General features: G+C 47.1%; 3 protein-coding genes across 8 annotated transcripts; 1 reads left to right on the top strand and 2 right to left on the bottom strand.

Annotated features, from left to right (window-relative positions):
• Positions 1-3,051: 3,051 nt before the first annotated feature.
• Positions 3,052-16,308, bottom strand: gnptg (N-acetylglucosamine-1-phosphate transferase subunit gamma). The gene is made up of 11 exons (XM_078240362.1): positions 16,217-16,308; positions 15,799-15,853; positions 13,939-14,006; positions 13,392-13,446; positions 11,120-11,203; positions 8,822-8,915; positions 8,265-8,379; positions 7,830-7,912; positions 7,551-7,679; positions 6,598-6,679; positions 3,052-5,883 (listed from the first exon to the last, which is right to left on the bottom strand). Exons 1-11 carry the CDS (start codon positions 16,251-16,253, stop codon positions 5,801-5,803), a joined length of 885 nt encoding a protein of 294 aa, XP_078096488.1. The 5' UTR covers positions 16,254-16,308; the 3' UTR covers positions 3,052-5,800.
• Positions 16,306-31,139, top strand: tsr3 (TSR3 ribosome maturation factor). Of its 6 annotated transcripts, none has more exons than XM_078240359.1 (8): positions 16,306-16,368; positions 16,847-17,030; positions 17,443-17,656; positions 18,073-18,266; positions 19,785-19,955; positions 20,247-20,307; positions 28,472-28,677; positions 30,021-31,139. In XM_078240359.1, exons 2-7 carry the CDS (start codon positions 16,907-16,909, stop codon positions 28,644-28,646), a joined length of 939 nt encoding a protein of 312 aa, XP_078096485.1. In that variant the 5' UTR covers positions 16,306-16,368; positions 16,847-16,906; the 3' UTR covers positions 28,647-28,677; positions 30,021-31,139. The 6 variants fall into 6 exon arrangements, with proteins under 6 accessions (XP_078096485.1, XP_078096484.1, XP_078096483.1 ...); XM_078240357.1 differs by having other exon boundaries at positions 16,317-16,562; XM_078240361.1 differs by having other exon boundaries at positions 16,322-16,638.
• Positions 29,416-109,796, bottom strand: baiap3 (BAI1 associated protein 3). The gene is made up of 33 exons (XM_078240355.1): positions 109,707-109,796; positions 99,280-99,355; positions 98,236-98,313; positions 89,461-89,568; positions 86,583-86,642; positions 85,050-85,116; positions 78,716-78,929; positions 77,958-78,002; positions 74,699-74,776; positions 73,652-73,751; positions 66,090-66,197; positions 64,702-64,794; positions 64,048-64,151; positions 56,714-56,831; positions 54,800-54,924; positions 53,128-53,218; positions 51,663-51,719; positions 50,629-50,726; positions 48,908-48,959; positions 46,630-46,781; positions 45,322-45,445; positions 44,903-45,046; positions 43,997-44,074; positions 42,599-42,814; positions 42,048-42,116; positions 41,492-41,571; positions 38,756-38,864; positions 38,335-38,406; positions 37,384-37,467; positions 35,601-35,721; positions 32,521-32,644; positions 31,295-31,500; positions 29,416-30,133 (listed from the first exon to the last, which is right to left on the bottom strand). The coding sequence occupies exons 1-33, from the start codon at positions 109,763-109,765 to the stop codon at positions 30,033-30,035; spliced, it is 3,411 nt and encodes a 1,136-aa protein (XP_078096481.1). The 5' UTR covers positions 109,766-109,796; the 3' UTR covers positions 29,416-30,032.
• Between the last annotated feature and the right edge of the window lie 12,100 nt (positions 109,797-121,896).

Raw genomic sequence — 121,896 nt, 5'->3', positions numbered from 1 at the left:
TCCTTCAAGTAATTATCCAATCCCCCTCTGAAAGTCACTGTTGAATTAGTTTGCACCACCCTTTCAGACTGCGCATTCCACATCTTGACTCCCTCTGTAAAAGAAAAATGTTTAATCTTGACTCTGGTTGTTTCGCCAATCACCTTTAATCTGTGTTCTTTGGTTACCAACCTTTCTCTCACTGGAAACATTATAAGTTTGATGGAGGGTTGGCAGTTTGGAGGTAAGGAGCTACACCTCCCAGCTACAATCATCTGTCCTCCAGAATAAGCACTTTAACAAAAGGTTCTATTATCTTGAAGTTCTTTGTCATGTTGGAGGTAACTATCCTGTAAACACTACAGTGCCTTCAGTGTCACAGTCACAAATGCTGCAGAATTAGTATTGGGAGAATTCTGCTTCTGGTAGTGAAGTGCTGGCAACAGTGTAATGACCATTTTATTTCTGGCAGAATGGAGGTTGTCCTTTCACCCCAGGCCCATAAGTCAGAAATGCAGTTTAGTATTTCAGATGTAGTTAATCTGGTATTACCAAAACTACAATACAAAGTAAACAGCGCATTTAATACTGACACATCTAACAGAGCTAGGTCAAGAACATGATGGTGCGGGACAGAGGTGGAGAAATCAGATGAAAGCTTGGATTGGGTTCTTCTCTAGATTTGCGAACAATCCTATTACACAATAAAAGTGTGGCTGAAACATTAAACTCTGTGCCTTTCCCACTGGTTCAGTTATATTCCCTGTCACACCTAAAGTTTATTTATTAGTGTCACAAGTAGGCTTACATTAACACTGCAATCCCCTAGTAGCCACACTCCGGCACCTTTTCGGGTACACTGAAGGAAAATCTAGCATAGCCAATGCATCTAACCAGCAAGTCTTTCAGGCTGGGAGGAAACCAGAGCACCCAGAGGAAACCCATGCAGACACCGGGAGAACATGCAGACTCCGCAAGGACAGTGACCAAGCCAGGAATTAAACTCAGGTCCCTGGCACTGTGATGAGGCAGCAGTGCCTGCCATTGTGCTGCCCTCTGAGGTTGGGCTGGGAGGAAGCAACTAGTCTTTTATAACCACTGATTTGTGTGGCGATGTTGCACCTCCCCACCCAAAAGAGCAGAGGGTGACGGCAACAGAGGGCAGAGTATCATTTGAAACCGGGGGCAAATCTCAAGTGCTTGGAGAGAACCCAAACCTGCAGACTGTCCATTTCCTTTTGGAACGTTCCAGAGGCTGTTCTGCAATGCTAATTGGTTAGTGTTGCTATCAATCATACTGCAGTAATTTGCTCTCCACTTCCAGTTCTTTAACCTGGATCAGTACATGACTGGAGCCAGCAGAGACTAACATGGGGCCTAATCGGGTGCAGTGGGTGGCAGCTAAATTCATGAGCCCCATAACAGAGGGGGCCAGATGGGACGACCAGGCAAACAACAAGTGGAGGAAGTGGGTTTGAGGTTCGGGTTTAACTGTATTAATGGTCAGGGAAAGGACTCACGGGATCTTTATTCACATCTTTCCCCCCCCCATCCTTCCCCTCAATCATGCATGCTTTTTTCCCCCTTTCAAGATTCACCAATCACACGTCCTAGTAAAATGGCCATTGTGGCATCTAGTTACAAATATTCAATATCTATGCAGCATAGTTCATTAATATTACGAGGAGCAAAATGTACTGCTGTGTTAGTTTGTGTGTGCCCTCTTGTTGCCAACAACGTTGTTGTGGGTCTGGCGTTGCATGTAGGCCAGACCAGATAAGAGTGCAGGTTTTCTCCCCTAAACAACATTAGTGAACCAGGTGGGTTTGGGTTTTTAACAACAACCGACAATGGTTTCGTGGTCATCATTAGACTTCTAATTCTAGATGTGTTAGCATTTAAATTCTACCATCTACCACAGTGGAATTTGAACCTGGGTCCCCAAAGCATTACTCTGGTCTCTGGATTATAGTCTAGTGACAATGCTACTGCACCACTACTTCCCTGTAAGCATTTGACCTGAGTGGCTCCAAGGAGTCTTGGCAAAAGTGGAGTAAATGGGAATTGGGGAAATCTCTCTGCTGGTTGGAGTCATACCTAGCACAAAGGAAGATGGTTGGAAGTCAACTATCTCGGTTCCAGAACATCACTGCAGGTGTTCCTCAGGGTATGTCCTAGACCCAACCATCCTTCAGCTGCTTCTTCAATGGTCTTCCTTTCCTCTTCAGGTCAGAAGTGAGGATATTTGCTGATGACTGCACAAAGTTTAGCACCATTTGCAACTCCTCAGATACTGAAGCAGTCCATGTCCAAATGCAACAGGACCAGTGCAAGATCCAGGTTTGGGGTGGCAAGTAATGTTCATGCCACATTATGGCATAATGTGTACCAGGCGATGACCTTCAACAAGAGAGAATGTAACTATCACCCCCTGACATTCAATGGCATTACCATTGCTGAATTTCCCACTGTCAACATCCTGGAGGTTATTGACCAGAAACTGATCAGGGTTGGCCATATGAATACTGTTGGCTACAAGAGCGGGTCAAAGGTTAGCAATACTGTAGCAAGTAACTCACCACCTGACTCCCCAAAACCTGTCCACCATCTACAAGGCACAAGTCAGGAGTATCAGGAACACTCCACGTGCCTGGATGAACTCAGCTCCAACACTGAAGAAGCTCAACACCATCCATGACAAACAGCCCGCTTGATTGGTACTCCTTTCACAATATTCAATCCCTCCACCACTAGCTCACAGTGGCAACTGTGTGTACCATTTACAAGATGCACTGCAGGAACTCTCCAAGGTTCCTTGGGTAACACCTTCCAAACCCATGACCAGTACCATCTAGAATGACAAGGGCAGCCGATACCTGGGAACACCACCACCATCTGGAGGGTCCCCTCCTAGTCACACACTATCGTCTTGGAAATATATCGTTATTCCTTCACTGTCGCTGAGTCAAAATCCTGGAATCTCTTCCACCCCCCCTCCTCAAGGGCAACTAAGGATTGCCTAGCCAGCAATGTCCATATCCTGTAAATTATATTTTTTTAAAAACTATGAAACCAGAGAACATCAATTTTATTTTAATAGCATTATACAATACTGTTAATTTGACACGGAAATATCCAACTATTCATGAAAATGCAGTGGTAACATTTGATTTTGGTGATTACCTCAATATTAACATGTTCTGCATGTTGCACCATATGTAAGTGGTGAAAATTTATATTTGGGGAAAGATTTAACACTTGCAACCCAGACTGCAAGAAAACCTTTCAGATTTTGTTTTATACATAGACTTTTTCTATACAAGTAGTCAATCTCTGCACTAGAGCTCAAATTGTTTCATTGTTGGAAAATTGTAGAATAGAAAGGGAGAAGAGGGGACAGCCTCATTTATTTGCTGCTGCTTAAATTCCCTCCTTCCATCCCGGACACACCGAGCCAGCACTTATTCGCACAGTTCAAGATAACTCAGTATCACTGGAAGCAAAGTTCCAGTTCCCTGGTGTGGCTCATGCTGCAGCCAATTGTCTGGTTTGGCTTGGTGCAAGGTAAGGCTGAGTGACAGCTCAACCAGTCCTGCTTTGGCCTTATTACCAGCAGTGATTTCCCCTCTTTTCATTTTCTGTTCCTTCTCCTGTAAAATATCAAGTTGTCCAGTGCAGCTGGAAGATTCCTACCTAGTGGCTATTCGGAACGTAAGCCTACTTGTAACACTAATAAATAAACTCTAACAAACAGCACCACAGCGACACCAGAAAACCAGCATGGGGGATATAGAATCTATGATCGGGGGAGCAGCTTTGTCTTTCCTGTACCTGCTTCTCCAATCGCTGCTCTGTTGTCAGCTCCAGCTCTCAGCAACTTGCAGTTTAACAATTATCAGGTTTTAAAAATTAACTGAGAACAGGAAAGACCTTCAGGCAGCTTCATGATTGACCGACTTAAAAAAAAATCAGAAGTAAGAGTTTCATTTCATTTTAATTTATGCTCATCATTGCTTTGGCAGATTTGAGTTCACTCCCAAGATCCCAGTCAATGAGTCTTCATGCAGGTAAGATCAGCACATCGCAGTCACTACAATTTGGCTGTTCATTTGCTGCTGGAGAAAAGTACCTTAAACATTTGTGGAGCGTGCGGTAGTTAGCAAAACCTTCAATTTCATGATCTAACTCTTGATTCTGTTTCAATAAACAAAATCCACCATGCCTACCACTCAATTGATCTTTGCAGACTCTTGGGGCACTTCATGGTTTTTCTGGCAAGCTTAAAAAAATTGGAACCATGAAGCAGACAAAGTCAGTAGCAGCAGTTTCTTTCTGGTCTGATTAACACATCCCACAGGAATTTATCTCAAACGTTTGTTTGGGAATGTATTTAATGTTGCTCCCAATGCAGGATGCATGATCTGGAATGTCAGGTGTCAGCCATCTTACTGCCTATCAAGTGCCTACATACTAAGCTTTCTCTACACCCTAGCTATGACAACACTATATTCTGCATCCTCTCTTTTCCTTATCCCCTATGTACTCTATGAACAGTATGTTTTGTCTGCACAGCACACAAGAAACAATACTTTTCACTATCTTAATACACGTGACAAGAAACAATCAGTTTTTAATGTGGTTAGGATTGAAGTCCTCTTGCAGGAAGTGGCTACTGAAGGCTGACAAATGGATAAAGGAAGATGGTCCCAGTACAAGGAACATTCTTAATTTAAATTTCAGTTTATCTTTTCTTACAAACTGTGTGAATATTCTGAAGGTGTACTAGTTTTCGCTAGCTGCAGTTCTGATTTTTTAAAAACTGCTGCCCAAAGGTCAAGTGGTAAGCACAAAGAGTGGATTTTTAAAAATTTATATTTTAATGAAGGTATTGCTAGCTGGACCCCAAGCTCTGCAAAGTTTCAATGAAGTACTTTTCCCCAGCAGGAAACGAATAGCCCAATTATAGTGAATGTTCCAATGTTGTCATAATGGAAACACATTGACTATGATCTTGTAGTGAACACTCAAGAAACCTGCCAAAGAAATGGTGAATGTAAAATAGAATCAAATTAAATTACTACTTGCAGCAGCTGTCAGTAACTGACAGTTCTGATTTATTTTTAAAGCCAGTCTTTCAGGTCTTACGTTCTGGCTGCTGAGTCTGGACAATGATGAGAATTCCATTTACAACAAGTTCAGGCACCCTAGCGTCAGCATTTTGCACTCCCCCCCCCCCCCCCCCGAACAATTAAAGTAACTTTTAATCGTTGGTTGTTTCTGTAACTTTAAGATGTCATCAACGTGTCGCCAAGTGCAAGGTCAAAGCACAATCAAGGTTGCATGTTGTTTAACTCTGAAGACTGAGCATCTCCTTACTTCACCTCTAACCAGCATTTGCGTGGTGTCCGGCTGGAGCTGGCATACCGCTCCCACCCCCGCACTGGTTGTCATTCCACTCCAAGAACTCTTTCCACTTCTGAATGATTTGCAGCATCACTTGGGTTCATTCAATATTTGTCCCCTCTACATTTCTCATTGCTGGTCAAATCCAGGAATAACATTTTACATTTGGAAATTTAGAAACAAACTCGACATTTATTCAACTTTTAAATTGGAGAAGTTCCAGGATTAAAACACAATTCCTATTCTGACTGTGGAGAATGAAGTCAGACTTTTACAGAGCGAATCCCACATTCAAAATAAACAAGCTTTGTACAAGCAGTAGCTGTGTGAGGAATGTCTCAGCTTTCCTCTTAATTGGAAAAAGGTATGGCGGAGAGCGAACAATCCTGAGCTCCAGACTCTGTCCATTAGGTACTGGTCACCGTGCATCATCCCGGGGCCCCAGGTCTCCTCGCAATTGTTGGTTCCTTGGAGTTTGGTGTCCCGTTAATTTGGGGATTTCTTCACTCGGAGAACAAGAAATATTATTTTAACAATGACATTTGTAGAGGAAGCAAAACCTTTCATCCTTCTGAAACCCCTTGCTTTCTGACCCCCAATCTACTTCAAAGTTCCTTGCCCTAGTGCAGTCAGAAAAGGTGACTGAAGAAACAGGAAGTGGCAGTGTAGGTTTTACAAATAATGGGGAGAATTGGCAAAGCCAGGACTGGATGTGGAGCTTGGGCCAAGACAAGATTTCCAGAAACTGGCTTGAATGTAGCTCGATTACCAGTCCCATGAGGGACAGAGCAACAGAAGGAGAGGGGCTGTCGGAGGTTGATAAGATCAGTGTAATCAGACTATGGAGAGAATCTAAATGGTGGGTAGAGACTGTGTCCCCTGATTTCAGACTCACCACTCAGGAGAAACATCCTATCTACATCTACCCTTTTGCACCCTGTAAGAACTTTTCAAGTTTCAATGAGATCAGCTTCTCATTCTTTGAAACGCTATGTTCACAAACCTCAGCAAACAGTAACAGCACTGCCTAGCATCCAGACTCCAATAAGGGCACTGGCCAAGGAGCCTAGCCTGACTCCTGGCAGGCAGCTTGATCATCAGCCTAATTACAAATATTTGGGTTACTCAGCTATTGTGGAACTGAACCTAGCTAGAAGACCACACTTTTGGGAGAGGAGGGGAAGACTTTGCAAAGAGCTAAGAGAAAATACTGACCGGTCGGTATTGTGAAGGAGATGTTGTGGCTGGTCAATAAATCCTTTAGCCTCTGGACTTCTGCAGAGAGTTTATTTCGCTCCTGAATTGAAATAAGACACAAACAATGAACAGAATAAGTTAGGTTAAACTGAACAATAGATTCTTGATTGACTAGCCTTGAAACTCCACTATTTTCTCCTTTATATCTTGCATTGAATGGATCCCTGGAATGAAGAGTTTGTCGTATGAGGAACGGTTGAGGACTCTGGATCTGTACTCGTTGGAGTTTAGGAGGAGGAGGGGGGGATCTTATTGAAACTTACAGGATACTGCGAAGCCTGGATAGAGTGGACATGAAGAAGATGTTCTCACTAGTAGGAAAAACTAGAACCAGAGGGCACAACCTCAGGCTAAAGGGACGAACCTTTAAAACAGAGATGAGGAATTTCTTCAGCCAGAGTGGTGAATCTGTGGAACTCTTTGCTGCAGAAGGCTGTGGAGGCCAGGTCATTGAGTGTCTTGAAGACAGAGATAAATAGGTTCTTGATTGATAAGGGGATCAGGGGTTATGGGGAAAAGGCAGGAGAATGGGGATGAGAAAAATATCAGCCATGATTGAATGGCGGAGCAGACTCAATGGGCCGAGTGGCCTAATTCTGCTCCTACATCTTATGGTCTTATGATACAAGAGAGATGGATGTGAGACTTGGGCTGAGTATAGGCTGCTCAGCTTATCCCTCACTATATCCAGGCTGCAAGGTCCTAGACATCCCAAGAGGAGTTGGTGAAAGGCGTGAGATAAAGTTTGAAATAAATTCTCAATCCCCAAAGGGAATCAACCAAACAACTGCCTCCATCTAATACAATAAATCTATCACACCCCTCACTGAACATTGCCCCATCTTGCACCCCCAATTACCCCTCCCTCATCGAGCATCTTCCCATCACACCCCATGCTGAGTTTCTTTTACCTCATTGCACCTGCCCACAGTCTGCTGTGAGTGGTTCTGTTCCTCCGGCTCCTGTTCAGCCGGTTTTTCTCCAATGGTTTTTAGGTAACCTGCATCTTCAAATATTGCTCGCAGCAACTTCCTATAACCCTGAAATACAAAGGACATTAGTCACTGCCAGCAGTGTCCCCAAGTTAGTGTCCTGTGTCATGTCCCCTCAATTGGGCAGTGATCAGCAGGTCTATGAAAGACTATTTAGCTTCTCAAATTGGCACAGACTTTATCAAACACAGAACTTACTTGCTGAGTAATTAGTCCATCGTAGAGTGATTGTTCCACCTGGTCCCATCGATTCTGCAGCTCTTTCTTCAGATTTGGGTAAACTGTAGAAGTAAATAAATCTGAGCAGAAGCAGTATAACCCCTTTCCCCACACTACACACTCGTATCCCCTCCCAGTCAAACATTACCGCCCCCGCCCGCCATGAAAACCCAAACCCTCTCCTGCCCCAAAACATCTTCCAACAATAAAATCTCAAAGCTTCACTTCCCCGCAAATTATCTGTTTCCAGCCCTGCAAACCGCCAATGAGTTAAGCCACCTCCCAGGCTTTCAGTCTGTGACTCAGCAGCAGTCATTTAGCTCCACAGGAGCTGCTATTGTGGGAGGGCAAAACTCCTTCACCTGACACACAGCCTTGTTCTATGTACAAACGACTGCAATTTTCCTTACTCACCAAGTAAGGAGTGGGAGTGGCAAACCAGCGGTGTCTCGAATCTCAGAGAGTAAATGCAAGTGTTGGGTTCGGAAACTTGAACCAGTTTGTGGCTGGGTCCACATTTTAGAAGGACCTGTGAGAAAGAGAGCTGAGTTTCACATGGGTTTTAGACAGTTCACGTGCCAGAGTGATCCAGTATCTGATCAGTGAGATTATGTAACATAGACTGGAATCGTCTTTTGAGCAGCTTTGGGAAAAAAAAATGCTTGCTCTTCAAATGTCTCTGTTCATAAACGCATCGCCACACAGCCCTGATCCAATTGTTGCTGTGTATTGTTAACGGATCTGAGCCAGAGAGGTGGAGTTGTAATTTGCTTGGAGTTTGGGGGTGGAAATCAGTTGGGTTCCAGTTTCTGATTGTTCCCCAGTGATCTATGCAGGTGACTGGGTCCTGCTCTGATGCCCCTTGCAGAGGAATAACCTGGTAAAACATTGTCTAGGTTTACACAGGAAGAATGGCAAAGATACTGCCAATATGTTAACACTTCAGGCACAGGAAAACAAGGAACAGATACCTTGGTCTGTCTGTTTCTGGTGCCACAGGAATCTCCTTCCTTCATCCACATTCCCACAAACGTGTTGTTCTCAATCTCCCATTCCTGCCATATTCTGCAGAACAAAATCTTGTCAGATTCGATTCTAATCCATCCTCCCTTAATCCTAATTCACGCCAGTATTATTCCTCAATTTAGGTCTAAAAGTAATCTGCACCATAAAGATTTATCCGATTTCCATCCTTATCCCTATCTCTATCAACACTCAATCAGTCTATAGAAGAGGACAAACCAATCCAATGGATGGTTAGTGGAATTTAAAAACTATTCCAAATGGTATCCTTATATTTCCCCCAGTTTATCAAGCCTCCAGTCATAGAGTCAGAGGTTTACAGCATGGAAACAGGCCCTTTGGCTCAACTTGTCCATGCCACCCAGTTTTTACCACTAAGCTAGTCCCAAATGCTAGCTTTTGGCCCATATCCGTCTATACCCATCTTATCCATGTAACTGTCTAAATGCCTTTTAAAAGACAAAATTGTACCCACCTCTACTACTGCCGTTGGCAGCTTGTTCCAGACACCACCCTCAGTGAAAGAAATTGCCCCTCTGGACTCTTTGTATCTCTTATCTTAAATCTATGCCCTCTTGTTTTAGACCCCCCTACCTTTGGGAAAAGATGTTGACTATCTACCTTATCTATGCCCGTCATTATTTTATAAACCTTTATAAGATCACCCCTAAGCCTCCTACACTCCAGGGAAAAAAGTCCCAGTCTATCCAGCCTCTCCTTATAACTCAAACCATCAAGCATTTTAGTAAATCTTTTCTGCACTCTTTCTAGTTTAATAATATCCTTTCTATAATAGGGTGACCAGAACTGTATGCAGTATTCCAAGTGTGGCCGTACCAATGTCTTGTGGCTTTTGCTACCAAATAAACCTATTGGACTTTAACCTGGTGTTGTTAAACTTTTTACTGTGTTGTACAACTTCAACAGACGTCCCAACTCCTGTAGTCAATGTTCTGCCCAATGAAACCAAGCATGCCGAATGCCTTCTTCACCACCCTGTCCACCTGTGACTCCACTTTCAAGGAGCTAAGAACCTGTACCCCTAGATCTCTTTGTTCTATAACTCTCCCCAATGCCCTACCATTAACTGAGTAGGTCCTGCCCCAATTCAATCTACCAAAATGCATCTCCTCATTTATCTAAATTAAACTCCATCTGCTATTCATCGGCCCACTGGCCCAATTGATTAAGATCCCATTGCAATCCGAGATAACCTTTTTCACTCCACTATGCCACCAATCTTGGTGTCATCTGCAAACTTACTAACCATGCCTCCTAAATTCTCATCCAAATCATTAATAGAAATAACAATAGACCCTACACCGATCCCTGAAGTACACTGCTGGTCACAGGCCTGTAGTTTGAAAAACAACTCTCTGTCTTTTGTCGTCAAGCCAATTTTGTATCCAATTGGCTACCTCACCCTGAATCCTGAGAGATTTAACCTTATACAACAACCTACCATGCGATACCTTTTCAAAGGCCTTGCTAAAGTCCATGTGGACAACGTCGACTGCACTGCCCTCATCTACCTTCTTGGTTACCCTTTCAAAAAAAACTCCATCAAATTTGAGAGACATGATTTTCCACTCACAAAGCCATGCTGACTGTCCCTAATCAGTCCTCAGCCCTTCATGTATTTCTAATAATTTTGAATCGATTTGCTGATAAGAAACTTGTGTTTTTTTCTTGAAGTCCATTAAAATTTCTTGTTACACTCTCCCCATCCCACACAATCGGCCAGTAATCTATCCCACACAGACCCACTGTCCTTTCAGTAAAAAAAGCTCCCTGAAATTTGAAAGCTGTAAATGAGACCCCTTCTGGATGCACAAGGTAAAAAAGTTTCTTGGGATCCAGTGAGTTCAAAACCTTTCACAATTTTCATATTCTCTTGCTCCTGTCTCAAAAAAACTGGGGTTATCTGTCTCCCCAATCTCCGAGTAGCACAGGGAGAGTCACACAGGGTGACCATAGCACCAAAAGAGTTGTGGATAGCCACCAAGCAAAGCTGCTTTTCTTTTGAACAAACACAAACTGCAATAAAGCTCAATTTCCATCAACTGATAGACAAACGAGAGAGAAGCATTTAAAAATATCCAACCTGTGAATCGGGTCCTCACCCCAGAACTAAACAACTCCCTGCACTATCTCCCTGCAGGCCACCCTCACTTTCCCTCTCCATGCCTCTTTTCACAGCCCTCTCTTTCTGAAACTCTTCCCCAGACTCCCAATGATACACATACCCCAGAATCCCACTGTATGCATTCCAGCGGAATGTCTGCTCATGTTGCGTGATATTGTGGAATGGACAGAACTCATACTTGTACCTGTGAAAAAAAGAGCATACAAAAATAATAGGATTAGACATTGCCCATTGTGCTTATATCAGCTCTTTTAAAGAGCCATCCAATTAGTTCATAAGATCATAAGAAATAGGAGTCGACCATGTGACCCAATGAGCCAGCTCCACCATTTGATCATGACCGATCAATTCTGGCCTTAACTCCACTTTCCATTTCTGACCCCTATAACCTTCTTGTTGATCAAAACCCTGACTCAACCTTGAATATGTTCACTGACCCAGCCTCCATTGCTCTCAATGGAAGAGAATTCCAGATCCTCATCTCTGTCTTAAATGTTGAACTTCCTATTTTTAAATGATGCCTTCTATATCTCCCCCAAGAGGAAATATTCTCTCCGCATTTATCCTGTCAAGCCCCTCAGGATATTTTATTTTTCTTTATTTTTCAAACAGATCTCCTCTCATTCTTCTAAACTGAGTATAGGCCCAACCTGCTCAATAAGGCAACCTCCGTATACTAGGAATTAGCCCAATAAACCTTCTCTAAACTGCTTCCAATGCAAGTATAGCCTTCAAAACGGTAATCAGTACTTCAGGTGTGGTCTCACCAATGTCCTGTCCAGCTGTAGCAAACTTCCCCACTTTTATATTCCATCTCCTTACAACAAAAGCCATCATTCCATTTGCCTTCCAAATAACATGCTGACTTATTGTACAAGGATACCCAGATCCCTCTGTAATTACGGCAGTATTCTTTGGTTTCTCTCCATTGAAATAATATTCTGCTTTTCTATTCTTCCTGCCAAAGTGGACAACCTCACATTTTCCCCACATCATACTCCATCTGCCAAATGTTTACCCACTCGCCTAACCTATCTATATCCCTTTGTAGACTTTTGTACCCATCTCACAGTTTGCTTTCCTACCTATTTTTGTATCATCAGTAAATTTGACTACAATAGAGTTGGCCGCTTCAACCAAGTCATTAACGTGGATTATAAATTTCTGAGGCCCCAGCACTGATCCCTGCAGCACTCCCATTACTCACATGACCCATAAATGACCCATTTCTCCTGACTCTTTTTCCTGTGAGTTAGCCTGTCCTCTGTCCATGCTAATATATCATCCCAACATCATGAGTTCTTTTTTTTTTTAATGTGGCATCTTATTGAATGCCTTTGGCAAATCAAAATGCACTATATCAACCGGATTTTCTTTATTCAACCTATTTGTTACATTCTCAAAGAATTCTAATAATTTTGTTTAACACAATTTCCTTTTCATAAAACCACGTTGACTACCTATTATGATTTTCTAAACATCCTGCTACTACCCCCTTAATGGATTCTAATATGTTTCCAATGATGTATGTTAGACTAACTGGCCTATAGTTTCCTGGTTTCCGTCTTCCTACTTTTTTGAACAGTGGTGTTACATTTGTGGTTTTCCAATCCATTTGGTCAGTCAGGATATCGCAGGGAACCTGCAATTCAGGAGTCTCCCACAGGCCACTGCTTGGTTTCCAGCTGAAAGCCCTCCTCTGCTCTTTCCCTACAGTCCTATAATATTTTCTTCTTCAAGAGCAAAGAGAGTAGAAAACAGTGACGTAGTAGATGTAATAAATCCAGATTTCAAAATAGCCTTTGACAAGGTACCACATGATAGACTAACAAATAAAGTCAAAGCATGCAGAGTTACCAAGTGGCAAAATGGATAGCAACTGCCTTAAACTCAGAAAACTGAAGGGATCTGTTTTCATTGCCTTTTCAGGCAACACATTCCAGATTATAAAAACTAACTGCATAAAAATATTTATTCTCATTTGTCTTTGGTTCTTTTGCCTTAAATCTGTGGTCTCTGGTTAACGACGCTCCTGCCATCAGAAACAATTATCCCTTATTTACTCCATTCAAATCCTTCACAATTTCAGACACTTACAAATATCCTCTTAACCTCCTAAGAAATAACCTCCAGTTTAAAAAGGTTTCTTTATTGAAAAGTGGTCAAGGAAATGGGTGACAGCTTAAAAATCTTGCCTTGTAGCACTGACAATTGTCTAAAGCCATCCCTCAACTACAGTGTCACACCAACTGTTTACATACACAATTAGAGAGTCCCTAATCATCAAAAATCTTTTACACAAAATGCCAATAAAATGGACCAGATCCCTGCCACAGTTTTTCTTTTCTGCAATCAGTGGAATTGATACTTACGCAGACTCAGTCATACTGAAGCACTTCCCAGAAAGTCTGTGCAGCTGAGCAGGGCCTAGAATAAAAAGATACAGCAAATCTCTGACTTTGTGTACCAGAAACCACAACAGTCAGGTTCTCACCAACCCCTCCCCTTGGCAAAGTCACTCTCAGCCTTTCCCCTGGGTACAGTCAGCCATCAGCTCCAACCTCAGTGTCAGTCGCTCTCATGGAAGAAGTCATAACCCATGGAGTCTGAAACTCAGCACGTCCCTTCTCCCCTTCAATGGCGAAGTCAAACATAGTGCCGTGCCTCACCGGGCAGAAATAGAAACCCAGCCTTTCCCCTGGATGGGATCATATATTTACCAGATACTCTTCAGGGCGGGCACTGCCATCCCAGACAGAATTATGTACCCACCAGCCACCTCTCCAGGTGGAGTCACATCCACTAGCCCTTCCCCGTGGGCAGAGTTGCACTTATCCGTTTCTGGGCAAGATGAGGATCAATCACACACCCAAGTGTCCCCAGACAGGTTTGGGAGGAGAGGCTCCCATCAGTATTTACCTGAAATTGCAGCGGGTTTGATTTTTGGTTGAAGTCTGTTTACTTGGGAGAGGAAAGGATTATTTAGCCTGGAAAAGAAATAGTTGAGATTTAATTAATTTATTTGGAAGGACATGGAGGTCAGATATTTATATTTTCCCTCTGAACATTTCTCAAGTATATTCTGGCAGGGAAGGGCCCTTGTCCTAGACTTCTGCCAACACTAGCCTTCAAGATACCTGGGGCTTGAGGTCAATATTCCCTCTAATTAGGTTTTGGACTGTATGGGTGTTTTATTCAAGTGCGTGACCCTTTTTTTTTGCACAGCAGACATTCATGGTAAATTAAAGGGTTTAACTTGTGTGTGACCTGAGCAGGGTTTTGTCAGATTGCTGCGCAATTTACAGGAAACATTGATGGGTGATGACGCAAGGTGAAGCTTATTTCCTACTTGCTATGTGCCCTGGGATCATAAATCACAACAGCCTCATACTCCTCATGGATCAAAAGTATTTTCCATCCCTTGGCTTCATCCTGGGTCTATGCATAATTAGCCAATCAAACACAGAACAATAACTTGCCCCCCGTGCTTCAGTACTCACTCACACTGGGATCATTACGGGAAATATTGTGTGGCGATTAGAGCACCAAGCCGCCAGCTCAGTGACACAGGAACAGGAGTAGGCCATTCAACCCCTCAAGCCTATCCACTACTTCAGTCCTCAAAAAAAATCAGGTATATCCTACCTTTAACAAATCAGTGTTGGTTTTCTTGATCACCTGAAAATTTTCAAGCTGTTCCGTTATTCTCTCCTTAATTATAAACTCCAGTAATTTCCACACAATAGATGTTACACTAACTGGTCTATAATTTCCTGTTTTCCTTTTTTAAATAGCAGAGTGACATGCACAACTTTCCAATTTAAAGGAATGGGATCTGAATCAAGAGAACTTTGGAAGATCATTTATTTTTTATTCTATTCATGGGATGTGGGCATCATTGTCAAGGCCAGCCTTTGTTGCCCATCCCTAATTGACCTCAAGAAGGTGGTGGTGAGCTACAGTCCATGGGGTGTAGGTACACCTAAAGTGCTGTTAAGAAGCGAGCCCAAAGAATTTGACCTAGTAACAAGTGAAGAAACAGTGATAAAGTTTCAAGTCAGGACGATATGTGACTTGGAGGGGAACTTGCAGGTAGTGGTGGTGTTCCAAAGCATCTGCTGCCCTTGTCTTTCAATGTGATAAAGAGTTTGTGAGTTTGGAAGATGCTATCAAAGGAGCTTTGGCTAGTTGCTGAAGTGCATCTTGTATATGTCATAAACACTGCTGTCACTGCATCAGTGGTGAAGGAAGTTGTTTATTGTGAGGCTAACCAAGCAGGCTGCTTTGTTCTGGATGGTGTCGAGCTTCTACGGCACTGTTGGCGATGTACTCATCCAGGCAAATGGAGAGTATTCACACTCCTGACTTGTGTCTTGTAGATGGCGAACAGGCTTTGGGGAGTCAGAAGGTGAGTTCTTCTCAGAATACCCAATCTCTGACCTGCTTTAGTATTTATATCGTTGGTCCAGTTCAGTCAATGGTAACTCCCCAGGATGTTGATAGTGGAGGATTCAGCAATAGTAATGCAACTGGATGTCGTGGGAAGATGGCAATAGCGTGGCAAGAATGACACTAGTTGGGCTATATGCAATGTTCTCAATTACTGCCTTTAAAACCCTAGGATGGAAACCACTTGGTCTTGGGGATTTGTCACTCTCTAATACTATTAGAAAAGAGGATATCAGGGCATTAAGTCAGGGAGGAAAATTAGAGACAAAGATTCCCTGCCCTCTTCGCCGCCCTGAACCTCTGAATTGGGCTATGCTTGTATTTATTTACCCGTAGGTGTTTGGCTCCTCCACAATTTTCATTTTACCAGCGGAGACGATGAGAACTGTAAAAGAAGCAAATATGAAAGCTGTTACTTTCTGAAAGGTTGGGGTTGCGACATTCAGCAAAAGAACTCAAAGCAGCCGTGCCCCAGTGTGGGCCTAAAGCAGGCGGAGCAGGAAAATGCCAGGGTCAGTTCTCAGTTAGTTAATCTTTGGCGGGGGGCGGGAGATCAGGGGCCGAAGTTGATCCGGGTGGGGGGTGACCCCGCTCCGGCCACTGTCCATCTGGTCAGTTTGGGGGACCAGGATCAGCTGTGAAGCCTCCCCAATGGCCAACCAGGCGGCTGACTGTCCCGGGATTGGGGGAGAGTGGCCTCCGCACCGCAAATCATTCCCCACCCCCCCGGGGGGCCACAGAGACTCACCCGGCAGCAACAAGAGCCCAGGGCTGCCCATCGCCATGGCGACCACCGAGACCCCGCTTCCGGGTGACCCGGAACCAGAATCTGCCCCAGCACAAGGGGTGACCCGGAACCGGAATCCACTGAATAACCCTGATGCACTTTGCAGCTTTCTGGTAAAAATTAAGTCAAACTTCGGTTTCCACAAAGCGGAGCCTGAGGCGGCAGCGCGGGGACGGTCCCTGTCGGTGGGTCAATCTGGGGCCTCAGGCGGCTCAATCCGGTCCCTGTCAGGGGGTTGGCATGGTGAGGTGGGATTGGTTTGGAATTGCCCTCACCAGGTCCTGGCACAGACATGCTGAACTGAATGGTCAGTTGTGGAAATGTTGATGGTTTTTATCCAGGTTCAGTAAGAAGTTCCACAACACCAGGTTGAAATCCAACAGGTGAGTCACCTGACGAAGGAGCAGCACGCTCCGAAAGCTCATGATACCAAATAAACCTGTTGGACCCTAACCTGGTGTGTGTGTGACTTCTTACTGCGCCCACCCCAGTCCAACACCGCATCTCCGCATCATTTATCCAGGTTGTTTGCATGTGAGATAAATTGAATAATGTTGGTCGTGTTTAGTTGACTATAGATATTCTTGTCAGGTGCCATGGGCTGCTGAGCTGTTAGCAGCTTCAAATCCCACACAGCAATTCTTGTTTGAAATGGGGCGGAAGAAACAGGCACAGAAAGGGGTGCGAGCCCCTCTGAAATGGAAAGATGCTCGGCGTCAGCAGAAGGGACGCTGCTTGGAGTCGTTCACCGAGGATGTTCACGAGGCTCTGCAAGGTGACTGTTACTCTCTCTCATCCTAAGTCGCCCCAAGTCTTAAAGCTGTTTCTGTATCTAGGAGACTATTTTTCCTCTCACTTTGAGACAGGATATGGGGGAAATATCATCTGTTGGGATCCTCTCTCCCCTTTAACCCTGACTCTGAGAGTGTATTTGTGTTCTTGCCATGATCAGTGCTTCTGTTTGCGTTGCACCCTCAGTGGACCCTTCCTGATCAATCACTCTCACTAAAATAGTGGAACACAACCAGTACATTAACCACACCAAATGTGCAAAACCCTGTCAATCTACTGCTAATATTTACTTGGTGTTTGCCGTTTCCCAGTAAGCATCCTTTGCTCTGATGAGCTATTTTACATGAGTGTATGTGTTGTGTGTGTTCTGAAACGTGGGTATGGTTGATTTGCAGCTGTTGACGATGGCGTCTCTGACGATGGGACGTGCCCCACATTCCAGTTCCCATGTCCGTTGGCCATGTGGGAACTAGGACACTGCGACACAAAACGGTGTACAGGCAGGAAGCTCGCTCGCAAAGGGTTCGTCCGCAACTTACGTATCAATGAGAGATTCAATGGACTAGTTCTGACGCCCAAGGGAACCAAATATGTCTCCCCTTCTGACAGGTAAGCAAAATGTTGACTAAAATAGAACTAATTACAAATAAGAGTAATTTGGATGGAGAAACGAGTAGAGGGAGTGTTAAGTACAAAGCTTTACTATAGTTCATGTTAAATTAAGACAGAAATTTCCTCTCCTCTAAATAAACTCTCATTACTTTTCTCTTTAAGGGTACCAAACAGGGCAGGCACAGAAATAAAATAATTTGAATAAAACTCCCTCTTCACCATTCCTTCAAACACTCCTGGGATAGGTACAGCATGGGTTGAGTATAAAGTAAAATCTTGCCCACATTGAAAGCCATTTCTATTTTACTCCCTCCACTTGAGATTGTTCCTGGTAACAGGAAGCTGAATAGTAAGGCATGCATGTAATGTTGTTTTGATGTTTTTGAATGGACAAGTAATTTCTCTTCCTGCAGCGAGATCGTGGCGCAGGGAGGTGTGGCTGTCATCGACTGCTCCTGGGCTAAACTAGAGGACACTCCCTTCACAAAAATGAGAGGCAGATGCCCCAGGCTGTTACCCTACCTCGTTGCTGCTAACCCAGTGAATTATGGACGGCCCTGCAAGCTGTCCTGTGTTGAGGCATTTGCTGCCACTTTCTGTATTGTGGGTAAGTTGGGTGACAGAGTTCAGGATGTGTCAGGAGCTCATTAGTTTTTTTTATTTCTAATGTACTCTCCACTGAATCACACTGGCTTCAGGCTTCATAGAATCCAGCCTTCTCTATACTCCCCCAAACAATAGTGGCGATTCTCCCAAAAGTGCTGAATTGGTGGGAAAACTGTTCTAGATCACAACTGTTTTCTCAGTTCAACTTCACACTCGAATCTCCCCACTCTGTGCACTGCAGAGGTCCCAATCGTGCATCTCATTAAAACCCCGGGGGTGGGGGGAGGTGCTATTCGCGCCAGAGTCTGACAGTTCTGGGACTCTGTGCATGTGCGGTCCCCACAACAATTCCCGGGCCAGCCCTGATGCCCCCCCCCCCCGCCGGGGCACCCCGATGTCCAGCCCAGCAGTGGCGATTTTCCTCCCCCACCCCCCATGCTGACCTCCTCCAGGGTCAGCCCCCCCCCCCAACCCCAATTGCTGCCCTCCCTCCATCCCAGACCAATCGCCATGCAGAGTGGCAGCGGGACCCCCCCCCCACCCCATCGATTGCCCGAAGGCCTCATCCACAATAGGCCCCGTCCCCTTGGCACTACCCATTGCCTGATGGACAGTGCCAAGGTGCCTCCTGGACATGGGCACTTTGCCCCTTGGACAGTGCCAGAGAGCACAAGCTGGCACTGCCAGGGTGTCCATGCCCAGGGGGCACCACCTCCCCGCCGCCTGACCCCCTGGGGAGCCCCGATTGCCCCCCCCTTTCACTCCAGCAGGGTTCTCCCGCCAGTTCCCCGAACATGGGGAGCTACTCTAAACCCTGCCGGAATGAAGTACTCCTGGCAGGGTGGGAGATTCAATCGGGACCGGCAAGTTCCCAATAATGAACTATAGAACATATTTAAAATACATTAACAAAAGATTCAAATGACTTACCTCTCTTTTCGCCGGTTTCCAGCACAGTCTGGTCTCCGACTGTTCTCCGCCTCTGGGAGATGCGCATGCGTTCCCGGCGCATGCACAAATCCCAGTTCAAGGCCGACGACGCGCATATCCCAGCCCGACCCGCCAGAAAAGTTGCGGGTCGCGATGGGAGGATCACCCCCGATGTTTCTATTTCACCAGTGACTCAGACAGGCAGGGTAAGATTGTGGATAGAATAGCAGCCAAAACTGATGCCCCATCCCTGCCCTCACTTACTGCCATTTTTGAGTGTGGATGTGGAGGGGTGGGTGGGGTGGGACAGAGCGGCAACCCTGACTGGGGCAGAATGGTATACCGTGGGGTGGGTTGCAGAAAGGTGGATAGGTATGGATTGGAGGGTGGAAGTGGGATGAAATGGGGGCTGCATGGTGGAGAGGGCTGGGGTGGGGCATGATTTGATTTGATTTATTAGTGTCATATGTATTAGTATACAGTGAAAAGTATTGTTTCTTGCGTGCTATACAGTTTGGGAGTTGTGAGTTTGGGAGATAGAAATCTGGAGGGAGCAAGGTCATGCTTGTCACACTGTCTGCTTTTATAGGATTTCCGGAGCTGGCTGAGGTTCTACTAAAGAAATTCAAATGGGGACATGCATTTCTAGAACTGAACCAAGCATTGCTGGAGAAGTACAGTGCGTGCCGGAGTGAGGCGGAAGTACTACAGGTCGAGCAGGATTGGCTGGCTGCAAAGACAGAGCCAGAGGATCAGGAGGGTAAAATCTCATTTTGTTCGTGACCTTTTCTGATGGCATTTGCTCCTTGTCAGTTACTCTCACTCAAGTGGCCCTTCCTTTTATGAACTTAAACTGAGTACTGACAAGGTATTCAAGCTTGGTTCTGTTCCAGCAGATGTTGCTGACTGATGACCAGGAGCAGGAAGTCTGTGTGTAACCTGGAACCCGATGAGAGTCGGCACTTTCAGGAGAGTGGGGTGTGTGTGTCAAGTGAGCAAAGGGTTGAAGATCAGTATGGCCATTTTATTTAATGCAGCTTTTAATTTGCAGATCCATTTGATGTTGATTCGGGAAAAGAATTCTGCAATCTTAATAGACCAAACCTTGGAAGGTAAAATTTAAGTGTTTGTACTTAATTTATTTTAAATCATTGAATTTTCACCAACTGAATATTGAGAAACACCAAAACCAACACTCAACCCCCCCCCACCGCCAATTCCACTAACATTCTTGGCAGCTTCCCTGAGTCCACGATGTCTAGAGCAACCTTAATGTCTTGAATCTGGAACATTTTCCTAGAACCGTAGAAAAATAAAATACTGCAGATGCTATAAATCAGAAATAAAAATGGAAAATGCTGGAAATATTCAGAAATTCAGGCAGCATCTGTGGTGAGAAAGAGAGTTACCAATACAGCTCGTTCTGTTCTGATGCAGGGGGCATCGACTTGAAATGTCAACTCTGTTTCTCCCTACAAATGCTGCCTGAATATTTAAAGCATGTTCTGTTTTTATATCATGGGGTGATTACAGTAGAGCTGGAGGCCATTCAGCCCATTTTGCTGGCTGTCTGCAAGACCAACTGCGCTAGTCCCACTTCCCCATCCTTTCCCTGCAACCTTGCACTTTCTTTCTTTTCAATTGCTTATCCAATTTCCTTTTGAAAACCAAGATTGAACCTTCTACCACAATACTCTGTGTATTCTAGATCCTATCCACTCACTGCATAAAAAAGTGTCTTCCCTGTTTCTTTTGCATTCGCCCTCAATCAGTGTCCTCCAGCTCTCGATCCTTCGCTGGACAGGACTGCTCCGAGTGCTGTCCTACGAGTTCGCGTCATAAACCAGCTGGTCGCCTCCATGCTGTGGTACCGGCTGGTCCCTTTGACCCCTCCCCCTGGCTTTGTCGCTGATATCCAGAGAACCCTCCTGCGGTTCTTCTGGGACAATCGACTGTACTGGGTCCCTGCTGCGGTTCTGCATCTCCCGCTTGAGGAGGGTGGACAAGGTCTGGTGTGCCTTCGCACTCAGATAGCGACCTTCCGCCTCCAGGCCCTGCAGAGGTACCTTTACGTTGAGCCCCCTCCACGATGGTGTGCCATGGCGACGTATTTCTTCCGCCAGTGGCACGGCCTCAATTATGACGTGCAGCTCCTGCATATCGAACTGGGGCGTGCTTCGACCGCCCTGCAGCAGTTGCCCGTCTTTTACCAGGACCTCCTCACTGTCTGGAACACGGTCACCTCGTGACGCAGCTCCCCCCCGTCAGGAGTAGCGGCTCTCGTGCGAGAGCCGCTGCTCAGGAATCGGCTCCTCCAGCCGTATGACTTCAGGTGGCTGGCGGAGAGGAGGGCTGTGGACACCGGGGTGACCAGAATCGGGGACGTGCTCGATGGCGGAGGGACGGGCTGGATGAGTCCCCACGTGCTGGCTGAGCGCGCGGGGACGACAGTCCGGCACACGGCCAAAGTCATCCTAGACTTTAGGACCGTCGTGCTCGGCCCCGAAACTGCACGCAAACTCGAGGCGGCGCAGGCGTGCAGTGAGATCCCGCCTGAGCGTTCCCCTGTTCGGACAGAATTCCACATTGGCCCAAAACTCAACCCCCCCCCCTCCTCGGGTGAGGTGCCCCACAGCCTGAGCCGCCTCGCGGAAATGCCCTCCGTGCCTTTTTCTACCGCGCGGAGGTGTTTCCTGTGTGGGCTGCTGCTGCACACCTTCCACTACCGCCTCCTCGCCTGTCGCCCGGATACACCTTGGCGGGCCTTGTTGCCGCCGGGCGGCGGAGGTCCCCGCTGGAGGTCCCTCTACGGAGGGATCTCCCCCAATTACGTCGGGGACCTGGGGTGGAGGGTGATGCATGCAGCAGTGCCGCACAACCGTAGGATTCACTGGTTCACGGGCTCCGAAGACTGCCCTTTCTGTGGCCTTGTGGAGTCCGTGGACCATGTCTATGTTGTGTGTCTTAGGCTGCACTCCCTTTATGTTTTCCTAAAGAACCTTTTATTGATGTTTTGTTTGCACTTCAGTCCCACGCTCCTGATCTACGGACACCCGGTGCGGAGAGGGGAGGGTCGGGATGGCGACCTCCTCGTGAACCTGCTCCTGGGCCTGGCGAAACGCGCCATTTACCGGTCCAGGCAGCGGGCGATCGGGGGGGCCGTCCATCCTGACTGTCTTCCCCTCTACCGCGGCTACGTTCGCGGCCGGGTGTCCCTGGAGAGGGAGCATGCGGTGTCCACAGGCGCGGTTGACGCCTTCCGCGCCCGTTGGGCACCGCAGGGGTTGGGGTGCATTATTGACCCTGACAATCACATTTTAATTTGATGTTTTAAGTTTCCTTTGTACTTTGATTTCTGTGCGGGTTGTTCCCCCTCCTTTTGGGGAGCTGCCCCTTTTACTTTGTCCCGACTTAATCTGAGTTTGTTTATTTGGTTTGACCTAAAAAGAGGCCAACAATCAGGACAATTTCTCTCCATTTACTTTGTCGAGATCCATCATGATTTTGAAAATCTCCACCAAATCTCCTCTCCGGTTTCTCCTCTTCTTGAATGAGAATAATCCCAGTTTTGCCAGCATATCCAATTAACTGAAGTCCAATATAGAATCCTACAGTGTAGCAGGAGGCCATTCGGCCCATTGAGTCTGTACCAACCACAATCCCACCCAGGCCCTATCCCCATAAACCCATGTATTTACTCTAGCTAATCCCCCTGACACTAAGGGGCAATTTAGCACGGCCAATCCACCTAACCCGCACATCTTTGGACTGTGGGAGGAAACCGGAGCACCCGGAGGAAGCCCACGCAGACACGAGGAGGATGTGCAAAACTCCACACAGACAGTGACCCAAACCGGGAATTGAACCCGGGTCCCTGGCGCTGTGAGGCAGCAGTGCTAACCACTGTGCCACGCATATCAAGAACCATTCTCATAAACCCTTCACGTTCTTCCTTATAGGAGAATTGTACACAATACTCCAGTTGAGGCTGAACCAATGTTTTATAAACATCCATTTGAACTTTGTTGCTTTTGTGCTCGATCCCTCTGTTTATAAAGCCTAGGATGCTGTGTGCCTGATTCATTGCTTTCTCAACCTGCGCTGCCACCTTCAATGACTTGTGCACATATACCCCTCCGTCACCACCCACATACAGCAGGTTTCATGTTACCAGCTGCTTCAGCATCCCGACAGGAAAGCAACAATCTGAGGTGGTCAAGGTGGTGGAGTTTGAAGGTGTAGATGGGGTTAGGCAGGGAATTCAGAGTGTGGGGCTCAGAAGGCTGAATGTTGTGGTGAGGGTGTGGAGATGGTGCCTCCAGACTTCTCAGAATGTCAGTTGGACGAAATTTATGGTTCACTCAAGACTTGATATTGGACAAGCAATCTGACAAGATGGAGGTGATGGAGGAGTCGAGAGAGATGGTGAAGAAGTAGCACCAGGTGTTGAGTTTACATGTGGATTCTAAATGTGAGAAGGGAAATCATTGGTGGAGATGCTTTGGCAGCAATCAGATCAGGGAAAGACATGAGGGGAGTTCTCCTGAGATAAACAATGGAGTGTGGTCAAATATATCAAAAATTGCAGAGAGGTCACAGTTATGGAGAATGTTATTTGTCAGTTTGATTATGGCTGTTTCTGCGTTGTGTGGGAGGCTTACCTGATTGAAGAAATTCAGATGTAGGTGTAGATTTGACAGCCTATCTAATTCAACATCCTTTGCCACAGTTAACAATCCTCATGACCTTAGCCTACCTACAACCCACATGTTTCAACTGCAAGCTGCTGTACTTCTTCCCCACACAGGCTCCACACTCACCTACAGCTTTCTTTCCGTGGGTTTGGCCCTTCCCTCTTCTCCTGTGACTTCTGCCCTCCACAAAACTGACTACTTTGATCCTGCATTTGGTCAACTCTACGAAATCTTCCACTACTGCTTGGGCTGTACTCTCCAGTGGAATGTTTCATACTAGAATATGTATAGAAACACAAGCCTTTCACATCCTTGGCAAAATCGATAAATGAGACCAGTCGTGGAGCTGCAGTGTCGCTAACCTCCTGCTAGTGGCGCTGTGACAGCACTGTCAATAGCTCAGCAGCACCTCCAGCAGGTTTCTGGTGGCACTGCAGCTCTTCACAAAATGAAAGTTCCAAATTAGGGGCAGGAGTTTGTGCCTAGAAAAGCAGCATCAAATCAAATAGCGCAAACGATCACTGATTTTTGGGAGAGGTGAGTTTACAATGCCCATTCCTTGTAGTGAGGGTGGGGGTTCATCACATTGTGATCACAATCTCTTGTGTAAGGATGGCTGTGCGTACAAGAATATAGTGTTAATTGAAGCAATGTGCAACCAGGGGCTGCTGTTACCCTTGTAGGAATCATCAATGGTACAGTTTTTAGTTGCCCCTATTTAAGTCGTTCCACTTTAACGTTAGCCAGATACTAAGGCCCGTATTCGCGTTTAATGAGGTGAATTTTGTTTTCAAAATGGTTTCACACCGGTCTGACATAAAACATAATTGGCACCATTGTGGAATGACCTCAACCGCTCTCTGACCCTCCCTCTCTTCACCGACCCTCTGGCCCATGGCCCTTTCTGGTCCCCGACCCTCCAGCATGGGACTTATCTCCTGTTCCTGCCTCTAGCTGTTCATCTCACTTTTGAGTAAGGGCGCGGGAGAGGGAAATGAAAAGCTGGAGGGGTAGGGGGTGGGAGAAAGGGTCCGCAGCGAGGAGAAGGGCCAGAGAGCAGCAGAGGCCACGAGCAGGACGTTTGGTGAAATGCAGGCTCTGCAGTGACCAGGAGGGTCAGGGAGTGGAAGGTTCGGTGAGTTGAATTAGTACCAACTAGAGAGAAATAGGAAGTTAGCATATTACACAGGTGGCACAGTGGTTAGGACTGCTGCCTCAGCACTAGGGAGCTGTGTTCAATTCCAGCCTTGTGTGACTGTGTGGAATTAGCACGTTCTCTCCGTGTCTGCGTGGGTTTCCTCGCACTGTCTGAAGGTGTGCAAGTTAGGTGGATTGAGCATGCTAAATTGTCCCTTAGTGTCCAAAGATGTCTAATCATAGAATCATAGAAACCCTACAGTGCAGAAGGAGGCCATTCGGCCCATCGAGTCTGCACCGACCACAATCCCACCCAGGCCCTACCCCCACATATTTTACCCACTAATCTCTCTAACCTACGCATTTTAGGATTCTAAGGGGCATTTCTTTTTTTTAACCTGGCCAATCAACCTAACCTACACATCTTTGGACTGTGGGAGGAAACCGGAGCACCCGGAGGAAACCCACGCAGACACGAGGAGAATGTGCAAACTCCACACAGACAGTGACCCGAGCCGGGAATCGAACCCGGGACCTTGGAGCTGTGAAGCAGCAGTGCTAACCACTGCGCTACCGTGCCGCCCACAAGTTAGATGGATTGGCCATGGTAAATGTGTGGGGTAGCAGGAAGAGGGCCTGGGTAAGGTACTCTGTCAGAGAGTCGGTGCAGACTCGATGGGCTGAATGGCTGCCTCCTGCACTGTAGGGATTCTATAATTTTTGTATATTTTAAAATTTATTTCAAAAATTATTTCATTTATCAATGTAGGAATTTAGCATTGTTTCAACTTGCTAATGTTTTCAGCTTTTACATTGGTTTTAATGGGAAAATCGAAGTTTCTCTTTTCAGAAATACAACTTGAACTGAGAATACAACTATTCAATTGACATTATAAAGTTTCTTAAAGATCGCAAGACAGAGGTGTGCTGCTTACCTCCTGGCTGCCACCGTCCAGTTGAATATGATTTTTAAAAAATTACTTTTTATACGAAGCTACTCTAGACCCCTGTTCCAATCACAAATCAATTACCATTGGGACCTCTTTAGGGGCAGGTGTGACCTGTACTCAACGAACGGGTGGCACTTGAATCCCAGGGGGACTAATATCCTGGCGGGAAGGTTGGCTAAGGCTACTGGGGAGAGTTTAAACTAGATAGGTTGGGGGGAGGGGATCGAGACGAGGTGACTGGGAGCGAGGAAGTTAGCTCGCAAACAGAAAAGGGTTATAGACAGTGCAAAAGGGAGGATGGACAGGGGATAGAGAAGGGGAGAGCTCGGACCAAAGGATTGAGATGTGTTTACTTTAATGCCAGGAGTATAGTGAATAAAGGGGATGAGCTCAGAGCGTGGATTGATGCCTGGAAGTGTGATGTGGTGGCCATTACGGAGACTTGGATGTCTCGGGGACAGGACTGGATACTCCAGGTGCCGGGATTCAGATGTTTCAGGAAGGACAGGGAGGGAGGCAAGAGAGCGGGTGGAGTGGCACTGCTGATCAGGGATAGTGTCACAGTTGTAGAGAAGGTGTATGCTGTGGAGGGATTGTCCACAGAGTCTCTCTGGGTGGGAGTTCGGAGTGGGAAGGGGTCGATCACTTTGCTGGGAGTTTTCTATAGGCCGCCCAATAGTGACAGGGAGGTGGAGGAGCAGATAGGGAAACAGATCCTGGAGAGTTGCAATAATAGCAGAGTTGTTGTGATGGGAGACTTTAATTTCCCAAACATAAATTGGAATATCCCTAGGGTTAGGGGATTGGATGGGGAGGAGTTCGTTAGGTGTGTTCAGGAGTGTTTCCTGACACAGCATGTGGACAAGCCTACAAGAGGAGAGGCTGTACTTGATCTGATACTGACCAATGAGCCTGGACAGGTGTCAGATCTCTCAGTGGGAGAGCATCTTGGGGATAGCGATCTATCTCCTTTATGCTTGCATTGGAAAAAGAGAGGATCAGGCAAGCTAGGAAAGCGTTTATATGGAGTAAGGGGAAATATGAAGACATAAGGCAGCAAATTAGAGGAGTAAATTGGAAGGAGGTATTCTCGGGGAAATCTACTGAAGAGAGGTGGCAGTTTTTCAAGGAATGTCTGTCTAGGGTTCTACAGGACAATGTTGCGAGCAGACAGGGAGGAGTTCGTAGGTTAAAGGAACCGTGGTGCACGAAAGCTGTGCAGGACCTAGTCGAGAAGAAATGGAAAGCATGCAAAAGGTTCAGAGAGCTTGGCTAAGATAGGGATCTAGATGAGTATACGGCTTGTAGGAAGGGACTAAAGAAGGAAATTAGGAGAGCCAGAAGGGGTCACGAGAAGGCCTTGGCGAGTAGAATTAGGGAAAACCCTGAGGCGATCTATAAATATGTGAAGAGTAAAAGGATGAGACGTGAAGGAATAGGGCCTATAAAAGGTGAAGGCGGGAAAATCTGTACGGAACCAGTAGAAATGGCAGAGATGCTTAATGAATATTTTGCCTCGGTTTTCACAGAGGAGAAGGACATGGGTGGATGTACTGTGGGTTTGCGGTGGACTGAAAAGATTGAGTATGTGGACTTTAACAAAGAGGTTATGCTGGAATCTTTGAATGGCATCAAGATAGATAAGTCGCCGGGTCCGGATGGGATGTACCCCAGGTTACTGTGGGAGGCGAGGGAAGAGATTGCAGAGCCTCTGGCGATGATCTTTGCGTCGTCGATGGAGACGGGAGAGGTGCCGGAGGATTGTGGATGTGGTTCCTATTTTCAAGAAGGGGAATAGGGATAGCCCAGGAAATTACCGACCGGTGAGTCTAACCTCAGTGGTTGGTAAGCTGATGGAGAAGATCCTGAGGGACAAGATTTATGAGCATTTAGAGAGGTTTAGTATGCTCAAGAATACTCAGCATGGCTTTGTCAAAGGCAGATCGTGCCTTACGAGCCTGGTGGAGTTCTTCGAAAATGTGACTAAACACATTGACGAAGGGAAAGCGGTAGATGTGGTTTATATGGATTTTAGCAAGGCGTTCGATAAGGTCCCCCATGCAAGGCTTCTCGAAAAAGTGAGAGGGCATGGGATCCAAGGGGCTGCTGCCTGGTGGATCCAGAACTGGCTTGCCCAAAGAAGGCAGAGAGTGTGTGTAGATGGGTCTTTTTCTAATTGGAGGTTATTTGGTAGCACAAGCTTTCAGAGCACTCCACATCATGCCAATCAAACACTCCCAGGGCAGGTACAGATTCCAAATAAACCTGTTGGACTTTAACCTGGTGTTGTGAGTCTTCTTACTGTGCTTACCCCAGTCCAATGCCGGCATCTCCACATCAGGTGTAGCACAGGTTAAGTAGAGTAACAATTATCTTTGGGCGATATTTAATCTGAGCGAAGGATAGCGCACAACCTACTGCACTTCCATTATTTTCCGTTTTCACCGGATTTTGCAGCTCCCACAGTTTTTAATACTTAATGTTGCTTTATCAAGGGCTGTGGAGACTGAAGAAGACAGTGATGATGATGATACTGATGTCGAGAAGGAAGATGAAGATAGTGAACTAGATGAAGGGAATGCTGCAGAAGTTCCTAGTCTAAGAGGAGACAATGGAGCGTGCAGAAAGGAGGAACCTACTGTGAAGACCATCAACAGTGCAAAGGATTGAGGTTGAATAAAATGAGGAAGCATTGTGCAGGGTAAGCAGGAGTATTCCCTGATGACAGACTTTCAAAAAAACAAATTGTTAGAGCTGTAAAAAACAAAATTATTTATAACATAACTAAGACCTGTATATAGTGTGCTGCTTAAATCAGTAAAATAGAAGAACTTGGATTTACAACACCTTCCACCACCTCGGGACATCTAACAACAGCTTGTGGAATATTTTAAAGTGTAGTCGTTGTTGTAATGTAGGGATATGTGGCAGCAAATGTACATATATCAAGATCCCACACAGAGATAATGGCCAATATATGATATTCCTTGTGATTATGTTGTTCAGGTTTTCTAAATCCCATTCTCACCAAGTCACTTCACTCCTCAATTCCATGCTCCAGATGATTTACACTTGCAGTGAATAAAAGTGGATCCTTGTGGAATGTCCTGGAAAGCATGATTTGTGGCAAAATGTATAAAGGAAAGCTTTACTTTTATATGTAGCAGGTCTCCCACAAGGTCTGGCAGCACTTCACGTACAGCGAATTACTTGAAAGTACAGTCGCTTAAATAGGCAAATATGGTAGCCATTTAGCACACAGCAAGACTCCACTAGCAATGAAATGAATGCTCAGTTAATCTGGTGTTGGTTAAGTAATGCATGATGGGCCTGGACATTGGGAACAGTTACTATGCTGGAGCTGTGGTCATGGGACTGAACTGGACAGATCTGTCCTCAGCTTAAAATCGTAGCAGGAAATCAAAACCAGAGATTGTCTCACTTTGAATTATTCTTTTAAACGTTTTCAAAACAATACAAAAATCTGACATTCTCAGACAAAGTTATCACAACTATACAATATTTCTTTGTAATACAAGACAGAGGTCATCAAATTTAATCTTAAAAAACACTCAAAAAAACAGAATTGTTACAATAGGAGTACAAAGAGATTGTGGAGAGGAGTTACCACTACAGCATGGGATCCATATCACAACGATGGTGAGGTGTGTCAGCACAGGATCCATATCACCACCGTGCAGGGGGGCCAGCACGACATGTGTACCACACGACGGTGAGCAGCTTCAACATTGGATCAGTAATCACCATGACAATGAGGCTACAGCACTGGATCAATATCATCACAACGATGAGGAGCTCCACATTGGCTCCAGAATTGCACAAGATTGAGGAGTGACAACATAACTTCAGTATTTCCACAATGGTGACAGTGAGAAGCCACAGCACCAGATTACTAGTCAACCCAATGCTGAGGAACTCCTGCATAGCTTCACTATCATCACGACAAAGCACCACTCCAACACTTGACAGTCTGCAGTTTTGAATGTTTGATTTATGTTCATGTATTATGCACTTATATTTCAGTTCCGCTTGGATTTACTCTGGAGACATCTCTAGCTCCTTCATCTTCTTAACAAAGTCCTGTGCTTCTCTGTCATCTGTCCGGCCCTCCAGCATCTTCATGATTGGTTTCGTCACTGTAAAAATAAACATATTTTTATCGCAAATAGGCTTACATTAACACTGCATTGAATTACTGTGAAAATCCCCGAGTCGCCACACTCTGGCACCTGTTCGGGTATACTGAGGGAGAATTTAGCATAGCCAATGCACCTAACCAGCACATCTTTCAGACTGTGGGAGGAAACCGGAGCACCCGGAGGAAACCCACGCAGATACAGACAAACTCCATACATACAGTGACTCCAAGCCGGGAACCGAACCCGGGTCCCTAACGCTATGAGGCAGCAGTGCTGACCACTGTGCTGCCATCATCTGTAACTAACAGCACTGGGTTTGTGTATTATAAAGACTGATGCTGCATCATGAGAGCAGGAAGATCATGAATGCGACTCCCTGGTCTATGCTAACAAGGGGCTGCTGTTCCGGGCCCATTTAGTTAACAAAAATCAGCCTGAATTCCTCCTGGCTGCTGTCCAGTAACTCCTGCTGGAGGGACAGACATTGGTGCGGACAAGATCCAATTCAGCTGTGACACCTGTCAAATCTGATGACATTTATTGTTTGGGTTGATGTTTGTAAAAACAACCATTTGGGGGGGGGGGGGGGGGGGGGGCTGTGAAGGCACTGAGTCATCGATCAACAGGCTGCTACCCACAGGAGAAATCTAGATTGAGAATAAAGATCGGACTTTGACAGTATTCCCAGATGGAAATCAATTTTACTGACACAGTCATTCATTATACATTAGTTGCTCTTCTGTGGAACTACCCACAGCCAGTTAAGTGTCATCTTCGGCAGGAATAATTGGACCAATGCATACCGACAGTCAATCCTCATTTTAAAAGCATAGACTGGGAATTTCCTCGGAGCTCCTCCTGTTTCACCAGTAAATTCAATGCAAACAGGATTTCTGGCAAGGCCAGAGTGATTCAGTGAGAGAAGCTGCAAGGAAATAAACCCTCAGCCACTTGATTTATACCAAAACTCAGTAAACGTCCTGTGCTGTAATTAAACTACATCGCCATCACTGGTGGGTGGGTGAAATTACAGTGTGACATGTTTACATACACAGTCTCCATTATAAATATGAGCGTTTTTTTTGATGAAAGAAAATGTTGACAGGAATTTCATGCAGATGCAATATTAAAAGATATCATAGACAGATTTTTTTTTACCACTGGGTTCAGGGTGCGTCAGTTTCAGGAATACTGGGGAAATGTTTTTTACTTCTCTGGCGACGGCAGTTTTATGGACCCCGTGAACCTCTTGCAGCTGCAAGACGGCCTCCCCGGCAAAGTCATTGGTCGAGAGCCAGTCATGGTCCATGACTGTGAAGTGAATGCAGGCGGTGCTGTTATTGCACTGCTCCCGCGTTACTGTGCTAAAAGAGAGAAAGCAGATTGCACGTGATCCTGGAATGAGTGAGAGAGCAGTAAACTAACAGGGCGAAACAGGTGTAAAAGACCACTAACCTGGAGACTGGGATGATCACAACTCTACTTTTTAAAGGGATGAGTATCATTGACAAGGCTCACATTTATTGCCCATCCCTAATTGCCCTTAAGAAAATGATGGTGAGCCTTAGTGAACCAGTAGATGTGTTGGAGCTACACCCACACACACACACACAGCTATTAGGAAGGAAATTCCGGCATTTTGACCCAGTGGCTGTGAAGGAATGACGATTATAATTCCAAGCCAGGATAGTGTGGGGCTTGGAGGGAAATTGCAGGTGATGGTGGTGCAGTTTTGGAAGGTGCTGTCAAAGGAGGCTTGTTGCTGCACTGCATCTTGCAGATTGTACACACTGCGGATCAGTTGCGGGGGGAGTGACTGAGGCCATGGATTGGGTGCCAATCAAGCGGAGGGGTGTCCAGGCTCAAAGCTAGCTTGGTCCTGGTTCAGCAAAAGAGCTTCAATCAGTATCTCACTCCGTGTTGTCCTGTTCTGGGAGTGTTTAATGGTACAGTGTTAATGGAGCTCTGTATCTAACCCCGTGCTGTACCTGTCCTGAGAATGTTTGATGGGGACAGTGTAGAGGGAGCTTTACTCTACCTAACCCCACGCTCTACCTGTCCTGGGAGTGCTGGATGGGAACAGTATAGAGGGAGCTTTATTCTATCTAACCCCAGTGCTGTACCTGTCCTGGGAGTGCTTGATGGACACTAGAGGGAGCTTTACTCTGTATGTAATCCCGTGCTGTACCTGCCTTGGGAGTGTATGATGGGGACAGTGTAGAGGGAGCTTTATTCTATCTAACCCCGTCCAGTACCCACCCTGAGAGTGTTTGATGGACAGTGTAGAGGGAACTTTACTCTAACCCCGTGCTGTATCTGCCCTGGGAATGTTACTGATGGGACAAGAAATTCAACATTTTAGGTAATGAAACAAAAATACTGACAAGTTAAACTGTTCATCGAAGATTGGGTGCAGTGTTTTATTCTTGACTTGTGTTCGCTGGCTCTTTGCGCCTGGGAAGAGGTGGAGAGGAGCGAGTTCGATAATGACAAAAGGATCGCTGAGACCTGACAACACAGATAAAAAGAGAGTAATTGATGGTCTCCTGACTTTATCCACACGATCTCAGCCAAGAACAGAGTGCAGATATCTGGAGTAATTGCAGCATCTAGAACTGTATTTCCCCTTATGTACAGATAGTTGTCTCGCATATATGTGAGACATGCAGTGAATGAACATATCATATGATCCAAACTGGGTGATACAATGCAATACGGGAGCACTCCTAAAATGAACGGGAACCTTGCTTAAATATTTAAGTCAGGGTCCAGTGCAGTGTGGTTGAATAAGTGGTTCTTAGAGGGATGTCAGCAGGTCACTCTGACACAGCCAAAGAGCTGCTGGGGTCCCTCTAAGAACCATTGACACAGCATTAATATTTCTATTTCTACTGATAGCAGGAATGAAAATATTCCTTCAGTAACAACCTACCACTAGACAACCGTCCTCCTTCTATAAGCTTTTTTCCAACTCAGCCCTACAAAGGAGCTGCTGGATTTTCAGCTTCTTCCACACCGACGCTGCCCACCAAGCTTTGTCGAGTAGGTCAATCAGATTAAAATCAACTGCGACCATGAAAATATTTACGGTTTCCCTTTGGATACTTGTCCCTCCTGCTGTTGCCATTGCATGCCCACCCCTTTGCAGGTACAATTGGGTGTCAGCGTCTCCACTGGCCTGAATAACACCATTGGTGATAATCATCCAGGAACTCATATTACTGATCATCTTAGATTGAAAGAAGTTGCATTTTTATGTCCCAAAGTGCTTGGCAGTCAGCCAAGTACATCTTTGAGAAGTATAGTCACTTGTAATGCATAAAACGCAGCAACCATTTTGTGCACAGTATGATCGGACAAATAGTACTGAGATGTGATCAAATAATTTTCCCAATCTCTTCCCATAGCCCTGTATCAATCCAAACTAATCCCACAGCCCCGCTCTCAAAGAACAAAGAACAATACAGCACAGGAACAGGCCCTTCGGCCCTCCAAGCCCGTGCCGCTCCCCGGTCCAGGATTGAATCCTGAATCCAGGATCCCCGCCCAATTTTCCAGCCTATCTACATCCTAATATCCTATCCACCGAGCTGTCCCTCACAGCTACGATGCTTTGTTCATCACAACCTATTAACTCACCCCCACCCCCCCATTCCAGACCATGTGATGAGGGAGAGGCGAAAACCCCAGGGCCAATATGGGGGAAAAAAAAATCTGGGAAATTCCTCTCCGACCCCCTGAGGCGATCGAAACGAGTCCAGGAGATCACACTGGCCCTGATCGGAAAATGCTTCCCAACCCTATTCCTTTCCACTTCTGCTTTACGAACACCATCTGAATTCCCTGCCCCCGAGACAGGTTCCCAACTATCCGCAGTCTCGCTCTGTACTGGCACCAGCAAGATGATCATAGAATGAAGCCTTGAAATGAGAAACAAAGAACAATTAGCCCGCGCCGCTCCCTGGTCCAAACTAGACCACTCTTTTGTATCCCTCCATTCCCACTCCGTTCATATAGCTGTCTAGATAAGTCTTAAACGTTCCCAGTGTGTCCGCCTCCACCACCTTGCCCGGCAACACATTCCAGGCCCCCACGACCCTCTGTGTAAAATATGTCCTTCTGATATCTGTGTTAAACCTCCCCCCCTTCACCTTGAACCTATCACCCCTCGTGAACGTCACCACCGACCCGGGGAAAAGCTTCCGACCGTTCACCCTATCTATGCCTTTCATAATTTTATACACCTCTATTAAGTCTCCCCTCATCCTCCGTCTTTCCAAGGAGAACAACCCCAGTTTCCCCAATCTCTCCTCATAACCAAGCCCCTCCATACCAGGTAATATCCTGGTAAACCTCCTCTGTACTCTCTCCAAAGCCTCCACGTCCTTCTGGTAGTGTGGCGACCAGAACTGGACGCAGTATTCCAAATGCGGCCGAACCAACGTTCTATACATCTGCAACATCAGACCCCAACTTTTATACTCTATGCCCCATCCTATAAAGGCAAGCATGCCATATGCCTTCTTCACCACCTTCTCCACCTGTGACGTCACCTTCAAAGATCTCTTCCCATAGCCCTGTATCAATCCAAACTAATCCCACAGTCCCATACTCTCTCCATAGCCCTGTATCAATCCAAACTAATCCCACAGCCCCATACTCTCTCCATAACCCTGTATCAATCCAAACTAATCCCACAGCCCCGCTCTCTTCCCATAGCCCTGTATCAATCCAAACTAATCCCAGTCCTGCTTTCTCCCCGTAGTTCTGTATCAATCCAAACTAATCCCACAGCCCTGCTCTCTTCCTATAACCCTGTATCAATCCAAACTAATCCCACAGACCCACTCTCTCCCCATAGCCCTGTATCAATCCAAAACTAATCCCACAGCCCACTCTCCCTATAGCCCTCCATCTTCCTCTACGTAAAACATTTATCCAACTTGTGCCATCAGCTCTAGCCAGCTTTTAGCAAGTCCAAAATTGTTATTTATTTTGAAAGACAAATATGTGAAATTCGATCCAAGATCCTTTTTGGTTCTATGACTTTAGCCACCATTTTCAATTTGTCATGTAAAGTTATGTTAAATGCCTCCTATTGCTTTGGAATCAGGAGTTCTGTCAGTGTTTTGAATTTACAATTGACATACTAATGTGCTAATCCCACTAAAAGGATACAATTCAAACATTCACATAAACCTGAGGGAAATTCCAAATGGGGTGACCAATCACATAATTCCTCCCTAAGTTTTAGATTTCTTTTATACTCCCTCTTTCCTTTCTTTGATTTTACCAATATACCCACCTATCTCTTGTGTTGCACTTTTGAAAAAGAATTATGCACAACACACATTAACTTGTTAATATTTCCACTCATGCTGCTTGTGTATTTTTGCTTTTTACTGATTTGGACATGGTAAGCAATCAGTGTTGTGCCAGTGCTGGAAAACCTCATCACTCTCACCATTCGCATCCAAGGCAATCAGGTTGGTAGCGTGTAAAACGTCAATGCACAGTTTGGACTCAGCAGCTTCATAGTGACATTTGATGCAAAGCATCCCATACGGGCTGGATTCAGTGGACTTCTGAGAAGGAACAGCACAGTTAACGTCAATAAAGTGGATTTATTATTTCCCTCCTCCTCTCCCAAGATCTGGGTGCTGCAGCGTATCTGTCACCTTGGCTCATAAGAGCCTAAATCTAAATTCTACATCCATCTGACTGAGGCGCAATGGGAAGAAAACACAAACCATCTTCATCTCATAACTGTACATGTTCAGAGCAGCCCAGGGTGATTGTTGTAAGAACAGGAAACACAACTGATGATGAAACTAAGGTGATGAGACTAAGGTATCATGTTAGAACAATTCGAGGGAACTTTATTCAATATCTAACTGATGTTGCACCTCCCTAACAGTGTTCAATGAGCTAGTATAGAGGGAGCTTTACTCCGTATCTAACTTGTGTTGTATGTGCCCTTACAGTGTTCAATGGACTAGTGTAGAGGGAGCTTTACTCTGTATCTAACCTGTGTTATATCTGCTCTAACAGTGTATAATGGAACAACATCCAGGGAGCTTTACTGTGTATCTAACCTGTGTTATATCTGCTCTAACAGTGTTCAATGGGTTAGTATAGAGGGAGCTTTACTCCGTATCTAACTTGTGTTGTATGTGCCCTTACAGTGTTCAATGGACTAGTGTAGAGGGAGCTTTACTCTGTATCTAACCTGTGTTATATCTGCTCTAACAGTGTTCATGGGCTAGTGTAGAGGGAGCTTTACTCTGTATCTAACCTGTGTTGCATCTGCCTTTACAGTGTTCAATGGACTAGTGTAGAGGAAGCTTTACTCTGTATCTAACCTGTGTTGTATCTGCTCTAACAGTGTATAATGGAACAATGGAGAGGGAGCTTTACTGTGTATCTAACCTATGGTATATCTGCTCTAACAGTGTTCAATGGGATAGTATTGAGGGAGCTTTACTCTGTATCTAACTTGTGGTGTACCTGATCTGGTAGTGCTCAATGAACCAGTGTAGAGGGAGCTTTACTCTTGTTAGGAGAAATGAAAAGAGTTTGTAAAAGGAGGTTAGAGCTAACTCTCTTTACTCAGTAGCAGCACATGCTAGTCAGCTGGTGAACACTGTACACTAGTGAACCTTGCACACCCTAAGGGCCCATATCAGTAGCATGAGTTGCGGGATGAACCTCGTATCCTTTAAGGACCTGAATCAGCAGAACTCTCCAGCAAGGTCTAGGGAATCAACTTTGCTTACTGTTAGAAGGGCAGGAATTGACAGCAGATTAGGTTTAGCCTCCAATGAGTGAACTATGTACCTAGAACCACAGACGTCTGTTTAATGTAAACTTATATATAGACAAAATTAGAATTTAAACAATGTTCTGTGTATGTGGCTAACAGTGTATAAATATAGTGGAAAGCTGTGACTTGGTAGACGACTGTTTCAGGGAGTCTCTGAGATGGTGCTCTCTTTGCATGCTTGAATCTTGAATAAGCGACTGTAATCTGTACCTGGACTCCGGTGATCAGTTTGTAGACCTTTACCACAAACATTCTGTATCTAACACACGGTGTACTACCCTGGGAACATTTGATGCTGATATTATTTCCATGAAATGATATTGTCCTGTTTCCCAGAACTAATAGTAATCAAGATGAACAAAACATTCACCAGAAACAAACAAATGAATAGTGCAATTTAGAATTGATTGGGTAGACACAGTACCTGTTGGCGGATTTTGGTCTGGTAGGAGTGTTCAATCAGCTTCTTTGTTGAGCACTTATTTAATCGCAACTCTTCCTTCAGAGCCTGTGAAATTAATGTGCCAGTGAGTTAAAAAATGGTATATACACAGTCTGTCTGCAAAACAGAGCCCTGGTGTAAGACAGTGTTTTGACAATAAACTCCTTAAACTCCAAAACTGTGCAGTAATATATGTATTGACTTTGTGTACATCTTCCAGTACTTCACAGGGCTGATGTAGACAGCAAGCAGGAGCAGAGGGCTAATGAGTAGTCCAAAGCATTGACCAAGAAACCACTGAGGTTAGGGAGGGATGTACGAAGCAGCGGGATTTAGAGAGAGCATGTTCAACTGGATGAAAGGCCAGGAACATAGGAGATTCTGCTACCTGCAGTGAAGGTGGGGAGGGAGGGAGGAATGGAGAGAGAGCGGAATAGAGAGTGGGAGAATTGTACAGGAGGCCAGAGGACTGATGCTTTCTTAACCCTTATTCAGTTCCTCCGAGTAGCATAATAGAAACCTCAGTACAGAAGAGATCATCTGGATCACCTTGCCAGTACGGGTCCTTCTGTTATTTCAGAGCCGGTCCTGGTTCCTGGTCTTTTCCCCTTTAATATTTTCCCTCTGTGAGTGATTCTCTAACTTCTTCTGTGAATGAATCCGCTCGCATCACCTCATTGTGGAAATGGATCCCACACCCAGTCCCCATTTCTGTCAAATACTTACCTGATCGGGTTTAATCTGTTACCAAGACAAATCCCGAGCTTCCTCCTGTCAATGATTCACTGACCATTCAAAAGATTCTTTCCTCTTTCACCCTGACATTTTTGAACTCGTTATTTGATCGCCTCATAATGTTCCAGAGTTTGGTTAAGTAATTTCTAGGCGGTCCAAGGGACAGTTAGTGCTGAATGAGCAACCAGTGCCATTTACCTTATATTGGTCATTCTGCAAGTTGTCAAGTGCCAATCCCTGTCCCTCAGCGTGGAAAAATACCACAAGAGTCTACAGAGAAGCAGAGAGACATAGTCAACATCAGAGACAGGAAACAGAGTCCGCGCGGGGAGGCCGGGAGGGTCCGTGCGGGGAGGCCGGGAGGGCCCGCGCGGGGAGACCGGGAGGGTCCGCGCGGGGAGGCCGGGAGGGCCCGCGCGGGGAGGCCGGGAGGGTCCGCGCGGGGGGACCGGGAGGGCCCGCGTGGGGAGGCCGGGAGGGTCTCCATTCATGGAGCCAGGGATAGGTTGTGAGGGGATGAATGAAATCAGCTGATGTATAGAATGATAAACACGTGGTGGGATATTAAGGTGTGATACGCTGGTAACTGAGAACTGTATCCTTGTCCCTCTGTTCTAACCTCCAGAGTAAAGTGAAATCGCTCGTAGAATTCAGCAGACATCCCAATGTTTGCGGCCAATTCCTCAACGAACAAATCCAACAACAGTTTCCACAGAGCAATCAATATCCTGGAGAAGAACCAAAAAATAATTGGCTGATAAGGTGGAATAGAACATGTACACCAAGTGACACGCACACCGAGCGGCATGTACACTGAGCTGCTTGCACACCGAGCTGCTTGCACACCAAGCGCCAAGCGGCACGCACACCAAGCGCCAAGCACACCAAGCGCCAAGCGGCATGCACACCGAGATGCATGTACACTGAGCTGCATGCACAAAATCACACATGACACATCTTTAATTCCTGACTTTTATCAAGAGGAATCCTTTCCTTTGAAGATGCCTAAAGTGCTCACACTTTCTACAATGGTGAGTGACCAGGCAAGTACAGAATTAAGCTTATCTACAGGGTTTGATCAAAAGCTGCCAGGGAAGATGCAGCATGAGTTAAATACAGAGTAAATCTCCCTCCAAGTTGTCAGATATACTCCCAGGACAGGTACCACACAGATTAGATGCTGTTTGTTAAACACCCTCTACTTTATCCAATTAAACATCCCCAGGGAAGATACAAAAACAGCATGTTTTTAATGTAATAAAAATCCTAAGGGGCTTCACAGAAGTATTAAAAAGCAAGATGTCACACTGGTTTACATTAGGGTGCATGACCAAAAGCTTGATCAAAGGAAAGAGAATTTAAAGAGCATGGGAGAGATAGACTGAGAGGCTTAGAACTTAGAACGTAGACAGCTGAAGGTATAGAAGCCAATGGTGGAATAATTTACATCAGGGATTCTCAATTAGGCCAGATGTCTCGTTGTGTTGTGGAGCTGGAGGAAGTTACAGAGCTGTGTGGAGTTTGCACATTCTCCTCTTGTCTGCGTGGGTTTCCTCCGGGTGCTCCGGTTTCCTCCCACAGTCCAAAGATGTGCAGGTTAGGTTGATTGGCCATGCTAAAATTGCCCCTTAGTGTCCTGAGATGTGTAGGTTAGAGGGATTAGCGGGTAATATGTGTAGGGATATGGGGGTAGGGCCTGGGCGGGATTGTGGTCGGTGCAGACTTGATGGGCCGAATGGCCTGTTTCTGCACTGTAGGGTTTCTATTATGAGATAGAAAGGGGCAAGGCCATGGGGGAGTTGAAAACAAGGATGAGAATTTTAAAATTGAGCTATTGCTTGACCAGGAACTAGGGCAGCGAGCACAGGGGTGATAGATGAACAGGACAAGGTGCAAGTAAAAATACAATGAAGTAGATCTGATGAAAGGTCATAACCTGAAACATTAACTCTGTTTCTCTCTCCAAAGACCTGGTAAGTATTTCCAGCGTTTGCTATTTCTGTTGAGACTAAGGAAAGTTTTGACAGACTTTGAGATGGATAAATGTGGGAAGCTGCACAGGAGTGCATTGGAATATTCGAATGTAGAGTTAACAAAGGATGAGGATTCCAGCAGCAGAGGGGTGGAATCAGGCGATGTTATGGAGGTGGAAATAGGCAGTCCTGGTGATGGTCCGTGTATATAACTGGAAGCTCATCTCGGGGTCAAATCTGACACCACGTTTGCAGTCAATCTGGCTCAGCTTTAGGCAGAGATCTAAGTTAGGGATGGAGTCAGTATTTAGGGAACAGAGTTTAAAGCAGGCACCAAAGGCAATGGCTTCAGTCTTCCCAATATTTAATTGGAAGAAATTTCTGCTCATCCAGAACTGGATGGTGGACAACAGGTTTGATAAATTTGCAACAGTGAAGGAGTCGAGAGAGAGATGGTGGTCAGATCGAGCTGGGTGTTGTCTGCTGCGTACACAGTGTTTTTGGATGGTGTCACTGAGAGGTAGCACATAGATGAGAAATAAGAGGGTCCAAGGAGAGATTCTTGGGTGGAACACCAGAGTAATGGGCTGGGAACAAGAGAAGCCATTGCAAGCGATGTTCTGGATAAGAACAGACCGTGTGAGAACAATGCCACTCACCTGGGGCTGTGAGAGGAGTTGGACACAGGTAGTTTGGAAGAATGGTTGATAAGGAGAATAGTTCACCTTGTCACAATTACATAGGATGTAATTTGTGACTTTGATCAGAGATATTTTGTTAAGTGGCAGGGGTGGAAACCTGATTGGAGGGATTGAAGCATGGAATACCAGGAAAAATGGGTACAGAAGTTGGAGCAGGGATGATAGTTTGTGAGGATGGTGGATTGATTTCAAGGGTCGATGTTTATTCTCAGAGAGGGATGAGGATGCTTGTACAGCAAGGGTTAGATGTGGGGTTACATTGGGGTCCACATTGTCCCATCAATCACTCCCAGGGCAGGTACAACATGGGTTAGGTACAGAGTAAAATTCCCTCTTCCAGGGCAGGAACAACAGGGGTTAGATACAGAGTAAAGTTCTCTCTAAATTATTAGATCAAATATTTCCAGGGCAGGTACAACACAAATTAGATAAAGCTAAACTCCCTCACAGGAAACTGAGTGAGGAACTTTTCAGTCCGGTTTGGATTTGAGCACAGGTCCTATGAGAGATAGGGTTTAAGGCTGAGTGTAACATTAATCGCAGTTGAGCAATGGGACTCTTAGTCCTATCAGGCCTATCTATAATCTTGAGCTGTAACTGAAGTCAGCGAACTCTACTGCACTCGATCCATCTTTCTCTTACTATATTTATTTCAGTGAACTTTGACTCATTCCTTCTTACCTACGGAGATTCTTCTTCACTAGCCATTCACTCAGGATGATTAGATTGTCATCCAAGAACTTCATAAGAGGAGAGACAGCCTGAAACCCACACAGAAACAGTCATTAATTGAACGGATGCAATTCTCAAATCAACTGGCCATATTTATGTGTGGCTGTAATTCTGTGAACTATTCAGGAGGGAGGGCATCACAGCTGAGCCCAATTCTGTTCTCATCCAATAGTCACACAAACTTCAGCAAAAGCCATTAGAAACCTGGTTCATTTTCTCCTCTGGACCCAGTGAAATAGAGACCCCCTCCCTCTTTCGATAGACCAGCAGAGGACGGGTCAAACCCCAGTCTGTGCTGGCTAGTCTGGCCCAGCCCTGCACTGTTTATGTTCACTGACACCTCGCTATAGGTTTAGTGCATCTCAGCACCATTGATTACCGGTTAAAGGGCACCAGTGACAGTTGTGTGGATATGTGAGGAGGGGATAGCCTCACAACTGAAGTGTGTGTCTGCTGTGACGAGATTCCAAATGTTCCTATATGGAACAGTCTCCAAGGCACCTACATCATCGGGCTGGATGGAGTCCGGCGACAGGCTGATGTGCTGAATGTATTTCCGCAAATCAATGACCATCTGTAAAAAACGACACAAACAGTTTGGTATTGGACTGGGTTAGGCTTGAAAACATCCTCGTCAAAGTGTCCCGTTTCCCCCTGAAAGTCATTCAGAGTTTGGGTTGTGGCCACTCCTGGCAAACATCACCAACAAACCAAACCGATCCCCACCAAACCAAACCGATCCCCACCAAACCAAACCGATCCCCACCAAACCAAATCGATCCCCACCAAATGAAACCAATCCCCACCAAATGAAACCAATCCCCACCAAATGAAACCAATCCCCACCAAAACAAACCAAGCCCCACCAAACCAAACCGAACCCAACAAACCAAACTGATTCCTACCCAAGCAAAGTAAACTCCACCACGGCAAATAGATCCTTCTCACTGGAGTAAACTGATCCCCCAGTGTTTGCCCATCACAATACACTGATCAAGATCAAGTTCACATTATGTTCCTGTGCGCTAACCCACCAGTACGTTCTGTGCTAGTTACCTTCTCCACGAGCTGGTTGATCATATAGTTAGACTGCCGCTGCATGCCTGCATCAATGCTTTGTAGCTGGGTGCCCAATGCTCTTTGCACCTGCTGCTTTCCTTCCAGTCCACACAGTTGCTCCAGGGCAGCCTCCACTCCCTGCCAGTCCAATTCCTTCGGCAAGTTCCAGGTGTAGGTGTGCACATGCTCGATGTTATTCAGGGCGATGCACAGCTGAGGAGGGAGAGGAAAGCAGTCATGACAGGGAGGGGGAAAGGGCAGGAATAATGGCAGGAAATCTTGTAGATCAGACAGAACAAGCAAAGGGCATGAATGTGGTCACAGGCACGACCCTGGAATATCTTCCACTCGTCCATCTTCCGAGGGAATTGAGGAACCTCAGGGGAGAACCAGCAGGAATTAAGCTTGTAATGTTTTATTTTCTCTTTGCTCTGAAGGTGGGGGAGTAAACTTTCTGGATTTGAGTCCAACACCACAGCTGACAGCAACGAACCTTGATCAATCAGTCACATTCCCAAGGTCCAAGTGGGACAGAACTGCATTGTTCCATATATTATTTCACTAACTTTGTCCCTTCATTCTAAATCCAAACAGATGTTTATAAACTAATGACTTAAAGGGCATTTTCCACTAAAGCATGAAAGGAGGCCGCCATTGTGGAAAGAGACATTTTCTGTTCAAAGTGAAAAAGCTGAATTTTAACACCAAACAAATCTGAGATTTCAATCTGCCCACTTTTGAGTTTAACAGGCGGGACTAGGGAAGAAATATTTAAGTATTTAAAGAGCCAGCAGCCCCTAATTGAACCTGTTTTGGGGGGCTAATCCAGGCCAGTCGTGTTTCCAGGCCTCAGGCCTCTGAACCTGTTTTACGGGATTAATCCAGGCCAGAAAAGACATTCACATAGCGATTGGTTTGGGTCTGGAATGCTCTGCCTGGAAGTGTGCTAGAGGCAGGTTCAACTGAGGCATTCAAGAGGGCATTAGATGATTATTCAATTATAAACAATGTGCAGGGGTACAGGGGAATGGCAGCTGAATGGCACTAAGTCATAATGCTCGTTTGGAGAGCCGGTGCAGACACAATGGGGCAAAGGGTCTTCTTCTGCACCGTAACGATTCTGTGGAACAGGAGACATCACCACAAGCAGCACACAGATCCAGAACTATACCCAGAGCCCAGAAAAGACACTCTGTTACTCTGCATCATCAGTGCAAAAACAACAGGGAGAGTGAATGGGAAGGGGTTTGACTCACTGGGATTTACACAATGGGAGTGAATGGGAAGGGGTTTGACTCACTGGGATTCTAAGCAGACTTATTAACCGTATGATTATCCAATATGAAAGCTGAACCGTCATTGGCTGTAGTGTCTCCTGTTCACAGGAATACTCACCTGTTGAGTAATTTTCTTCTGGTCATCTGCTTTTTGTCTCACCATTTCCGAGTACATCACGGCCGCATTACAAATATCCTAGAAGAAACCGTGGAAATATCAATCAGTCCTGGGAATACCGGCTGCAGGATACAACTGGATACTGCAGTTACTCCCCCAGTGCCAACAACACACACACACTCAGCACAGTAATACAACAATCAGCAAATAATTAAACAGCAACAACTTCGATATCCATAATGCATCGAACACAGAAAATATCCCAGTCACTTATGCTGGAGGAGAAAAAAAATACTGACATCATAAAATCCCAACAGTACAGAAGGCGGCCATTTGGCCCATCAATCTTGCACTGACAACAAACCCACCCTATCCCCGTAACCACCCTGCTAATCCCCCGACATTAACGGGCAATTTAGCATAGCCAATCAACCTAACCCGCACATCTTTGAAATGTGAGAGGAAACCGGAGCACCCGGAGGAAACCCGCGCAGACACGGGGAGAATGTGCAAACTCCATACAGACAGTCCCCGAGGCTGGAATTGAACCCGGGTCCCTGGTGCTGTGAGGCAGGTAGCAGTGCTAACCACTGTGCCACCATTCCGTGAAGGAAGACAGGGCTCCCCCAGTTATAATTGTCATCTGACAGCGATACATTCCTGAGTCATGTTGCTCTTGCTCTGTAACCGGAAGCTGAGGAGTTGTGTCGAACAACAGTCATAGCGACTTTCCCTCTGACCTCCAATCATTCCTAAGCCTTTTCACTGCAATTGGACGATACATTAGTAGTAGATACTGAGCGGGAGACTACAACATGACCAATATGCTATGTTGGTGAGGCTCCCTCAAGAAACAGTATCCTTGCAGAAGCCTGCAGAGATCATAGAAATTGTGCTCATACTCACATCAGTGATTTTTGTTACAAAGACAAAGGCTCCCATGGGGTCAGGCCAGGCTAGCTGCAGCCAGAAACTCTTGATCTGAGTGAAGCAGGTCACTACATCGACCGCTGAGCTGCTGTGTTTGGATAATGCGTCAACAGGATCAAGCTGGGGAGGAAACCACAAACATTCACCGCCATTGTCAACCAAGTAAGTAACACTCAGTGTGAAATTCACTCAGAGTTACTGCATTGAGAGAAAAGGCCATCACGGACTCCACCCACACATTCAGGACAAGTGTTTATCTTGAGTTAACTGACCCAAGACTTCTGCCATGCCCCCTCACTGTACCACAATGCTGGCACAGTTACAATACAATTACTGAGCACGCCTAAATAGAAGAGGAAATTATTTTGACAACATGTTTGACTGGGGTCATTTACCTGATCCACCATCAGTGCCTTTGTAATACGTTCACATGACTTCTCATAAACAATCTGGAGCCACTTGTTAATGGACATCTGAAACCAGTCGTGGAAATTTGTGAGTGCCAGAGGTTTCGAGTCCCTATAGGGGGAGGGGGGAAAAACAGGTTTAGAGCATTGGTGGGATCCACTGTGATTGACTACCCCCTGTCCACAGGACCCAGTGTGATCGACTGCCGCATGTTCACAGGATCCAATGTGATCAACTATTCCCTGTCCACAGGATTCGTTGTGATTGACTATTCCCCGTCCACAGGATCCAGTGTGATCGACTGCCCCATGTTCACAGGATCCAATATGTTGGACAACTCCCCGTCCACTGGATCAAGTGTGACAGACCATTCCCTGTCCATGGGATCCAGTGTGATAGACCACTCTCCCTATCCACTGTTTCCAGTGAATTTTTTATTCAAGCCCCTGGATTGGGACTTGAACCCACAGCTTGTGATACCAGAGGTGCAAGTGCCACCCACTGAACCACACTGACACGTGACTATGATGCTCAATTCTGGGCACTGCATTTCGGGAGTGATGTAAAGGGCTTGCAGTGAGTGCAGCAGAGAATTACCAAAATAGTACCAGACACTTGAGCAGCTGGGGTTGTTCTCAGCAGAGAAGGTTACATGGAGATTTGACAGAGGTGTCCAAAATGATGAATAGTTTTGAGAGAGTAAATAAAGAGGAACTCTTTCCAGTGGCAGAAAGGTCAGGAAGCAGAGGGCATGAAATTCAGTGACTGGCAAAAGAAGCAGAGGGTGACTTGAGAAAGTACTGTTTTACTCAGCGAATTGTTACGATCTGGAATGCTGCTGACAGGATGGTGGGAGCAGATTCAATAGGAACATTTAAAAAGGGAATTGGATGAAGATTTGAAAGGGAAAACGATTCCGTGGTTATTGGGTAAAGGACAGGAGAATGGGATAACTCGATAGCTCTCTCAAAGAACTGGTACAGGCACTGAATGTGCTGAATGATTCAATCCTCTGATAGGGAGAATCCAGTGTGATGGTTTCAAAATCCAAGTCATTGTACAAAGCTTGCCCATGTCATAAGTCAGCTCTACCCACACCTACAGATCCCTCCAGTCCCAAGCCTTGAGCTCTGACGCAGGGGTAACTGTCGCCCGGCCTCTGCACCTTCAGTTCCAATGGTCTCCCTCCCTCGCCACATAACCCATTTCAGCCTCATTTTCCATTGCTCCCCGTAATTCCCGCTCAGTGTTCCAAACCCCATTGAAGTGAATAGTGGCAGCTTCTGTTGACTCACTTTAATGGAAGCAGTTCCTTGAGTTGTTTCAGCTCCTTGAGGGACAGGTACAGCTCAAACAGCGTCTCTCCCATCTGCTGGCTCATCTTCGACCTCTCTTCTTCCATGGCCACACCCAACTCCTCCATCAGTGCCAGAACGTCATCAGCCACCTGCACCAAGCAGATCATTTTCAGGGAAATAGTTTGTGACAATAACCTACTCATCTTGCCTGGGGGTGAGGGGAGAAGAACCTATCTGCCTCATGATAATCAGATGATCTTGGGCATGGTCTGGTGCTAGGCTCTTCCCCCATTCTATCCTGGTCACACAGAGATTGGTGGGTAGCGGGTGAGGGGGGGGAGCAGCCCCCACATGTTAGTCTGGAGGTGCTGAACACAGTTAATGTCCTGATTCAGCATACAGGGAGTTAGTTCCCAGTTGTGGCCAGCCAGTTAGCATGAAGCTGAAATGCCAGGAAATAAAGTCTCTTCTCCCAGGCCGGGTGGGGGGGGGGGGGGGGGAGATAGAAAACGTCCCCCTCGCATATCCTGACAGCCAGTTTCAGAGAATCCCAAGAGGGGTCCAAGATCATCCAGCTAGACAGGAAACCCAAAATAAGCCAATGGGGAAAATGGCCAAATGACAAATGAGAGGCGTGAGGGTGGCATATGGGGAGGGGGTGAGATGGGAGTGGAGGAGAGGCAGTGAGATGGGAGTGGAGGAGGGGCAGAAAGATGGGAGTGAAGGGGGGGCAGAGAGATGGGGAGGGGGTGAGATGGGAGTGAAGGAGGGACAAAGAAATGGGAGTGGAGGAGGAGCAGAGAGATGGAAGTGAAGGGGGGGCAGAGAGATGGGGAGAGGGTGAGATGGGAGTGAAGGAGGGGCAGAGAGATGGGGAGGGGGTGAGATGGGAGTGAAGGAGGGGCAGAGAGATGGGGAGAGGGTGAGATGGGAGTGAAGGAGGGGCAGAGAGACGGGGAGGGGGTGAGATCGGAATGAAGGAGGGGCAGAGAGATGGGGAGGGGGTGAGATTGGAGTGAAGGAGGGGCAGAGAGACGGGGAGGGGGTGAGATGGGAGTGAAGGAGAGGCAGAAAGATGGGGAGAGGGTGAGATGGGAGTGAAGGAGGGGCAGAGAGTTGGGGCGGGGGTGAGATGGGAGTGAAGGAGGGGCAGAAAGATGGGGAGGGGGTGAGATGGGAGAGGCGGAGGAACAAAGATGTGAGAAGAAGGACTGAGAGATGGGAGTAGAAAAGGAAAGGGAGAGAGAGATTGGGAAAGGAGGAAAAGAGAATTGGGGAGAGGATGGAGGGAGAGAGACAGAGCAAGGGAGAGAGAAATGGAAAGAAGGCAAAAGGTCAACACTGGGAGAAGAAAAAAAAGACAAATTAAAGCGAGGGGTCTGAACACTGCATCAAATAAACTGAGACACTTTATTTTCCACTTTATGGAGCACTGGACTCTCTCATTTGGGGGGGGGGGTTCAGAGCCTCACACATGTGGGAGAAGAGGGGACCTGGGAGTCTCTGGGGTTAAAGACTGTGTGGGTTAGGGGCGTGGACTCTCGCATGAGGGAATCTCACACACGGTGTGTGGTAAACCACCGTTAGCTTATTACCTGTATATGTGACATGCCTGGACACATCCCTGCCGGCCCTACCCGAGACTCCTCCCCCCCCGGTCCAGGTATAAAGGCGACTGCTCCCCACCCCCCTGCCTCAGTCTGGACCAGTTCATCGGCATGGGTGTGCTCCAAGTTTTTTGCTAATAAAAGCCTATTTGTCCTTGCATACAAACTAGTCTTTGCTCGATTGATGGTGCATCACGGTGGAGGGTTTGGAGTTTCTCGCTCATGGGGGCTCAGAGTTCTGGGAATGGAATTCTCACACGTGGGGAGCTTGGAGTTTCTCACACAGTGGGGGGGGCTCGGAGTCTCTGGAGTGTAAAGACTCTGTGAATTAGCAGCTTGGAGTCTCACATGGGGGAATATCATACATGGTGGGGGGCTTGGAGTTTCTCACATAGTGGGGGGCTCAGAGCCTCTGGGAATGGAATTTCTCACACATGGGGTCTTGGAGTCTCTGGGGATTAAAGACTGTGTGGATTAGGAGCTTTGAGTCTCACATGGGGGAATATCAGATACAGTGGCGGGGGGGGGCGGGCGCGGCTTGGAGTTTCTTATGCATTGGGGGTTCAGAAGCTCTGGGCATTGGAAGATCTAGCATATGGGGTTGGGTGCAGGGTGTTGGGGGGTGTGGATGTGTGAGGTGTGCTCATCCTCTCACACAATCACCTTACCAGTTTCTCCAGTTGTTGGTAGGTGATGCTGAAGTAATCAATTTTCACAGCACTGGGAAAGACAGAAAAGCAGCTGTTCAGTGCAGTTAAAACAGCCGACAGGAACACAACCTGCAGAATATATTGATGTGAGCTCTTGTGCCCCACATCACTTCATTGAAAGGACATGTCTCTCTGGGGGAGATGCAGAGCATGGGGAGGGGGTGGCAGCACACCTAAGACTGAGCTCAGTTACCCATTGCATCAAAACACAACAAGTTGTGCAGCCAGAGACCCTTACCATGTTCCACAAATAACCGCAGCCCAACCAGCCCCCATACCACATCACACATTCCCTTTCTGTCCTTTGCAAACTGAAGGCTGAATGATGGCTCCTACAGGGATTGTCAAATAAGTGATGGTAACTGGTACACCCCCAGTTTGATATCCAATCTGTGGTAAACAAGAAAGTAGTTGTGAACCATTAGGGACAATGTAGAGGGTGCTTTACTCGGGATGTACCCTGTCCTGTACCTGCCCCGGAGTATCTATTAGATACATGGGGGGGGGGTTGATCTTACCAAAAATATTCTAAGGCCGGAATGTCATGGCGGTTCATGCCAGCAGGATTTTCCCATCCCGCTGCAGTGAATGGAGCCAAATTCTCCGACCTCGCAGAGCGTGGTGTGAATGGCCAGTAAGATCGCGCCCTAAGTGCTGAATGAGTGTGAAAACAGGAGAGAATCGTGCCCATTTTTGGGCAAGCTGCCAGACACAATCGTACAGCACATAATAAAACGCCTCAGTGTGATTCTCACCAGCAGGAGAAGTGGGTGGAGCCTATTCACTCCTGGAAGCTGGCTGCTGAACTCCAGGGGTGCCATTGTGCAGACGCCCCAATCTCCCAGTGCACCTTGGACAGTGTGTACACAGTGCACTGGGAGATCTGTCACTCCCCTGGGTGTCACCCCCACCTCCCCCTCGGACATCGCCACCCCCCCCAATCACCCCCCAGCTGACCCCCACTCCCCAACTGATGCAGAGTGCCCCGCTTCCTTCCCCCTGCCTCCCTGACATGGCTTGGTCCACCCCGTAGTAGCCCCACATCCTAGAATGGCCCTTCCCCATCATGGGCCCACCCTTTCAGACCCTGCCCTTTTCAGGTCCACCCTTTCCCCTCAGGCCCCACCCTTTTTGGCACTGCCCGGTGGGCAGTGTCGGGGTGCCAGGCTGGCAGTGCTCGGCTGGCACTGCCCAAAGGGCATTGCTCGGCTCTGCCCCAGACCACCAGGGGGGCTTCAATGGCCTCCAGTCCCACCGGCGAGGCCATCATATCAGGTTCCCATTGGTGAGGAGCATATGTGATTCTCGCCAGTGAGGATCTCCAACAGTGAGCAGCGAAGGACAAGTGAGCCTGGACGTTTGCGTCCCGGGACTTACTAATTAGATTTAAACTGCCAAATGTATATTTAAATCAGCCCCATGCCCTTCCCAGGCATGAGGCTGATTTTACTGGCAGAATGGGGCTGGTAACATCGTGAGAGACAAGAAACTCTGGCGAGCATAATTTTCCGCTGCTCGCTTGATCTTAGAAACTCGGCACACCGATCAACCGGCATGATGTTCTGATAAGATCATCCTCAGCTTTCAAAGCAGCAAAGAGTTTATTCCTGCACTAACATCCTTAATTTATTTGAAAAATAATTGCATTGCTAAAATGTAGGAACATAGGAGTCAATTACCTGACAAATATTTGGTTGTAATGGTTTTGATTTTTCCGTAGCTCTGAGCAGACTGTGTCGACTTGTTGTACCAATCTTATCTGCATCGTCAGATCAGACTGAAAAATAAGGTCCGCCTGAGATCACAATCTTGATAATGTAAAGACCCCATACCTCCACACCCACCTCACCCTCACTCCCCGGAACCCCCCCTCACTGTCTCCCCCCACAACCCCTCTCACCATCTCCCCCTGCAACCCTCCTCCCCATCTCCCCAATAAACTGCCCTCACCGTCTCCCCCAAACCGCCCTCAGCCTAAACCCCAAACCCCCTCAGTATCAACCCCCCCAAGCCCCTCTCAGCATCAACCCCAAACCCCACTCAGTATCAACCCCCTCAACGCCCCCTCACCATCAACTCCAACACCCCCTCAGCATCAACCCCCCCCCCCCCGCAACTCAACTAATTCACCGTCTCCCTCTGCAGCCCCCTCAACCCTTCCGACTCATCCATCTCATTGTCAAGAAACCCCCTTCCCCATCCCTGAAATCTAACACAGAAACAGAAAATGCTGGAAAATCTCAGCAGGTCTGACAGCATCTGTGGAGAGAGAATAGCGCCAACGTTTTGAGTCTGGATGACCCTTTATCAGAGCGCTGAGATTTTCCAGCATTTTCTGTTTTTGTTTTAGATTCTAGCATCCGCTAGAAGACAGTGATTTGCTTTGACCTGAAATCTAACTCCCTGTTAACTCGAGCTGAATCATGGTGATCTGGGGCAGGATGAGCTGCATTCCCTCTGTGAGCTCAGGAAACACACTTGCTCCTGAAACTCAGCTGACTCAGTGCTGTCATTGGCTCAAAGTGACAGCTTCTGAGCACAGCTTGCTTTCACACAGTTAGTGCCGCATAACTCCTCATTAATTCATTAATGATCAAGGCAGACAGGAAAAACATTTATGATTCCACAACAGGAACAGACAATGCTTAATATGCCAAAGTCAAATTCTCCTGCCAATCTGCACAGATTATTTTATTCAGACAGTCGCATTTACCTTGATTTTTGGTTTGAAGTTGTCACACATTTTCCCATACCATTCAGCTGTGGATTTCTGTAAAATTAACAGCGCAAATCCATGCACAGTCACTAGGTGTAGTGTCAAACCACAGTGCACGCGACACAGTGCCACTTGATGCAATGTCACTCAACGCAATGTCACTTAACACAATGCATTTACATACATTTTTTAATCTGCACAAGAGTTAGTTAGGCTGAACCCAAGGTATGAGATACTTCCTCTTTCCATGTAGATCTGAAACTCTCCAGTAATGTGTCTCAGATTTTGCACTCTGCTACTAGAGTTGGATTGCCCAATTTAGAGATCTGTGGGACTTTGTACCTCCAAACATACAGGTCAGCCATTTAATTTTTTTAAGGGATGTGGGCATCCCAAACCTAATTGCCCTTGAAAAGGTGGTGGTGAGCCACCTTCTTGAACCACTGCAGTCCATGTGGTGTAGATACACCCATAGTTCTGTTAGGGAGGGAGTTCCAGGATTTTGAGCCAGCGACAGTAAAGGATCGTATATAGTTCCAAGCCAGGATGGTGTGTGACTTGGAGGAGAACTTGCAGATGACAGTTTTTTAATCAACAGATGAAGCTTAGAGTGTGTGCGTACACAGTGCAAAACACTTTGTTGCTTTCTGTTTCAGACCAGAGTTGGTGAGAGAGGATCTCAGAATGCTATCAGATTCCCATGGGTAGCTTCTGTCTCCCCCATGAAATCCATGTGCATCTAGCTTTCTCCAATACATTGTACATTGCATTTCACATTAAACTTCATTTGCGTCTAATATGCCCAAGTACAAATCCCGAGCAAACTCTGAACTGATTAATCAGTGAATTTAAATCGTGTTGTGAATGTGATTCCAGGCTGTTTGTGTAAATCAGGATCAGCAGACGCATGGCCATCCTCCCACTGTGACCTTTGACCCTTTACAATAACCTGTTGCTTCAGTCTTTTCAATAGTTACTACAGCATGTCACCTGGTCTCGCCCAGGATAATTGAGTTTAGTGTGTGGAAAAGTCTCTCCTGTAATACTTTCTCAAAACTCTTCTGGAAGTTGAGGTACACTACAGTAAATGGATTTGCTCTCCCCACATTAACTGGTATTAAAATTGTCGTAAGGAGTCTAACAACACCAGGTTAAAGTCCAACAGGTTTATTTGGTAGCAAACGCCACTAGCTTTCGGAGCGCTGCTCCTTCGTCAGATGGAGTGGAAATCTGCATCCACTCCATCTGACGAAGGAGCAGCGCTCCGAAAGCTAGTGGCATTTGCTACCAAATAAACCTGTTGGACTTTAACCTGGTGTTGTTAGACACCTTACTGTGTTTACCCCAGTCCAACGCCGGCATTTTCACATCATTAAAATTGTTGGTCAGGTGTGATTCTCCCTTCAAGGTTATCGGATTCTGGCACATTTTCTGAATACTGACAATGAAGCCCATACTGTACCTTCACCACGGTGGCAATATCCACATGGAGCTGGTTATGTAAAGGACAGACCACTTCAAAGGCTTTCATGGAATAAATCTTCAACAAACAGCTGAAAAATATGAAAGCAAGTGCAAACAGAAACAACGGGAGAGAGAAAGGGGGGAGGTGGGGGGGATAAATTTGGAGAGAGAGACCAGGAGACATAGAAAGAGAGAGAGACACACACAAAGGAACAGGGAGATAGATGGAGGAAGAGAAGAATAGTAAGATAGAGGGAGGGAGAGAGAGAGAGAGACAGAGAGACAGGGAAACCAGGAAAGATAGAAATGGGGGAAGAGATAGAAGATCAAGGAGAAAAAGGGGAGAGAAACGGAGGAACAAGGTCAGCGTGATAGTATAAGGAAAGGAAAATGAGAGGGGAAGAGAAAAAGGAAAAATAAATGTCAAGGAGAAGGGCAAAGGGCAGGAAGAAAATAGAGGAAGATGGAGATGAGGGAAGTCAGTGAAACATGAGAGAGACAGAAAGCGGGAGGAAAGGGAGGAAGTGAGAGATGGAGCACGAGAGGGGTAAAAAGATGAAGAATGGGAAAGAGGACAAAAAGGGAGAGGCAGAGATAGAGAGATACAAAGTGAGAGAGAAAGAATTCTTAATTCCAAAGATATTCTTGGCAAAACAAGTTCCCCTACATTACAGCACTTGTAGGTGCTCCCTCAGCAGCTAACTTTGAGTGAGTTGCTAAGGCACACAGTCCAGGAAGTGTCCAGGTTCGACAGTCAGTCTGTGCTGGGCTGAGCTGATTGGCAATGGGTTAGTGAATGGGATAATAAAATTGGCCACAGTGACAAGTTCAAGAGGTGAAAAAGCAATCGACCACAGCTCTTTCTCCTGATCACTATCCAGTGAAAAGATAGATGAACGATGTGGTTCACCTATGAAGCCCTCCAGAGCTGAATAATCTGTCTACATGCAAGGTTTAGGTTTGTGTACTGATATCCTCCTTCTTAAGGTATCATACTTCAGGAGGACATTGGCGACCATGGATTTTTATTGGGTTGGTCCATGGTTGTGCTTGGTAAAGTACTGCAGTGGTTTGCCATTGCCTTTTGCACTACGGCTGACCAGGAAATTCTCCTGCTCTTACCACCTGCCACCAGGCATATTGGAAGGATTTACAGACCGATAATCAACCTGTTTGACAGCATTAGAAACACACCTTCGTGGGCATTGAGCCCTGAAGTGGGACTTGAGCCTGGAGTTCCCAGAGGTTGGAATGCTACCAATAAATCAAAAGACCTCCAACCAAGTCTGATATATCAGAACTGAATTCCAATGTCAGTCAAAACCTCGTGGGTTGATCAGATGGTTTACTTTTTGTTACTGTGTCTAACACTGACACATGCACTTATGGCCTGAACTGAGAGACCTGCTTGTCTCAGTCTGGTCTGGTTTGGTCTGGCTCAGTTTAGCCTGGCTCAACTCGGTCTGAGCTTGCCTGGTTTGTTTTGGTCTGGCCTGGCAAGGCTCAACTGGGTCTGACCTTGTCTGGCTTGGTCTGGTCTGGCCTAAATCAGTCTGGTCTATCGTTCTGATTTAGTCTGGCCTGGAGTGGCTCAGTTCAGTCTGGTATGGTCTGGCTTGGCTCGGTCTGGTTTGCTCTGGCCTGTCATGACTCAGTTCAGTCTGCATCACCTCAGCATCAGTTCTAGCTGCTTCAATGCCACTGGAATATTGAAGGGAAAGATGTGTCTCATCCTCTGCAGCAGCTCCCAGCTGTAGTCAACGAAAAGGACAAAACTGTCACCCAGGGACTCTTCCTGCAATAAACAAGAATTAAATAAATGAAACAACTGCATTAACAATCAAAAAAGAGACCCCTGTGAGGAGTGGTGTGCTCTCAGAGGATGCTGTAACCACCTGGAGAGCCTGAGACTCTGCTTGCCAGCAATAAGAGGGTATGACTTGGGACTAGGAGGAGAGTTGTTGGGTAGGGTGGGCAATCTACATCCTGTCCTCCACACCCAGTCTGGACAGCCAGCTGGTATAATATGCCCTTGGTTGGTAGGGCAGGTGCAAACCTCTGTGAAACAGTGAGTTCGCTGGTGACGTGGGCCTACGAAGCCTGGTTTGACCTCGAGGACTGAGCAGTTCTGGCTATCATACCGGGAAGGATATTTGGAGGAAGTGCAGAGTAGGGTGGCACGGTGGCACAGTGGTTTACAGTGCTGCCTCACAGTGCCAGGGACCCAGGTTCGATTCCCAGCTTGGATCACTGTCTATGCGGAGTCTGCACATTCTCCCCGTGTCTGTGCGGGTTTCCTCCGGGTGCTCCAGTTTCCTTCCACAGCCCGAAAGACGTGCTGGTTAGATGGATTGGCCATGCTAAATTCTCCCTTAGTGTACCTGAACAGGCGCCGGAGTGTGGCAACTAGGGGATTTTCACAGTAACTTCATTGCAATGTTAATATAAGCCTACTTGTGACACTAATAAATAAACTTTAAAACTTTAGAATTATTAGAATGGTGCCTGGATTGCAAGGTTACATTCGGAGGAGAGATGGCTCATACTGGGTCCTTGGGATCCCTTAAAGAATTTAAAAAATTAAGGGATGATTTGATTGAGGTTTTCACAATATTAAGGATCAACAGAGAGACAATATTTCTGCTGTTTGAGGAGTCTTGGGCCTCGATTTTACTGCCCCTGTTCCCAGTGGGGTATTACCGTCCCTCCGAGCTGAATGGAAATTGGCCCCTACATCCACCAGGGGGAGACACGCCACAGCAGGGCCATAAAATCCTGGCCTAGGAATATGTACAGTAAGAAGTCTTACAATACCAGGTTAAAGTCCAACAGGTTTAACCTGGTGTTGTGAGACTTCTTATTGTGCTTACCCCAGTCCAATGCCGGCATCTCCACACCTCGGAATATGTTACAGAGCCTAAAGATTACAGCTAGATTCCTCAGGAAACACTCAATGCAAGAAGTGGTCGTAGTTTGGAACTCTCTTCTCCAAACATCAGTTGGTACTGGGTCAACTGTTAATGCTAAATCTGAGTTTGATAGATTTGAGTTCACCCTAGGGTATTATAGGATTGGGGACTGCTGGCTGGGTTCAATGGTCTGTTCCTGTTCCTATATTCCTACTCCTAAACCTTTTTAGCTAACAAACACCAACCAACCAATCTGAAAAACACGTAAACTGAAATAACAATATGAAGTCATGAAATTTGATCATTTCACTGAGGAAAAGAGTTTGAAGCTGCCACTGGTGTGTAATCAGTAACATCCGTCTAATTTAAAGTGGATCTTTGTGTGTGAGAGTTGTACATGTACACAGGCGTGCACACACACAAACACACAGATACACATGCAGATTGAAGATTCTCTGTTTGAAAATAACGCTTAAAAAAGCTTTAGCGGCATAAAGCTTGCACATCCTGTGCTTTATTTCATGGACACACAGCCTGACACATCCACTGTTTGGATTCAGTGCTGGAGACATGTAAAGTAGTGAAGAATGCCCAACACCTGGACACTGTACTTCCAGGACCACAACTGGAAAGAGGTGCCAAGGCAATAAATACTCTGTGACCCGAGCATCTTACCTGCTCTTTGATAAGAATATTAAACTCCAAAGTCTGGTCCAGGTCCTCAAGGAGTTGGAGAAGGGAACCATAGTCTACGGAGCGGAACTGATGGTGCTTGCTGTAAGCCTGCCACTCACTGCCAGGAGAAGGAAATTAACACTTTAGCTGAGGAAACTCCTGTTCATTTCCTTCAGATCACTTCAGACTGCTTGAGTAGATGTTAGAGAAACCTTTTACTCTGTACCTAACCCTTTGCTATACTTGCCCTGGGAGTTATAGAATCACAGTAAGAAGTCTCACAACACCAGGTTAAAGTCCAACAGGTTTATTTGGTAGCAAATACCATAAGCTTTCGGAGCACAGCTCCTTCGTCAGATGGAGTGGATATCAGTTATAGAATCATACAAACCTTACAGTGCAGGAGGCCATTTGGCCCATTGAGCCTGCACTAACAACAATCCCACCCAGGCCCTATCCCTGTAACCCCTCATATTTATCCTGCTCGTCCCCCTGATACTAAGGGGCAATTTAGCATGTCCAATCCACCTAACCCGCGCATCTTTGGACTGTGGAAGGAAACTGGAGCACCCAGAGGAAACCCATGTGGACATGGGGAGAACATGCAGACCCCGCACAGACAGTGACCCAAGCCGGGAATTGAACCCGGGTCCCTGGCGCTGTGAGGTAGCAGTGTTAGCCACTGTGCCGTTCGTATTTGATGGGACAGTGTAAAGGGAGCTTTACTCAGTATCTAATCCAGTGTTGTACTTGCCCTGGGAGAGTTTGATGGGCCAGTGCAGAAGGAATTTTACTCTGTATCTAATCTATATACTGTATCTGTTGTGGGAGTGTTTGATGAGGACAGTGTAGAGGAAGCTTTACTCTGTATCTAATCATAGTATAGTATCCCTACAGTGCAGAAGGAGGCCATTCAGTGCATCGGGTCTGCACCGATCACAATTCCACCAGGCCCTAATCCCACAATCCCACACATTTACTCTGCTAATCCCCCTAACACTAGGGTCAATTTAGCATGCCCAATCCACCTAACCCGCACATCTTTGGACTGTGGGAGGAAACTGGAGCACCCAGAGGAAACCCATGCAGACACAGGGAGAATGTGCAAACTCCACACAGCCAGTGACCCAAGGCTGGAATTGAACCCGGGTCCCTGGCACTGTGAGGTAGCAGTGCTAACCACTGTGCCATTCGTATTTGATGGGACAGTGTAAAGGGAGCTTTACTCAGTATCTAATCATGTGTTGTACCTGACCTTGGAGTCTTTGATGGACCGGTGCAGAAGGAATTTTACTCTATCTAATCTACATACTGTACCTGTTGTGGGAGTGTTTGATGGGGACAGTGTGGAGGGAGCTTTACTCTGTATCTAATCACATGCTGTACCTGACCTGGGATTGTTTGATGGGGCAGTGTAGAGGAAGCTTTACTCTGTATCTAATCATAGTATAGAATCCCTACAGTGCAGGAGGCGGCCATTCAGCCCATCGGGTCTGCACCGATCACAATCCCACCCAGGCCTTAATCCTGCAATCGCACATATTTACCCTGCTAATCCCCCTGAGGCTAGGGTCAATTTAGCATGCCCAATCCACCTAACCTGCACATCTTTGGACTGTGGGAGGAAACTGGAGCACCCGGAGGAAACCCACGCAGACACAGGGAGAATGTGCAAACTCCACACAGTTACTCTAGGCTGGAATTGAACCCGGGTCCCTGGCGCTATGAGGCAGTAGTAGAACATAGAACATAGAACAGTACAGCACAGAACAGGCCCTTCGGCCCACGATGTTGCGTCGAGCTTTATCTGAAACCAAGATCAAGCTATCCCACTCCCTATCATCCTGGTGTGCTCCATGTGCCTATCCAATAACCGCTTAAATGTTCCTAAAGTGTCTGACTCCACTATCACTGCAGGCAGTCCATTCCACACCCCAACCACTCTCTGCGTAAAGAACCTACCTCTGATATCCTTCCTATATCTCCCACCACGAACCCTATAGTTATGCCCCCTTGTAATAGCTCCATCCACCCGAGGAAATAGTCTTTGAACGTTCACTCTATCCATCCCCTTCATCATTTTATAAACCTCTATTAAGTCTCCCCTCAGCCTCCTCCACTCCAGAGAGAACAGCCCTAGCTCCCTCAACCTTTCCTCATAAGACCTACCCTCCAAACCAGGCAGCATCCTGGTAAATCTCCTCTGCACTCTTTCCAGCGCTTCCACATCCTTCTTATAGTGAGGTGACCAGAACTGCACACAATATTCCAAATCTGGTCTCACCAAGGTCCTGTACAGTTGCAGCATAACCCCACAGCTCTTAAACTCCAACCCCCTGTTAATAAAAGCTAACACACTATAGGCCTTCTTCACAGCTCTATCCACTTGAGTGGCAACCTTTAGAGATCTGTGGATATGGACCCCAAGATCTCTCTGTTCCTCCACAGTCTTCAGAACCCTACCTTTGACCCTGTAATCCACATTTAAATTAGTCCTACCAAAATGAATCACCTCACATTCATCAGGGTTAAACTCCATTTGCCATTTTTCAGCCCAGCTTTGCATCCTATCTATGTCTCTTTGCAGCCTACAACAGCCCTCCACCTCATCCACTACTCCACCAATCTTGGTGTCATCAGCAAATTTACTGATCCACCCTTCAGCCCCCTCCTCTAAGTCATTAATAAAAATCACAAAGAGCAGAGGACCAAGCACTGATCCCTGCGGCACACCGCTAGCAACCTGCCTCCAATCCGAAAATTTTCCATCGACCACCACCCTCTGTCTTCGGTCAGACAGCCAGTTACCTATCCAATCGGCCAACTTTCCCTCTATCCCACACCTCCTCACTTTCATCATAAGCCGACCATGGGGGACCTTATCAAACACCTTACTAAAATCCATGTATATGACATCAACTGCCCTACCTTCATCAACACACTTAATGACCTCCTCAAAAAATTCAATCAAATTTGTGAGGCACGACTTGCCCTTCACGAATCCGTGCTGACTATCCCGGATTAATCCGCATCTTTCTAAATGGTTGTAAATCCCATCCCTAAGGACCTTTTCCATCAATTTATCAACCACCGAAGTAAGACTAAACGGTCTATAATTACCAGGGTCATTTCTATTCCCTTTCTTAAACAGAGGAACCACATTCGCCACTCTCCAGTCCTCTGGCACCATCCCCGTGGATAGTGAGGACCCAAAGATCAAAGCCAAAGGCTCTGCAATCTCATCCCTTGCCTCCCAAAGAATCCTAGGATATATTTCATCAGGCCCAGGGGACTTATCGACCTTCAGTTTATTCAAAATTGCCAGGACATCCTCCCTCCGAACATCTATTTCCTCCAGCCTATTAGCCTGTAACACCTTCTCTTCCTCAAAAACATGGCCCCTCTCCTTGATGAACACTGAAGAAACGTATTCATTCATCACCTCGCCTATCTCTACTGACTCCATACACAAGTTCCCACTACTGTCCTTGACCGGCCCTAACCTCACCCTGGTCATTCTTTTATTCCTCACATAAGAGTAAAAAGCCTTGGGGTTTTCCTTGATCCGACCTGCCAAGGACTTCTCATGTCCTCTCCTAGCTCTCCTCAGCCCCTTTTTCAGCTCGTTCCTTGCTAACTTGTAACCCTCAATCGAGCCATCTGAACCTTGTTTCCTCATCCCTACATAAGCTTCCCTCTTCCTTTTCACAAGACATTCCACCTCTTTCGTGAACCATGGTTCCCTCACTCGGCCATTTCCTCCCTGCCTGACAGGGACATACCTATCAAGGACACTCAGTATTTGTTCCTTGAAAAAGTTCCACTTTTCATTAGTGCCTTTCCCTGACAGTAGTGCTAACCACTGCGCCACCATGCCGCCCAGTGTTGTACCTGCCCTGGGAGTTTTTGATGGGCCAGCGCAGAGGGAATTTTACACAATATAATCTATATACTGTATCTGTTGTGGGAATGTTTGATGGGACAATGTTGGGGGAGCCTTACTTTGTGTCTAATCCTGTGCTGTATCTGCCCTGGGAATGTTTGATGGGGACAGTGCAGTGGGAGCTTTACTCTGTATATAATCCTGTGTTGTACCTGCCCTGGGAATGTTTGATGGGGACAATGCAGTGTGAGCTTTACTCTGTATCTAATCCTGTGCAGTACCATGGCAGAACCATAAAGGGTGTAGATACGCAGAGGGACCTGGGTGTGCAAGTCCACAGTTCCTTGAAAGTGACGTCACAGGTGGAGAAGGCGGTGAAGAAGGCATATGGCATGCTTGCCTTTATAGGACGGGGCATAGAGTATAAAAGTTGGGGTCTGATGTTGCAGATGTATAGAACGTTGGTTCGGCCGCATCTGGAATACTGCGTCCAGTTCTGGTCGCCACACTACCAGAAGGACATGGAGGCTTTGGAGAGAGTACGGAGGAGGTTTACCAGGATGTTATCTGGTATGGAGGGGCTTAGTTATGAGGAGAGATTGGGTAAACTGGGGTTGTTCTCCCTGGAAAGACGGAGGATGAGGGGAGACTTAATAGAGGTGTATAAAATTATGAAAGGCATAGATAGGGTGAACGGTGGGAAGCTTTTCCCCAGGTCGGTGGTGACGTTCACGAGGGGTCATAGGTTCATGGTGAAGGGGAGGGAGGTTTAACACAGATATCAGACGGACATATTTTACACAGAGGGTGGTGGGGGCCTGGAATGCGCTGCCAGGCAAGGTGGTGGAGGCGGACACACTGGGAACGTTTAAGACTTATCTAGACAGCCATATGAACGGAGTGGGAATGGAGGGATACAAAAGAATGGTCTAGTTTGGACCAGGGAGCGGCGCGGGCTTGGAGGGCCGAAGGGCCTGTTCCTGTGCTGTATTGTTCTTTGTTCTTTGTTTGTACCTGCCCTGGGAGTGTTTGATGGGACAATGTAAATGTCGAGAGGGCTAGAATACAAGAGCAGGGATGTACTTCTGAGGCTGCATAAGGCTCTGGTCAGTAGTGGATGCTCTGAGAATCATTTCTCAATCCTCACAGGATACAGGTGAGGTACCAGAGGATTGGAGGTCTGTGAACATTGTACCATTATTTTAAAAGGGTATGATGGGTAGGCCAGAATGCAATAGGCCAGTCAGTCTGACTTCAACAGTGGACAAATTATTGGAAACAATTCTGCGAGACAGGATAAACCATCACTTATAAAGGCACAGATTGGATAGTGAGAGTCAGCATAGTTTTGATAGCGATAAGACCGTGTCTTATTTCCTCAAAAAATTCTATTTGGTAAGAAGGAGAATTGATGAAGGTAGTACAGTGGATATTGTCTACGTGGATTTCAGTAAAGCATTTGACAAGGTCCCACATGGCAGGCTGATCAGAAAAGTGAGATCTCATGGGATACAGGGGAAGGTGACAAGTTGGACCCAAAATTGGTTCAGTCACAGGAAACAAATAGTAATGGTTGATGGATGTTTTTGCAAATGGAAAACAGTTTCCAGTGGTGTTCCACAGGGCTCAATGATAGGGCCTTTGCTGTGTGTTGTTTATATTCATGATTTAGACTCTAATGTGGGTGCCATTATTGGGAAATTTGCAGATGTCACCAAATTGGCCATGGAGTTGATAGTGAAGAGGATAACTGTCAACTCCAAAATTAAATCAGTGGCTTGGTTGAGTGAGCAGAGAAGTGGCAAATAGAATTCAATCCAGAAAAGTGTGATGTAATGCATTTGGGGAGGGCAAACATAGTAAGGGAATGTTCAATAAATGGGTGGATGTTGAGAGGAGTTGAGGAGGTGCGAGGCCTTGGAGTGCAAGTCCACAGGTTCCGAAGATGGCAGGACAGGTGGACTAGATTGCCAAGAAAGTATATGGAATGCTTTCCTTTATTGGGCAAAGTACTGAATACAAAAGCAGGGGTGTAATGACGGAACCATGAGTAAGAACCGTTAGAAAAGTTAATAAGACAGGATCTTACTAAGGAATATACCTTGACTGTGCCCAAGCCATTTCTTATTTGAAGATGGCCCATTGTTCAGCCACAGTTTTTCCTGCCAACCTTTGGTTCTTTGCCCCATTGAAGTTGGCTCTCCCCCAGTTAATTATTCTTACTCTGGATTTCCCATTGTCCTTTTCTACTGTCACCCTAAATCTTACAATACAATGATCACTGTCTCGTAAATATTCCCCACTGACACTCTAACACTAGAAAATTCTCCTGAACACTATCTAGGAACACTTGCCCCTCTCCACCCTTTACACTATCACTGTTCCAGTTTACATTTGGGTAATTAAAGTCTCCCATTAAAACTACTCTATAATGTTTTCATCTTTCCATAATTTCCCTGCAGACTTGTTTCCTCACATCCTTTCCACAAGTTGGCAGTCTATAGACTGCATCGAGCAATGTAATAGCACACTTCTTGTTCCTTAGCTGTAGCCAAATTGATCCTGTTTTTGAATCCTCTGGGATAATTTTCTACCTGGTTCCCTAAATTCTGATCGCAGGTCTACATTCCCCTCCCTACCAAACTCTTTGGTAGCGATGTGAACACCACTTCAGGCTGTTCACCCTCCCCCAGAAGAATGTCCTGCAACCGCTCTGTGGTATCCTTGACCCTGGCACCAGGGAGGCAACATACCTGAGGTCACATCTCCAGCCTCAGAAATGGTTGTCTGTTTCCCTAACTAACGAATTCCCTATCACTGTTCATCTTAATGTCATCTTCCTCACCTCCTGTGTAGCCGGACCACTTGTGGTGTCACAAACCTGGCTCTGACTGCACTCCTATGAGGAAACAGTGTCCTCACCAGCTTCCAAAACGGAAAATTGATTTGTGAGCGGGACCACCTCTCTGAATGTGCCATCCACATAGCTCACGGCTTTGCAGATGTGCCACAGTAATTCCAGCCTCCGCTCAAGCTCTGAGACCTGGTGCTCACATTTCTGTAGCTGGTGACACTTCCTGCACGTGATCGTCTCGGACACCGGTGGCGTCCATGACTTCCCACATATTACAGGCTGCACACTTCACTTGACCGAGCTGCCCTGCCATGTCTTAACTTCACTTCCCTTATGTTAAATTTATTTTGATTTGGTTTACTTATATAACTTTACCAAAGAGCACTGACTTTCTCTTATTCCTGGTGTGTTTCTCACTTAAATTCAAGTATTGCTACTTCCTTAAAAATAATACACTTTTCTAATTTATAGCAACTTTAAGACACGGATGAGCACAATAAACTAAAACAAAACCATGACTGAGAAGAACATCAGAGTTTACTGTGTGAAATTCCTGAATACCGACAGGGCAAAAGATAATGTAAGAATTGTACTCACACAGCTGCCTTCTGTTGAGGTGATAGGTCAACTTGCATAGCATGGTGGGAAAGAATGGTCACAGCATGCTTACTGAGTTTGCCGGACCAGCTGTTATGGTCTTCCTGTGGCAAAGGAGTGGCGACAAAATTAGTCATATGGTTACTGGTTTTTCAAGGATTTTTTTTTCACTCTGATGTTGGTACCACTCTGAAGGAACTGAGTTTCACTGGAGTCCCCAGATGCTGATGAAATCTCTGGTCCCTCACCCAGGTGTGAATGAAGCCAGTGAGTGGCAGAAGGTTTCTGCACAGTGAGGGAGTCCCCTCAGCACCTCACACCCTCTCCACTGCGTCAAGAGCAGGGATCCTAGCTTCATAGCCAAGAACGTAGAGACTAGTTACTAAACCCAGCACAGTCCCGACATATCAACAAACACAGCATCTGGCAATGGAATCTGCGTCCACCCATCAATTGTGATACTTTAATTTGCAAATAGCACATATACAGACAATATCCAAGGGTGTGTACACATATTGATGGCACAGAAGGTTCAAATTCAAATATTCAGGACCAGGAGCTGCGAATGACACAAAATATTCCAGCACTGCAACATCCACCAGAGCCAGCCACACTCCAGTTGTTTACTTCTGTTTCTAATGAAATGATGCTTACCTGGAAATCAGGATTCTCAATTTCCAACAGCTGCTTCAGCAGCAACTCATGGATTCTCACACCACTCATCTTCTTACACAACTCTGTACCTCTCTGCAAAAAGAGGCAACAGTGACAGCAGTCTCCAACCCCCAAACGTTTATCCTACTTCTCTCCCTCCTCTCCTGAAGGTGCTGACTCCCACTGGGATACAGGTTCCCTCCTCTCCTGAAGGTGCTGACTCCCACTGGGATACAGGTCCCCTCCTCTCCTGAAGGTGCTGACTCCCACTGGGATACAGGTCCCCTCCTCTCCTGAAGGTGCTGACACTCACTGGGATACAGTTTCCCTCCTCTCCTGAAGATGCTAACTCTCACTGGGATACAGATTCCCTTCCTCTCCCGAAGGTGCTGATTCTCACTGGGATACAGGTCCCCTCCTCTCCTGAAGGTGCTGACTCTCACTGGGATACAGGTTCCCTCCTCTCCTGAAGGTGCTGACTCCCACTGGGATACAGGTTCCCTCCTCTCCTGAAGGTGCTGACTCTCACTGGGATACAGGTTCCCTCCTCTCCTGAAGGTGCTGACTCTCACTGGGATACAGGTTCCCTCCTCTCCTGAAGGTGCTGACTCTCACTGGGATACAGGTTCCCTCCTCTCCTGAAGGTGCTGACTCTCACTGGGATACAGGTTCCCTCCTCTCCTGAAGGTGCTGACTCTCACTGGGATACAGGTTCCCTCCTCTCCTGAAGGTGCTGATTCTCATTGGGATACAGGTTCCCTCCTCTCCTGAAGGTGCTGACTCCCACTGGGATACAGGTCCCCTCCTCTCCTGAAGGTGCTGACTCCCACTGGGATACAGGTTCCCTCCTCTCCTGAAGGTGCTGACTCTCACTGGGATACAGGTTCCCTCCTCTCCTGAAGGTGCTGACTCCCACTGGGATACAGGTTCCCTCCTCTCCTGAAGGTGCTGACTCTCACTGGGATACAGGTTCCCTCCTCTCCTGAAGGTGCTGACTCCCACTGGGATACAGGTTCCCTCCTCTCCTGAAGGTGCTGACTCTCACTGGGATACAGGTTCCCTCCTCTCCCGAAGGTGCTGACTCTCACTGGGATACAGGTTCCCTCCTCTCCTGAAGGTGCTGACTCTCACTGGGATACAGGTTCCCTCCTCTCCTGAAGGTGCTGACTCTCACTGGGATACAGGTCCCCTCCTCTCCTGAAGGTGCTGACTCTCACTGGGATACAGTTTCCTTTCTCCTCACTGGGGGCAGGGAGTTTACTGATAGCTGTTAGAAACTTGGCTTTGTTGTTTTTAAGGGCCTTATTGTGAAGACTTGACAAAACCTGACTGACCCAAGGCAAACACTCTGACCCTGTACTGAACTATTGCCCTACCCCACTCATTACCTGTGACATGGTCAGTGTCAGGATGAGATGACAATCTCCTTGCACTCGAGAAGAGCTTGTTCGAGGCTCCAGTTTAAACCAGTTATCAAATCCTCCGACCGGAATCTCCTGAGAAACAAACAGAAAAGATTCCGATTGTGAATCGAGTCAGCTGGAGTCTTTGACATGAGCTGGAGCCTGAACCACAACCTCAGACCTGGGATTACAGACCTGCTGTATTGTTTGACTAGTAGTAAAGAAATAAAATCAAAGCCACTTTAGTTGAATGCACAATAAGATAGGTGAACTAATGGCACAAATAGAGATAAATGGTTTCAATCTAATTGACACAAAAATGGCTGGACTTGCAGATAGTGAGGAACATTGTCAGAGGCTACAGAAGGATATAGATAGGCTGGAAATTTGGGCAAAGAAATAGCAGATGGAGTTCAATCCTGATAAATGCGAAGTGATGCATTTTGGTAGAAATAATGTAGGGAGGAGCTGTACGATAAATGGCAGAACCATAAAGGGTGTAGATACGCAGAGGGACCTGGGTGTGCAAGTCCACAGGTCCTTGAAGGTGACGTCACAGGTGGAGAAGGTGGTGAAGAAGGCATATGGCATGCTTGCCTTTATAGGACGGGGCATAGAGTATAAAAGTTGGGGTCTGATATTGCAGATGTATAGAACGTTGGTTCGGCCGCATTTGGAATACTGCGCCCAGTTCTGGTCGCCACACTACCAGAAGGACGTGGAGGCTTTGGAGAGAGTACAGAGGAGGTTTACCAGGATGTTGCCTGTATGAGGAGAGATTGGGTAAACGGGTTGTTCTCCCTGGAAAGACGGAGGATGAGGGGAGACTTAATAGAGGTGTATAAAATTATGAAAGGCATAGATAGGGTGAACGGTGGGAAGCTTTTCCCCAGGTCGGTGGTGACGTTCACGAGGGGTCATAGGTTCAAGGTGAAGGGGGGGAGGTTTAACACAGATATCAGAAGGACATATTTTACACAGAGGGTGGTGGGGGCCTGGAATGCGCTGCCAGGCAAGGTGGTGGAGGCGGACACACTGGGAACGTTTAAGACTTATCTCGATAGCCACATGAACGGAGTGGGAATGGAGGGATACAAAAGAATGGTCTAGTTTGGACCAGGGAGCGGCACGGGCTTGGAGGGCCGAAGGGCCTGTTCCTGTGCTGCATTGTTCTTTGTTCTTAATCACTATTGCAGATGCATGGTCGCAAGGTGAACAAGGTTTGGAAAATAATATTCCACAGTATGAAGCATTTTGAAAATTCAGACAGAATGGAAAAGGAGGAGGAGTAGTCCACATGGTAAAGGATGACATAACGATGGTGCGGAGAAGGGATCTTGGTTCTGAAGATCAGGAAGTAGAATCAGTACGGGTGGACATTAGGAATAATGAGGATCAGAAAACTCTGGTGGGAATAGATTATAGGCCCCAGAACAATAAATTATATTGGACAGAGCAGCAAGCAAGAAATAATTGGCGCTCATAACAAAGACAATGTAATAATTGTGGGATCTTTTAATCTGCCATAGACTGGACAAATCAAATTGACAAAGATAGTCTGGATAATGGATTTGCAGAATTATTTTACAACAGTTTCCTGGAGCAATCTGTTGTGGAACCAACTAGGAATGAGTCTATTTTTATATCTAATTCTATATTATGCAATGAGGCAAGTTTAATTAGTAATCTCATCGTAAAAGATCCTCTGGGAAAAGTTATCACAATACAGTTGAGCTCCAAATTAAGTTGAAAGTCACATACTCTAGTCTGAAACACGAATCTTACATTTAAATAAGGCCAATTTTTTGGGGGGAGGGGGCTGGCTGAGGTTAATTGGGTAAATAGACTAAAAGATTTGGTGGTAAATAAACAGGGAAACATTTAAATAACTAGTCAAAATGTTCAATATAAATGCATTCCATTAAAAAACTGAAACTCAGCAAAGACCATCCACCCATGGCAACTATAGGATAGTATTAGTTCAGGATAGTGTTCATTAAGGATAGTATTAGTTCAGGTAGTGTTCATTAAGGATAGTATTAGTTCAGGATAGTATTAGTTCAGGATAGTGTTCATTAAGGATAGTATTAGTTCAGGATAGTATTAGTTCAGGATAGTGTTCATTAAGGATAGTATTAGTTCAGGATAGTGTTCATTAAGGATAGTATTAGTTCAGGTAGTGTTCATTAAGGATAGTATTAGTTCAGGATAGTATTAGTTCAGGATAGTGTTCATTAAGGATAGTATTAGTTCAGGATAGTATTAGTTCAGGATAGTGTTCATTAAGGATAGTATTAGTTCAGGTAGTGTTCATTAAGGATAGTATTAGTTCAGGATAGTGTTCATTAAGGATAGTATTAGTTCAGGATAGTGTTCATTAAGGATAGTATTAGTTCAGGATAGTATTAGTTAAGGATAGTATTAGTTCAGGATAGTGTTAGTTCAGGATAATGTTAGTTAAGTATTAGATTTGAAGAAAGTGATAATATTGCAAAGAATAATAGATTGCTTGAGGATTGTCATGCCCAGTAAAGATATCAGATTCCTAACTTCCAAGATATGGACTTTTTCAATTAGGACTCATTGAAATTAACTTGTGTTTTAAAACAAATACACAAAATGTGGTTGAAAAGATAGCCACCGAAGGTCAGGTGACCTTTTGTGACCTCTGCTCAGACAAGAGCTAATACATAGGAACATACAAAATAGGAGCAGAAGTAGGCCATTTGGCCCCTTGAGCCTGCTGCACCATTCAAGAAGATCAGGCCGATCTGTATGTGTTGTGTTCCATATTCCCCATCTAGCTCAGATAACCTTTGATTCTCCCACCCAGCAAGAATCTATCTGCCTTAAAAATATTCAACAATTCTGCTTCCACCAGCTTCTGAGGCATAGAGTTCCAAAATCACACGACCCTCTTAAGAGAAAACATTTCTCCTCACCTCTGTCCTATAACGGTGACTCCTAATTTTAAAAGTGTGTCACCTGGTTCCGGACTCACCCACAATATCTACCATGCTTCCAGAAAGGCATTTAAATTGTAAACATTGATGGATTGCTATTCTTTGAATAGACATGCTGGATACGAAACCACTTGTGAATTTACACCTCTATTGTCTGTGTATTTACAAAAACTCAAAATTAATTGCAATCCAGACTCAGAGTCTGTGAGATCAAAACTAAACAAAGAGAGGAGCAGGGAAATCAGTTCATTATGAGCAGGTATGAACAGCCACCATTCATCCACTATTGTATAGCAATGTCTGATAACTTCAAATCATTTCTTGATTTGATTTATTATTGTAATAAATGTATTAACATACAGTGAAAAGTATTGTTTCTTGCGCGCCATACAGACAAAGCATACCGTTCATAGACAAGGAAATGAGCGAGTGCAGAATGTAGTGTTACAGTCATAGCTAGGGTGTAGAGAAAGATCAACTTAATGCAAGGTAAGTCCATTCAAAAGTCTGGTGGCAGCAGGGAAGAAGCTGTACTTGAATTGGTTGGTACATAGAATCATAGAATCCTTACAGTACAGAAGGAGGCCCATCGAGCCTGCACCAACAACAATCCCACCTAGGCCCTATCCCCATAACCCCACGTATTCACCCTGCTAATCTCCCCAAAACTAGGGTCAATTTAGCATGGCCAATCAACCTAACCCGCACATCTTTGGTATGTGGGAAGAAACCGGACCACCCGGAGGAAACCCAAGCAGACACGGGGAGAACGTGCAAATTCTGCACAGACAGTGACCCGAGCCGGGAATCGAACCCAGGTCCCTGGTGCTGTGAGGCAGCAGTGCTAACCACTGTGCCACCTCAGTATGTGTCCTCAGACTTTTGTATCTTTTTCCTAACGGAAAAAGGTGGAAGAGAGTACGTGGGGTCCTTGATTATGCTGGCTGCTTTTCTGAAGCAGCAGGAATTGTAGACAGTGTCAATGGATGGTTTGAGTGATGGACTGGGCTTCGTTCACGACCCTTTGTAATTTCTTGCGGTCTTGGACAGAACAGGACCCATACCGAGCTGTGATACAACATTTGTGTGGACATTAGAAGCTTTGATATTAACTTCAGATAATGGATTATATTACTCCAAGAACTAGCCAGAGACAAAGCAATGTGGAAACCAAGAGGACACAAAGGGATGTTGCGCGAAAAAGAGAGGAAAGTTGCTTAATACAACCAGTCAATCCAGGCAGTGAGAGAGCGGCTAAATTGTCTCTATCTGCAAAGTTAAATCTCCATAGAAATTTGTCTACAACTTTGTCTGGAAACTCAGAAACTTCCATTTATCTCCAAAGTACAAGAGAGAACACATCCAGGCCTGCAATACGTAATTAGAAACATAGAAACTGGAAGCAGGAATAGGCCATTTGGCTCTTCCAGCCTGTTCCGCCATTCATTTAGATCAAATTCAAATATCCTGAACCCGCCTTCACCCCATATCCCTTGATCCCTTTAGCCTCCAGAGCTATGTCTGATTTCTTCTTGAAATCAGACGTTTTGGCCTCAACTACTTTCTGTGGTAGTGAATTCCACACATTCACCATCCTCTGGGTGACGAAATTTCTCCTCACCTCAGCTCTAAACAGTTTACCCCTTATCCCCAAATTATGATCTCCCTAGTTCTGGACTCCCCCACCATTGGGAACATTCTTTCTGAATCTATCCTGTCTAACCCTGTTAGAATTTTATAAGTTTCTATGAGATCCCCTCTCACTCTTCTAAACTCCAGTGAATATAATCCAAACCGACTGAGTCTCTCCTCGTATGACAGACCTGCCATCCCAGGAATCAGCCTGGTAAACCTTTGCTGTACTCCCACTATAGCAAGGACATCCTTCCTCAGATAAGGACACCAAAACTGCACACAATACTCTAGATGTGGCCTCACCAATGCCCTATACAATTGCAGTAAAACATCCCTATCTCAATACTCAAATCCTCTTGCTATGAAGGCCAGCATACCATTTGCTTTCTTTACTGCCTGCTGTACCTGCACCTTTCAGTGACTGATGCAAGTACATCTTAAAGAACTAATCTGAAATGTGATTTACTTCTTGTCATTTAACAAATGTCTTTTTGTTAGCAATACCCTTGCCACTCTGTTAAAAATCTAAATGCATGCTTCATCTCTAGATTCATCTTTACTTTATGTGTGTGTGTGTTTGAGGGAGTGAGTGTTTTTGTTACGTTTTACATTTAGGGGTGTTTTGTGAATAAACATTCATCTTTCTTCTGATTTGAACTTAACAAGAAACCTGTTTATTATTAAAAGTTGCAACACTGGAGAGTTTTAAATAATCACTCTATAGTATGCGTCTTGTTGCAGGCAACCGAGAGGTGATGCAGAAAGTGAATATTTATCCGTAACAGATGGAAAAGGATGACCAAAATATTAATAAAAGGGGAAAAGCTAGAATATGAAAGTAAATTAACCAGGAATATAAGACATGATTGTATGAGATTTCACAGGCATATACAAAGGAGGAGAGTAGCTAAAGTAAACATCAGTCTCCCATTTAAGGTGGAGATGAGGAGGAATTTCTTCTCTCAGAGGGTCAGTAGTCTTTGGAATTTTCTTCCACAGAGAGCAGTGGAGGCTGGGTCACTGAATGTATTCAAGGCTGAGTTAGACAAATTTTAGCTTGGCAAGTGAGTTAACAATTGTGGGCAGGAAAGTGGGGCTATGGCCACAATCAGATCAGCCATGATTTTATCGAATGGTGGAGCGAGCTCAATGAACCAAATGGCCTACTCCTGCTCCTATTTCTTAAGAACTTACAAGCATAGACAAGAGGAATTATCATGGGAAATGAGGAAATCGCAGAGACGTTGAACAAATATTTTGTGTCCATCTTCATAGTTGAAGGCACAAATTATGTGTCAGGAGTAGAAAGTAACCAAGGAGCTAATAAGAGTGAGGAATTTAATGTAATTAATAGTAGCAGAGGAAAAGGTACTGGAGAAACATAAGGGAGAAAATGCTGACAAATCTCCAGGACTTGATGGCCTACATCCTAGGCTTCTAAATAGATAGCTGCAGAAACAGTCGATGCGCCGGTTATGCTTTTCCAAAATTCCTTAGATTCTTGAATGGTCCGAGCAGATTGGAAATGAGTAAATGTAACACTATTCAAGAAAGGGCGAAGAGAGAAAATAGGGAACTACAGGCCAGTTAGCCTGAAAACAGCCAGTAAGAGAATACTGGAATCTATCTATTTTACCAATGCATTTCGAAATTCATAGTATGATTAACGTCAATGTAGTCTTATGAAAGGGAAATCATGTATGACAAATTTATTAGAGTGTTTTGAGGATGTGACTTGTAAAGTAGATAAAGCGTAATGACTAGATGTAGTATATCTAGCTTTCCAAAAAGATGTTTGATAAAAAGTGACGCGAAAGGTTAGTATGCAAGATAAGGGCTCATGGACTTGGGGCGATGTCTTGGTCTGGATTGAGGATTGGTAAGCAGACAGTTGGGATAAACAGGGCATTTTCAACCTAGCAGACTCTGACTAATGCAGTGCCACAGGGATCAGTTCTGTGGTCTCAGCTGTTTACAATCTATATTAATGACTTGGATGAAGAGGGCAGAATTTTCCCATTTCTGCACCAGGTGCAGGCTGAGGTGAGAAAATTGCCGTGCAGCCCGCAGGAGGTACAGACAGCTTTTCTCACCAGATAATCCAGCGCTTGGTGCAAAAGAAATCTGCGGGTGTGTCCCACCCCATCACACTGGCAAGACATGGAAGGGCACCCCAATGTCCAATTAAAAGCAAAGAACTCCCACCCTTCCCTACATATATGGAGATTCCCCCCACCACACGCACAAGGGGATCCCTGCCCATGGATAAGGGGAATTCCATCCCTCCAGTGGAGCTCCCCAGAGGGCTCCCCCCGCCTTGGCACGCCCATCGGCACACCCGGGGGTTGTACTTAGCTGTGCATCCCGGCAGGTTCCCTTCCCGTGCTTCACATTTTGCAAAACCTGTTGGAAACCTTGCTGATGAGGAGTTAATTCCTAATGTGGGGGGAATGAAATGGCAGGGAAGCCCACCAGATAAATTCTTTATCTCTCAGGGAATAAAAGAATATGGGAGCAGGCAGGACAGGTGAGTCGAGGTAGACGACTGTATTGAACAGAGGAGTAGGTTCTATAACATTTAAGAAAAACTTGGACGGGTTCATGGATGAGAGGGGTGTGGAGGGATATGGTCCAAGTGCAGGTCAGTGGGACTAGGCATAAAATGGTTCGGCACAGACAAGAAGGGCCAAAAGGCCTGTTTCTGAGCTGTAATTTTCTATGGTTCTAGGTTCAAGTGACTATACGGTCTGCTCGTGCTCCTAGGTCCTGATGCAGAGTCTGGGGCCTGCCGTACAGTCCAAGATCCTGGGAACAATCCGGGGCATTGTCCAGGACCTGGGGTACAGTTTGGAACTCGTGGGAGAAGCCGTGTTTGGGGAAGGGGCCAGGCTGCTTTGTGCACTATTCTGGCGGCCTCTCCCAGTCCCCAGCTCCATCTGTCAAACTTACACTGACTGGAATATCGAGGCAGCCAAGGAAATCATCGTTTTCTTCCTGCGATCCCCCAGCCCCGTTGGTTCGAGCTGACTTCACAATCTGTTTGAAGTACCTACACAATCAGAATAACAATCAGCAAAATGGAACAGAGCTGAGAAACCAAATAATGTTGATGGGTTAAGGGGCAGGAAGGGACGGCACAGCACTGCCTGTAATTCCGACAGAGGGATTATCAGTCTTGAGATGAGATTCTGGAGACTTTTCCTTAGCAACAGTAAAGCTGGTCTCAATGCTGACATTTACAAAAGAGAGGTAATCTGCAAGGTGGAGATGGAGAGCTGTCAGCACACTGCTGAATAGAAAGTTCTCGTAAACCTAAATTAAACAATTGCTTTTTCATTTCAGTGCATTTTTACATTCAATAATGACAATCAAATCCCAATGCATCTTAGTAAACACTGAATTCTTTGTATAAATATTAACCAAAATAAAGGCAGCACAAAATCTCTCACCAGGAGAATTTCCTCTACACTGTCCCCATCAAATACTCCCAGGATAGGTACCACACAGGGTTAGATACAGAGTAAAACTCATTATGTACTGTCCCCATCAAACACTCCCAGGACAGGTACAGCATGAGATTAGACACAGAGTAAAGCTCCCTCTACACTGTCCCCATCAAATACTCCCAGAACAGATACAGCACAGGAATAGATATTGAGCAAAACTTCCTCTGCACTGTCCCAATCAAGCACTCCCAGGGTAGGTACAGCACAGGGTTACATGCAGAGTAAAACTCCCTATATTCTGACCCCTTCAAATACTCCCAGGATGGCTACATCACGGGCTTAGATACAGAGTAAAATTCCCTCTACACTATCCCATCAGGCACTCCCAGGTCAGGTACAACACAGAATTAGATATAGAGTAAAGCTCCCTCTACACTGTCCCTATCAAACACTCCCAGGGTAGATACAGCACGGGTTAACTGTGGTTTCAATGCTCTGAGAAGATTTGATTAGACACTGGGTGGTGCAATCTGTGCAGGTTTTGACTTACCTTCCCATTCCTTTGAAGCCACTGATCTGATTTAGTGTTTTACAAGCTTCTACCACTGAGACTTCATCATCATGGTCCCTGGGAAGTGACACAATGGCAATAGTTAGTTTTCTATGCTACCATACAGTGATACAGGCCTCTCAATCTGTGAATGCTGTGTGTGTGAGTGCACATTGGTCGCAGCACTAAGCATGCTTAGCAGTGCATTAGTTCGTATGGATGCTGATGACTCTGGGGTGTTGAGGGAGAGCCAGGCTTCCATATCTGGGTCCACACTTAGGCCTTCAGTTCAGATGGATTAGGGTCAACTGTGATGCCTCACATTGGCAAATAACTTGCCAGTAACCCTGGGCTCACACATGAAGCATGGCCATTTGGAGAGGCACAGTAAGAAGTTTAACAACACCAGGTTAGAAGTCCAACAGGTTTATTTGGTAGCAAAAGCCACACAAGCTTTCGGAGCCCCAAGCCCCTTCTTCAGGTGAGTGGGAATTCTGTTCACAAACAGGGCATATAAAGACACAGACTCAATTTACATGAATAATGGTTGGAATGCGAATACTTACAGCTAATCAAGTCTTTAAGATACAAACAATGTGAGTGGAGAGAGCATCAAGACAGGCTAAAGAGATGTGTATTGTCTCCAGACAAGACAGACAGTGAAACTCTGCACGTCCAGGCAGGCTGTGGGGATTACAAATAGTGTGACATGAACCCAACTCACATTGTTTGTATCTTAAAGACTTGATTAGCTGTAAGTATTCGCATTCCAACCATTATTCATGTAAATTGAGTTCGTGTCTTTATATGCCCTGTTTGTGAACAGAATTCCCACTCACCTGAAGAAGGGGTTTGGGGCTCCAAAAGCTTGTGTGGCTTTTGCTACCAAATAAACCTGTTGGACTTTAACCTGGTGTTGTTAAACTTCTTACTGTGTTTACCCCAGTCCAACGCCGGCATCTCCACATCATTTGGAGAGGTACAGGAAGGCAGCGAGTGGCAATGAGAGAGAAGCTCGGCAGGTTGAACTGTATCCTGACTATAAGAGTCGCCCCTATAATCGCATGGAGAGTCTCCATTCCCCACTCCTATCAGGTATTGAAAAGGCAGCTACTGTGTATTTGCACTGTGTACACAGGGCTGCTGTGTACTTGCACTGTGTACACAGGGTACTGTATACTTGCACTGCCTACACAGGGCTGCTGTGTACATGCACTGTGTACACAGGGCTGCTGTGTACTTGCACTGTGTACACAGGGTACTGTATACTTGCACTGCCTACACAGGGCTGCTGTGTACATGCACTGTGTACACAGGGCTGCTCTATACATGCACCATGCACGCAGGGCTGCTCTATACATGCATTGTATACACAGGGCTGCTCTGCACATGCATCGTGCATACAGGGCTGCTCTGTATATGCACCATGTACACGCACCATGTACACAGGGCTGCTCTATACATGCAATGTGCACACAGGGCTGCTCTGTACTTGCATCGTGCACACAGGGCTGCTCTGTACATGCACTGTGCACACAGGGCTGCTCTGTACATGCACTGTGCACACAGGGCTGTTCTGTACATGCACTGTGCACACAGAGCTGCTCCATGCATGCACTGTGTGCATGGGCTGCTCTATACACACACTATGTACACAGGGCTGCTCCGTTCATGCACCGTGTACACAGGGCTGCTCTATACATGCACTGTGTACACAGGGCTGCTCTATACATGCACCGTGTACACAGGGCTGCTCTATACATGCACCGTGTACACAGGGCTGCTCTATACATGCAACGTGTACACAGGGTTGCTCTGTACATGCAATGTGTACACAGGGTTGCTCTGTACATGCACCGTGTACACAGGGCTGCTCTATACATGCACCGTGTACACAGGGCTGCTCTATACATGCACCGTGTACACAGGGTTGCTCTGTACATGCAACGTGTACACAGGGTTGCTCTGTACATGCAACGTGTACACAGGGTTGCTCTGTACATGCAACGTGTACACAGGGTTGCTCTGTACATGCAACGTGTACACAGGGTTGCTCTGTACATGCATTGTACGCACAGGCCAGCTCTATACATGCAACGTGTACACAGGGTTGCTCTGTACATGCATTATATACACAGGCCAGGTCTATACTACTGCCATGCGCAGAGATGATTATAGGTGATTGCTTATAGGTGAGACTTAGTGCAGAATCTCTTGTCCCCTGTGCTGAGATGCTTCATCCACTTGCCTCCCAGTGTTGAGTTGGGGGTGGGATTAGGGGGAAGGATGGCGTCAAATCACATCCCAGTCTGGCACTGTGTCCTGATGTCACCAAACCTAGCCGCCAATCAGAATTCAGGAAAAAATAGCAAAATCGAAGAAAAACAAGAAGTCCAAAAAAGGACATAAGCCTGACAGGCCCTTCAAACCAGGAGACACCGTCCATGACTGGAATTTTGGAGATGGCTCCCTGTGGATCCCAGGAGTTGTCCTCTCAAAAACGGGACCGGTGTCATACATGGTAAAGACTGGGGAGAAGACCACCTCCGCCATCGGGAACCCCCCCACGAGGACAACAGACACGGTACCATTGGCACTTTATACACCGGCCTATGGATGGGAAACTCCACCCACAAAAAGCCCAAGAGAGGTCGACGAGGACTCAGCCTCAGAAATGGAGACAGAGGCGGTGGAGTCGCAGTCAGGGATCGTCACCTAGGGTGAGCGACTCGGTGATTCTTCGACATTCCGCCTGCCCGGTATATTCCCCCTGAACAGGCCATGCAAATGACAGCAACGAGGCCCTGGGCCAAACGACAAAAAACGGCCCCATCGCCATACAGGTGAGGGGGGGGGCGGGGGGGAACAATCAAACTTGGAGGGGGGGGAGTGTGATAACCTCCATGCGTTCCAGGGAGAATCGTTAATCCATCTCCCTGTTGGGGCTTGCTGAATATGAGTTCCCGTGGTAACAGGCAATGGCCTTGCCAAGTGGAAAGGGTCACCTGAGCCCTTTATAAGGCAGACACCGGGAAGGGTATGGGGGAACTGTGTCCCAGCTGGGACTTACGTACGCCTCTTAATTTTGTGTTTCACAATAAATACTGTTCCTTTCCTGAGTTATTACAGATGGCGTGGAAAAATAGGAGAGAAGGAAAAAAAAAGTGAGAGAGAGCAAGAGGGAGAGAAAGAAAGCAGAAAATGGAAGCAGAACCTGAAAAAGACTATAACAAAAAACAGCCAGGGCTGCAACACTCACCAAATATCCAGGTGGAGCTGGTCACTGTGAATATCATCCAGATCACTGAAACACAGAATTAACAGCAAGTCAATACTCGTTCAACACAGAGAGGAAGATAGCAGATATTTCATAACTTCAGGATGTTCCAAAGCACTTTACAGTTGGTGAAACACTTTTAAACTTCAGTCATATGTAGAGTATATGAATTGCAGCAGCCAATCTGTGCCCAAAGGCAGAATACTGTGGATGCTGGAAATCTGATATCAAAACAGAAAATGTTGGAAATACTCAGCAGATCATAGAAATCATAGAATCCTACAGTGCAGAAGGAGGCCATTCAGCCCATCGAATCTGCACCGACCACAATCTCACCCAGGCCCCACCCCCACAACCCCATGCATTTACCCTAGTTGGCCCTCCTGACACTAAGGGGCAATTTAGCATGGCCAATCCACCTAACCCACACATCTTTGGACTGTGGGAGGAAACCGGAGCACCCGGAGGAAACCCACGCAGACACGGTGGGAACATGCAAACTCCACACAGACCAGTGACCCAAGCTGGGAGTTGAACCTGGATCCCTGGCGCTGTGAGGCAGCAGTGCTGACCACTGTGCCACCGTGCTGCCCTCAGTACTGTCCCTCTAACATTGCAGCACTCCTCAGAACTGCCACTCCTACAATGTGACGCTCCCTCAATACTGAAGTGCAGCACTCCCTCACAACTGCTCTTCTAACAAGGCAGCTGTGCCAATGCAGAGTAGCTTTAATACTCACAACACATAGCTCTCGTTCCACACTGGATTCAGCGTGTTTGATTTGACACCTGTGACCTGAAGGTACTTGGCAGGAAGTGCTTCTCTGAGGCTTGACTTTTTCTCTATCCTGTCCTTTTTCTTCCGGAAACTGAATTTCCGCTCTTTCTTCTCCTCGGTCTCCCGCATGGTCTGTCCCAGAGTGATTCCCAACATACAGTAGGGATCGCTGAAGCCTGCGCAGAGAATCAGAGAGTGAATGGTTTGTGAACTCCCAACCTGACACCAAAGTGCACTTGACAGTAGTCACCACTCGTTCAGTCAAAGGGGAGAGAGCACACAGAGAGTGTCACAGAGAGGGGGAGAGGGGCAGAGAGACATGGGGTGAGGGAGAGGGACATGGGGGGTGATGCACTATCAATCACGATACGAGGACTCCAGTGAGTGAGTGAAATTAACAGGCTTTTATTCACAAAGAACAGGAGCACACCCTTGTAGCTGACCTGGCCTAGACTGAGGCGAGGAGGAGGAACCATCACCTTTATACCTCGCTCTGGTGGAAAGGGAGGTGTCTCAGGTGGAAAGGGAGGAGTCTCGGGCCAGGTGCAGCATTGGTGTGTCCAGGCATACACATGTAGTTACAGTGGTTCACCACATTCACCCCTCCTTTAAAAAAAGAGTCCGGCGGGGGTGGGTGGAACCATATGTACAGAGGTATGAAGATCTATATATACACAAGAGTCACGAAACTGAGGTAAGGTGTCGTCCCTTCACAGGTTCAGCCTGTTGGGCGGCTTGATCAGTCGTTGTGACCGCCGCAGTACCAGGTGAGGTGTTGCTTCCGATGGCAAGGTGGAACCGCTCGAATCCGCCGTCGTCCCTTCTGGTCGGGTCCTGCGTGGTGACTCCGGGGGCTCAGGTGAGCTGCGTACAAGGGGCAAAGATGTAAGCGGACCTGGTGCTACCTGAACAGAGGGGTCTAGGGATGTGGGGTGGGGGGGTCATAGTGGGCTCTGGGGCACCCGGAGGCGCCAGGTCCCGGATAGAGACCGGGTCCTCCCGCCCATCGTGGTATGCCACATAGGCATATTGGGGGTTGGCGTGGAGGAGCTGGACCTTTTCAACTAGGGGGTCCAACTTATGGGGTCGTACATGCCTCCGGAGCAGAACGGGGCCTGGGTACGCCAGCCACGATGGTAGTGCGATTCCCGAGGAGGACTTCCTCGGGAAAGCAAACATCCGATCATGGGGGGTAGCGTTGGTGGCCGTACACAGGAGGGACCTAATTGAATGCAGTGCATCGGGGAGGACTTCTTGCCAGTGGGAGACTGGAAGGCGTTTAGACCGTAGCGCTAGTAAAACGGCCTTCCAGACTGTCGTGTTCTCCCTCTCTACCTGCCCGTTTCCCCTGGGGTTATAGCTGGTAGTCCTACTGGAGGCTATGCCCTTAGAGAGCAGGTACTGACGCAGCTCATCACTCATGAATGAGGATCCCCGGTCGCTGTGGATGTAGTTAGGGTAACCGAACAGTGTGAAGAGGCCGTGCAGGGCCTTGACGACCGTGGTTGAGGTCATGTCCGAGCAGGGGATGGCAAAGTGGAATCGGGAGTACTCATCTATAACGTTGAGGAAATAGATGTTGCGGTCAGAAGAAGGAAGGGGCCCTTTGAAATCGACGCTGAGGCGTTCAAAGGGGCGGGTGGCTTTTATGAGGTGTGCCCTGTCCGGCCGATAGAAGTGCGGCTTACACTCTGCGCAGACCGGGCAGTGTCTGGTTATAGACCGGACGTCCTCAACAGAATAGGGCAGGTTACGGGCCTTAATAAAATGGTAGAGCCTGGTGACCCCCGGGTGACAGAGGTCATTGTGGAGAGTCTGTAGCTGGTTCACTTGTGTGCTGGCACATGTTCTGCGAGACAGAGTGTCCGGAGGCTCATTGAGCTTCCTGGGCCGGTATAAGATATCATAATTGTGGGTGGAGAGCTCAATCCTCCACCTCAGTATCTTATCGTTCTTAATCTTGCCCCTCTGCGCGTTGTTGAACATGAAAGCCACCGAACGTTGGTCGGTGAGCAAGGTGAACCGTCGGCCAGCTAGGTAGTGGCACCAGTGTCGCACTGCTTCGACGATGGCCTGAGCCTCCTTCTCGACAGAGGAGTGTCGAATTTCCGAGCCCTGAAGGGTTCGTGAGAAGGAGGCTACGCGTCTGCCCGCCTGGTTAAGGGTGGTGGCCAGGGCGAAGTCAGATGCATCACTCTCCACCTGGAAGGGGATTGACTCGTCCACAGCGTGCATCATGGCCTTCGCGATGTCCGCTTTGATGCGGTCGAAGGCCGAGCGGGCCTCTCCCAACAGGGGAAAAAGGGTGGATTTGATAAGCGGATGGGCCTTATCCGTGTAATTAGGGACTCACTGGGCGTAGTATGAGAAGAAGCCCAGGCACCTCCTCAGTGCTTTAAGAGTGGTGGGGAGGGGAAGTTCCATGAGGGGGCGCATGCGGTCAAGTTCGGGGCCGATGACCCCGTTCTCCACTATATATCCCAGGATGGCGAGGCGGTGAGTGCGGAAGACACACTTCTCCTTATTGTAGGTCAGATTTAGGAGAGCGGCCATACAAAGAAATTTATTAAGGTTGGCGTCATGGTCCTGCTGATCATGGCCGCAGATGGTGACGTTATCCAGGCACGTGAAGGTGGCCTGCAGCCCGTTCTGGTCCACCATTTCGCGCTGGAAGACCGAGACCCCATTGGTGACTCCGAAGGGAACCCTAAGAAAGTGGTAGAGGAGGCCATCCGCCTCGAAAGCCGTATATTTGCAGTCCTCCGGGCGGATGGGGAGCTGCTGGTAGGCCGATTTGAGGTCAATCGTGGAGAACACCCGGTATTGCGCAATCCGATTGACCATGTCGGATGTGCGCGGAAGGGGATACGCGGCCAGCTGCATGTACCGGTTGATGGTCTGACTGTAATCGATGACCATCCGGTGTTTCTCCCCAGTTTTGACCACTACCACCTGCGCTCTCCAGGGGCTGGTGCTAGCCTCAATGATCTCTTCCTTCAGGAGCCGCTGGACCTCGGACCTAATGAAGGTCCTGTCCCCTGCACTGTACCGTCTGCTCTTAGTGGCAATAGGCTTACACTCGGGGATGAGGTGTTCGAATAGCGGTGGAGGGGTGACTTGGAGGGTTGAAAGGCCGCAAGTGGTGCGCGGTGGGCAGTCTAGGAACTGTGGGTTGCAGACGGAGATCGGGGGAAGAGGCCCATTGTACTGCAACGTGACACTCCTAAGATGGGTCAAGAAATCGAGCCCTAGGAGTACGGGAGCGCAGAGGTGTGGCAGCACCAGGAGCTTAAAATTTGCGTACTTGGTCCCCCGAACCGTAAGGGTCACCACACAATACCCGAGGACATCCACAGAGCGGGACTTTGAGGCCAAGGAAATGGTTTGCTTGACTGGCCGCATCGAAAGGGCGTAACGGCGCACAGTATCGGGGTGGATGAAGCTCTCCGTACTCCCGCAGTCAAACAAACAATTTCCCACGCGGCCGTTTACCTGGATGTCCATCATGGACCTGGCGAGCTGATGCGGATGAGACTGGTCCAGCTGGACTGCTGCCACCATGGGTCCTGGAGAATCATCGACCGGCGTCCAAAATGGTGGCTCCCTTGTCTCGCATGCAGGCGACGGCATCCAAGATGGCGGCTCCCTTGACTCCCATGCGGCCGATGGCGTCCAAAATGGCGGCTTCCTGGACTCACACGTGGTCGATGGTGTCCAACATGGCGGCTCTCTTGAGTCACACGCGGTTGATGGCGTTCGGATTTTCAGTTCCCTCGGGTCGCATGCGGCGCTGTTTGGTTTCGAGGCCGGCTTTGCCCTGCAGACTTTCGCGTAGTGGCCTTTCTTTCCGCACCCAGAGCAGAACACCTCCCTTGCCGGGCAGCGTTGTCGGGGGTGCTTCCCTAGACCGCAAAAATAGCACTTTGGGCCTGCCACAGCCGCAGCAGTCGAGTCGTTGGTGGGGCGCTGTGTGGAATAAGTCTGTGGCCCTCCTAGGTACTGGGGTGGTAGTGGCCGTGAGGCCCACGATGTCGCGTGATCGGGTGCGTACACCTCGAGGTTACGGGATGCCACTTCTAGGGATTCAGCGAGTGCCACAGTTTTTGGTAGATCTAGCCCACCTTGCTCTAGCAGTCGCTGCCGAATGTAGTTGGATGCGATGCCTGTAACGTAGGCATCGTGGATTAAGTCCTCTGTATGCTGCGCAGCGGATACAGCCTTGCAGTTACAGGCCCTGCCGAGCGCACATAGTTCGCGGAGAAACTGTGCGTTTGATTCTCCCGGCCGCTGTTTTCGGGTAGCCAGAAGGTGCCTGGCGTGGACTTCGTTTGTCTGTTGGCTGTATTGGCTCTTTAGAAGCGCTAGCGCGTCCACGGACGTTTCTGCGTCACAGATGGTGGCATAAACTGCGTCGCTTACCCGGGCGTTGAGCACGTGCAGCTTGTCTGTATCGGACCAGACGGCAGTGGAGGCTCCGAGGAAGGCTTCGAAGCACTTCAGCCAGTGATTAAAGCTGTTGGCGGCTCCCACAGCTTGGGGATCCAGGTTTAAAGTATCGGGCTTTAGAAGTTGCTCCATTCTGGGTTTTTTTTCTCTTTGTGAATAAAATTGATGCACTATCAATCACGATACGAGGACTCCAGTGAGTGAGTGAAATTAACAGGCTTTTATTCACAAAGAACAGGAGCACACCCTTGTAGCTGACCTGGCCCAGACTGAGGCAAGAAGGAGGAACCATCACCTTTATACCTCGCTCTGGTGGAAAGGGAGGAGTCTCAGGTGGAAAGGGAGGAGTCTCGGGCCAGGTGCAGCATGGGTGTATCCAGGCATACACATGTAGTTACAGTGGTTCACCACGGGGGGGGGGGGGGGGGGGGGGAGAGAGACACAGGGAGGGGGAGAGGGGCACGGGGAGGGGAGAGAGGGACATGGGGAGGGAGAGAGGGACATGGGGAGGGAGAGAGTGACATGGGGAGGGGGAGATGGGCACAGGGAGGGGGAGAGGGACATGGGGTGAGGGAGAGGGACATGGGGAGGGGCAGAGAGGGACGTGGGGAGGGGGAGAAGGACACGGGGAGGGGGAGAGGGACATGGGGAGGGGGAGAGGGACACGGGGAGGGGCAGAGAGGGACATTGGGGGGGAGTGAGCAGCATGGGGAGGGGGAGAGAGGCACGGGGAGGGGGAGGGAGGGGCATGGAGTGGGGGAGAGAGGGTAATAGAGGGGGAGAGAGAGGCACGGGAAGGAGGAGAGGGACACGGGGAGGGGAAGAGTGGAGCATGGGGAGGGGGAGAGAGGGACACGGGAGTGGGAGAGAGGGGCTCAGGGAGGGGGAGAGGGGGGCATAGGGAGGGGGAGAGAGGGGCACGGGGAGTGGGAGAGAGGGGCACGGGGAGTGGGAGAGAGCGGCACGGGGAGGGAGGGGCACGGGGAGTGGGAGAGAGGGGCACAGGGAGGGGGAGGGGGGCACAGGGAGGGGGAGGGGGGCATGGGGAGGGGGAGGGGGACTCGGGGAGGGGGAGGGGAGCTCGGGGAGGGGGAGAGGGGCACGGGGAGGAGGAGAGCGGGGCACAGGGAGGGGGAGAGGGGGGCACAGGGAGGGGGAGAGGGGGGCACAGGGAGTGGGAGAGAGGGGCACGGGGAGTGGGAGAGAGCGGCACGGGGAGGGAGGGGCACGGGGAGTGGGAGAGAGGGGCACAGGGAGGGGGAGGGGGGCACAGGGAGGGGGAGAGAGGGGCACGGGGAGTGGGAGAGAGGGGCACGGGGAGTGGGAGAGAGGGGCATGGGGAGGAGGAGAGGGGGGCATGGGAAGGGGGAGAGAGGGACATAAACCCCTGATTTTGGCCAGATCCCAGAGTAATGACTGGGATTACGGAACCATTTGGATTGCAGAGTATCCCAGGATCATGAAGTGATCACTGAGGAATCGCCAGTAATTTCTGGGATGGTGGCGGCATAGATGAGGGGCTGGAAGGTATTGAATGCATGTGTAAAGAGTGGGTGAGCGCAGGGGTGAAAAAACTGTTAATACAGTGAGTTATTGCTTCATTTACCTGAATCCCTTGTTTGTTTGACGTTAGTTACTCTGCAGGAACAGTGATGCCTCCATTTTCGATCCAGGTCATTAACCAATACATGAGAAATGTGAAACCTGACCCACATACAAGCCCCCTCCCTGAAAAGGCTCACTATCTCTCCCCACTTGAAGATTAATATAGAGGGGCTATGATAAGTAAACACACAAGGCAGCTGCAACTTCACACACTCCCTGTCAGATGGCCATTTTGGGTTATTCACCATTGGCATCCTTGGCCAGTAGATTCCTTGCCTCCACGACTGTCACTTTTAGGGAGCAGACAGGCACCTGTAGGAGACACGAGGAAAGAGGCATTAGCACAGCTTGGAGTTATTAAGCACTCACCACAGGAACATGGCAAAGATCCTCCCACTTCTACACCTACAGGAGAGGAATGAAACAGCCCGTGTACAAACCCAACCGTCAGACAAGATAAGCCGTGCTTTCCACACTTTTATCTGACTTTTGACAAAACTAGAAGCTGCTCTTATAGAGGTCTATAAAATAATGAGGGGCACAGATCAGTCAATATCTTTTCCCAAAGGTAGGGGAGTCTAAAACTAGAGGGCATAGGTTTAAGCTGAGAGGGGAGAGATACAAAAGTGTCCAGAGGGGCAATTTTTTCACACAGAGGGTGGTGAGTGTCTGGAACAAGCTGCCAGAGGTAGTAGTTGAGGCGGGTACAATTTTGTCTTTTAAAAAGCGTTTAGATAGTTACATGGGTAAGGTGGGTATAGAGGGATATGGGCCAAATGCGGGCAATTGGGATTAGTTTAGGGGTTTAAAAAAAAGGGCAGCGTGGACAAGTTGGGCCGAAGGGCCTGTTTCCATGCTGTAAACCTCTATGACTCTATATGCTCCTTTTAAACAACAGGACGGTCAGTAACACAAGGTGGCTAAGCAGCAGGAAGAGAACTTCTCACAGAGCTGGCTCTCTGCTGCTAGATCCCATTGTCTATCTGATACGGTTCTGAGACGCTCTCTTTTTGAGAAAAATATAATTACCTGGAATGGGGCACACGAAGTTTGCAGATGTTGCAAAACTCTGAACTTTGGGGAACAATGAGGAAGGCAGGATTGGAATTCCAGAGGATTTAGACAGACTGGGAGATCGGACAGATGAAATTTACTCCGGACTGTACCGTCTGCGAGTGTGCCGGAGACAGATGCAACAGCAGCTTTCCCTTCCCGTGTGCTCTGGTTTTCCTTACTGAAACCTGTGTGGGATCTTATCAAACACCTTCTGAAAAATTCACATCCATTGGTTCCCCCTTATCCATTCTGCTAACTTGATCCAGTCAGAATTCTAAAATGTTTGTCAAACATGGTTTTCCATTCATGTATCCACGTTGAATATGCCTAACCTTACCATTGTTTAAGTGTCCAGTTATCATATCCTTTAGAGTAAATTTTAGCACTTTCTATACTGCTGATGTTAGGCTAACAGATTTGTAAATCACTGGGCTGTAAATTGGGCAGGGGGGTGTAAATCGGGATGAGTTGGGAGAGGGTGTGTAAATCAGTGGGCTGTAATTCAGGAGTTATAAATTGGGGGGGGGGTAAATTGGGGAGAGTAAATTTGTGGGGGGCTGTGAATCGGGGGGGGGGGTGTGGGTTGTAAAATGGGAGACAGTGTAAATCCTTTTAAGCTAAAAAAAAATTGCCTAAAGTTCCCTTAAAGTGATCAGAGGAAGAGGTTTATTGTGTCAACAGTCCCTCAGTGCTGAGCTCGAACAGCCACTGACACACCTTACCTTCACTTCTATCACTCTTTGCATCATGGCCTCATAGTCACCCTCATCCAGCTTGAACACCTGCAACATTTAAAATCACATTATCCTCTCACATTCTGAATACATCATTATACACCAAACACCAGGCACTGATTCACTGTCCCAGCCCTGACAACCACTCTTCAGGTGTCACCCGAGGCAGTGAGCATATTCAACTAAAGGGGGTGTTACTGCTGAGTAAGATACTATCTTCCCCTGACGTTGATGGCCGTATGATTCCTGGCAGGAGTCAGGAGCAGGAACCCTGACCAATGCCAGGCCACTCTCTGCGCCCCAGGGTAATGTTTCCAAATAGTCAGCCCATCCCAAGCCCACCCCATCCAAGGAGAAAGTTCTTCTGAGAGGATAGTGGATGTGCAGGAATCTGTAAAACAGCATGTTCGCATTGCAAGGATAGATAATCAGCCCATACACACTGTGGTAAACCACTGTTAGCGGTTATCTGTTGTAGTTAACCACTGTCAGTTAGTATCTGTTATTATCTGTATATGTGGCACATCCCTGCCGGCTCCGCCCAAGACTCCTCCCCCTGGTCCGGGTATAAAGGCGATGGCTCCTCCCCCAAGCCTTTAGTACGGACCAGGGGGACCAGGGCTTTAGTACGGACCAGGGGGACCAGGGCGGCACGGTAGCACAGTGGTTAGCACTGCTGCTTCACAGCTCCAGGGACCTGGGTTCGATTCCCGGCTTCGGTCACTGTCTGTGTGGAGTTTGCACATTCTCCTCGTGTCTGCGTGGGTTTCCTCCGGGTGCTCCGGTTTCCTCCCACAGTCCAAAGATGTGCGGGTTAGGTTGATTGGCTATGCTAAAATTGCCCCTTAGTGTCTTGAGATGCGTAGGTTAGAGGGATTAGCGGGTAAATATGTAGGGATATGGGGGTAGGGCCTGGGTGGGATTGTGGTCGGTGTAGACTCGATGGGCCGAATGGCCTCTTTCTACACTGTAGGGTTTCTATGATTTCTATGATTCAGATCTCCGACAGGGATGGCTCCAAGTTCTTGTTAATAAAAGCCTATTTGTTCTTGCATACAAACTAGTCTTTGCTCGATTGATGGTGCATCATACACCTCACTCTGTAATACATGAAGCACATTTTCCACTCGTTGCCCAGATATGAACCTAAAGTTCTGGATCAGCTCCATTACAGACACCACTTCAATACAATCAAACTCGAGCAGTTTCGGTAATGAGGGTGATCCCCTGTGCCAGTTTTCATTCCTGGGTGGGAGAATTGAAATTCAGCACACCATCTCGAATTTGGGCCTCCCTCTCTCTCTTTCTGTCTCCATTTCTCTTTCTCTCTCTCTGCCTCTATCTGTTTGTATATTTCAGTCTCTCTGTCTTTCGCCTTTCCCCAGGACATATTATACTATACAGTCTGATAATGCTTACTGACAACTGCCTGGGGTTACATAGAATCTCTACAGTGCAGAAGGAGAACATTCGGCTCACCGAGCCTGCACTGACAACAATCCCACCCAGGCCCTATCCCCGTAACCCCACATATTTACCCTGCTAATCCTGCTGACACTAAGGAGCAATTTAGCCTGGCCAATCAACCTAACCTGCACATCTTTAGACTGTGGGAGGAAACCAGAGCACCCGGAGGAAACCCATGCAGAGAACGTGCAAACTCCACACAGACAGTCATCCAAGGCCAGAATTGAACCCGGGTCCTGGTCTGTGAGGCAGCAGTGCTAACCACTGTGCCACCGCGCCGCCAGTGTGTGGGACTATCTGTATCCCTGGAGTTATAGATTGTATCCCTGGGATTACAGTGTGTGACTACCTATACCCTAGGGTTACAGTGTGGGACTGCCTGTACCCCCAGGATTACAGTGTGGAACTGCCTGTACCCGAGATTACAGTGTGGGACTGCCTGTACCCCTGAGATTACAGTGTGGGACTGCCTGTACCCCTGAGATTACAGTGTGGGACTGCCTGTACCCCTGAGATTACAGTGTGGGACTGCCTGTACCCCTGAGATTACAGTGTGGGACTGCCTGTACCCCTCGGATTACAGTGTGGGACTGCCTGTACCCCCCGGATTACAGTGTGGGACTGCCTGTACCCCCCAAATTACAGTGTGGGACTGCCTGTAGCCCCCGGATTACAGTGTGGGACTGCCTGTACCCCCAGGACGATAGTGTGGGACGTCCTGTACCCCTGGGGTTACAGTGTGTGACTACCTATACCCCTAGGGTTACTGTGTGGGACTGCCTGTACCCCCAGGATTACAATGTGGGACTGCCTGTACCTCTGGGATTACAGTGTGGGACTGCCTGCACCTCTGGGATTACAGTGTGGGATTGCCTGAACCCCTGGGATTACAGTGTGGGACTGCCTGTACCTCTGGGATTACAGTGTGGGACTACCTGTACCTCTGGGATTACAGTGTGGGACTGCCTGTACCTGTGGGATTACAGTGTGGGACAGCCTGTATCTCTGGGATTACAGTGTGGGACTGCCTGTTCCCCCAGGATTACAGTATGTGGCTGCCTGTACCCCTGGGATTACAATGTGGGACTGCTTGAACCCCTGGGATTACAACCCGTACTTCTGAGGTTACAGCATGTGACAGTCTGTACATTTTACAGTGTGAGACTATCTGTAACCCTGGGATTATAGTGTGGCACTGTCTGTGTGGTGGGGGTTACAGTGTGTCGGACCACCTGTAACTGGTGGGTTAGAGTGTGGAACTGCACGCCTGGAGTTGCAGTGTGAAGCTTCCTGTCACTAGAGTTACAGTCTAACATTGTCTGTACCCAATGGATTACAATATGGTGTTGCACATATCGCTGGGGCTACAGTGTGGGGCTCATTGTAATTCTGGAATTACCTTTTTCAGATAACGGAGCATCTCATCCTGGTCTGTGACGTGCGTTGGAGCGGGGACACCAGTTCGGTGGATCAGGGTGTACAGCACATCCTCATACAGCAACAGCAGCTACAGGGACAGAGACAGCACAACGGCTGAAAGAGTTCTGTACTGCTGCCAGCCTCATCATCACCCAGACCACCCCAACCCTCTCTTCCCATAACCCCCACCCCACCCCACCCACACCCAACTAAAAAGAGGATTCAGTTGCATAGAAAATTACAATTTAAGAAGGTAGGAGTACAGGTTAGTGATGAGGCAGATTGTTACCAGAAAATAAAAGGAAGGACATAATGTGTGAATGTCATGTTGCAACAATGAATTATACAAGAGTAGGGAAATTTGATAATAGAACAAAATTAAAAACTTTGTGTCTAAATGCATGTAGCATTCAGAACACAATTAATGAGTTAACAGCACAAATAGAGATAAAGGGGTGTGATTTGGTAGTAATTACTGAGACATGGTTACAAGGACACCAGGTCTGGGAATTGAATGTCCAAAGGTACTCAGTATTTCAGAAGGATAGACAGAAAGGAAAAGGAGGCGGTGTAGCTTTGTTAGTGAAAGAAGGGGTCAGTGCTATAGTGAGAAATAGAAACATAGAGGTTTACAGCAAGGTAACAGGCCCTTCGGCCCAACTTGTCTATGCCGCCCTTTTTTTTTAAACCCCTAAGGTAGTCCCAATTGCCCGCATTTGGCCCATATCCCTCTATACCCATCTTATCCATGTAACTGTCTAAATGCTTTTTAAAAGACAAAATTGTAGCCTCCTCTACTACTACCTCTGGCAGCTCGTTCCAGACACTCTACACCTTCTGTTTGAAAAAATGGCCCCTCTGGACACTTTTGTATCTCTCCCCTCTCACATTAAACTTATGCCCTCTAGGTTGAGACTCCCCTACCTTTGGGAAAAGATATTGACTACCTAGCTGATCTATGCCCCTCATTATTTTATAGACCTTTATAAGATCACCCCTCAGCCTTCTACACTCCAGAGAAAATAGTCCCAGTCTATCCAGCCTCTCCTTATAACTCAAACCATCAAGTCCCAGTAGCATCCTAGTAAATCTTTTCTGCACTCTTTCTAGTTTAATAATATCCTTTTTATAATACGGTGACCAGAACTGTACACAGTATTCCAAATGTGGCCGTACCAATGTCTTGTACAACTTGTACAAGACGTCCCAACTCCTGTATTCAATGTTCTGACCAATGAAACCAAGCATGCTGAATGCCTTCTTCACCACTCTCTCCACACGTGACTCCACTTTCAAGGACCTGTACCCCTAGATCTCTTTGCTCTGTAACTCTCCCCAACTTCCTACCATTAACTGAGTAAGTCCTGTCCTGGTTCAATCTACCAAAATGCATCACCTCGCATTTATCCAAATTAAACTCCATCTGCCATTCGTCAGCCCACTGGCCCAATTGATCAAGATCCCGATGCAATCTGAGTTAACCTTCTTCACTGTCCACTATGTCACAAATAAGGCACACAGATGGCCAATTTTGATTTTGTGTCTTTGTGTGTCTTGTTTGTGAGCAGATTTCCACTCCATCTGACGAAGGAGCAGGGCCCCGAAAGCTAATGGCAATTGCTACCAAATAAACCTGTTGGACTTTAACCTGGTGTTGTTAAAACTCTTATTCTGTCATCAAGCCAATTTTGTATCCATATAGCTACCTCACCCTGGATCCCGTGAGATTTAACCTTATGCAACAACCTACCATGCGGTACCTTGTCAAAGGCCTTGCTAAAGTTCATGTAAACAACATCAACTGCACTGCCCTCATCTACCTTCTTGGTTACCCCTTCAAAAAACTCAATCAAATTTGTGAGACATGATTTTCCACTCACAAAGCCATGCTGACTGTCCCTAATCAGTCCTTGCGTCTCTAAATGCCTGTAGATCCTGTCTCTCTAAATATCCTCCAACAACTTACCCAGCAGAGGTGTGAGGCTCACTGGCCTTTGTTTCCAGGCTTTTCCCTGCAGCCCTTTTTAAACAAAGGCACAACATTTGCCACCTTCCAATCTTCAGGCATCTCACCTGTGACTATCGATGATTCAAATATCTCTGCTAGGGGACCCGCAATTTCCTCCCTAACCTCCCACAATGTCCTGGGATCACTTCATCAGGTCCCGTGGATTTATCTACCTAGATGTGCTTTAAGACTTCCAGCATCTTGTTCTCTGTAACATGTACACTCCTCAAGACATCGCTATTTATTTCCCTAAGTTCCCTAATGTCCATGCTTTTCTCAACAGTAAATACTGATGAGAAATATTCACTTAGGATCTCACCCATCTCTTGTGGATCCGCACATAGATGACCTTGTTGATCCTTAAGAGACACTACTCTCTCTCTAATTACTCTTTTGCCCTTTATGTACTTGTAGAAGCTCTTTGGGTTCTCCTTTACCTTATCTGCCAAAACAATCTCGTGTCCTCTTTTTGCCCTCCTGATTTCTCTCTTAACTCTACTCCTACACCCCCTATACTCTTCAAGGGATTCATTTGTTCCCAGGAGCGTATGCATGTCATGTGCCTCCTTCTTCTTCTTGACCAGGGCCTCAATATCCCGAGTCATCCAGGATTCCCTACTTCTACCTGCCTTGCCCTTCACTCCAAGAGGAATGTACTTACCCTGAACTCTGGTTAACAGTTGAAAGTCTCCCACTTACCAGACATCCCCTTGCCTTCCCACAGACTCCCCCAATTAATTTTTGAAAGTTTCTGCCTGATACCATCAAAATTGGCCTTGCCCCAATTTAGAATTTTAATTTTTGGGCCAGACCTCTCATTCTCCACAGCTATCTTAAAACTAATGGAATTATGGTCATTGATCCCAAAGTGATCCCTCACTAACACTTCTGTCACCTACCCTTCCTTATTTCCCAAGAGGAGGTCAAGCTTTACCTCCTCTCTAGTTGGGCCATCCACATACTGAGTGAGAAATTCCTCCTGAATACACTCAACAAATTTCTCTCCATCCAATCCTCTAATCCTATGGCTGTCCCAGTCAATGTTGGGAAAGTTAAAATCCCCTACTATTACCACCCTATTTTTCTTGATATAAACACTGGAGATCAAGATATGGAATTAGTCTTGGTAGAAATAAGAAATAGCAAGGAAGTCTCTGGTGGGAGCAATCTGTAGGTCCCCAACAGTAGTTCTACAGTGGGGCACAGTATAAATGCTGGAGGCTAAGAAAGGTATGGCAATAATCATGGGTGATTTTAATATGCATACAGACTGGATTAATCAAATTGTCAAGGGTAGCCTTGAGGGAGAGTTCATTGAATGTATTAGAGATTGTTTCTTGGAGCAATATGTTGTGGAACCAACCAGGGAGCAGGCTATTCTGGATTTGGTGTTGTGTAATAAGCAGGGATTAATCAATGATCTCATAGTTAAGAATCCTTTAGGGAAGGGTGATCACAGTATGATGGAATTCAAAATTCAGTTTGAGAGTGAGAAACTGGAGTCCCACACTCACATGGAGTTAAACAAAGGTATTTACATAGGCATGAGGACAAATCTGGCCGTAGTGGACTGCGCAGGAAGGCTAAAAGGTAAGATAATTGATGAGCAGTGGCAGTTGTTTAAAGAGATAGTCAATTTCTCTGAACTAAAATATATTCCAGAGAGGAAGGAAGATTGTAAGAGGGGAAAAAACATTCATGGCTAAGCAAGGAAGTTAAAGACAACATAAAGACCAAAACTAAGGTATACTATATTGCAAAGGCCAGTGGCAGGCTGGAAGATTGGGGAACTTATAAAGATCAACAAAGGGTTACTAAAAAAGTAATAAAAAGAACAAAGATAAATTATGAAAGATAATAAGTACAGAATATAAAAAAGGATAGCAATAGCTTCCATAAATATATAAAAGGGAAGAGAGTAGCTGAAGTGAATGTTGGTCCCTTGGAGGATGAGACTGGGGAGTTAACAGTGGGGAATGCAGAAATGGCAGAGACAATAAATCAATATTTTGCCTCAGTTTTCACGGTGGAGGACACTAATACCATCCTAATAGTAACAGGCAATGTAGAGGTTATAGAAACAGGATTAGAACAATTATCATCAACAGGGAAATAATACTCATGAAGCTATTGGGATTGAAGGCAGACAAGTCCCCAGGGCCTGATAGCTTACATCCTAGGGCATTAAAGGAAGTGGCAGCGGAGATAGTGGATCCATTGATTATAATATTCCAACATTCCCTGGATGTGGGAAAGATTCCAGTGGATTGGGAAAATGCTAATGTAATGCCCTCATTCAAAAAGAGAGGGAGGCAGAAAGTAGGAAACTCTAGACCAGTTAGTTTAAAATCTGTTGTTGGGAAATAGTTAGAATCCACTATTAAGGAAGTAATAACAAGACATTTGGAAAGTCAAAACTCAATTCATCAGAGTCAGTATGGTTTTATGAAGAGTAAATCATGTTTGACTAATCTGCTAGAATTCTTTGACGATATAACAAGCCAAGTGGATAATGGTGATCCTGTAAAAGTAGTAGATCTGGACTTCAAGAAGGAGTTTGATGAGGTGCCGCACAAAAGGTTAATATACAAGGTAAGATCACATGGGGTTAGGATTAATTTATTAGCTTGGACAGAAGACTGGCTAACTGCCAGAAGGCAGAGAGTCGGGATAAATGGGTCCTTTTCTGGTTGGCAAGATGCAACCAGTAGGGTGAAGTAGGGTTCGGTTCTCGGACCCCAACTATTTACAATCTATATTAGTTTCATCGATACAGATTTGGAAGGTGCTATAGCCAAATTTTCAGAAGATACTAAAATAGGTATAGTAATAGGGATAGTAAGTCGCAGTGAGGAAATAAGAAATTTGCAAATGGATATAGATAGGTTAGGGAGTAGGCCAAAATGTAGCAGACGGAGTTCAACGTGGATAAGTGAGAGGTTATCCATTTTGGTCGGAAAAATGGAAAGGCAATTTATTATCTAAATGGCGAGAAACTTCGGAGTGCTTTGGTGCAGAGGGATCTGGGTGTCCTTATGTATGAGTCCCAGAAAACTGGTATGCAGGAACAACAGGTAATAAGGAAAGCAAATGGAATTTTGGCATTTATAGCTAAAGGAATAGAATATAAAAATAAGGAAGTATTGCTGCTACTATACAAGGCATTGGTGAGACCACACCTGGAGTACTGTGTAGAGTTTTGGTTCCCTTATTTGAGGAACGATTTAGTGGCATTGGAGGCAGTTCAGGGAAGGTTCACTAGATTGATTCCAGAGATGAAGGGTTAGTCTTAGAATCATAGAATCCCTGCAGTGCAGTAGGAGGCCTTTTGGCCCATTAGCCTGCACCGACAATAATCCCATCCACCTATCCCCGTAAACCAAGTATTTACTCTGCTAATCCCCCTGACACTAAGGGGCAATTTAGTATAGCCAATCAACCTAACTCGCACATCTTTGGATTTATAAGACATGGGAGCAGAATTAGGCCACTCGGCCCATCGAGTCCGTTCCGCCATTCAATCATGGCTGATATTTTTCTCATCCCGATTCTCCTGCCTTTTCCCCATCAAGCCTGATCCCCTTATTAATCAAGAACCTATATATCTCCGTCTTAAAGACACTCAATGATCTGGCCTCCACAGCCTTCTGCAGCAAAGAGTTCCACAGGTTCACCATTCTCTGGCTGAAGAAATTCCTCCACATCTCTGTTTTAAAGGATTGTCCCTTTAGCCTGAGGTTGTGCCCTCTGGTTCTAGTTTTTCCTACTAGTGGAAACAGCCTCTCTACATCCACTCTATCCAGGTCTTGCAGTATCCTGTAAGTTTCAATAAGGTCCCCCCTCATCCTTCTAAACTCCAACAAGTACAAACCCAGAGTCCTCACTCACCTGTTCCTCATTCCAGGGATCATTCTTATGAACCTCCTCTGGACCCTTTCCAAGGCCAGCACATCCTTCCTTAGATACAGGGCCCAAAACTGCTCACAATACTCCAAATGGGATCTGACCAGAGCCTTATACAGCCTCAGAAGTACATCCCTGCTCTTGTATTCTAGCCCCCTTGACATGAATGCATTTGCCTTCCTAACTGTCAACTGAACCTACACGTTAACCTTAAGAGAATCTTGAACAAGGAATCATAGAAATCATAGAAATCATAGAAACCCTACAGTGCAGAAGGAGGCCATTCGGCCCATCGAGTCTGCACCGACCACAATCCCACCCAGGCCCTACCCCCACATATTTACCATATATCCCTCTAACCTACGCATCTCAGGACTCTAAGGGGCAATTTTTAACCTGGCCAATCAACCTAACCCGCACATCTTTGGACTGTGGGAGGAAACCGGAGCACCCGGAGGAAACCCACGCAGACACGAGGAGAATGTGCAAACTCCACACAGACAGTGACCCGAGCCGGGAATCGAACCTGGGACCCTGGAGCTGTGAAGCAGCAGTGCTAACCACTGTGCTACCGTGCCGCCTAAGTCCTTTTGTGTTTCTGATTTCCTAAGCATTTCCCCATTTAGAAAATAGTCTATGCCTCCATTCCTCCTTCCAAAGTGCACAACCTCACACTTTTCCACATGGTATTCCATCTGCCACTTCTTTGCCCACTCTCCTAATCTGGCCAAGTCGTTCTGCAGCCCCCCGCTTCCTCAATACTACCTATCTTTACATATCTTTACCATTACATACATTTGTTTCATCTGCAAACTTAGCAACAGTGCCTTCAGTTCCTTCTTCCAAATCGTTAATGTATATTGTAAAAAGTTGTGGTCCCAGCACCGACCCCTGAGGCACACCACTAGTCACCGTCTGCCATCCTGTAAAAGACCCCTTTATCCCCACTGTCTGCCTTCTGCCAGTCAACCAATCCTCTATCCATGCCAGGATCTTATCCTTAACACCATGGGCTTAACAGTCTCCTATGCGGCACCTTGTCAAAGGCCTTTTGGAAATCTAAATAAGTCACATCCACTAGTTCTCCTTTATCTAACTTCCTTGTACCTCCTCAAAGAACTCTAACAGATTTGTCAGACATGGCCTCCCCTTGATGAAGCCGTGCTGACTCAGTCCTATTTTATCATGCACTCCCAAGTACTCTGCGATCTCATCTTTAATAATGGACTCTAAAGTCTTGCCAATGACCGAAGTAGCCTTTAATTTCCTGTCTGCTGTCTCCCTCCAGCGGTGTTACATGAGCTACTTTCCAGTCCTCTGGGACCCTCCCTGACTCCAGTGATTCCTGAAAGATCACCACCAATGCCTCCACAATTTCCTCAGCTATCTCTTTTAGAACCCTGGGTATAGTTCATCCAGTCCAGGTGATTTATCTTTCAGTTTCCCCAGAATCTTCTCCTTAGTGATGGCCACTACACTCACCTGTGCCCCCTGATCCTCCTGGAGCTCTGGCATCCGATTGGTGTCTTCCACCATAAAGACTGATGCAAAGTAACTATTCAGTTCCTTTGCCATTTCTTTGTTTCCTATTATTACTTCTCCAGCCTCATTTTCCAGTGGTCCAATGGCTATTTTTGCCTCTTTCTAACCTTTTATATATTGAAAAAAGCTCTTCCTATCTTCTTTTATATTACTAGCTAACTTACATTCATATTTCATCTTCTCCCTCTTTTTTGCTTTTTTAGTTGTCCTCTGCTCATTTTTAAAGGCTTCCCAATCCTCTGGCTTCCCACTAATCCTTGCTACTTTATATGCTTTTTCTTTTGCTTTTATGCTGTCCTTGACTTCCCTCGTTCGCCATGGATGCCTCGTCCTCCCCTTAGCATGTTTCCTCCTCCTTGGGATGAATTTCTGTTGTGCCTCCCAAATAACCCCCAAAAACTCCTGCCATTGCTGTCCCACTGTCTTCCCTGCTAGGCTCCCTTTCCAATCAACTCTGGCCAGCTCCTCCCTCATGTCTTTGTAGTTACCTTTATTTAATTGTAATACCGTTACATCTGACTCCAGCTTCTCCCTCTCAAACTGCAGGGTAAATTCTATCATATTGTGGTCACTGCTCCCTAAGGGTTCCTTCACTTTAAGTTCCCTAATCAAGTCTGCCTCATTACACATCACCAAATCCAGAGTAGCCTGTTCCCTAGTAGACTCTGTCACAAGCTGCTCCAAAAAACCATCTCTTAGACATTCCACAAATTCCTTTTCTTGGGATCCACTACCTACCTGATTTTCTCAGTCCACATGCATACTGAAATCCCCTATATGAGGAGAGACTGGGACTCTCTAGAATTTAGAAGAATGAGAGGAGATCTAATTGAGGTACATAAGATGATAAAAGACATTGACAAAGTAGACATAGAGCAGACGTTTCCTCTTGTGGGGCAATCTAGAATGAGAGGTCTTGGTTTTAGGATAAGGGGTAACATATTTTAAACAGAGATGAAGAGAAACTACTTCTCTTAAAGAGTGTGGTGGATGCCAGGATGAATAAATTTGAGGAGATAGACAGATTTTTAATTAGTAATGGGTCGAAGGATTTTGGAGAATGGGCAGGAAAGTGGAATTGAAACTGAGATGAGATGAGCCATGATCGTATTGAATGGTGGAGCAGGCTCGAGGGGCTCAATTGTCTACTCCTGCTGCATGTTATTATGTTTACCCACCCCCACCCAGCGCCTCCACGCCCTCCCCCAGACACTCCCCCCAGTCTCAAACCACCTCTCACCCACTCTCTCCCCCCCACACTGGCCATTCCATGTGGTCCTTGAAGGTGAGGATAAATGTTACCTCTGCGTATGACATCTTCAGCTTGTCTCCATATCCAATGGTTTGAGGGGGGCGGGTGCCACTGGCATCACCCAGAGACTGTGGAAAACAAAGAAAATCAAAGTTACATTTCAAATGGAATTCAAAAACATCAGCAGAAAACTGTGGTCTGGGCAGAGACATTGACCAGCGACACTGGCCACTGACCCAGGATACTGGCCGGGGACACTGACCGGGGACACTGACCGGGGACACTGGCCTCTGACCAGGGACACTGGCCACTGACCAGGGACACTGACCGGGGACACTGACCGGGGACACTGACTGGAGACACTGACTGGAGACACTGACCGGGGACACTGACCAGGGACACTGGCCACTGACCAGGGACACTGATCACTGACCGGGGACACTGACCAGGGACACTGGCCACTGACCAGGGACACTGATCACTGACCGGGGACACTGACCGGGGACACTGACTGGAGACACTGACTGGAGACACTGACCGGGGACACTGACCAGGGACACTGGCCACTGACCAGGGACACTGATCACTGACCGGGGACACTGACCAGGGACACTGGCCACTGACCAGGGACACTGATCACTGACCGGGGACACTGACCGCTGACCGGGGACACTGACCGCTGACCGGGGACACTGACCAAGGACACTGACCACTGACCGGGGACACTGACCACTGACTGGGGACACTGGCCACTGACCGGGGACACTGACCCGGGACACTGACCCGGGACACTGACCCGGGACACGGGCCGGGGACACGGGCCGGGGACACAGGCCGGGGACATCAATCACTGACACTGACCACGAACAAGGGGCTCTGACTCATTGGTCTGATTCTCTCAGATCCCCAATCTGACATCTCCAGCAGCACCTCGAGAAATATCCTAATCCCTATTCCTGGGCAGCGCTGTGACCACGGAACAGTCACTCTGGAGAATCTGAGCAGTGGAGACACTGGGAGTCGAAGTCAGTGAATTTAGTCTAACTGTGCAATTATTCCCTTGGGCAGTGTGTGGAACAGTGACAGCGATGTACCTGTGTGTAGTCCAGATGCTGCTTCCGCTGAATGGCAGACAACCTTTCAAAGAAATCACCATCACCTTCATCAGTCCTGTCGCAGAGAAAAAATATCTATTTTAATCCTGTTGAAGCTGGAGGAGATTCTGCAATACATTGCCTGATGAATCATCAATACAATGGCCCCTATAGATATAACACCCCCCCATACAGACACAGCACCCCCCCCCATATAGACACAGCTTCCCATATAGACAGCCCCCCTCCAGACAGATGCAACACCCCCATATAGACACAGCTTCCCATATAGATATAACACCCCCCATACAGACACAACACCCCCCATATAGACACAGCCCCCCCAAAACACACAGCCCCCCCACACAGACACAGCCCCCCAACACAGACACAGCCCCCCAACACAGACACAGCCCCCCAACACAGACACAGCCCCCCAACACAGACACAGCCCCCCCACATAGACACAGCTCCCCATATAGACACAGCTCCCCCCCATATAGACACAGCCTCTCGATATAAACACAGCCTCCTCACACAGACACAGCCCCCCCATATAGACACAGCCCCCATATGTATTAGGGGGCTCATACAGTGAGGCAATATGGGTAGAGCTCAGGAATAGGAAGGGTGTAGTCACAACGTTGAGGGTTTACTATAGGCCGCCTAACAGCCAGCGGGAGATCGAGGAACAGATATGAAGGCAGATTTTGGCAAGGTGCAAAAGTAACAGGGTTGTTGTGGTGGGAGATTTTAACTTCCCCTATATTGACTGGGAGTCACTTCGTGCTGGGGCGTGGATGGGGCAGTTTGTAGGAAGCATCCAGGATGGCTTCTTGAAGCAGTATGTAGATAGTCTAACTAGGGAAGGGGCCGTACTGGACCTGGTATTGGGGAATGAGCCCGGCCAGGTGGTCAATGTTTCAGTAGGGGAGCAGTTCGGGAACAGTGACCACAACTCAGTAAGCTTTAAGGTACTGATGGATAAAAATAAGTGTAGTCCTCAAGTGAAGGTGCTAAATTGGGGGAAGGCTAATTACAACAATATTAGGCAGGAACTGAAGAATGTTGATTGGGAGCAGATGTTTGAGGGCAAATCCACATCTGACATGTGGGAGGCTTTCAAGTGTAAATTGATGGGGATTCAGGACCGGCACATTCCCGTAAGGATGGAGGATAAGTATGGCAAGTTTTGGGAACCTTGGATAACGAGAGATATTGTGAGCCTTGTCAAAGGGAAAAAGGAAGCACTTGTCAAAGCTAGGAGGCTGGGGACACACGAAGCAAGTGTGGAATAGAAGGAAAGTAGAAAGAAACTTAAGCAAGGAGTAAGGAGGGCTAAAACGAGTCATGAAAAGTCATTGGCCAGCAGGATTAAGGAAAATCCCAAGGTTTTTTATACATATATAAAGAGCAAGAGGGTAGCCAGGGAGAGGGTTGGCCCACTCAAGAACAGCAGAGGGAATCTATGCGTGGGGCCAGAGAAAATGGGCGAGGTATTAAATGAGTACTTTGCGTCAGTATTCACCAAAGAGAAGGACTTGGTGGATGATGAATCTGGGAAAGGGTATATAGATAGTTTGATTCATGTTGAGATCAAAAAGGAGGAGGCATTGGGGTTCTTGAAAAACATTAAGGTAGACAAGGTCCCCAGGGCCTGACAGGATATACCCCAGAATACTGAGAGAGACAAGGGAGGAAATTGCTGGGGCCTTGAGAGAAATCTTTGTATCCTCACTGGCTACAGGGGAGGTCATGATGTGGAGATGCCGGCGTTGGACTGGGGTAAACACAGTAAGAAGTTTAACAACACCAGGTTAAAGTCCAACAGGTTTATTTGGTAGCAAAAGCCACACAAGCTGTGTGGCTTTTGCTACCAAATAAACCTGTTGGACTTTAACCTGGTGTTGTTAAACTTCTTACAGGGGAGGTCCCAGAGGATTGGAGAATAGCCAATGTTGTTCCTTTGTTTAAGAAGGATAGCAAGAAAAATCCAGGTAATTACAGGCTGGTGAGCCTGATATCAGTGGTAGGGAAATCATTGGAGAGGATTCTTCGAGACAGGATTTACTCCCACTTGGAAATAACTGGACGTAATGGCGAGAGGCAACATGGTTTTGTGAAGGGGAGGTCGTGCCTCGCCAACTTGATCAAGTTTTTCGAGGAAGTGACGAAGGTGATTGATGAGGGTAGGGCAGTCTACATGGACTTCAGTAAGGCCTTTGACAAGGTCCCTCATGGCAGACTGGTGCAGAAGGTGAAGTTGCATGGGATCAGAGGTGAGCCGGCAAGGTGGATACAGAACTGGTTCGGTCATAGGAGACAGAGGGTAGCAGTGGAAGGGTGCGGTTCTGAATGGAGGGCTGTGACAAGTGGCGTTCCTCAGGGATCAGTGCTGGGACTTTTGCTGTTTGTAACATATATAAATGATTTGGAGGAAAATATAACTGGTTTGATTAGTAAGTTTGGGGACGACACAAAAGTTGGTGGATTTGCGGATAGCGATGAGGACCATCAAAGAATACAACAGAATATAGATCGGTTGGAGACTTGAGCGGAGAGATGGCAGATGGAGTTTAATCTGGACAAATGTGAGGTAATGCATTTTGGAATGTCTAATACAGATGGGAAATATACAGTAAATGGCAGAACCCTTAAGAGTATTGATAGGCAAAGGGATCTGGGTGTAGAGGTACACAAGTCACTGAAAGTGGCAATGCAGGTGGAGAAGGCAGTCAAGAAGGCATACAGCATGCTTGCCGTCATCGGCCAGGGCATTAAGTTTAAAAATTGGCAAATCATGTTGCAGCTTTGTAGAACCTTAGTTGAGCCGCACTTGGAATATAGTGTTCAATTCTGGTTGCCACGCTACCAGAAGGATGTGGAGGCTTTGGAGAGGGTACAGAAAAGATTTACCAGGATGTTGCCTGGCATGGAGGGCATTAGCAATGAGGAGTGGTTGGAGAAACTTGGTTTGTTCTCACTGGAACGACGGAGGTTGAGGGGCGACCTGATAGAAGTCTACAAGATTATGAGGGGCATAGACAGTGTGGATAGTCAGAAGCTTTTTCTCAGGATAGAAGAGTCAATTACTAGGGGGCATAAGTTTAAGGTGCGAGGGGCAAGGTTTAAAGAAGATGTACGAGGCAAGTTTTTTTACACAGAGGGTGGTGGGTGCCTGGAACTCGCTGCCGGGGGAGGTAGTGGAAGCAGATACGATAGTGAATTTTCAGGGGCATCTTGACAAATACATGAATAGGATAGGAATAGAGGGATATGGTCCCCGGAAGGGTCGGGGGTTTTAGTTCAGTCGGGCAGCGTGATCGGTGCAGGCTTGGAGGGCTGAAGGGCCTGTTCCTGTGCTGTAATTTTCATTGTTCTTTGTTCATATAGACACAGCCCCCACTCCATATAGACACAGCTCCCCCATAGACACAGCTCCCCCCGCATAGACATAGCCCCATATAGACACACAGCTCCCCCTCCATATAAACACAGCCCCCCCATAGACACAGCTCCCCCATATAGACACAGACCCTCCTTAGAGACAGAGACCCCATATAGACACTGCCTCCCATATAGACACTGTCCCCCATATAGACACTGCCCCCCATATAGACACAGCCCCTCCATATAGACACTGCCCCCCATATAGACACTGCCCCCCATATAGACACACGCCCCATATAGACACAGCCCCTCCATATAGACACTGCCCCCCATATAGACACAGCCCCTCCATAGAGACACTGCCCCTCCATATAGACACTGCCCCCCATATAGACACAGCCCCTCCATATAGACACTGCCTCCCATATAGTCACAGCCCCCCATATAGACACTGCCCCCCATATAGACACAGCACCCCCCATATAGACACACGCCCCATATAGACACAGCACCCCCCATATAGACACTGCCCCCCATAAAGACACAGCCCCCCATATAGACACAGCACCCCATATAGACACAGCACCCCCCATAAAGACACTGCCCCCCATAAAGACACAGCACCCCATATAGACACTGCCTCCCATATAGAAACAGCACTCTCATAAAGACACAGCCCCCATATAGACACAGCCCCCCATATAGACACAGCACTCTCATAAAGACACAGCCCCCATATAGACACAGTCCCCCCATAGAGACACAGCCCCCCATATGGACAGAGTAAACCTCCCCATGCCAACAGAGTGCCTCCTTTATAGACACAGCCCCCCCATAGAGACACAGCCGCCCCATAGAGACACAGCCGCCCCATAGAGACACAGCCGCCCCATAGAGACACAGCCCCCCCATAGAGACACAGCCCCTCCCCCATAGAGACACAGCACCCCCCCCACCATAGAGACACAGCACTCTCATAAAGACACAGCCCCCATATAGACACAGCTCCCCATATAGACACAGCCCCCCCATATGGACAGAGTAAACCTCCCCATGCCAACAGAGTGCCTCCTTTATAGACACAGCCCCCCCATAGAGACACGGCCCTCCCATAGAGACACAGCCCCCCCCCCCATATAGACACAGGCCTCCCCATATGGACAGAGTATACCCCCTCATATAAAAACAGCCCACCCCCATATGGGCAAAGTACACCCCCTCATATAGACACAGCCCCCTCCATACAGAATATTGACCACTACCCCACCCCCATTTCGGCACAGGTTAGGGTGTGACTGAGGGTCTTTGGGATCACAGAAGGTTGTGACTGTCAGAATATTTGGAGTATTCCAGGGTGCCCACCGGGGTAGGTTCCCAGGCTGGAAGAGTCAATTACTAGAGGGCACAGGTTTAAGGTGCGAGGGGCAAGGTTTAAAGAAGATGTACGAGGCAGATTTTTTACACAGAGAGTAGTGGGTGCCTGGAACGCGCTGCCGGGGGAGGTAGTGGAAGTGGATACGGTAGTGACTTTTAAGGGGCGTCTTGACAAATACATGAATAGCATGGGAATAGAGGGATATGGTCCCCGAAAGGGTAGGGGGTTTAAGTTAAGTCGGGCAGCATGGTCAGTGCAGGCTTGGAGGGCCGAAGGGCCTGTTCCTGTGCTGTAATTTTCTTTGTTCTATCCTTGATTAAATATAAGACTGTTTTAGATAGCTGGGTCGGGAGGTGGTGTGGTTGCGGAGTGGGGTTGTTTGGGGAGGAGATATTTAGGAGCTAGGTGTTTGGGAGGGAGGATTGTTTAGGGAGGGAGTTATGGGGGGTTCTTTTTGGAGTTAGGTGTTTGGGAGGGGGATGTTGAAGAAGAGGGGACTTGGGGAGCAGGGGTTGGGGAGGGGCTGTGTTGCGGGGTGGTTGGGGAGGGGGTATATTGCAGGGTGTTGGGAGGGGGGGCTGTGGAGGGTGTATTTTGCGGGGGTGTTGGGGAGGGGTGTACTGAGGAGGGGGTGTATTACAGGGGAGTTGGAGAGTGGGGTATTGGGAGAGGGTGTATTGGGAGAGGGTGTATTGGGGAAGGGGTGTATTGGGGAGGGGGTTTATTGGGGAGGGGGTGTATTGGGGAGGAGGTATATTGGGGAGGGAGTGCATTGGGGAGGGAGTGTATTGGGGAGGGGGTGTATTGGGGAGGGGGTGTATTGGGGAGGGGGTGTATTGGGGAGGGGCTGTATTGGGGAGGGGCTGTATTGGAGAGGGGGTGTATTGGAGAGGGGGTGTATTGGGGAGGGGGTGTATTGGGGAGGGGGTGTATTGGGGAGGGAGTGTATTGGGGAGGGAGTGTATTGGGGAGGGGGTGTATTGGGGAGGGGGTGTATTGGGGAGAGGGTGTATTGGGGAAGGGGTGTATTGGGGAGGGGGTGTATTGGGGAGGGGGTGTATTGGGGAAGGAGTGTATTGGGGAGGGGGTGTATTGGGGAGGGGGTGTTTTGGGGAAGGGGTGTATTCGGGGGGGGCGGTGTATTAGGGAGGGGTGTATTGAGGGAGTGTATTGGGAAATGGGTGTTTTGGGAGGTTTATTGGGGAGTGAGTGTTTTGGGGAGTGGGTTTATTGGGGAAGGGGTGTTTTGGGGAGTGGATTTATTGGGGAGGGGTTGTTGCAGGGGTGTGGGGAGGGGGGACTTTGGAGAGGGGTGAATTCAGGAGGGGGTTGATTGTGGTGGGGGTGTATTGGGTGTGGGGAGGATGTGGGGAGGGGGTGTATTGGGGAGGGGTGTATTGGGGAGGGGGTGTATTGGGGAGGGGGTGTATTGGGGAGGGGTTTATGGGGGACGGGGTGTATTGGGGAGGGGGTGTATTGGGGAGGGGGTGTATTGGGAGTGGGGAGGGTGTGGGGAGAGGGTGTATTGGGGAGGGGTGTATTGGGGAGGGGGTGTATTGGGGAGGGGGTGTATTGGTGGGTGTGGGGTGTATTGGGAGTGGGGAGGGAGTTGGGGACGGTTGATCCACCAGCTGAAATTCTGCTTCTGGCTGCAATTTTTTCTATCAGCATGGACCTTGAACTGTTGCTAGGAAACCATCACTTACAGATCATCCTGATGGCCAGATTCAGAGGATTTGCAAGAGACAGTCATTCAAAATCAGACATGGGTTCAAAATAAATGCTAACAATAAAAGTCACCAAAAATCTGCAGGAAGGAAATCAATTGAATTGTTCACAGCTGCTGCCAGAGAGATCGAAAGAGGAAAAGAGTGTTAGAAAGGGAATAGAATGAAACAGGTATAAAGGAAAAAAGGAAGTTACACACACACAGCCAGTAAAGGGGGAGAGAAGGTGCAGGCAAATGAGGGGGAATGGGGGGGGGGGGGGGGGGGGGAATGGGGGGGGGTGAATGGGGGGGGGAATGGGGGGGGGAATGGGGGGGGGAATGGGGCGGGGGATGGGAAGAGAAGAGGGGAAAGGGGACAGGGGCAAGAGGGAAGAATTAAGTGAAAAGTGTCAACAAGAGGCAGAAAGAGAGAAAGACACAGAGCGAGTGAAAGGTGATAGAATTAGGACCTCCCGGGCAGAATCAACCTCGGTGTTATCTCCGTGCCAGGTTGTTCACACATCAATCGCTGTGCTGGCTGGTTTGCATTGATTCCCAGTTGAACAACGTCGATTTATTAAAATTCTCGTTATTTTCATATCTCTCCACAGCCCCAAACCTTCTTAGTTCTGTAACCTCCTGCAGCCCCACAGCCTTCCGAGATCTGTTTTCCTTCAGCTTTTAGCCTCTTTGAACACCCCTGATTTTTATAACTCCATTAGCATCCCAACCCTGAATTTCCACCTCTCCCCCAACCCGCCCCAAACCTCTCTATCTCCCTCCTCCTCTCCCTACCGCCTCTCTGACTAAGCTTTTGTTATCTCCCTCTCGTGTTGCTTAGTGTCAGACTTCGTTTTGTGAAACTCTGTATAAATACCAGTTGTTAAATTCTGTCCACTCTGCGTCTTCAGACCATTGTGTCCTTCACTAAGTGGTTGATTCATGTTCATTCACTTGATCAAATCATGTTTCTGATATTCCCACAACGTCACAGTTCCCCATTGTCACAACAGTCTCAAGCTCTGGTGTTTGGTTTCTGACGCTTCCTTTGTTTATGTATTTTGTAGAGTTATCCCCCCTTCCTCTGTGTCCTCTTCCTGTTCTGCTCTGTCTTGAAGTCTTGTCCATCATTGAATTTGTGATCATCCTCACCTATGGCCAATTTTCTTCTTCATCAATCTGTTTCCAATGATTCAGGTTGCCATCTCAATTGTCCACTCCCAAGTCACAATAAAAGCAAAATACGTCTGTTGCTGGAGATCTAAAATGAAACTACAAAATGCTGGGTAAACTCAGAACAGCTCTGGCAGTGTGTGAGAGAGAGAAATAGAGTTAACATTTCTAGTCCAATGTGACTCCTCCTCAGTTGCGAAGAAGAATCATATTGGACTGGAAATGTTAACTCTGTTTCTCTCTCTCACACACGCTGCCAGAGCTGTTCTGAGTTTATCCAGCATTTTCTGCTTTTATCTCTTGGTCTTGATTTTGATGGAAACTGTCTCCACCATCCAGGTCCTCTTTATCTCACTAAATTCTGCAACTCGTGTTACAGAGACTCTGCTTCAAGACACGCATTCTCAAAGACGGGGGAATCCCACCGATTCTCCAGATTGAATCGTGATGTGTATAAATTTTCCCAGTGTTTGGTAACTGTTCCCAGTGTCTGCTACTTCTTCCCAGTGTCCAGTATTTTATCCCACTTTCCATCCTTAACCCTGCTGCTTCCTGAACCTATCCCCGTCACCGATCTGATCGGCTTTCAGCCCCATCCGTGACCTTGCTGGTTTCCTGTCTCATTCCTGATCTCCCGAATCCCCATCCCATTCCTGATGCTGTGCGTTCCTCGCCCCCGATAGCTTAGCCTCCTCATTCCCTGTTCACTTCCAGGTTTTCTCTCGAGAGCAGAGTTTGCCTGGATCATTCCACTGATCTCTAATAACTCACTGACCGCATATTATTCAATCCAGTTACCTCGAGGTTCAGACCTGCCTGTGCTTCAGGTCCAGTTAGGCTGTGTAAAAAAGGAAATTTAAAAACAGGAAGAATTACTGTGAGTGATGAGGAAAGAGAAGCTAAAGGAAGTGTGAGGGAACCGGGTGGAAGAGATGATTGCTCAGTATTGAGAAAGCAGAGCAAAGACCTTGCATCTCTGTGACTACAATAGAAACGACATGTTATAAGTTCGAAGTATTTTAACCTATAATAATTCAGGGAAAGAGGTTGGAGATTGGTTTTATTGGACAAATATATTAGGAGAGATTCATGCCGCTGAACCTGTGCTAACTGAGGATTAAGATTATTGTGATCCTGGCTTTAATATCCTGAGGTGTAGATTATTTTAAAATATATATTTCCTCTTGGGGCGCGATGTTTCCAGACCAAATAACAATTGAACTCTGAGTGACCTCAGGATGTGTTTTCGTAACAGCAATTGCCACATTTATTGCCCGTCCGTAGTTGGCCTGAGGAGATAAAGGGTCAATCATTTTGCATGAGTCTAGAGTGACAGGTAGGTCAGGCTGGCCGTCCCCAGAGGGATAATAGTGAATCATGTCAGTAAATAAACAGCTAGTTTTCAAGAGCAATGATTTACATTTATGTAAAAAGTTTTTACCATAGGAAAACATTCCCAGGGCATTCACAGATGCAGAGTCAAACTAATGTGTTTTAAAGTTTAGAAACTTCAAAAGAGGTGAAAGATGAAAACATTCCCCTCCCCCCCCCCAGCACCATAACGCCAGCCCCCCCCACCACTGCACCCCTCCTCAACCCACCCATCATGCCCCCACATTACCCAACTCGAACCTCAACAAAGGGCAGACGACTAGGGTTGTCCAAGTTGTGCCAATCAATGCTTTCAAAATGAAGCTGCGTATACATCCAGTTGGAAAATGTGGTGGGAGATCATCTGGAGAAGCTGCTATCAGGAAACACTCAGCAGGATATGGTGACACGATTTTGTTTCCTCCTGTCCTGGGTGCCTGATATACAGATGGTTCCAGAATGCAATAATGTGGAGCTTCCAGTAAATCTGCAGACTACCCGCTGAGGACATTGCTGGTGCAAAAGGGACATATCTTTGAAAAGCAACTTGCTGCTCTGGGCACTAAACCAGAGGGCAATAAACCCAAAATCACTAAACACAGAGGGCAATAAACACAGAATCACTAAATATAGAATCACTAAACACAGAATCACTAAACACAGAATCACTAAACACAGAGGGCAATAAACACAGAATCACTAAACACAGAATCACTAAACACAGAGGAAAAAATGAGCTGGTGGATCCTTTTAGTCCCTTTTCCACCTCACAAACATAAGCAACGACGGCTGCAGACACAAATTCTCACCTCTCACAACCACCACCATCACCTCCCACCCCTTTACATTGGCCAGGCGCTCAGGGTATTGTAAAGAGGGCACGGATCCAATTCCACGGAGCCCTGTGCCTTTTTTCACCCTAGGGTACGGGCCACCCACCTATCTGTCCCTTTCCCATTCCCAGGGACTGGGATACAGACTGCTGACCCTCATCTCCCATTCCCAAGGACTGGGATACAAATTGCTGAACCATTTTGCTGGATAGAGTTTAAGGGATTGACTTTCCATTCCTCTGTCACTGAGACTTAGACCTTGGTGTTCAGGCTAAGGAGTTGCCAGGATGCTGAGTATGGAGATGGGTCTTTGCTTGATTAACTCCTTTGGTTCTGGAACTCTCCACCTCTCTTTGACAACGAGATGGATAAACTCATGTTTGACAGGCAACCGAGCAGTTGCTCTGCATGGCTCAGAGTGTTTCTCAATTCCTATGATTGGTTAGCAATTGGTTTAGATTCAGTGCACAGCAGAGTCCAGCGCCCTCTTATCTTGTATTTTGTTTTATCTGAAAAGAAGCAGATATCTGAAAGGAGTGGGAGAGGTTGGGGTAATTGGGTTATTGATCCGCCTTACCTGGGCTCACTGGCAGTGACACGGGCATCCTGTGCCCGGGGTGCAGGACGAGCTGTCATCCTGCGGTGTGACTGGCGCCTCTGTTGCTGCTGCATTGAGATTACACAGCCCCTCGGTAAAGACTCAATAAGCAGCAGGAAGTGATGCAAACCTAAAGGAAGAATAACCAAAATAAAAATAGTTAAGAAATCAGAATGGGTTGAGTGCCCTTGGCACTGCACCAAGAATTAAGCAAGTTCGCCAGCTGTGACCCACCCACTCTATCTCTGCTCTCATTACACACCCGCTTAGTAAGCTGCCAGCACTTAGCTCCCAACCTCACATGTTTGAGAGTTTAGTCCACTCCAACACAAACAAGACTTGTGGGTTCTGAGGCTGCAGGCTCTAACTCTCAGATGGACTGTCTTATTCCACACCCTCTACTCACCTTGACTAGTGCAATCTGTTGGAATCATACGTACCTATTGTTCAGATTTTTGGAGCTTTCACAGTGATGTTCCTCTTTTCATTTAAATCAAATATCTAAATTATATTTATATTAACTTCTCCAATCCAACCAATCCAAATGGTACACAAAGCCTCTCCTGGTGTACGCTACACAGTACACAGAACCTCGCCTGTTGTACATTACACAGGTACACAGAACCTTTCCTGCTATACATTACACAATACACTGAACCTCAACTGCTTCACAGGGCAGTAAATTCCACAGATTCACAACCCTTGGGTGAAGAAGTTCCTCCTCAACTCAGTCCTAAATCTGCTCCCCCTAGTTCTAGTTTCACCTGCCAGTGGAAACAACTTCTCTGTTTCTATCTCATCTATTCCCTTCGTAATCTTGCATGCTTCTGCAAGATCTCCCCTCATTCTTCTGAATTCCAATGAGTATAATCCCAGTCTACTCAGTCTCTCCTCATAAGCCAACCCTCTCAACTCCGGAATCAACCTATTGAATCTCCTCTGCACCCCCTCCAGTGCCAGTATATCCTTTCTCAAGTAAAGACACTAAAACTGTAAACATTCTCCAAGTGTGGCCCCACCAGCACTTACACACCTGCAACATAACCTCCCTGTTTTTAAATTCCGTCCCTCTAGCAATGTAGGGTATGAATGAATGAACAGTGGAGTACACTACACAAGTACACAGAACCTCTCTTGCTATACACTACACAAGTACACAGAACCTCTCCTGCTGTACACTACACAGATATACAGAATGTCTCCTGCTATACACTACACAATACACAGAACCTCTTCTGCTGTACACTACACAGGAACACAGAACCTTTCCTGCTATTAGACTACACAGGTACACAGAACCTCTCCTGGTGTACACTCCACAATACACAGAACCTCTCCTGCTGTACACTACACAGATATACAGAATGTCTCCTGCTATACACTACACAACACACAGAATCTCTCCTGATGTACACTACACAATACACAAAACCTCTCCTGCTGTATACTACACAGATACAGTAAGAGTTTTAACAACACCAGGTTAAAGTCCAACAGGTTTATTTGGTAGCAAATGCCATTAGCTTTCGGAGTGCTGCTGCTGACGCAGGAGCAGCGCTCCAAAAGCTAATGGCATTTGCTACCAAATAAACCTGTTGGACTTTAACCTGGTGTTGTTAAAACTCTTACTGTGTTCACCCCAGTCCAACGCCGGCATTTCCACATCATTACTACACAGATATACAGAATCTTTCCTGCTGTGTACTACACAGGTACACAGAGCCTTTTAAACTGTACACTACGCGGGTACACAGAACCTCCCTTGCTGTACACTACACTGGTACACAGAATATCTCCAGGTGCAAACTACATGGGTACACAATACCTCTGCTGGCAAACAATACAATGATAGGCAGTACCTCTCCTGGCATACGCTGCACTGATAGACAGAACGACTCCTGGTGTGCATGGCACTGGTACAGAGAACCTCTCAGCACAAATACACAGAATCCCTCCTGGGGCACATTACATGGATATACAGCATCTCTTCCTCTTGCTCAATGTTCAACACTGGGCTGTCCTTCTCCCCGTGCCTAATCCTCAAACAAATTCATGCAAATTCTACTCTCGATCCTATTCTCTGTTATTACTGATCTCTGCTTTGAAAGGCTCAAAATACAAAGTGTTTATTATGGGATGTTGCCGTGATTGTTGCCTGGTTCCTGGTAGTTTTTCCATATCCACCTATACTCAGCTGCTACCAGAGGATTTCCGTATAAGGTACTTACCCCAGTGTAAAAGCCTAAATTGATCTTAACCGTGAGAAACAAAGGGCCGACTGTGAGTGCCTGGAAAGACTTTAGTTCCCTTTGTTTATAACACCCTTTTAAACAGAACAGATCTGTGAGTATAACCATTATTTATTTCCCAATTTGCGGAATTCCAATCAGGCAGCCAGAATCAGACAGGTTAGTGTTGTCAATCCAGAGTCATAAACACCAGGGCTGGAGAAAGCTTGTTTAACACATCTTTTGAAAGCCAGTACATCAGACAGTTCAATGCTCCCTCAGAACTGCCCCTCCGACGGTGCAGCGCTCCTGCAGCCCTCCCCTGTGACAGTGCAGTGCTCTCTCAGTACTGCCCCTCGGACAATGCACTGCTCTCTCAGTACTGACCTTCTGACAGTGCAGCACTCCCTCAGTACTGACCCTCTGACAGTACAGCGCTGCCCCAGTACTGACCCTCTGACAGTGCAGCATTGCCTAAATACTGATCCTCTGACAGTGCAGCATTGCCTAAATACTGATCCTCTGACAGTGCAGCACTATCTTTAATTGCCCTCGAGAAGATCTTGGTGAGCCATCTTCTTGAATCACTGCAGTCAATGTGGTGTAGCTACACCCACAGTACTGGTAGGGAGGGAATTCCTGAATTTTGGCCCAGTGATAGTGAAGGGATGGTGATATATTTCTAAGTCAGTATGGTGAGTGACTAGGAGTGGAGTCTCCAGGTGGTGGTATTCCCATGCACTTGATGCCCTTGCCTTCTAGGTGGTAGAGATGGTGGGTTTGGAAGGTGTGATCTCAGTAGCCTTGGTGAGACAGTGTCTGGGATCAAGCCTACGCAGATAAATCTTCAGCTCCCATCTTGAGGATAGCTGATGTTTGGATTCCCAAGATCATTGTCTGAAAGAGGGCAAACATCCCTAAGTCATGTCACCCAAGGAGAGTGACCCAGTGAAGGGGCCCCAGGGAGAAAGGCATCATGGGAAGAGGCCCAGTGATGGCAGGTCAGGCTGAGAGGCCCAAAAAGGAAGGCCCAGTGATGATAAGCTGGGGAGATTGACTGTTACTCATAAAGGCAACTGACAGTTTGAAAGAGTCTGCACAGGTCTCCCTGGATGGCTGGTTTGTGATGCCGGGTGATGCCAACAGTGTGGGATCAATTCCCTTGCCGGTTGAGGTTATTTATGAAGGCCCGCCTTCTCAACCTTGCCCCTCGCCTGAGGTGTGGTGATCCTCAGGCTAAATCACCACCAAACACAGCCTATGATCATCTGGGGCCATGGCAACTTTACCTTTAACTTGCCACAGAGGGAGTGCAGCGAAGATTCATTAGGCTGAAACGGGCATTGGCAGGAAGGATGAGAGATCTGATTTGAACGTATAAAATATAAAATTCCAACAGAGCTAGACAGACAAGATGCAGTGAGGATCTTTTTCCCGGTTGGGGAATCTACAACCAGAGACACAGTCTCAGGATACGAGGTAGACCATTTAGGACTGAGATAAAGAAATGTTTCTTCACTCAAAGGAAAGTCAACCTGTGGAATTTTCTAGCACAGAAGACCATGGAGTCCAAGTCACTGAATGTATTCAAGAAAGAGAGATTTTTTTAGATTTTAATGGCATCACGGGGCATGGAGAGAAAGCAGAAATATGGCATTGAGTAGAGGATAGGCCGTGATCATACCGGATGGTGGAGCAGACTCAAAAGGCCGAATGGCCTGCTCCTGGTTTCTATGAGACAAGCAGAATGAAAAAGCAAAGAAGAAATGATGCAGGCATCAGGGCAGCCAATAAATGCTGTAATTGGTGATAGTCATCACATCTATTTCATATTTGGACAATGAATCAAAGATTAGGCTCCAAAATGATAATGTTCAGTGAGATAAGAAAGAACCTGATCCAAACTAACTGGGCAGAAATATTATCAAATGATGATGTATCTTAACAGAAAATATTCAAAATGAGATGAACAAAGTCCAAAATAAATATCTTGCTGTAGAGTAGCATCAGTGAACAGATCAAAACCAAACACAATGAACGAAAACTTGTGGTTATATAGCACCTCTCACGACCACTGGGCATCACAAAGTGCTTTATAGCCAATGAAGTACTTTGAAGTGTAGTATCTGTTGTGATGCAGGAAACTCAACAACTAATTTGTGCACAGCAAGCTTCCACAAACAGTAGAATAGCAGATAATCCATATTTGTTCTGATATCGATTGAGGAATGAGTATAGGCCAGGATACTGGGGATAACTTCCCTGCTGTTCTTCAAAATACTGTCCATGGGATCTTGTACATCCAGCTGAGAGGCTGGACAGGGCCTTGGTTCAACACTCATCTAAAACACAGCCCCTCTGACAGTGCAGCACTCCCTTAATACTGCATTGCAGTGTCAGCCTTGATTTTTGTGCTCAGGTCCTGGTGTAGGACTGGAACTCAGAACCTTATGATCCAGAGGCAAGAATGCTAAAAACCGAGCCATACATCACACAAATATACAAACTGAAGATCATGGGGGAATCTTGAAAATGCAATAGGATGATGCACATGGAGATGAGGATCATTAAAAGTCAATAGCTGATGATATAAAAGAAACTAGTAAGGGTTTATATTACTAAACCGCAAATTTAAAAGGGTTGCAGTTGTCAGGGGTGCAGGAGAAAGTCTAATTGTGTTGAACAACTGTAGTCCTGTGATCTAATTGTTGGGGTGAAAATGGTGGTGCGTCTAAATGCATTGGGGAGAAAGGAAACAGCCATTAAGCGTAAGATTCCAGCCAAATATACAGAAATAATGACAAATTTGTATTGAGCATTGGCTGGGTCACAGTTAGAGATTGGATTGAGTTTTGGGTGCTCCATTGTAGAAAGGATGTTAAAGGCAGAGAAAGCAGCCAGTGTAGATGAAGCCAGGGCTGGGAGATTATGAGAGGAGATGAGATACTGGGACTGTTCCCACTGATTGTGGTGGAGGAGGCTGAGGAGGAAATTTAATCCAGGTTTTGAAATGAAGACAGGTTTTGAAAGAGTAAACGATGAGGGATCCAGGGAAGAGATTGAATGTCAGGTTGCATATCGACCCAGCAAAGTATGGTTGGGGGGTGTTGGGAGTCACAATCCGTGAATAATTTTTACCTCAGTCTGTTATTCCTTCTTGAAAATGTCCACAGGATCTGAAATGAGAGCAGGAATTATGAAAATATAGATCTGAAAGTAAGTATTGTCCTGGTGATGGGAGGTAAGGAACTGTCTTGCTTTGAATGTAACTATTTGGGACTGAGGGTCACTGACCTAATAGAGAGAGTCATCTTTCTTTAAATAACATATAACCACTGCGTCCTGTGGAGCTCAACCCAGCATCAAGAACAGAGAGAGACAGCACAGCTCCTCAGAGTCCTGATCTCCCTCTGCTTCATATTTTTAACCAATTTTCTGTTAAAAGATCCAATGATTTCTGCCTCAAACATTCTCTTCAACAAAACACTTCAAACTCTCATAATTACCTGAGTAAAGAGATTTCTCCCGATCTCTACCGATGATCAAGAATGTTTGATCCACCATCTGTCTATGATACCCTGCAGTGAGGTTAGGCAACTCTTCCCAAATGACAAGGTAATGTGATTAATTTGAGGGCAGAACTACCCATGACACATTGATACATGCAGTCTGTGCAGGACAGAGTGACATGTACATTAGCATGAGACTGGGTATCATTAATTCCTAACACCTGGGGCACGAGGTCTTGTGGCGCAGTGAGTAGTGTCTCTGCCTCGGAGCCAGAAGTTCTGGGTTCGAGTCCCACCCCAGGACTTGGTGGCTATCCAATACAAGCAACTGTATTGGATAGCCACCATATATAACTGCAGCACAACAGCCTCCCACATTAAAATATCCAATGAAGATTGCAGGAGGGCTTGGCAGGGTCAGCACCAGGCATACCTCAAAATGAGGTGTCAACCTGGTGAATCTACAACATACAACTACTTGTGATAACATAGGATTACTTGTAGATAAGCAGCAAGTAATAGACAGAACTGCACGATTCCACAACCAATGAATCAGATCTAAATTCTGCAGTCCTGCCACATCCAGTCATGAATGGTGATGGACATTTAAACAACTTACTGAAGGAGGAGTCTCCAAAAAATACCCCCATCCTCAAAATCAGTGCAAAAAATAAGGCTGAAGCATTTGCAACAATCTTCAGCCAGAAGTGCTGAGTGGATGATCCATCTTGGTCTCCTCTGGAAGTCCCCAGCATCACAGATGTCAGTCTTTAGCCAATTCAATTTACTCCACGTGATATCAAGAAATGGTGATGTCACTGGATATTGCAAAGGCTATGGCCCCAAACAGTATTCCGGCAATAATACTGAAGACTTGTGCTCCAGAACTTGCCGTGCCCCTAGCCAAGTTGTTCCAGTACAGTTACAACACTGGCATCTCCCCAGAAAAGTGCAAAATTGCCCAGGTATGTCCTGTACACAAAAAGCAGGACAAATCCAACCCAGCCAATTACTATCCCATCAGTTGACTCTTGATCATCAATAAAGTGATGATAGGGGTAATCAACAGTGCTATCATGTGGTCCTTGCTCAGCAATAACTTACTCACTGACGCTCAGTTTGGGTTCTTCCAGGGCCACTCAGCTCCTGACCTCATTACAGCCTTGGTTTAATCATGGACAATAGAGCTGAACTCCAGAGATGCCAAGGAACACTGTCCACTTGCCTGGATGGGTGCAGCTCCAATAATGTTCAAGAGGCTCAACACCATCCAGGACAAAGCAACCCACTTGATTGGCACCCCATCCACAAACATTCAATCACTCCTCCACTGACTGATAGTGGCAGCAGTGTGTACCATCTATAGGATGCACTGCAGGAATTCACCAACGCTCCTTAGGCAGCACCTTCTGAACCCACAATCTCTGCCATCTGGAACAGCAAGGGCAGCAGAAGCATGGGGACACTACAACCTGGAAGTTCTTCTCCAAGCCACTCAGCATCCTGAAATATATCACCATTCCTTCACTGTTGCTAGGTCAAAATTCGAGAACTTCCTCCAAAGATGTATGGGTTAGGTGGATTGACCATGCTAAAATTGCCCCTTAGTGTGAGAGGGATTAGCAGGGTAAATACATGGGGCTACGGGATAGGGCTGGGTGGGATTGTTGTCTGTGCAGGCTCAATGGGTTGAATGGGCCTCTGCACTGTAGGGAGTCTATGATTCTATGAAGAGCGCTATGTGTGTGCACCTACGCCGCAGGGACAGCAGTGGCTCAAGAAGGCAGCTCACTACCCCCTTCTCAAGGGCAACTAGGGATGGGCAATAAATACTGGCCTACCCAAATCCCCATGAATGAATAAAAACAAAAACCCTTGGGCTCCAGGATAAATGTCCTCCTCGCTTAACTGCTAGAGAAAGAATATCTGGGACAGGGTCTCAGAGAGAATTTCTGTCTTGCCTTTCACCTTTCAATTAATTCCCTCGATGAAAACCTCACTTCTTTAAACAAAATAGCAACAGTGACGTTTCATGACGTAGAGAGAGAGATATTTTGGTTGTAAACTCGCCCCCACACTGAAGAATGGTGACTCCCCCCACCCACCAGCTCAGCAATCACTCAGAGTCAAAGGATTCCAGTGCCTTTTTACTCAAGCTTCACATCTGTACTCCCAAAGTAAAAACATTAATTTGATGTTTTCTTATTCCTTCAGTCTCTCCAGACACTGTCCATTCAAAGAATCCTCAGAGCTTTTCAATATTCAATACAGCTTGAAACATTTGATTGAAATCCTGCATTTGCAGGGATTTTGGGTGCATTTCAGCTGTGAGTATATGTATAATCTGTGTGTGTATGTATGTCTGTGTGTGTGTGTGTGTGTGCACGTGTGTGTGAGTATATGTATATCTGTGTGTGTCTGTGTGTGTGTATGTGTATGTCTGTGTGTGTGTGTGAGTATATGTATATCTGTGTGTGTATGTGTGTGAGTGTGCCTATGTGTACATTCTGAGTGTACTTGTGGGTCTGTGTGTACTCTCCCTGCAGATCCAGTACGTCACCGTGTACCAGTATCTGCTATAGTAATAGAGTAAAAGATACCCAGGGATGAGTTACAGCCTGGAATGTGATCCCAGAATGGTCATTAACTGCGGACATTTAAGAGACATTGCTGTGGATCTGAAGTCACATGTAGGCCAGACCAGGTCAGGGTGGCAGATTTCCTTCCCTTAAGGACCAGATGGGTTTTTACAACAATCAGCAATGGAATCATGGTCATCATTAAACCTTTAATTCCGGATTTAAATCTGCCGTGGTGGGATTTGAACCCAGGTCCCCAGAGCATTATTACCTGCATTACTGTCATAGAATCCCTACAGTGCAGAAGGAGGCTATCCGGCCCATCGAGCCTGCACCGACAGCAATCCCACCCAAGCCCTATCCCCGTAACCCCATGTATTTACCCTGCTAGTTTCCCCGACGCTGGGGTCAATTCAGCATGGCCAATCAACCTAACCAGCACATCTTTTGGACTATGGGAGGAAACCGGAGCACCCGGAGGAAACCCATGCAGACAAGGGGAGAACATGCAAACTCCACACAGTCACCCAAGGCTGGAATTGAACCCAGATCCATGGAACTGTGAGGCAACAGTGCTAACCACTATGCCACCATGCCACCAAGTGCCAGTGACATGACCGCGATGCCACTGCCTCCCTATGTGAATGAGAGGTTGGGTGGAGGACGTGGGGGCTTGTTTAGATATAGAACATCAAATCCCGTGGGAAGGGGGAGGTGAAATACAGACTGGGATAACAGTATTGAATCAAGGTATTGTGGGGGAAGGGGCGGGGCATTATATGTAGAATAGCAGAGACCTGGGAGTGAGTTAGAGGTTGGAGTTTAATGGTAGGTTGGGACTCTGGTTATATATAAAATAACAGATATTTGAGAGTTAGCAATGAGATTGTACTTAAGAGGGACTCATGGTGGGACAAGATGTTTGGAGAGGAGAGCTGTGTAACCTGCGGACAGTGGTGGGTGGCCAGGACCGATATTAACATTGGATTTTCAGAGAGTAGCTTACCTGACTGAACATCCCTGCAGTAAATGAGAGTGAAAAAGGAAGCTGTGATTTACAGCTGGCTGCAGAGTGCTGTCAGCAGCTGACTGCTTATTTAGCTTCATTATGAAGCTGTTCAGGCACAATTCCTGAATTTCTTGTATAGATATTGTGCTCATTAAGCAGACTCGTGGCTATTGATCATCCGCCACTGACCTGTTTCAACAACACACACAGCACCTCCACATTGGGCCAGTCCAGGAGGATGTGACCCATGCCTGACTATGCTTTATCTGGCCCATCAGAGTGTCTAACAGGTGGTCTCCCAGTGTCCAGCTGTCTACTGGGTGGTCTCCCAGTGTCCAGCTGTCTAATGGGTGGTCTCCCAGTGTCCAGCTGTCCAGTAGGTGGTCTCCCCGTGTCCAGCTGTGCAGTAGGTCATCTCCCAGTCTCCAACTGTCCAGTAGTTGGTCTCCAAGTGTCCAGCTGTTCAGTAGGACATCTCCCAGTGTCCAGCTGTCTAATGGGTGGTCTCCCAGTGTACAGCTGTCCAGTAGGTGGTCTCCCAGTGTCCAGCTGTCGAATGGGTGGTCTCCCAGTATCCAGCTGTCTAATGGGTGGTCTCCCAGTGTCCAGCTGTCCAGTAGGTAGCCTCCCTGTGTCCAGCTGTGCAGTAGGTCATCTCCCAGTGTCCCACCGTCCAGTAGATGGTCTCCAAGTGTCCAGCTGTTCAGTAGGTCATCTCCCAGTGTCCAGCTGCCTAATGGGTGGTCTCCCAGTGTCCAGCTGTCCAGTAGGTGGTCTCCCAGTGTCCAGCTGTCTAATGGATGGTCTCCCAGTGTGCAGCTGTCTAACAGGTGGCCTCCCAGTGTCCAGCTGTGTAATGGGTGGTCTCCCAGTGTCCAGCCGCCTAATGGGTGGTCTCCCAGTGTCCAACTATCTAATGGATGGTCCCCCAGTGTCCAGCTGTCCGTAGGTGGTCTCCCAGTGTCCAGCTGTCTAATGGGTGGTCTCCCAGTGTCCAGTTGTCCAGTAGATGGTCACCTAGTGTCCAGCTGTCTTATGGGTGGTCTCCCAGTATCCAGCCGTCTAACGGGTGGTCTCCCAGTGTCCAGCTGTCCAGTAGGTGGTCTCCCAGTGCCCAGCTGTCTAATGGGTGGTCTCCCAGAGTCCTGCTGCCTAATTGATGGTCTCTCAGTGTCCAGCTGTCTAATGGATGGTCCCCCAGTGTCCAGCTGTCCAGCAGATGGTCTCCCAGTGCCCAGCTGTCTAATGGGTGGTCCCCCAGTGGCCAGCTGTCCAGTAGGTGGTCTCCCAGTGTCCAGCTATCTCATGGGTGGTCTCCCAGTATCCAGCTGTCTAATGGGTGGTCCCCCAGTGTCCAGCTGTCCAGTAGGTGGTCTCCCAGTGTCCAACTGTGCAGTAGGTCATCTCCCAGTGTCCAAACTGTCCAGTAGGTGGTCTCCCAGTGTCCAGCTGTTCAGTAGGTCATCTCCCAGTGTCCAGCCGTCTAATGGGTGGTCTCCCAGTGTCCAGCTGTCCAGTAGGTGGTCTCCCAGTGTCCAGCTGTTTAATGGGTGGTCTCCCAATGTCCAGCTGTCTAATGGGTGGTCTCCCAGTGTCCAGCTGTGTAATGGGTGGTCTCCCAGTGTCCAGCTATCTAATGGATGGTCCCCCAGTGTCCAGCTGTCCAGTAGGTGGTCTCGCAGTGTCCAGCTGTCTAATGGGTGATCTCCCAGTGTCCAGCTGTCTAATGGGTGATCTCCCAGTGTCCAGCTGTCCAGTAGATGGTCTCCCGGTGTCCAGCTGTTCAGTAGGTCATCTCCCAGTGTCCAGCTGTCTACTGGGTGGTCTCCCAGTGTCCAGCTGTCTAATGGGTGGTCTCCCAGTGTCCAGCTGTCTAATGGGTGGTCTCCAGTGTCCAGCTGTCTAATGGGTGGTCTCCCAGTGTCCAGCTGGGTAATGGGTGGTCTCCAGTGTCCAGCTGTCTAATGGGTGGTCTCCAGTGTCCAGCTGTCTAATGGGTGGTCTCCCAGTGTCCAGCTGTCTAATGGGTGGTCTCCCAGTGTCCAGCTGTCCAGTAAGTGATCTCCCAGTGTCCAGCTGTCTACTGGGTGGTCTCTTAGTGTCCAGCTGTCTAATGGGTGGTCTCTCAGTGTCCAGCTGTCTAATGGGTGGTCTCCCAGTGTCCAGCTGTCTAATGGGTGGTCTCCCAGTGTCCAGCTGTCTAATGGGTGGTCTCCCAGTATCCATGCCCCCGATATGTATCCCAACGTCCAGCTAACAAATGATCTCCCAGAATCTAACTCTATAACAGGTCGTCTGTCAGTATCCAGATCTGGAAGGAGTGGTAACCTGGTACACATCTCTCTGCAGATGTGCTGTGCCAGTGTCCAGTTCCCTGTCCTGTGGTGTCCCAGTGTCCAGCTGTTTAACGGGTAGTCTCCCAGTTCCCTGTCCTGTGGTGTCCCAGTGTCCAGCTGTTTAACAGATGGTCTCCCAGTTCCCTGTCCTGTGGTGTCCCAGTGTTCAGCTATTTAACAGGTGGTCTCCCAGTGTCCTGCCCTCTATGTCAGGCGATCTCCACTCTGGAGAAGCACCGGTCCAGGACCCCCCTCCCTGCGAATTCTGTGAATTATAGACATGGACATTTCTTGACCTTTAGTTCATGTATTTGTCCAGTGGGCTGTCCAAGTGGAAACTGCCTCGTTGTTAAGGACAGGGCAGAGTCTGTCACTGGGGAAAAGGCAAGCGCTTTACTTCAATAACTGGGAAGGTTCATTCGTAAGATTCATTTATGCGAATTGACAGGCGGAGATGTGGTTCCACCGACTGGGACTATCTCCCCTTGTCCTGTGTTTTGTCCTGTGT

Source organism: Mustelus asterias, chromosome 23 (genome assembly GCF_964213995.1).
Source record: "Mustelus asterias chromosome 23, sMusAst1.hap1.1, whole genome shotgun sequence".
In the NCBI taxonomy this organism is placed as follows: Eukaryota; Metazoa; Chordata; class Chondrichthyes; order Carcharhiniformes; family Triakidae; genus Mustelus; species Mustelus asterias.
Note: the sequence above shows the minus strand (reverse complement) of the source record. Positions and strands in the feature narration are given on the sequence as shown.

Bases quoted from the DNA above. Each gene is read 5' to 3' on its own strand.
- gnptg (XM_078240362.1), bottom strand. From the start codon at position 16,253: ATGGCGATGGGCAGCCCTGGGCTCTTGTTGCTGCCGG. The intron at 8,380-8,821 runs GTATCTGTTCCT...TCTTTCTCACAG, and splicing joins CCAGAAACAGACAGACCAAG to GTCCTTCTAAAATGTGGACC. The intron at 7,680-7,829 runs GTAAGTTCTGTG...TTTGTATTTCAG, and splicing joins ATGGACTAATTACTCAGCAA to GGTTATAGGAAGTTGCTGCG.
- baiap3 (XM_078240355.1), bottom strand. From the start codon at position 109,765: ATGACAGCTCGTCCTGCACCCCGGGCACAGGATGCCCGTGTCACTGCC. The intron at 53,219-54,799 runs GTGATGCAGACT...CATATTTTTCAG, and splicing joins CAGCTAGAACTGATGCTGAG to CTGTTTGTTGAAGATTTATT. The intron at 32,645-35,600 runs GTGAGAGTGATG...CTGTGTTGTCAG, and splicing joins GATTGCCTTGGATGCGAATG to GTCTCAGCGATCCTTTTGTC.
- tsr3 (XM_078240357.1), top strand. The intron at 17,031-17,442 runs GTGACTGTTACT...GTTGATTTGCAG, and splicing joins TGTTCACGAGGCTCTGCAAG to CTGTTGACGATGGCGTCTCT. The intron at 18,267-19,784 runs GTAAGTTGGGTG...CTGCTTTTATAG, and splicing joins TGCCACTTTCTGTATTGTGG to GATTTCCGGAGCTGGCTGAG.